General features: G+C 36.3%; 1 protein-coding gene and 1 pseudogene across 3 annotated transcripts; one reads left to right on the top strand and one right to left on the bottom strand.

The window, feature by feature from the left end:
• Window positions 1–18,468: 18,468 nt before the first annotated feature.
• Window positions 18,469–19,469, bottom strand: LOC121986896 (annotated as a pseudogene).
• A 22,419-nt stretch (window positions 19,470–41,888) lies between these two features.
• Window positions 41,889–124,597, top strand: LOC121985287 (DNA polymerase I A, chloroplastic-like). 3 transcript variants are annotated; one of them, XM_042538639.1, is made up of 15 exons: window positions 41,889–42,181; window positions 70,893–70,976; window positions 72,570–72,730; window positions 73,003–73,202; window positions 74,460–74,648; window positions 74,984–75,108; window positions 75,187–75,660; window positions 77,186–77,627; window positions 77,916–78,011; window positions 90,827–90,919; window positions 90,995–91,189; window positions 101,675–101,767; window positions 101,864–102,076; window positions 123,562–123,651; window positions 124,225–124,597. In XM_042538639.1, the coding sequence occupies exons 1-15, from the start codon at window positions 42,039–42,041 to the stop codon at window positions 124,384–124,386; spliced, it is 2,760 nt and encodes a 919-aa protein (XP_042394573.1). In that variant the 5' UTR covers window positions 41,889–42,038; the 3' UTR covers window positions 124,387–124,597. The 3 variants fall into 3 exon arrangements, with proteins under 3 accessions (XP_042394573.1, XP_042394572.1, XP_042394575.1); XM_042538638.1 differs by having other exon boundaries at window positions 74,984–75,660; XM_042538641.1 differs by lacking the exon at window positions 70,893–70,976 and having other exon boundaries at window positions 41,891–42,181; window positions 74,984–75,660.
• Window positions 124,598–144,179: the final 19,582 nt, after the last annotated feature.

The following is a 144,179-nucleotide window of genomic DNA, read 5'->3' as shown; positions in this document are numbered from 1 at the left end:
TAGTCTTGTTCACCAACTATACAAGAGTTACCTATGATGTAATTGGTAAACGTTGTCTACCTAAATTATACAAGTCTTGGGTGATTAGCCAAAACTAACTCAAGATAAGATAATATAGATCTTGCCCAATTAGTACACATTGCCTATCTAAATTATACAAGTCTTAGGTGATTAGCCAAAGCTAACTCAAGATGAGGTATAATATGAATCTTATCCCACTTGAATGTCATTACTTTTTGGTTTGGAGCTAATAGTGACTTACTCCTACTAGGCTTTAGAATTCAGTGGGAGAATCATTTAATTAAAGGTCTAATTAAATAATCTGAATATGATACTTATATCTGTATTTATTGTTGTAGATAATTATATTGTCTAGTACAACAAACACACACTCTCTCTATGACCTGTCATTGATAAGGACAAGCTCAATGAAGCTAATTTCTTGGACTGGTATAGAAACTTGAGAATTATCCTCAAGCAAGAATAAAAATTGTATGTCTTAGAGCAAGTTATTCCTAAATCACTCGCCACCACTGCTACTCGTGCGGATAATAATGCTTATAAGAAGTATCAAGATGATGCATTAGATGTGTCATGTCTTGTGCTTGCAACCATGAACTCTGAGCTTCAGAAGCAACAAGAGAACATCAATGCTCATGATATGGTTGAACATCTTAGAAAACTATATCAAGGGCAAGCAAGACATGAGAGGTTTGAAATATTCAAAGCCTTATTTCAATGTAAGATATAAGAGGGAAGTCTCGTAGGAACTCATGTACTTAAAATGATTGGATACATTAAGAACCTTGAAAGATTGGGATTTCCTTTGGGCCAAGAATTGCCCACTGACCTTGTTCTGCAATTGTTATATGAGAGATATAGTCAATTTATCATGAACTACAACATGAATAAAATTGATAAGTCATTACCTGAGATATTAAGTATGTTGAGAACTGTTGAACTCAACCTTAAGAAGGCAAAGCCTAGTATCATTTTGATGGTGCAAAAAGGCAAAGACAAACGATAGCCCAAAGGTAAGGGTAAGACCCAGGCCAAAGGCAAGGGCAAGTCTCATGCATTGAAATCCAAAGGTAGGGTGGCTAAGGAAGGAACCTGCTTCCATTGCGGTGAGACTGGACACTGGAAGAGGAACTGCAAATTTTACCTAAAGGAAGTCAAAAGGAAGAGAAGTGAGGCTTCTACCCAGATATATATGTTATATAAATCAATCTATCTATTTCTACTTCATGGATATTAGATACCAACTGTGCATCTCATATTTGTACAAATGTGAAAGGGCTGAGAAATAGTAGATCATTGATGAAGGGCAAAGTGGACCTAGTAGGCAATGATGCAAGGGTTGATGCTATAGCTGTAAGAACATATTCCTTATCTTTACCTAGTGGGCTTATTTTAGAACTTAAAGAGTGTTGTTATGTGTCTGCTTTAACTAAGAATATTATCTCTGTTTCTTATTTAGATAAGAAAGGTTTTCCATTTGCAATAAAGGAAAAATGTTGTTCTATTTATTTCAATGAAATATTCTATTACAGTGCACATTTTATGAATGGACTCTATGTCTAGACTTTGAAAAATCAATCTATAATATAAATACTAAACGGTTCAAATCTAATGATCTAAACCAAGCATCTCTCTTGCATTATCACTTGGGTCACATAAATGAGAATCACATATCACAACTCCATAAGGATGGACTTTTAGACTCATTTGATTTTGAATCATATGTGGTATGCGAATCTTTTCTACTAGGCAAGATGACAAAGACTCCATTTAGTGGACATAGTAAAAGAGTTAATGATTATTAAGACTCATACATATTGATATATGCGACCCTTTCAATATAACAGCTAAAAGAGGCTATCAATACTTTATTACGTATACTGATGATTTCAGTAGATATGACTATGTGTATCTTATGAAATACAAGTCTGAATCCTTTGAAAAGTTTAAAGAATTTAAGAATGAAGTACAAAACCAACTTGGAAAGCCTATTAAGATGCTTTGATCAGATTAAGGTGGGGAATACCTTAGCCAAGAGTTTCATGACCATCTCATTGAGTTTGTGATCGTATCCCAACTCACTCCACCTAAAACACCACAGTGGAATGGTGTATCAGAAAGGAGACATCTATTGGAACCCCAAGGTTGTTTTGGTGTGATCAACAAGTAGTTAGATCCTGTATGTTTCTAACCTTGTGTCTAAGTGTGCAGGAGCTTAGGAGCACATGTAGTCGAGCGGAAGATGCAGCTAGCGAGAAGGACGGCAGTCCGAGGGACAAGGTGCTGCGGAAGAGTGCCCCGGTGGACAAGAAGGAAGCGTGCGGTGGTTCCGAGGGACGAAAGTCGGAGCGGAAGATTGCTCAGGAAGCAAGAGACGCAGCTAGCGAGAAGGACGGCACGCGGTGCGTCCGAGGGACGAAGACTGTGGATGAGTATGCCGGTGGACGAGAAGGAAACATGCAGTAATTCCGAGGGACGAGAAGCCGGAGGGAAGCCTGCTCGAGAAGACCGGAAGTTGGGTTCGGGTGAGCCCTATTCCGGATAGAAGATCACCCAAGTAAGCGGATCCGGAGCGGAAGACCTGGACCGAGGCGGGACTGAAGCGAAGCAGAGGTCCCGGATGAAAAAGTCAACCAAAGTTGACTTTTGGGGTCCGGGGCGCCCGGAGTTGACCGGGGTGCCCGGACCCCTCCGGGGCGCCCGGAACCCTTCCGGGCGCCCGGACTTGAGTTTTTGACCGGATCGAGCTTTGACTCGATCTGAACATTGGGGGATAAAATTTATCCCCCCCAGGGCGCCCGGAACCCTTCAAGCGCTCCGACCAAGGCTATAAATATAGCCTTGGTCCAGAAGCTTTGAATCAACTCAGAAATTTACATTCCAAACACTTGTGCGCTTCTATTCTAGTTTAGCTTCTGTCTTTTGTGCTTTCACTGCTGTAAGAGGCTTCTCCGCCTGAAGGAGATTGATAGTGCGATCATCTTTCTTGGATTAACAACCACCCCGGTTGTAACCAAGTCAAATCCGGTGCCTCTTCCTTTTCTTGCTTTTTCTTGTTTAAGTTAATTTTATGCAAGTGTCAGTTTAAGAGTTCGAGAAGGGTTGCTTTGTTTTTGATTTTACAGGCTATCCAACCCCCCTTCTAGCCGGCCGCAACGGTCTTACAAGTGGTATCAGAGTCGAGACGCTTCAGGAGGACTAACCGCCGAACGAAGCAACAAAATGGCCGGATCTAACATCTGTTTGTTGCTACTCGGAAAACCTATCGGTTCCACTGTACAAAAATTTTGTACAAAGGTCTGAACCTTTTCCTAGCTACCATGTGTTCTTTTAAATTAAACTTGGATCGCCTCCGGAACTTAACACGTTTGATCCTAAGTTTAATTTATTTGTTCTTTTAGGTTTAGACTTGGATCTCCTGCGGAACTTAACACGTTCGATCCAAATCACCTAGGTTATTAATTCCATTAAATATTAATTTCCAAAATTGGCTTCCAGGACTGCATGGCGAGGCACATGACCTTCTTGGATATGGGAACAACCACCACCGCCTAGACAAAGCCTTGTAAGGAAAGCTAATATTTAATTTCCTTAAATAACTTTAGGTCAACCAAAAGGAACAATCAAATCACAAGGAAAAGAAAAACAAAAGAACACAACATCGAAAACTAATTCGAAATACTAGAATCGCATGCCTCTTGTATTTGGTATTTTTACAAAGAAATAAAACTAGTATGATGCGGAAATTAAATACTAGTATACCTTTTCTTTTGCAAACAAAAACCTATAGGTCTTCTACCGTATTCCTCTTCTAATCCTGGACATTGTGTGGGCAACGATCTTCCGAGACGAGAACCACCAAGGCACCTTCTTCTTCCTTCCTTCAAGTTTCGGCCAAGCATATCTTCTAAAGGATGAAGAATTTTTTTCACCAACCAAGCTCCAAGGGATACAAGCTTTCTCTCTTTCTTCCTCAAGCTAGATCTGGCCACCTCCTCAAAGCTCCAAGAGATAAAGGATTTCGGCCACACAAGAGGAAGAGAGAAAAGGAGAAGGGTCGGCCACACCAAGGAAGAAAAGAGGGAGAAAATAGAATAGAGTCGTTCACCATGAAGCCTCCTCTACCCCCTCTTTTATAATCCTTGGTCTTGGCAAATAAGGAAAATTTAATAAAAACTTCCTTAATTCTTTTGCCATTGAAAAAGAAAATTTATTTAATTAAAAGAATTTTCTTCTCATCAATTATAATGGCCGGCCATATTAAAGCTACAAACAAGGAGAGTTTTAATTAATTAAAACTTCCTAATTTGTCTCCAGAAATTTATAAAAAAATTCTTCAATAATTTTCATCCCTTCATGATTCGTTAATAAAAAGGAAATTTTATAAATTAAAATCTTTCTTTTAAACATGTGGATAAAAAGAAAGTTATCTCTAAAAATTAAAATATCTTTTAATCTACAAATAAGGAAAGATATCAAATCTTTTCTTAATCTCTTGTAGAAACTTATAAAAGAGAATATTTAATTTTTAAACTCTCTTTTAAATCATGAACATGGTTAAAAAGGAAAGTTTTCTTAAAATTTAAAATCCATCTTTTAATCAACAAATAAGGAAAGATTTCAAATTTTAAACTCTCTTTTAAACATGTAGATGATTTACAAATAAGAAAATTTTTTATCAAAAAATTAAAACTATCCTTTTAATCTACAAATAAGGAAAGAGATTAATCTCTTCTCTTAATCTTTTATAGAAAGCTATAAAAGGAAATTTTTAATTTTTAAACTTTCTTTTAAAAACATGGTATCCACATAAGAAATAATTTTAATAAAAATCCTTTTTAATATTTTAGTGGCCGGCCACCTAAGCTTGGGACCCAAGCTTTGGCCGGCCACCAACTTGGCTCTTCCACTTGGTCTTGGCCAGCCCTAGCTTGGGTTCCAAGCTAGCTTGGTTGGCCCCATTGGATGGGTAAGAAGGTGGGTATGTGGTGGGTATAAATCTCTATATACAAGAGGCTACGATAGGGACCGAGAGGAGGAATTGGTTTTGGTCTCCCGATGAAATTAAGCTTCCCGTGTTCGCCCCGAACACACAACTTAATTTCATCAATAATAATTCATTCCACTAAAGAACTATTATTGAACTACCGCACCAATCTCAAATTACATTTTGGGCTTCTTCTTATTATGAGTGTGTTAGTCTCCCTGTTTTTAAGATGTCGAATGTCCACTAATTAAATGAGTTACTGACAACTCACTTAAATAATATCTTAGTCCAAGAGTAGTATCACTCAACCTTATCGTCATGTCGGACTAAGTCCACCTGCAGGGTTTAACATGACAATCCTTATGAGCTCCTCTTGGGGCATTATCAACCTAGATCACTAGGACACAGTTTCCTTCTATAATCAACAACACACACTATAAGTGATATCATTTTCCAACTTATCGGGCTTATTGATTTATCGAACTAAATCTCACCCATTGATAAATTAAAGAAATAAATATCAAATATATGTGCTTGTTATTATATTAGGATTAAGAGCACACACTTCCATAATAACTGAGGTCTTTGTCCCTTTATAAAGTCAGTATAAAAGAGACGACCTCTAATGGTCCTACTCAATACACTCTAAGTGTACTAGTATAATTATATAGTTAAGACAAACTAATACCTAATTATACTACGATCTTCCAATGGTTTGTTCCTTTCCATCTTGATCGTGAGCTACTGTTTATAATTTAAAAGGTACTGATAACATGATCCTCTGTGTGTGACACCACACACCATGTTATCTACAATATAAATTAATTGAACAACTACATTTATCATAAATGTAGATATTTGACCAATGTGATTCTTATTTCTAGATAAATGTTTATATCAAAAGCTTAGGCTTTTAGTATACATCCTAACAACATCCACCCGCCAAAATTCGAGGGGGACTTTGCAAGCTGGAAGAAACACATGAAGGTATTTTTCGGTACTGATTTCGATTTATTACTTACAATGGAACTCGGTTTTGAAGCTCCCGAGGGCAAAGCGAAGAATTCATGGACAAAGAAAGAGCAGGCCGAGTACGTGGCAAACAAGAAAGCAAAATTCCATCTGCTAAGCGTACTTCCGCCACAAGAAGTCAACCGTGTCGGCACTTACAACTCGGCAAAGGAGTTTTGGGAGAAGTTCCTTGAACTACACGAAGGAACATCCGAAGCCAAGCTTGCGAGACGGGACTTAATTCGCAACCAGCTCACCAACCTCCGTCTTGAAGAAGGTGAAACAATTGCACATCTACACTCAAGGATACAGGAGCTCATCACCGGACTTTCGAATCTCGGAGAAGAGGTAAGTAACCGAGATTCACTCAGGTACGCTTTAAATTCCTTTCCGAGAAATTCAAAATAGACATCACTAGTAGATGCCTTTTATATTTCAAAAGACCTAGAAAAAGTTTCTTTAGAAGAATTTTTTTCGATATTTGAAGTGCACGAATCAAGATGTGCAGGTTCGAAGGAGCCCAAGAACAACATCGCCCTCAAAGCATCGAGAGACGAGCCTAAGTCGAAATCTTCTCACGACGACGAGGAAATGGTAATGATGGTAAGACGATTTAAGAAGTTATACAATTCTAGAAAAACTAACCATCCACAGGGTAGAAAGAAAAGAACGACCCGCTGCTACCATTGCGACGAAGAAGGGCACGTCAAGGACAACTGCCCCAAGCTAAAAAAACAAGGATAAAGATAAAGGGAAAAAGCCTGTTCAAAAGCGCAAAACCCTAAAAGCAACGTGGGACGATACATCGTCCGAATCGGAAGTCGAAGCATTCTCCGGACTCGCACTGATGGTGAGTCATCAAGACGACGATTGTGATTCAATTTCCTCCGAGATGAGCATCGAAAGCATCGATGAAGGGGGAGCTTCGTCAGAAGAAAGTAGCAGCTCAGGGGGAGAAACAGATAACGAGATCGACAAGATAAGTCAGGTACGATCTCTTCCTCCCGATAAAATATTTAAGTTCGTTAAACTTTTAACAAAAGATTGCTGCAAATTAGAAAGTGAAAATAAAAATTTTAAAGTAATTCTAGCTAAGTCTTGTCCCTTAGAAGAATTAGATAAATTAAAACTAGCAAATTAAAAATTGAAACTTGAAAATGATGATTTGAAAATTCAAGTAGATAACTTGAAAAACTATGCATGTTCATCTAAAATCAATCTTAGAAGATTTAATAATTTCAATTGGTATTATAGATATCACCAGGGACAAATTAGGAATATCTCTAGAAAATATGTCCCTAAGAAATTTTTAATCAACCCAGTAGGCTGGAACCTTTATTGGGTTCCTAAATCTTGCTTAATCTAAATAAAAGTTAGCGCTTTCAGTGAGAAAATTAAACAATGAATTTCTTTATGAGGTTTTATCTAAGGAAGTGGTTGGTGTTCCAATAACCAAGAAGGCCTAGTGCCTCGTCACGACCTGGAAGCTAAAATATTGAAATAAGTGTTTAATTAACTTTCTGTCAAAGCATTAAAATTAGAATTAATTAATACTTTTAAAGTTTTTCAAACATTTTTTTAAAAAAAATTTTACTTAGAAATTTTTTGAAAATTCTCTTTAACACTTAGAAAAATTCTCAGAAGATGTCTTTAGTTAAAGGTTATAATGAAATTGAAAATTTCTGCTTTAAGTTTTTTTAAAAAAAATACCTAAGTTAGATTTTCTTATAATTTTCCTTAGAAAATTTTACTTATTTTTTTCAATTATTGCAAATTATTGCAATTTATTTCAAAATTTTCTAAGTCTTTAACCCTTAGATTTTTTTCTTGAAACCCCATTTTTTTTGTGATCAAAGGGGGAGAAGGATTAGTATAAGTCTAGGGGGAGGTAAACCAAAATATTAACTCATTTTATTTTTGCACTTAAATTGCAAATCAAGTTAATTTACTTAATTTTATTTAATGTCTATTTTACCCTAGCTTAACTTGGGTTGATCACACCAAAAAGGGGGAGATTGTTGGAACCCCAAGGTTGTTTTGGTGTGATCAACAAGTTAAGTTAGGTCCTGTGTGTTTCTAACCTTGTGTCTAAGTGTGCAGGAGCTTAGGAGCACAGGTAGTCGAGCGGAAGACGCAGCTAGTGAGAAGGACGGCAGTCCGAGGGACGAGGTGCTGCGGAAGAGTACCCCGGTGGACGAGAAGGAAGCGTGCGATGGTTCCGAGGGACGAAAGCCGGAGTGGAAGATTGCTCGGGGAGCAAGAGATGCAGCTAGCGAGAAGGACGGCACGCGGTGCGTCCGAGGGACGAAGACTGCAGATGAGTATGCCGGCAAACGAGAAGGAAACATGCAGTAATTCCGAGGGACGAGAAGCCGGAGGGAAGCCTGCTCGAGAAGACCGGAAGTTGGGTTCGGGTGAGCCCTATTCCGGATAGAAGATCACCCAAGTAAGCGGATCCGGAGCGGAAGACCCGGACCGAGGCGGGACTGAAGCGAAGCAGAGGTCCCGGACGAAAAAGTCAACCAGAGTTGACTTTTGGGGTCCGGGGCGCCCAGACCTGAGTTTTTGACCAGATCGAGCTTTGACTCGATCTGAACGTTAGGGGATAAAATTTATCCCCCCCCAGGGCACCCGGAACCCTTCCAGGAGCCCCGACCAAGGCTATAAATATAGCCTTGGTCCAGAAGCTTTGAATCAACTCAGAAATTTACATTCCAAGCACTTGTGCGCTTCTGTTCTAGTTTAGCTTCTGTCTTTTGTGCTTTCACTGCTGTAAGAGGCTTCTCCGCCTGATGGAGATTGATAGTGCGATCATCTTTCTTGGATTAACAACCACCCCGATCGTAACCAAGTCAAATCCGGTGCCTCTTCCTTTTCTTGCTTTTTCTTGTTTAAGTTAATTTTATGCAAGTGTCGGTTTAAGAGTTCGAGAAGGGTTATTTTGTTTTTGATTTTACAGGCTATCCAACACCCCCTTCTAGCCGGCCGCAACAGTCTTACAACATCATACTTTATTAGATATGGTACGATCAATGATGAGTCATATAGATCTGTTGGAACCCCGAGGTGTTTTGATGTGATCAAACCAAGTTAAGTTAGGTCCTGCGTTGTTTAACCCTTGTGTCTAAGTGTGCAGGAACTTAGGAACACAGGAAGTCGAGCGGAAGACGCGGCTAGCGAGAAGGACGGCATGGGAAAGAGCCGACGGGCTCGGTGCGTCCGAGGGACGAGGTGTCCGCGGAAGAGTACACCGGTGGACGAGAAGAACGTGCGCGGCGTTCGAGGGACGAGAAACCGGGAAGGAAGGCTGCTCGAGGAGAAGGCCGGAACATGGGTTTGGGTGAGCCCTATTCCGGAAGGCCAAGATCACCCAAGCTAGTGGAGCCGAATGTAAGATCCGGACCGAGTCAAGCAGACCCGGACGGGAAAAGTCAACGAGTTGACTTTTGGGGTCCGGGCGCCCGGAACCATCCGGGCGCCCGGAATTGAACTGACCAGATCGAGTCAAACTCGATCTGAACGTTGGGGATAAATCTTACTCCAGGCGCCGGAACCCTTCCAGGCGCCCACCAAGGCTATAAATATAGCCTTGGTCCGAGAATCAATTAATCGAACAACGAACTTGTAATCAACTTCGTGTGCTTTACTTTTCTTCTTGTACGCTCAACGCAGAAGAGGCTACTCCGCCCGGAGGAGAATCGATAGTGCGCTTTCTTTGCCTTGGATTAGCAATCCTCGATTGCAAACCAAGTAATTCCTCCGTGTCTATTTTCTTTTAGTTAGTCTCTGCTTTTTTAATTACAAGTTCTTTTAAGTTAGTTGAATATCCAGAAGGGTTTTGTTTTATTTTGTAGGGCAATTCACCCCTCCCTCTTGCGGCCTCAAAGGGACCTACAAGTGGTATCAGTCGAGGCCGCTGAGGACTAACCACCGATCAAGCAACAAAGATGGCGGACCAAGCATCGTTCCACCAAAATTCGAGGGGCACTGGAAGCGTCGTATGGAGGTATTTCTAAAAACCGAGATTGAAATTTATTTCATTATGAAATACGGTTTTGTAGCTCCAACAAATCAGAACGGTGAAGAAAAAGAAGAAAGCAATTGGACAAAAAAAGAGCAGAATGAGTTCGTAGCAAACAGCCGTGCGGAACATCACCTGCTAAGCGTATTACCGCCTCAGGAAGTAAACCGCATCGGAAGCTACTCATCAGCTAAAGAACTTTGGAATAAGTTTCTAGAACTCCACGAAAGCACATCCGAAGCGAAGCTCGCTAGAAGGGACATCCTCCGAAACAAACTAATGAACATCCGCTTGGAGAAAGGTGAGAAAGTAGCCGGTCTACATGCAAAGGTAAAAGAACTAGTTACTGGTCTCGAGAACCTCGGTGAAAAGGTAACAAATCGGGACGCCTTACGCTACGCACTCAACGCCTTTCCCAGAACTCCAGAGTGGACGTCAATCATCGACGCCTACTACATCTCAAAGGACCTGGAGGTAAGTACATTAGAGGAATGTTTTTCTACTCTTGAATTACACGAAACTAGATGTGCAGGAACGACAAAGGATACAACCCAGACTATAGCGCTGAACATAACTCAGAAGGATGAACTCGAGTCAGACTCCGAAGACGATCAAGAAGCGCACATGGTAAGAAATTTTAAAAAATTCTTTAGGTCTAATAAATTTAAAATGCAGAATAAAAAGAATCAAAAAGGAGGAAGAAAGGTGCGATGCTACCAGTGTCAGAAGGAAGGACACATAAGAGAAGACTGCCCAGAACTCAAAAAGGACAAAAGGAAGTCTCCCAAGAAACACAACCTAAAAGCAACTTGGAATGACACTTCTTCATCTGAATCAGAAGCTCAAGAATATGCCGGGATAGCACTGATGGCAAGCTACGATGGACAAAGTATATCAGAATCGAGCAACGATGAAGAGGGAGCGACCTCGGATGAAGGCAGCGAAGCAGGGGGAGATTCAGGCTTTAAGTCTGACATGGTAAGTGAGGTATGCCTCTTACCCCCTGATCAACTTTACTCTGGCATTAAGGCAATGACTAAATCCATGTATAAATTAGAAAAAGAAAATGCCAAATTAAAAAATGAAATTTTGGAAACAAAAGGAATTTTAGCAAAATCATGTCTAATAGAGGATTTTGATAAATTGAAAATTCACAATGAAAAACTAAAAGAAGAAATAGAAAGATTGAAAAAATATAAAAGTTCAAATATTTCTACTTTTAGAAATTATAGAGGTTTAAATTGGTATTATAGATTTCATCAAAGTCAAATTAGAAATATATCAAAAATCTATGTACCTAGGAAATACTTGGTTAACCCTGTAGGTAGGAACCTCTACTGGGTTCCAAAAACCTGTTTAATTTAACTTAGCATTTTCAGCAAGGAAATTAAACGACTAATTTCATTATAAGGCTTTGTCTAAGGAAGTGGTTGTTGCTCCAATAACCAAGAAGGCCTAGTGCCTCGCCACGACCTGGAAGCCAAGTATCGAAATGAAAAGTTTAATTGACTAACTGAAAAAGCATTAATTTAATTTACCTAATGCTTTAAAAGAGTTATTCAATTTGTGTTAGAAAATATTTAAAATTAATTTAAAAAAAAAAAAAATTTAAAATAATTTTTTAATTGACTTAGAAAATTTCTGAAAATTATTGACTTAGATATTTTTTTTAAATTAACTTATAAATTTTTCTATGATTATTGGCTTAGACATTTTCCTTTGAAAATTGCCTTAGAAATCTTTTATGAAACTAAATAAAAGATATTCTGAATATTGACTTAGATTTTTTTTTAAAATTAAATATTCTCTTGTGAAACATTGCCTTAGAAATTAATATTAATTGCCTTAGAAAGTTTTATGAAAATTCACTTAAAATTTTTTTTTTACCTTAGACTTGTTTAAAGAACCCCTATTTTTAATGTGATCAAAGGGGGAGAAGTATGTTAAGTCTAGGGGGAGGTAGATAAACTTTTTCTGAAATATCTTAACTTGTTTTTATTACCCCTATTACAAATAAATTATTTTTATTGCATCTGTTTTTCCCTAGCTTAACTTGGGTTGCTCACATCAAAAAGGGGGAGATTGTTGGAACCCCGAGGTGTTTTGATGTGATCAAACCAAGTTAAGTTAGGTCCTGCGTTGTTTAACCCTTGTGTCTAAGTGTGCAGGAACTTAGGAACACAGGAAGTCGAGCGGAAGACGCGGCTAGCGAGAAGGACGGCATGGGAAAGAGCCGACGGGCTCATAGTCACGTGATAGTGACGATCTGGGTGTCTAAACCAAGTCCAGGCGCTTGAACTGACCCGAGTGCCCAGACCCCCTAGCACCCTAGAGGTGCCTCCTCGATGTGCTACTAAGTGGGGGGCACGCCAGCCACATTTGAGCACCTGTACTAGTCTAAGAACCTGAACTAGGATAAGCTTTATCTATTGTGAACCGTTGTCAATGTGGATAAATTTTTATCCATGTCCAGGGGTCCAGACCCCTTTTGAGTGCTCGAAACTGTCATATCAACAAACGGTCAGATTCGGCTAGCAAGGTATAAATATAGCCCTGGTATCAGTAGTTCAATACAACACTTGTAATTCAATTCATTTTCTATTCGACTTTGTATTTCTGTACTTAAACTACTGTAAGAGGCTACCCGCCAAAAGGAGATCTTTCAGTGAGCCTTTCATTACCTTGAACTAGCAATCTTCTGATTGCAAACCAAGTAATTCATGTGCCTCTTTGATCCTTTATTTTAATTAGTTTCTTTTTAAATAAGTGTTTCCTAATGTGGTTTGAAAAGTTGTGAAGGATTTTTGTTTATTGTTATCAGGGTAATTTACCCCCTTCTTGTCAATCGTACGAGTTCTACAAGTGGTATCAGAGTCAAGTTCACTTCAGAAGGACTAACTACCATTCCAAGCACAATAAATGGAAGCATCGTTCCACCAAAATTCGAGGGGAATTTCACAGACTGGAAGCGTCGTATGGAGGTATTTCTAAAAACCGAGATTGAAATTTATTTCATTATGAAATACGGTTTTGTAGCTCCAACAAATCAGAACGGTGAAGAAAAAGAAGAAAGCAATTGGACAAAAAAAGAGCAGAATGAGTTCGTAGCAAACAGCCGTGCGGAACATCACCTGCTAAGCGTATTACCGCCTCAGGAAGTAAACCGCATCGGAAGCTACTCATCAGCTAAAGAACTTTGGAATAAGTTTCTAGAACTCCACGAAGGCACATCCGAAGCGAAGCTCGCTAGAAGGGACATCCTCCGAAACAAACTAATGAACATCCGCTTGGAGAAAGGTGAGAAAGTAGCCGGTCTACATGCAAAGGTAAAAGAACTAGTTACTGGTCTCGAGAACCTCGGTGAAAAGGTAACAAATCGGGACGCCTTACGCTACGCACTCAACGCCTTTCCCAGAACTCCAGAGTGGACGTCAATCATCGACGCCTACTACATCTCAAAGGACCTGGAGGTAAGTACATTAGAGGAATGTTTTTCTACTCTTGAATTACATGAAACTAGATGTGCAGGAACGACAAAGGATACAACCCAGACTATAGCGCTGAACACAACTCAGAAGGATGAACTCGAGTCGACTCCAAGACGATCAAGAAGCGCACATGGTAAGAAATTTTAAAAAATTCTTTAGGTCTAATAAATTTAAAATGAAGAATAAAAAGAATCAAAAAGGAGGAAGAAAGGTGCGATGCTACCAGTGTCAGAAGGAAGGACACATAAGAGAAGACTGCCCAGAACTCAAAAAGGACAAAAGGAAGTCTCCCAAGAAACACAACCTAAAAGCAACTTGGGATGACACTTCTTCATCTGAATCAGAAGCTCAAGAATACGCCGGGATAGCACTGATGGCAAGCTACGATGGACAAAGTATATCAGAATCGAGCAACGATGAAGAGGGAGCGACCTCGGATGAAGGCAGCGAAGCAGGGGGAGATTCAGGCTTTAAGTCTGACATGGTAAGTGAGGTATGCCTCTTACCCCTGATCAACTTTACTCTGGCATTAAGGCAATGACTAAATCCATGTATAAATTAGAAAAAGAAAATGCCAAATTAAAAAATGAAATTTTGGAAACAAAAGGAATTTTAGCAAAATCATGTCTAATAGAGGATTTTGATAAATTGAAAATTCACAATGAAAAACTAAAAGAAGAAATAGAAAGATTGAAAAAATATAAAAGTTCAAATATTTCTACTTTTAGAAATTATAGAGGTTTAAATTGGTATTATAGATTTCATCAAAGTCAAATTAGAAATATATCAAAAATCTATGTACCTAGGAAATACTTGGTTAACCCTGTAGGTAGGAACCTCTACTGGGTTCCAAAAACCTGTTTAATTTAACTTAGCATTTTCAGCAAGGAAATTAAACGACTAATTTCATTATAAGGCTTTGTCTAAGGAAGTGGTTGTTGCTCCAATAACCAAGAAGGCCTAGTGCCTCGCCACGACCTGGAAGCCAAGTATCGAAATGAAAAGTTTAATTGACTAACTGAAAAAGCATTAATTTAACGTACCTAATGCTTTAAAAGAGTTATTCAATTTGTGTTAGAAAATATTTAAAATTAATTTAAAAAAAAAAAATTTAAATAATTTTTTTTAATTGACTTAGAAAATTTCTGAAAATTATTGACTTAGATATTTTTTTTAAATTAACTTATAAATTTTTCTATGAATATTGGCTTAGACATTTTCCTTTGAAAATTGCCTTAGAAATCTTTTATGAAACTAAATAAAAGATATTCTGAATATTGACTTAGATTTTTTTTTAAAATTAAATATTCTCTTGTGAAACATTGCCTTAGAAATTAATATTAATTGCCTTAGAAAGTTTTATGAAAATTCACTTAAAATTTTTTTTTTACCTTAGACTTGTTTAAAGAACCCCTATTTTTAATGTGATCAAAGGGGGAGAAGTATGTTAAGTCTAGGGGGAGGTAGATAAACTTTTTCTGAAATATCTTAACTTGTTTTTATTACCCCTATTACAAATAAATTATTTTTATTGCATCTGTTTTTCCCTAGCTTAACTTGGGTTGCTCACATCAAAAAGGGGGAGATTGTTGGAACCCCGAGGTGTTTTGATGTGATCAAACCAAGTTAAGTTAGGTCCTGCGTTGTTTAACCCTTGTGTCTAAGTGTGCAGGAACTTAGGAACACAGGAAGTCGAGCGGAAGACGCGGCTAGCGAGAAGGACGGCACGGGAAAGAGCCGACGGGCTCGGTGCGTCCGAGGGACGAGGTGTCCGCGGAAGAGTACACCGGTGGACGAGAAGAACGTGCGCGGCGTTCGAGGGACGAGAAACCGGGAAGGAAGGCTGCTCGAGGAGAAGGCCGGAACATGGGTTCGGGTGAGCCCTATTCCGGATGGCCAAGATCACCCAAGCTAGTGGAGCCGGAACAGAAGATCCGGACCGAGATGAGCTGAACCGAAGCAGAGCGACCGGACGGAAAAAGTCAACCAGAGTTGACTTTTGGGGTCCGGGGCGCCCGGAACCATCCGGGGCGCCCGGACCCCTCCGGGGCGCCCGGAACCATCCGGGGCGCCCGGAATGTGGCTTTTGACCAGATCGAGTCAAACTCGATCTGAACGTTGGGGGATAAAGTTTTATCCCCCCAGGGCGCCCGGAACCCTTCCAGGCGCCCCGACCAAGGCTATAAATATAACCTTGGTCCAGAAGCAAATCAATTAATCAGAACGACGAACTTGTAATCAACTTCTGTGTGCTTTACTTTTCTTCTTGTACGTTCAACGCTGTAAGAGGCTACTCCGCCCAGAGGAGAATCAGATAGTGCGCTTTCTTTGCCTTGGATTAGCAATCCTCTGATTGCAAACCAAGTAATTCCTCTGTGTCTATTTTCTGTTTTAATTAGTCTCTGCTTTTTTTTAATTACAAGTTCTTTTAAGTTAGTTGAATATCCGAGAAGGGTTTTTGTTTTATTTTGTAGGGCAATTCACCCCTCCCCTCTTGCCGGCCTCCAAAGGGACCTACAAGATCTTCCTACTTTCTTCTAGGAATATGCTCTAGAGATGGCTTCCTTCACACTTAACCATGTTCCATTTAAGGCGGTCATAATGACACCAAATATGATATGGACAGGGAAGAGTTCCAAGATATCTTTTATGAAGATTTGAGGTTGTGAGACTTACATTAGACATTAAATTACAAAAAACTAGTACTCAAACATGATAAGTGTTATTTTGTAGGATATCCCAAGGAAACGAAAGGATATCACTTTTATAATCTTATACAAAGTAAAGTGTTTGTTGCTAGAAATGATATTTTTGTAGAAAGAGATTTTATTTCTAGAAGAGCTAGTGGGAGTAAAGTCAATTTTGAAGAAATTTAAGATACACAAACTAGCACTAAGGCCTTAATGGAAATTGAACAGGCACCATAAAGTCTTATGGATCATGAATATGTTACTCCACAAGTAGTTCTAGAGCAACAACCTATTCTCAACCTGAGAACAAGCGCTATGCAGATCTGGTAGATTGCGTCATCAGCCTGAAAGATATTCTTTTCTCTTACCTAACCACGATGATGTAATGCTTGTTGATCTCAATGAGCTTACATCCTATCAAGAAATTGTAATGAGCCCAAATTCTGAGAAATAGCTAGAGGTTGTACACCAACCAAGTATGGACTTTAGCTTATTCACCTAAAGGGATCAAACTCATTGGGTGTAAGTGGATCTTTAAAAGAAAGACTGATATGGATGGTCCTCTTCATACCTATAAGGGGTGATTGGTAGCTAAAGAATTCAAGCAGATTCATAGTATATAAACTATGATGAAACCTTTTCACCAGTTGAGATGCTTAAGTCTATTTAGATTGTGCTTGCTATTGTCTCTTACCATGATTATGAGATCTAACAGATGGATGTTAAAACTATATTTTTTTAATGAAAATCTACTCGAGGATGTGTACATAACATAACCTGAGGGTTTTGTAGATCCAAAGGATGCTCGAAAGGTATGTAAGTTACAAAGGTCCATTTGTGGATTAAAGCAATCTTCTAGAAGTTGGAATCTTCGATTTGATGATGCAATCAAAGTGTTTGATTTCATCAAGAATAAAGATGAACCTTGTGTCTATAAGAGGGTTAGTGGGAGCACAATCATCTTTCTTGTCTTGTATGTAAAAGACATACTTCCCATTAGAAATGATATCCCTTCACTACAGTCTATGAAGACTTGGTTTGGAAATTATTTCTTAAAAAAAGACTTATTAGGCATCAAGATTTATAGAGATAGATCTAAGACACTGCTTGGTCTAAGTCAAAGTACATATATTGACAAGGTGTTTAATCGTTTCACCATACAAAATTCCAAGAAAGGATTTCTGCCAATGTCACATGGTGTTTGGTTCAACCTAGGTAATGCAACAAAAACTTGTTTGTTTGAAGGTTTTAATGAATACCCTGGTTTAATATTTTACCGTATTACCCTCAATTACAAAACTAACTATACATAGTATTATTATTATTATTTATTTATTAATATTTTTGACTTTTCTTTTTCCTGTATATTTTTTTACTTTTTATGTGTTTTTTTATTTTTTTTAATATTTTTATATTTTTATATTATTTATATTTATATTTTTTATTTTTTTTATTTTAATTTTGATTTATTTATTTATTTATTTTATTTTTAAATTTTTTTTATTTTTATAAATTTTTTATTTTTTTAAAAAAAAAATTTAAAATTTTTTAAAATTTTTAACATTTTTAAAAATTTTTAACATTTTTAAAATTTATATTTTTTATTTTTTTATTTTTTTATTTTTTGAAACTATTTATACCCCTATACTCAAAGGTAAGGTTTGATATTGAAATTTAAAATTTTATTTAAAGGTCTCCTGTTAATTTATTATATATTTTAAAAATACAAGTCTTTACTAAGTTTTCAATGCACTCCCTTAATAGATGTGCGGAATTTTTGACTTTTTTTTAGACCAACGAGATTTTGGAAAGAATATTTATTTTCCTTTTTTTAAATTTCAGATTACTCCCAATAATTTAATTTGACTCCATGAGAATAGATTTTTCATTGCAGATGAACAGCATAGCATTATTCTCAAAAAGAAGGGCTCATGAAATTGTAGACTCTGGGAATTGAGGGTTGACTTTGTCAAAATCTCAAGCAAAATCAACTTGAATCAGGGAACCAGAACCAATTCACGCTGCTTCTTCAGAAGAAGACTGAAAAAGAAAACACCAGGGGACTTGTAAAAAAGACAGGAAAGTGTTTCACAGATTAGATATATTACTAGGATTAAATGAGATTATTATTTTTTGAGATTTTCCTGATAGCTATCCACTGCATTTCAATCTCTGAAACTTGATAGTTGATACACAACTTAGAAAACTAAGAAAAGAAAAGACAGTTCAAGGCAGAGATCTGTAATGCTGTAATCCAAAATAAATCTACTGAAACTTGATTGTTTATCCATCACTGAATTAGCAGTCGAAGCTTAATGGAGACAGTTGATGTTTCCATACTGTCAAAACTGGTTTCTTTATGATGTTTGAAACAACACATAATTTAGCTTTGAACTCGATCACATGCCTCTCAGAAACCATTTGACTTTGCCTCTTTGTCCATCAACACCACCCCATCCTTCCTGGCTATGATCACGGACGTCGCCAATCCGAGGAACATTCCGTGCTCGACCACGTCGGTGATCCTCAGGAGGTCATCGCTGATGGCCTGTAGATCTCCGTGGATTCCATCCTCGAAGAACAGGTCCACGATGTAGTTCTTGTTATCCGTCACAAATGGCTCAATTTCGGATTCTTTTTCGGTAAAGGCGCTAGCTTTGGCGTTGATTGAAGCCGTACGGAGCTTGAGGTTGAAGCCGGGCGTGCCGTCGAAGAGGTTCTGTAGTCGGCGGAGAGTGAAGGCCCAGCCGAAGGGGATGACCTCCACGGGGATGGCGAGGCAGGCCGCTGCCTCCGAGGCGCGGAACGAGCTTGGAGTCGTCGACGATGACGACGAAGCGGCGGCTGGCGCCCTCCACCATCTTCTCCCGGAGGAGGGAGCCACCGCGGCCCTTCACAAGGTTGAGCGCCGGGTCGACCTCGTCCGCGCCGTCGATGGACAGGTCGACCACCGGGTGCGCGGCAAGATCGGTGAGGGGGATGCCGGCGGCCGCAGCGCGGGCGGCGGCCCATTCGGAAGTGGGGATGCCGACGATGTCACCGAGGTCGCCGCCGCGCAAGAGGTCGCCGATGCGGTCGAGGGCGTGGGCGGCGGTGGAGCCGGTGCCGAGGCCAAGGACCATGCCGGACCGCACCAGCTCCACGGCACGTAGGGCGGCGATGCGCTTCAGGTCATCCTGGGACTGGCCGGCAGCCGCCATAGCTTCTTCCGTCAGCGAGCGAGAGGGTTGGAGGAGGAATGGCGATCCCATCGCCGGATCGGAAGATCGCTCGAGAGGTTTGATTATATTGGAGGGGTAGATTGAAATTTGGTAAATCTATAAGGTTATTTTTGTCTCAAAGGGTAAATAACGAAGGATAATATTGTCTTAATATTTTGGTTAACCAGGGAATCAAAGAAAACCCCAGTTTTATGGGGTTTTCTGATTCCGAGCTATATGCCCAACTTGCTGATGTGTCAGGCATGTAGCATAACTTAGGAATCATCAATTACCAAAACCAAACAAGGTTTTGGTGGATAACCTTGGATGGATAACCAAGGTTATCAAAGATAACCCCGAACCAAACATGCCCTAAGAGTGATCGTTACTTAACTACTAACTCTACTTTACCGGTATAATTAAAAATCACGAGAAATCCCTACCGAAAAATTTTGGCAGAATCTCCCCTGTACCGGTGACCAAATCAACAATACAACAGTTTATATACTCAATCACAGGCGGCTGGAACATATAATTTCACAACCACGCAGTATAATAGCACAATAAAAATATGAAACTACTCTAGCAATGGCAAACAACCATATCACTCCAACAATAGGAGGTATCAAACTACAAATGCGGAAATAAACTCAACTACAATCCCAATTTCAATATAACATTAAAAGAGAACTAAAAGAAAAGTCTTGACAATTTTGCCAGCTAATTCTGGATCTCTCCATAGTCCAGTCATCACACACCTTCATGACCACCACCTTGTCGCCTTCCTTGCTAAATCTTTTCCTTTCCTTTATCTGCAGTAGGAGGAAGTGTAGTCTATAAGCATAAAGCTTAGTGAGCGCTATCTACTCACAAAAACTCGATATGCATGTATACAAATAAAAACATGCTAAAACTGAATGTTAACATGTAAAGCTACTCATGCTCATAAATAGCAAAGAAATCAACTAACAGAAAAACTAACATGTATAGCTAATCATGCTCATAAGCTAATAAAGAAAGCAAACTAACTGGAATGCTAACATATAAAGCAAAACATGCTCAACAACTAGCAAATAAATAGCATGTAAGAAACTAAACATGTAAAACTACTAAACATGTAAAGCTACTAAACATGCTGAATAATCTAATAGCAAGAAACAAATAAAACTACTACTGCATGCTTCAAATAACAAGAAACTAAACTTTCTAATTCTAAACATATTTGAAGCTTGTTTCATTTGATTCAAAACTTATACTTTAATACTTCAAAATAATAATCAACTTCTTCTTGGGCCCGGCATTGTACCACTTTGCGCGCATTCTTAATAAGAATCGAGATAGCTAATCCCGAAACTACTAAGATACTTCTAGGACTTGTGCCTAGGGGTAACTTGGAGCCCATCCCTTGGACCTTGTGTCCGGTACATGCCCTTTAAAAGTAAAATACTTTTTATCTTAATTACTTCTTCTTTAAATGCCTTGGCATTTTAATAGACACCTTGTGTGCCAAAATCCCTAAAGTCTTGACTTTGGAATTTACTTAAGGCCTTGGCCTTTCTCTTTCCTTTTCTTTTCCTTTCTTTTACTTGTTAATACTTCTAAAAGTATTTACTAGGATTCTTATTTTTCCACTAGAATACATGGCTGTTCATGCTTATTAAAATAGCAAATGAAAACAACTTTGAGCTTACTAATCATGCTATAAAATAGAGCAAAAGAAAGCAACTTTGAACTTACTAATCATGCTATAAAATAGAGCAAAAGAAAGCAACTTGGACTTTCTAAACATGCTGTAAAATAGAGCAAAAGAAAGCTAACTTGGACTTTCTAAACATGCTGTAAAATAGAGCAAAAGAAAGCTAACTTGGACTTTCTAAACATAAATCAAAGGAAAGCAAACTGAGCTCTCTAAGCATGCTACAACAGATATGAATCAAGAAAAACTGTATTTGATTTCTTTAAGCCTACTCTAAAATAAAATTGCACTGCAAAGGAAATTACTCATATACATAACAACATAGTTGCTGGACAAAAAGATGAAAACTCCAAACATAGCATTCTTCTAAATCCTTTTCATTCCAAGAGGGAAACATTAAAACTCTATCTAACCTCTTCCACATTCTTTTTTTTTTGGTTATGATGGTCAGCATCTTTAGGAAGTTTACAAATACTTTATGTTAGCTAACTGTGATTCATACTATTGTGACTTATTGTTCTACTTGCTAATTGATACATGGAACAAGATTGAAACTCAAACCTTATTTAAAGCTTAAAAAAAACTAAATGCTTGCTGTAGCTTTTCATATAAATGCTCCGTGGTGCAAATCCTTAGGCTTTTCATATAAATGTTCTACACTTCAATGAACTTGAATGATGAGTATTGCTGAAGTGGTTTTTAGCTCCAAACAACTACACCAACTTAGAATTTCAGAACTCACAGGAAATAAAACACCACGGAATGCACTAGAAACATCGAAGAAATTCCCACAAAGAATCCAAGTTCACTGTAATTCAGTGGCAGAATCACAGTAATCGAATCTATACTAAACTGTGATAATTCTATAAATTGAACAGTATCGAATCAACCTCCTATCTACCTCATCAGTCCAATATTTCATTACAATAGGTAAACAAAGCCATCACAATCTACCACGACCTCCATGGCCATTTGAAGGAAACAAAGCTTCAACCAATCAACTAAGACATCAAGAACCAGAACCCGGAACTCACTGTCATGAGAAAACGTGCAAAACCAAAGGTATTCTCCTAAGCAATCCAAAAGGAACAAAACACCACTATAATCTGTGACTGGAAACCAAATTCCATCTCAACACACTTCGAAGATAAAGACGGAAACGAAAATCCGAAAGCTACTCCTACTGCAGATGAGAAGCAACTCACATCGCTGTTCTTGGACTTACAACCGAAAGGAAGAAGAAAAGCTCTAGGGTTTCGGGTGAGGTGAAGATCTCGGCGATTCCTCTACGTCTTCACCTTCTCCTCGATAAAGGGGATCAAAATCGGCAAGGTTTGCCGGAAGAAAGCCTTCGCCGGCCGCCGGAGAAAGGAAACCTAGCTCCGCCGCCTCTTTCGCCCGAGCAGAAGTCGCGACGCCGCGCAAAAGAGAAAGAAGAAACGAGGGTTTAGGTTACGGGAAAATACCTAAGTTCTCTTCTTATAACTAAGGTTCTTATTCTCTAACTACTGCTTAAGTATTATTCACTCCTTCTTTAATTAACAATCGCCGCCAGCACAGCTGGTCAGGCGGGTTTTGCTCGGGTCAAAGGTCTCGGCTTCGAACCCTCAACCGCGCACTTTTAATTCCAATTTATTTCCTAATCCTTAACTATGCTATAAATTTAGTTCTCACCATATAAAGGTTAATAAAACCGTGTAGCTCAGCTGGTTGGACCTGTTTTGCTTGGGTCAGTCCGATCCGAGGTCATGGGTTCGAATCTCACCTTCAACATTTTCTTTTAAAAACTTCTTTCTTTTTGTAACCCTACTAAACGACCTCCAAAAATTACGTAAAAATACTCTAAAAATTCTTAAAAATCTCTAGAATATTTTAAAAGTATTTCCAAATATTTTTATGGACTTTTAGAACTTGAAATAGGGAAAATTGGGTCGTTACATCTACAGCATATCAATTGGTTGAATTAATAGTGGGAGTCTATAGATATATATAAACACTGCTCTTAACTATTTCTGATCAAGTATTAATATGCAAGGATAATATTAATGCATTGAGACTAGCATGTAGGTCAATTGATGACTTAATCCCACAAGTCATGGATATGAGATATCACGTCGACACATGAGTATATATTAGAGAATATGTACTAAATTGACTCGTCATGAGATGTTTCATAGATCATTATATAAGCGTCATAAACATTCGTATAATGATTATTAGTATGAATAATCCTTGGACCTAAAGTCACTATGGTTCCCTACATAAGGAGTTGTGTACTTTGATATTAACAAACGTCACATGTAATAAGGTTGATTATAAAGTTGATTACTAGGTATGCAATAAGATATGTGGAGTGATGTGAATGATGTAGGTAGGATCTATCCCTTCCATATGATAGAAGTTATATATGTGGGCTCCTTGATTAAGTAAAACTACTAAAATGCATGATTATGCTCAAATAAATCAATATGAGATATGAGCTCATTTGGTTAAGTAAGTTTACTTGGAAATCAAGAACATAAAGATTGATAAAAGGATGACATGGTCTATATATCATTGAACAATCTAGATATCAAGAATAGAAAAACTGAGTTATACAATATAATAGACACGGATAGGTTAACTCGGATATTGACATTCTCGTCACTTAGGTAGCAATGATGCATTGCTAGATGTCACTCATTGCTTATGTATCTAAAATGTTGATTTGAATACATTGTCAATATTACGAGAGCCTATTGGGTCATACACAAAGAACATGCTACTTTAGAGATGAGTTTACTTTAATTTGACTAAAATACTAAGGAACTTAAGAATAATAGGTTAATTCAAAGTGTCAGCATCATTTTTGTAATGATTGACAATAGTGCTAGTAGGAGATTGTTAGTATTAGCTCAAAGAGTCAATTATGAGATGATTAGGATTACTGTGTTAATGACTTATTAGTTAATGATTAATCAAATATACTAATCGAACTCATTAAGAGGATAATGTAAATTAATGGAGATTAATTGATATCATTATTAGAAGAATACCAAAAGGCAAAGACTCTTGGTATTCCTTGAAACTCTTGGTATTCCTTGAAGAATATAAAAGGTCTTTTTGAGCTCATTTTTCATGAAAGACTCTTGATTTTCTCTTTTTTCCTCCTCTTCTTCCTCTTGGCAGAATCCTATTTGGCTGAACCTTTTAAGTGGCTAGCACCACAAAGTTGGTTTTTCTCTAAATCATGAGTTTGTGAGATGGACGGAAATGTTCGTGTAGATACCGTAGAGACGCGACCACTTGATCGTGCTGAGATCCACCGAGGACAAAGTTACTGTCGGGAGTTTATGTTTATACAACAAAAGTATAACTCCCTTTTAACAAACTTAGTATATGTTTTTTTTCTCCTTCGTGTGGATCTTCTAGAAAAGATCTAGTTATTTTTTTCGCTGCGCTTTTTATGTGTTTAGCGCTTTACATTGGCGGAGCCAGCCTAGGTAATCTACCCGAGCTATGGGCCACTAGTGCTGGCGCCGGTGCCAACATCACCTGGTCTAGCCTTCTATTTTTTCCTTTTCTCCTCTAGGAAATCAGCTTTCCACCATTGTTGGCCTTCGGGCTACAGTTCGGGTAGCCAACAACGTGGCTTTGCCCTTAGCGTTTTAGATCTTTACAAGTAGGAGTCGTCACTGTAAGTGCAGCAGAGGCCGGCAAGAGGGGGGTGAATTGCCTGAAAATAAAAAACTATACCCTCTTCGTGCTTTCAACTTTAAAATAATAAGCAACAGTAAAATAAACAAAGAAACAGACTCAGCGATTTACTGGGTTACAACCAAGATGGTTGTTAATCCAAGGCAGAAGAAAAGCGTTCTGAAAAGATCTTCTTCTCTGAAGGCGGAGAAGCCTTTTACACAATGGAAAACTCAGACAAGTTGCTAGGAATGACTACTGAGTTGAAAAACAATTGATGAATAATTTCTAGCTCCAGGGGCCTTTATATAGCCTCTGGAAATTCTATCTAAGAGGTCCAAGGCACCTCCAATAGAGGTCCAAGGCGCCTCCAAGAGAGTGAGCGGATAGAACTCTATCCGCAGCGCAAACGGTCATTTTGACCAGATAAAGGCGCCTTCATCAAGTCTTGAAGGCGCCTTCAAGGTGAAGGTGTCTTCAAGCTATGATGAAGGCGCCTTGAGCAGTGTTTCCAGCACACTTACTTCTTTGCTTCAACTTCCGAAGCTCCGTTCTTTTGGGTGATTCCGGCCAACCGAAATATGGCTCACCCGAACCCAATTTTCGGCCTTCTCCTCGAGCAGCCTTCCTCCCCGGCTTAACGTCCCTCGAACGCCGCACACGTTCTTCTCGCCCACCGATGTATTCTTCCGCAGCTCTCTCGTCCTTCGGACGCACCAAGCTCGTCGCCTCCCTTCCCGTGCCGTCCTTCTCGCTAGTTGCGTCTTCCGCTCGACTTCCTGCGCTCCTAAACTCCTGCCTACTCAGACGCAGTGATCAAACACAAAGTAGGACCTAACTAACTTGGTTGATCATATCAAAACAACCACGGGGTCTAACAATCTCCCCCTTTTTGATGTGTATCAACCCAAATTCAAGTTAGGGTACAAATAGACAAACAATAATTATAAAGAAATTACTAAAGTTAGGGTACATTTTTAAGCATAAATTTGCAATTAAAATAAATTACAACTATTTAATTAAGAGTTTAAACAGAATTTTTCAAAAATATTTTCAAAACTCAGAGTTTTGAAAAAAAATTCTCTCCCCCTAAACTTGTACATTTCTCTCCCTCTTTGATCACAGCAAAAACAGGGTAATAATAAGAGAATACGATATTTATTTAAAAAAAATATTTAGCAAATTCTTAAGTTAAAAAATTTCTGAGCAAAATAAATTTTTAGAATTTTCCAAAAAAAATTCTAACTAAAATGATTTTTTTTTAATTTTCAAAAAAAATCTAAGTTAAATGACTTTTTAGAATTTATCAGAAAAAATTTCTAAGTAAATTGAATTTTTAGAATTTGAAAAAAAAATCTAAGTAAAATGACTTTAAAAAAAATTCTAAGTAAAAATTTTGAAGATTTTCAAAGATAATATTTGAAAAACTTTCAAAGCATTATTTAATTCTTGTTAAATGCTTTTTCAGAAATATAATTAAACATTTTATTTCAATATTTCAGCTTCTAGGTCGTGGCAAGACACTAGGTCTTCTTGGTTATTGGAGCAACAACCACTTCCTTAGACAAAGCCTCATAGAGAAATTTTAACGTTTAATTTTCTTGCTGGAAGCTTTAATAATAAAAAAAATTTAGTCTAATAAAGCTTTTGGAACCCAATAGAGGTTCCTTCCTACTGGATTAATCAGAAACTTAGGGGGTATATAATTCTTAGAAATTTTCCTAAGTTGACCTTGATGATGTTTAACATACCAGTTTAATTTTTCATAAATCCTAAGTTTTAACTTTTGAAAAACATTTGTTTTAAAACATGCATCAGTTTTCAAATTTTCAATTTCTAATTTTAAATTATCATTTTCTGATTTTAATTTTTCTAAAATTCTATTTAAGTCAGCATTCTCTTTTTCTAATTTGAATAAATCTTTAGAAAGAGACTTAATAAATTAAAAGGACTGAGTCGAGGTTAGATTACGTACCTTACTTACCTGATTTGGTGATGCCCCCCTTTCACTGCAACTTTCTTCCTCTGATGTTCCTCCCCCTTCATCTATGCTCATCTCTGAGCTTGACTCTTCTTCCAGCTGATGGTTAGCCATTAGCGGTAACCCCGAGAAGGCTTCGACGTCTGATTCGGAAGAAGACGAATCTGACCAAGTGGCCTTCAGGTTCTTCTGTTTGGAGGAAGATTGTCGCTTTTCCTTTACTCTTCCCTTTTTCTTCAATTTTGGGCGGTCATCTTTGATGTGTCCTTCTTCGTTGCAGTTGTAGCAACGAACCGTTCTTCTCTTTCGCTCATGCCTCTTTGTCTGCGATCTAAATTTTTAGAATTAAAAAACTCATTAATGCAGCTTCGAATTCATCGATCGAGGTTTCGGAGTCAGAACCGTTTATTCTTGCCTTTAGGGCAATGTTCTGACTAGTCATCTCTATTCCATTGGGCTCTGCAACTCGAGATTCGTGAAGTTCAAAAGTAGAAAACAAATTTTCTAAAGTACTTACCTCGAAGTCCTTAGAGATGTAGTATGCATCTACTAAGGACGCTCATTCTGGAGTTCTGGGGAAGGCATTGAGCGTTGACCGGATCGAGTCTCGGTTCGTTACTTCTTCTCCAAGGTTGCTTAGTTGAGTTATTAGCTCCTTAATTCTTGCTTGGAGTTGTGCTACCTTCTCACCTTGGTTCATCCGGATGTTCGTAAGTTGAGTCCGGAGGTTATCACGTCTTGCAAGCTTCGCTTCGGATGTACCTTCATGAAGCTCCGGGAATTTTTCCCAGAGGTCTTTCGTGGAGTCGTAGCTTCCGATCCGACTTACCTCTTGTGGTGGCAGCACGCTAAGCAGGTGGAACTCTGCCTTTCCGTTGGCGACAAAATCGGTTGCTCCTTCTTGCTCCACTGATTCTCTTCTTTGTCTTTCAGAACTTCAAAACCATATTTCATAGTTAGTAAAATATCGAAGTCAGTTTTAAAAAATACCTCCATCTGACATTTTCATGTTGCGAAATCTCCGTCGAACTTCGGGGGATGAATGCTTGTTCCGACCATCGTCTTGATCTTCGTGCTTCAGTCGGTGGTTAGTCCTTCTGAGGCGGTCTGGCTCTGATACCAATTGTAGGTGCAGCGGAGGCTGACAAGAGGGGGGTGAATTGCTTGAAAATAAAAAATTATACCCTCCTCGTTCTTTCAACCTCAAAATAATAAGCAACAGTAAAATAAACAAAGAAACAGACTCAGCGATTTACTTGGTTACAACCAAGACGGTTGTTAATCCAAGGCAGAAGAAAAGCGCTCTGAAAAGATCTCCTTCTCTGAAGGCGGAGAAGCCTTTTACACAATGGAAAGCTCAGACAAGTTGCTAGGAATGACTACTGAGTTGAAAGAACAATTGATGAATAGTTTCTAGCTCCAGGGGCCTTTATATAGCCTCTAGAAATTCTATCTCGGAGGTCCAAGGTGCCTCCAATAGAGGTCCAAGGGAGTAAGCGGATAGAACTCTATCTGCAGCGTAAATGGTCATTTTGACCAGATGAAGGCGCCTTCATCAAGTCTTGAAGGCACCTTCAAGCTATGATGAAGGCGCCTTGAGCAGTGTTTCCTGGACACTTACTTCTTTGCTTCAACTTTCGAAGCTCCGTTCTTTTGGGTGATTCCAGCCAACCGAAATAGGGCTCACCCGAATCCAATTTCCGATCTTCTCCTCGAGCAACCTTCCTCCCCAGCTTAACATCCTTCGAACGCCGCGCACGTTCTTCTCGCCCACCGGTACATTCTTCCGCAGCTCTCTCGTCCTTCAGACGCACCGAGTCCGTCGGCTCCCTTCCCGTGTCATCCTTCTCTCTAGCTGCGTCTTCCGCTCAACTTCCTACGCTCCTAAGCTCCTGCATACTCAGACACATGGATCAAACATAAAGCAGGACCTAATCAACTTGGTTGATCACATCAAAATAACCACGGAGTCTAACAGTCACAAGCTCTGAACTAAGTAAAACCAATAGTATCGAAATTGTCTTTTTATCATTCTGCTGCCTTTATTACTTTGGGTTTTTTTTAGAAAAAATAAAAAAGTTATGAGCGTTATTCAACCTCCTCCCCCCTCTAACGTTGTTTCTCGATCTTACACAAAGGTCGAGCTCATTGAAAGTTGACCTCACTAGAAGTAGATTCATTAGAATTCACTCGCCAGAAGTCGTGCTTGTAAACCATTTTCTCATACGTTCATGGATGGAACAATTGATCTACTTGAAAAGAGGATAATATCTAACCAACTAATTAATCCATCTATTTGGAAATAAAAGTCTGTATAAACACAAAAATGTTCACGAGGTTCAAATACATATTTTTTATCATACCGAATCGGATTAAAAATGTATAAAGTTTCTCAAAATAGAGGTTTAGCACTATAATTCATGAATTTATTATTATTATTATTATTATTATTATTATTATTATTATTATTATTATTATTATTATTATTATTATTTATGATGGATTAACTCCTCTATTTATAAATAAATTTCATGCATATAGTCAACTTAAATCTCGTCCAATCATTTGAAACATTGATCGAGGAAGCTTTATTTGACAATAACCACTCATCAACTCAACATCTATTTATTTGACTTCGATGCATATCTCAAGTGATTCAGCATCATCGGCCCCTATCCTAATTAAATATAGATAGATAAATTACAAGAATATTATTTATCTTAATACAATAATCCTTTATATGAGACTAATATTCATATGTTGATTCAATTAGAGAAGATCACAAGCTCATCTATCAATGGGTAACGTTTGCATTAGACTCAAAATAAGTGTTGGAATAAATAATCAGTTACTGGAGATTTACGAGGTATTAGTTGAATTTAAACTACATTGAATTAAATTTAATTTACAGTCGAAATGACCTGAGTGGATAATCTCAGGCTGCCAGCAGAGGTTGGTTTCTGCTACATGTCAAATAGCGGACTGAGTCGCCGAGTAGGCTGATCAGCCGAGTAGCAGGTCTGTATTGCCGAGTGGGCAGATCGGCTGAGTTGCAGGTTTATGTTGCAGAAAGGCAGGTATGTGTTGCAGAGTGACACATCTGCGTTGTAGAGCGATAGAGCAACATATCTGTGTTGCAGAGCGACAGGTCTGCGTTGCAGAGCGACAGAGCTGCAAGTCTGCATTGTAGAGTGACAGGTCTGGCAGATCTCCTTTGCAGAGCGGCAGGTAGGGTAGATCTATGTTGCAGATTGGTTGAACAGCAGGTTTAGGAGCAGACCAAGCGAGGTTGGTTGGGCGAACAAACAGGCAGATCAAGACGGTTCAGGCCGGGCAAATATGCCGAGCGGAGAGGCTGACCGGGCAAGTGGTCGGTCGAGTTTTGAACTACGGACCGAGGCCTGTGATTGACACAGTTTCTTTGAAACAGATTCACCCACCTCTGGCTGTACTTTGAGGCTTACTATGGTCGTCTGTTTCTCCAAAAATAATAGTTGACCGTAATTCCCACCAAGCATTGGTGGTCACGGTGAACTAAGTGACACCCGATTTCTATCACTGGCACTCTGCTGAGCAGGAGCTACACGACAGAGGAGGGAATGAAGGTGGAGAGCTTTTGTTTGTGTTGTTGTATGTTCTCTGCCTATGATCACAACCTCCTTATATAGGAGCTCAGATCAATGGCAGCGTTAATGGTCGATGGTCAATTAATGACCATTACTCACCGAGCAGTGAAACGCCCACCGTTTCACTCATTATCACTCGACCATTTTGATTATATATTAATCTCGAATTTAATGCATCAGTTACACGGCAACAAAATGTTTACATGGTAAAATGTTGATTGTTCCACTTGGGCAAATTTTACCTCGACCGGTCCGGCATTCGGCGCGCGCAGGTCGTGCCCGCACACGAGTCAACATGGTTCAGTGCAATCCAGGCCCTCTGTGCACACACGAGTGAGAGAGAGCCTCCCCCATGCATTTGTTCACATCCTCAATGCATGTGAATCAATATAAACCAACCAACATGCCATGAAACTCCCAATGTAAGACTAAAGTCTCATTCATAATGGAGCTTCTATCCTCTTCCACCTCTTCTCCATTCACACATATTCAACAGTCCCCCACATGAATGGAGATAGGGTATATGATAGCATTCAACAGTTGAATCAAGTATAGGATAGGTAGGTTTTACCCTTTGAACCTTCCCTTGTGAAGATCTGGTTGCTTATTGACTGATAGTAGACACGATGTCCTTGAACTATACTGTCGTCTGTGTAAGCAGTGACAAATCTCACCCAAGACTCTCCCTGATACAACTCAGTTCTCATGAGTATGTTCATTCTTGGCCATGAACACTCTTGGTTCTGTGAGAAGCTCAAAAAATTGTGCTTCCAATTCTCTTTGAAGCGGCCCTACTTCTTTCTCACATATGTGATCCCTCAAAAGTTGTCATATACTCTTCTTGATCATTAAAAGCTCATCGACTTACCCTGGTCTAGTCACTATTTCATTAGGCTATCCCCCACAGTGTGTCTAGCCAGTGCAGATTAGTTATCCCTTTAAACCTAGTTCTTGGGATCTCCAGTCAGCATAGGTTGGGTATCCTTTGCACTGTTCGCTGACAACGACATCAAACTCATTCCTTGTAATGAGCTTGCAACTAACTCTCGATTTAACCCTTTAGTTAGCGGATCTACTAGGTTATCCGTTGACTTCACATAGTCAACAGTGATAACTCCCGTTGAGAGTAATTGCCTAATAGTATTATGTCCATAACGTATATGTCTAGACTTACCATTATACAGATAGCTTTGTGCCTAACCAATTGCTAATTGATTGTCGCAATGTATGCAAATTGTCGGCACATGTTTTGGCCATCATAGAATATCTTCTAAGAATTGTCGTAACTATTCAGGCTCTTCACCACATTTGTCAAGAGCTACAAACTCAGATTTCATCATGGATCTGGTTATTATAGTTTGCTTAAAAGATTTTCAGGAAATAACTGCACCTCCCGGAGTGAATATATATTCACTCGTAGACTTAGAGTCTTTTATGTCAGATATCCAACTTACATCGTTGTATCCTTCGATCACAGCAGAATATCTCGTATAGTATAGACCATATTCAGAGTATACCTTTAGTACCTCAGTACTCTTGTTATTCCTTTTCAGTGCTTAACACTGGGATTACTCGTGTATCTACTCAGTTTACTTACTGCATAGGTCAAGTTTGGTCGTGTACAACTCATCAGGTACATCAGACTTCCAATCACTTGAGAGTATTCTAGCTGAGAGATATTTTCACCTCGATTTTTCGATAGATGTTGACTCGTATCTATCGACGTTCGTGCCAACTCAGTATCACCCTTGGTGAATTTTTCAAGAATTTTGTCCACATAATGGGACTGGCTAAGAATAAGTCCTTCTGTTGTTCTAAGAATTTTGATTTCTAGAATTATATCAACTAGGCGCATGTCTTTCATGTAAAATTTTGAGTTCAACATATCTTTAGTAGATTTGATTATCTTATCATTACTCCGAATAATAAGTATGTCATCTACACATAGTCACTCTCTGTGGCTTTCATGTAGACACATTTATCACATTCATTGATCTTGAATCCACATTCCTTCATGGCATTATCAAATTTTTCATGACACTGCTTTAGTACTTGTTTCAAGTCATATAATGACTTCACCAATCTACATACCTTATTTTTCTGTCCTAGCATAGAAAACCCCTTAGGTTTCTCTATGTAGATTTCCTCTTCTAAATTCCCATTTAGAAAGACAGTCTTTACATCCATCTGATGTATTTCGAGATTCCATAGAACGGCAATAGCCAACAATACTCTTATGGAAGTTATTCTCGATACCGGAGAATACATATCAAAGTAATCAAGACCTTCTTATTGTCAGTATCCTTTGATTACCAATCTAGTCTTATACTTATCAATTGTGTTATCTAATTTTATTTTCTTCTTGAAGATCCACTTGCAACCTAGTGGTTTACTTCCCGGAGGAAGATCCACAAGTTCTCAAGTGTGATTATGTAAGATAGAGTCTATCTCAGATGCAATTGTCTCTCTCCAGTGAGGTCCATCATGAGAGTCTACAGCTTCTAAGTAATTTCAGGGCTCACTTTCCAATATGAAAGTGATAAAATCCGATCCATAGGATTTTTCTACCCGAGCTCTTTTGCTCCGTCTAAGCTCAACCTCTACTAGTTCCTCATTATCTTCGCCTTGTGTTTCATATAGCTGCTTTGAGGAGCTAGCATCCTCTCGGGTCTTATAGGGAAACACATGCTTAAAGAATGAAGCATTTCTTGATTCTATTATCGAGTTCTTGTGTATCTCTGGTATTTGTGATTCATATATAATAAATCGATAAGCACTGCTATTCTGTACATATCCAATAAATACGCAATCAACAGTCTTTGGTCCTATCTTAATCCTTTTCGGATCAGACACCATCACTTTGGCAAGACACCCCCATATTTGTAAATATTTGTAGGATAGCTATCTTCTATTCCATAACTCATAAGGGCTCTTATTTATTTTCTTCTAGGGCACCTTATTTAAAAGGTAATTAGCTGTTAATGCAGCTTCCCCCCACATGAACTCTGGCAATCCAGAGCTCAAAAGAATAACATTCATCATCTCATTTCGAGTTCGATTCTTTCGCTCAGCAACTCCATTTTGTTGAGGAGTATAAGGAGTTGTTGTTTTATGGCTGATCCCATGTTCAGTACACAACTCAATAAATGATGATATATATTCACCACCTCGGTCACTTTAAACCACCTTAATTTTTCTATTAAGTTGGTTTTCAACCTCATTCTTATAAAAAGTAAATTTCTCTATAGCTTTATTCTTACTTTTAAAAAGGTATACATAATAGTATTTTATATTATCATATACAAAAGTGATGAAGCACTTATTCCCACAATGTGTTGGTGTACTTTTAAAGTCTCACACATCGGTGTGGATTATGTCAAGCGGTTCGTTGCTTCTTTCAATATGTTAAAAGGATAACTTTGTCATTTTCGTTTCAACACAAATCTCACACTTGTGTTTTGGGTCAAGGTGGAATTTAGGGATGCTTTGCATATTTATTAATCTACGCAATACATCGTAATTAACATGTCCTAGTCTACCATGCCACAAACATGAAGACTCGAGCATATAAGTGGAAGAGCTTTCATTTTTATTTTATCTTGGGTCTAATGGTTATTATATTGAGCTTGAATATCCCATCAGATACATAACCCCTTCCTACAAACATTTCATTCTTGGACAGTACAACTCTGTCCGACTCAAAAACAATGTGAAAGTCATGTTTACTTAACAGTGATCCGGACACTAGATTCTTCCGAATCTCTGGAACATACAACACATTATTTAAAGTAAGCTCCTTACCCAAGGTCATCTTCAGCACCACCTTTCTTTGGCCCATGATATCTGAGGTTGCTGAGTTCCCCATAAATAGTTTATCTCCAATGACTTCTTCGAAGTTGTGGAGCAACTCCTTGTTGTAGTACACATGTCTGGTGGCTCCAGTATCAATCCACCATTGCCACGGGTTTGAACCGACCAGATTCAGTTCTGAGACCACTATGCAGAGGTCATCCATTTCTGGTCCCTCGTTGAGGTTAGCCTCCTACTTCTTCTTCGGCTTCCTGCACTTCGAAGATTTGTGACCTACTTTGTCACAGTTGAAACACTTCCCAGATAACTTCTTCTTGCTGATGCCTCATCTGGGTCTCATCTTGGAAGACTTGGGGTTCTTCCATTTCGAGCTTTGACCATGCTCAACCACGTTGGCTTTCATAATAACCTAAGAGAACAACTTTCTCTCTGAACTTTTGTTGTTTTCTTCGATGTGAAATCGAACAATGAGTTCCTCCACATTCATCTTCTTCCACTTGTGCTTTAGGTAGTTCTTGAAGTCCTTCCAGCCTGGGGGGACAGCTTCTCAATGATAGTAGCCATCTGGAAGGTTTCACTCAGAACCATCCCTTCTGAGTGGATCTCGTGCAAGATCACCTGAAGCTCCTATACTTGGTTGATCACCGTCTTGGAGTTAACCATCTTGTAGTTCAAGAATCGGCCCACTATGAACTTCTTGGCCCTTGCATCCTTCGTCTTGTACTTCTTGTCCAGAGACTCCCACAACTCCCTTAGCCGTTCTCTTCATGCTATACATAGCGTACAGCGAGTCGGCAAGGCAGTTGAGGATATAGTTTCGGCAAAGGAACTCAGAATGAGTCTATACCTCTACTGCACTGATGGTCTGCACATCAACATCCTCAGCACGCTTGGGAGGGTCCTCGGTCAAGAACCGAACCAGGTTTAGTGTGGTCAAGTAGAAGAGCATCTTCTGCTGTTACCTCTTGAAGTTCAGTCCACTGAACTTCTATGGCTTTTTCCCATGATTGATTGTCACAGTTCCAATCGGGGCTGAGGGAGCCTTCAGGTGTTGAGTTTGTTGCACATCAACATTCTATTTTGTGGCTATCTCAACAGAGCTAAGTTTGTTTCAAGATTGTTGGAATAAACAATCTGTTGCCGGAGATTTACAGGGTATTAGTTGAATTTAAATTACACTGAATTAAATTCAACTTACAGTTGAAATGACATGAGCGAATAATCTCAGGCTGCCAACTGGAGCTGATTTCTGCTACGTGTCGAATAGCGGATTGAGTCGCCGAGTGGGCTGATCAGCTGAGTAGTAGGTTTGTATTGCTGAGTGGGCAGTTCAGCTGAGCTGCAAGTCTGCGTTGCAGAGCGATAGGTCTGCGTTGTAGAGCGATAGAGCTGCAAGTCTGCGTTGTAGAGTGACAGGTCTGACATATCTGTGTTGCAGAGCGATAGGTAGGGCAGATATGTGTAGCAGATTGGCTGAACAATAAGTTTAGGAGTAGACCGAGCGAGGTCGGTCGGGCGAACAAACAGGCAGGTCAAGACGGTTCAGGCCGGGCAAATATGCCGAGCAGAGAGGTTGACCGGGCAAGTGGCTGGTCAGGTTTTGAGCTACGGACCGAGGCCTGTGATTGACGTAATTTCCCTGAAACAGATTTGCCCACCTCCAGGTGTGCTTTGAGGCTTACTATAGTCATCTGTTTCCTAGGATACAACGGTTGACCGTGATTCCCACCAAACACGGGTGATCACGGTGAACTGAGTGACACCCGATTTCTATCATGGGCACTCTACCGAGCAGGAGCTACACGACATAGGAGGGAATAAAGGTGGAGAGCTTCTGTTTGTGTTGCTATATGTTCTCTAACTATGATCGTAACCTCCTTATATAGAGCTCAGGTCAACGACAGTGTTAATGGTCGATGGTCGATTAATGATCTTTACTCGCCGAGTAGTGAAACACCTACCGTTTCACTCATTATCACTTGACAATTTTGATTTTGCATTAATCTTGAATTTAATGCATCCATTACACAACAACAAAATGTTTACACGGCAAAATGTTGGTTGGTCCACTTGGGCAAATTTTGCCCCGATCGATCCTGCATTTGGCACACACAGGTCGTGGCCACACACAAGTCAACATGATTCAGTGCAATTCGAGCCTTGGATTTGCACCCCCTGCACACTCACGTGTGAGAGAGAATCTCTCCCCATGTATTTGTTTACATCTTCAATGCATGTGAACTAATATAAATCAACCAACATGCCATGAAACTCCCAATGTGGAACTAAAGTCCCATTTACAAATCACACATATTCAATAATAGATTTAGTCCACTCAAATCTAAGTCAATAAATTCAAAATCTTTTAGTTCACTCAAATATAGTTCACTCAAATAATTGTTGTAATGAATTGTGTCCTCTTATGGATACTTTTTTTAGTTGACTTAAAATCTTATGGAGTAAAAGATTAAGAAAAAATCACTATGAGATGGATATAGAAAAGTGTTGAGGACAATGCCCATTGCTAAGAGTTTTAACTTGGAAAGGAATCATAGTAGGCAGTTTCATAATTTTATTTTTTTTTTGTATTTGTTTCTGTTTGAGATCGATGGAGGATGAGCCACCGATGAGTTGTCCCTGATGTTGATGAAGTCACCGATCACCAAGAAGAGGAACCGTTAAAGATACTCACTAGTCTTAAGAAGGAGAAAAAGAGAGAGAGTGAGGAGGCTTAGAATGGAGGTTGGGGTGCTCTAGCTCAGCCACTCCAACACCCAAAGTAATTTTCCAATGGTGGATAAAATATAGGAGAAGAATAGTGTGTGATGATATATGTGTACCTTGGCCCATATATTTGAACCCCTTTTATAACATTGTTGAAATGATATTCCCTTCTTATTAATTAGACATCGTGTTATAATATGAATGCTACAACATCGTATTTCCATGTATCGTATAATCATGTCACCCATATCCTATCTCAGTATAATCATACCGTCCCATGTGCCTTGACAACCCACGTGCTATTCTCACGTGCCACATTAACCCAAGTGTTGGCACACTCCCACAAGGTGTAGAATTACTTGGGCCCAAGGGCTTGACCTGCTAAGCAAAGGAGTAGCAAAGGAGGATTAAGTCGAGTCAATAGAGATGAACCAAATGACGTGAGCTTATCAAATTAGTGAAACGAGCATATGTTGCAGGTTGTCTCTGTTGGTGCGGTTAGCACTAACGATTTAACCCAGGTTTTGATGAATGACAAATCAGGTTAAGTTAGTTTTGTTGTTGTCTGACACTTTGATCCAGTGTACAGGAAAAGTCCAGACAGGTCGACGGGTTGACCGGATGTCTGACACGAAGTCCAGCTAGGTCGACGGGCAGACCGGATAGCTGGCAAGAAGTCCAAGCGGGTCGACGGGCTGACCGGACGCTTGGCGAGAAGTCCAGCTAGGTCGACGGGCTGACCGGATAGCTGGCTAGAAGTCCAGACGGGTCGAAGGGCTGACCGGACGTCTGGCAGGTAAGTAAGGTAAGTCACTGGAGGGGAGTGACTGCGAGGACGCGTTCCCGGGAAGGGAACATTAGGCGTCGATCCGGCTTAGATCCATTTCGGATATCTAAGTCGAGATCGTGACTAGATTCCGGTCTCGGAAAGACGGAATCTAAGTCATACTCTTTGCTATTACTTTGTTGAACTTTAATTATGCTAACAATTTATTTTACAGGATATATATTTGCCTCCGGACTAACGTTTGTCTTGCAGGACGGATTCTGCTGGAAAACAGGGTCCGGGCGCCCGGAGGTCGGGGCGCCCGGGAGGCAAACTTTATCCTGATTGCGCGTCGCCACGTGAAGCTCATTGGTTGGACCTGCCACGTCTCACCAGGGCGCTTGGAAGGGATCTGGGGCGCCCTGAGCTTCATATAAAAGAAGGGGCAAGGGTGGAGCTTCTAGATGAACTGAGAATCCAAGATCTGCTGCTCTGTGCTCTTGCGACGCCACGAAAAGCTCTCCGACTCAGTGTTGGTTTTGTTTTAATTCTATTGTCGGTATTTTCTTTATCTGTCAATTCTTGTACTTAACTCTATAATATTCGAATTGATAGTGATTGCCCAACGAAAGTACTCACGGAGTACGGGCCTTCGAGTAGGAGTCGTCACAGGCTCCGAACGAAGTAAAAAACACTGTGTCTACTTTACTTTTCCGCTGCGCTTATACTCGATATTTTTGAATCGATATTCACCCCCCCTCTATCGAATCTAACGGTCCTACAGTCTCGGGAGTTAAGCCCCAATAACGGGGTAGACCGACTAGAGGAGTCAAAGGAGCTAAACTAACTAAGTGAAATAATGGGTTAGGGGAGTTGAGCCCCGAGAGCCGGATAGGCTGACTGAAGGAATCAGAGGAAGCTAAACTGACTGAGCAAAGTAATATGTTAAGGGAGTTCAACCCCAAGAGCCGGGTAAGCTGACTGAAGAAGTCGGAGGAACTTAATTGCCTTAGCAGAGTAATTGTTAGTGAAGTTGAACCCTAGGAGCCAGGTAGGCCAACTAAAGGAATCGAAAACAACTTAACTGACTAAGCAAAGTAATGTGTCAAGGGAGCTGAGCCCCAGGAGTCGGGTAGGCCAACTAAAGGAGTCAGAGGAACTAAACTGACTGAGCACAGTAATGTGTCCGGGGAATTGAGCCCCAAGAGCCAGGTAAGTCGACTGAAGAAGTTAGAGAAACTAAATTGACTCAGCAAAGTACTGTGTTAGGAGATTTGAGCTCCATGAGCCAGGTAGGTCAACTGAAGGAGTTAGAGGAAGCTAAAATGATTGAATAAAGTAATGTATCAGGGGATCTAAGTCCCAGGAGCTGAGTAGGCCGACTGAAGGAGTCGGAGGAAGCTGAGCAGAGTGTTGAATGTCAAATGCCGAATTAGTTCAAGGGTGATGGATCTGATAGATGAATCTCCTCCCCTCAAGTAACCTGAGCGATCAGTAACCCAATGGACTCCATTTGACTATTGACCTATTCCTAAACAGAAATAATGACCATCTCAGTACACATAGAAGCCTCTGATCGATCTCTCCATCAGTATTATTTGATTGAATTAGAAGATTAGTTACGTTGTATGTTGTATATAATTGAGGATTTATTACGTATCTTGCTATACAAAGAGGTGACATGTGTCCCCGGGATAATGATACAATAGTTAGACCTTTCAAATAGTTAACCAAATATTTAAGGGTGAAATTCTTAGGAATTTTTCTTTAATGGGATGAGAATTCTAAAATATTAACCGTTTGGATGTATTTTTGTGATTATTTACTGATTTATTCTGGTCTATAATTTTTTTATATTACGAGACCGATTAAAATTAATAGGTTCGCAAAAAGTTTGCTATCTAAATTATTTAAAAAATAGCATGCTAATTCGAGCGAGAGAACAATCAGGTGAGGTATAGTACGATTCAATCAAAGATGGTGGACCCGGGCCACGTGCTGGTTAATTTTAAAATGTGATGCATAATCTTTGGTTAATTCAACCATTTTCTTTATAAAAGTCTCACAAAAATGTAAATATTGTCTTTAGTCAGAGAAAGTGAAAAATGCAGGAGAAAGATCCATTCGCACTTTAATTTTGAAATTAGACCAAAACTTTAAAAGATAATAATAAAGAAAGCGAGACAGTTTCCAAATGTTTTGATTCATGATTTTTTTTTATATTTTTGATATTTAGATGGATAAAATTGATGAACCAAATAATTCTTGAAAAAGATTTTTTACTTGATTTAAATTCAAAATTGAAATGTTAGAATTTTCAAAGATGATTACACTTCATAGTTTGAAATCACAGTTTTAAACCCTCCTCGATTTATGACGTTTCAAAATTATTAACTTTTATTTAAAAATTTATTTATAATTTTATAAATTAAAAATTAAAAAATAATTTATATTTATTTAAGTTGCATTTGTATCCTTTTCACAGTATAAGTGAATCAAAACCCTAGTAATTTGTTTATCTTTTTATTCTTATTATCTTAGGAAGTGGTGTTGTGATTAACTTTTATTTTTTGTTCTTGTAGTGTTAGTTCCTTTGATATTAAACTTTTCTATCTCATAAAGTTGGATTCCCTATATTTTTTTTATAGCTCTCGTCCAATCATCAATTAATGTTTACGCTTTTAAAAAGTTAGAAGACAAAATAGATTGTCTTCCATCCAACATATTAACTCTAGAACTAAATATCTGTTCAATAGCCACAATTGACATAAGACAAGTTATAATTTCTTTTACTATAATAGAGAGGAGGGCAACATTGAGTGTTTTGTAACCATCATAATATCAAAATCAATCTCGCTATATTGTTCACTAAAATTAAAAAAAGTTATAAAATAATTCTTAACTTGAGATTCTTGTGAATGTTTCTTTTAATAAAAGTTATATTTTTGTAAGTTCTAAATTACTATTGCTATTAATATTTTGTGTATCAACGTATTAGTTTTAATCCATATTTTAAACTATAATTTTTATAAATATTATATAAATTATTTTTAGTATTTTATTCCATATTAGTTGATTAACATCATCTAATGAGATAAGACTTAATTGTTGTTGTATTCAATATTAGTTGGATAACATGAATTTCATATAAAATATTTAATTTATGTGTTGTGTCAATTGCAACTAAATAATATCATAAATATGATAAAAATATTTTTCTCTTTTGTATTCATGGTTGGTAGCAAGGAGATAAAAATTCATTTGTAACATATTTATTTAAAATTAAAATTATTTTAAAAAATCATCATAACTAAAAGAGGAGTAAAATTATTTAATTATAGGGATATTTTTTTCCCATCTTTCTAATTTTTTAATTATACCAATAAGTATAATTTGTAAAATACTTTTAGCAGATGAATTAAATTTTGCGTAAATAAATTTAACTAATAATTTTCTTAATTTAATATTAGAGTATTTAAAATATGTACCTTACTATTTGATGCAAAGGAGATATGACATGTCGAGTTTCGATCCTAAATCTCATGTGACAACACCTCATACCTTAATCAATGTACTATCCTGAGGAGATACTTGATACAAATTTAGATAATTATATTTGAGAAGTTCAACTTTAAATTTTGTTAGATATTTTTTTTCGACATGTTACTTTAATGACTCATAACCGTTGCTCGGATTGAAATTCATAAGAAATTTTACAGTATTTATATCTTGCACGTATTTATTTGAAGAATGATTTTTTCTCAAAATATTTAGTATAATTAGACGATTTTATGGATGAAATTTTCCAAATCTTAGTAGTTTTGATTTCTGATGTCTTAACAATTGAAAGTCGTTTTGGTTCATCATCAGAAAATTAACTATTATCAAAATTTATATTCAGAGTGCTTAGATGAATTTTTTAATTAACTATTATCAAAATTTATATTCAGAGTGCTTAGATGAATTTTTTAATTAAAGTTGAAAGTCGTTAAAGTTTAAAATTCAGACATAGAAGTAGAGAAGGTAATATAAAAATAATAAAAAGAACGGTCGTCTAATTCCAATGGTCAAATAAAAAAAAGAAAATTTGAATCCAGTTTGAGGTTAATTTAGCACAAAACCGTTCTGACGAGGCCAGTTACAATTCCGACTCATTTAACCGGGTCGGGACTCAGTTACCTGAGACTGGTCCAATTTAGGATTTAGGGTTGTGGGGCCGAACGAAGGCTTCTCTTCCTGCCACTCAGCCCCTGCCCAGCACACTGAAACCGGCCCATTCTCTCTCCGTCTCAACGACGGATCCAGGAGCTGGCGCCGGAAAATTGATGAGTTTTCTGGGAGTATGGGTTTGGGTTTCTCCACCTATGGCGGCGCTCTCAGGCACCATTCAGCCTCCTACAACAGGGTTTGGTTCTCTTGCGTCTCCCGAGTAATCTCCTCCTCGAATGCGACGGCCCATATACGCCCCTACTCGTCCAACAGAAGGTGCTCGACTTTTGATTTCTTTTAATCTATTTCTGTTTCTTCCTTTTTTTTCGATTTGGTAGTGCTTCACTATACATTTGGTGGGGTCTTACATGACTTACCCTGTGTTTGGATGGGGTAATGAACCTTTAACGGAAAGGGAAGGGAAGGGAAAGGAGGGAAAGGGAAGGGAAGTAAGGTATTTATATTCTACTTGTTTGGGAGGGAGGGAAGGTTTATTAACGTAAAATGTATTATCGTATTTGGGAGGAAAATGAGGATAATGAAAGTTAAATATATAAAGTTACAAAATTACCCTCACTTTTATTAAAGACTTACGCATTCAAATATCGAGTGCATCTTGCATACATTTGTTGGTTAAGACTTACACATTCAAATAATTGTAGTTCATTTGTTAAAGTCGACATCGACATTGGCGTCGGCGTCGACGTCGGCGTCAAAGTTGGTGTCGACATCGACATTGGTGTCGGCGTCAGCGTCGAAGTCGGCATCGAAGTCGGCGTCGGAGTCAAAGTCGACGTCGGCGTCGACATCAAAGTCGGTGCCGACAATGACGGAGTGTGAACATTGGGTGGTGCCAGTTGGGCGATGCAAGTGTTTTTCGTCGTGATGCAAAGAATACCTAAAACAATAATTTTTAGAATTAATATAATTAATAAAACAGATATAAAATTGGAATATAATTTTTTTTTTAATTGCCTTTACCCTTCCTTACAGCCCAAATCGGGGTGTAAGAAATTCTTTCGTTTCATAGATAAGGAAGGTTAAAGGTTACCCTTCCTTACCTTTCCCGAAAATTTAACGATGCACGTAGAAGCCTTTAAATAAACTAAGAATCTATTTTTCCATTGGTTAAAATTATACTACAAACATCATAATGTATCAAGTTCACTATCAAAACAATTAATCCTTATCTAGATAACGAAATTAGATTTCCTGAAAAAGAATAAAAGAGACATATTGCCCCCATGTTAGGAGAAGTTGTACATAGGAGGCTTTAAATAAACTAAGAACTTATTTTCCTAGTGGTTAAAATTCTACTACAAATATCATAATGTATCAAGTTCATTATCAAAATAATTAATCTTTATCTAGATAATGAAATTGGACTTCCCAAAAAAGGAAAAAGGAAACATATTGCCTCCATGTTTGGAGAAGTTATGCACATAGGAGGCTTTAAATAAACTTAGAACATATTTTCCTATTCATCTTTATTCTATTTTCTTGAAATGCAGAAACTTTAGGTATAACCAAAAAACTAAAACGACAATACTCTAGTTTCTTTATGTGGTATCTCAAATTAAAACTAAAAATTTCTCAGTTTAGTATTTCACCTAAGAGTGTCAGGAGAGAAAATTGTGTAGCAGATAAACAAAATGAAAAATGATCCGAGATGAGGAATGATAAGTCTAAAAGCGGATCTTATAAAAAAATCAGGTATTTTGACTGAAGATTCAATCTAAGATTGAGTAGAGAAAGTTTGAACTTGTTAGTTTTGATAAATGATAATTATGATTGATAAGGAACACAAAATCTTCTATTTTCATAAATAGGCATAGTCCATTGCCCATAAAAGTTCACTTAGGCAAGCCCAAATGGTATAATCAAAGAATAAAAATGAACAGGAGTTCATAACAAAGTCGTAGCAGTTGCAAGTCTGTGATGAAACCAAGTTCCAAGGATAAGAAATTAATAAAATTTTCCTTGATGTCGGCCCAAATGCCAGTTTATACGTGGTCAACAAATCAGATATCAATAGTGATTTCGCAAAATCAATTATTAAAACCTGGAATAATAAAATTCTCGCCAGGTTACAGATATCAAATTGTGTGTGTGTTTTTTTTTTTTTTCAATTTTACGACCCCAAGTGGAGAAATGGTATCTTCTATGTATAAACAAGTCCCAAGCACAAAGGAACACGTTAACTCTTCGAAAAATTATCGATGCGCGTAGAAGGCTTTAAATAAACTAAGAATCTATTTTCCCATTGGTTAAAATTATACTATAAACATCATAATGTATCAAGTTCACTATCAAAACAATTAATCCTTATCTAGATAACGAAATTGGATTTCCTGAAAAAGAATAAAGGAGATATATTGCCCCCGTGTTAGGAGAAGTTATGCACATAGGAGGCTTTAAATAAACTAAAAACTTATTTTCCCAATGGTTAAAATTCTACTACAAATATCATAATGTATCAAGTTCATTATCAAAACAATTAATCTTTATCTAGATAATGAAATTGGACTTCCCAAAAAAGGAAAAAGAAAACATATTGCCTCCATGTTTGGAAAAGTTATGCACATAGGAGACTTTAAATAAACTTAGAACCTATTTTCCCATTTTTCTTTATTCTATTTTCTTGAAATGCAGTAACTTTAGATACAACCAAAAAACTAAAACGGCAATACTCTAGTTTCTTTATGTGGGGTCTCAAATTAAAACTAAAAATTTCTTAGTTCAGTATTTCACCTAAGAGTGTCAGGAGAGAAAATTGTGTAGCAGATAAACAAAGTGAAAAATGATCCGAGATGAGGAATCATAAGTCTAAAAGCTGATCTTATAAAAAAAATCAGGTATTTTGACTGAAGATTCAATCTAAGATTGAGTAGAGAAAGTTTGAACTTGTTAGTTTTGATAAATGATAATTATGATTGATAAGGAACACAAAATCTTCTATTTTCATAAATAGGCATAGTCCATTGCCCATAAAAGTTCGCTTAGGCAAGCCCAAATGGTATAATCAAAGAATAAAAATGAACAGGAGTTCATAACAAAGTCGTAGCAGTTGCAAGTCTGTGATGAAACCAAGTTCCAAGGATAAGAAATTAATAAAATTTTCCTTGATGTCGGCCCAAATGCCAGTTTATACGTGGTCAACAAAGCATATATCAATAGTGATTTCGCAAAATCAACTATTAAAACCTGGAATAATAAAATTCTCACCATGTTACAGATATCAAATTGTGTTTTTTTTCAATTTTACGAACCCAAGTGGAGAAATGGTATCTTCTATGTATAAACAAGTCCCAAGCACAAGGGAACACGTTAACCCTTCGAGAAATTAACGATGCGCGTAGAAGGCTTTAAATAAACTAAGAATCTATTTTCCCATCGGTTAAAATTATACTACAAACATCATAATGTATCAACTTCAGTATCAAAACAATTAATCCTTATCTAGATAACGAAATTGGATTTCTTGAAAAAGAATAAAAGAGACATATTGCCCCTATGTTAGGAGAAGTTATGCACATAGGAGGCTTTAAATAAACAAAAAACTTATTTTCCCAGTGGTTAAAGTTTTACTACAAATATCATAATGTATTAAGTTCATTATCAAAACAATTAATCTTTATCTAGATAATGAAATTGGACTTCTCAAAAAAGGAAAAAGGTAACATATTGCCTCCATGTTTGTTGAAGTTATGCATATAGGAGACTTTAAATAAACTTAGAACCTATTTTTCCATTCTTCTTTATTCTATTTTCTTGAAATACAGAAACTTTAGGTATAACCAAAGAACTAAAACGACAATACTCTAGTTTCTTTATGTGGTATCTCAAATTAAAACTAAAAATTTCTTAGTTCAATATTTCACCTAAGAGTGTCAGGAGAGAAAATTGTGTAGCAGATAAGCAAAATGAAAAATGATCCGGAATGAGGAATCATAAGTCTAAAAGCGGATCTTATAAAAAAAAATCAGGTATTTTGACTGAACCTAAAATTTTCCTTGTGCTTGGGACTTGTTTATACATAGAAGATACCATTTCTCCACTTGGGGTCGTAAAATTGGAAAAAAAAATACAATTTGATATCTGGAATCTGGCGAGAATTTTATTATTCCAGGTTTTAATAGTTGATTTTGCGAAATCACTATTGATATCTGCTTTGTTGACCACGTATAAACTGGCATTTGGGCCGACATCAAGGAAAATTCTATTAATTTTTTATCCTTGGAACTTGGTTTCATCATAGACTTGCAACTGCTATGACTTTGTTATGAACTCCTGTTCATTTTTATTCTTTGATTATACCATTTGGGCTTGCCTAAGTGAACTTTTATGGGCATAGACTATGCCTATTTATGAAAATAGAAGATTTTGTGTTCCTTATCAATCATAATTATCATTTATCAAAACTAACAAGTTCAAACTTTCTCTACTCAATCTTAGATTGAATCTTCAGTCAAAATACTTGATTTTTTTTTATAAGATCCGTTTTTAGACTTATGATTCCTCATTCCGGATCATTTTTCATTTTGCTTATCTGCTACACAATTTTCTCTCCTGACACTCTTAGGTGAAATACTGAACTAAGAAATTTTTAGTTTTAATTTGAGATACCACATAAAGAAACTAGAGTATTGTCGTTTTAGTTTTTTGGTTATACCTAAAGTTTCTGTATTTCAAGAAAATAGAATAAAGAAGAATGGGAAAATAGGTTCTAAGTTTATTTAAAGCCTCCTATATGCATAACTTCAACAAACATGGAGGCAATATGTTTCCTTTTTCCTTTTTTGGGAAATCCAATTTCATTATCTAGATAAAGATTAATTGTTTTGATAATGAACTTAATACATTATGATATTTGTAGTAAAACTTTAACCGCTGGGAAAATAAGTTTTTTGTTTATTTAAAGCCTCCTATGTGCATAACTTCTCCTAACATGGGGGCAATATGTCTCTTTTATTCTTTTTCAGGAAATCCAATTTCGTTATCTAGATAAGGATTAATTGTTTTGATACTGAAGTTGATACATTATGATGTTTGTAGTATAATTTTAACCGATGGGAAAATAGATTCTAAGTTTATTTAAAGCCTTCTACGCGCATCGTTAATTTCTCGAAGGGCCTTGTGCTTGGGATTTGTTTATACATAGAAGATACCATTTCTCCACTTGGGTTTGTAAAATTGAAAAAAAACACAATTTGATATCTGTAACTTGGTGAGAATTTTGTTATTCCAGGTTTTAATAGTTGATTTTGCGAAATCACTATTGATATCTGCTTTGTTGACCACGTATAAACTGGCATTTGGGCCGTCATCAAGGAAAATTCTATTAATTTCTTATCCTTGGAACTTGGTTTCATTACAGACCTGCAACTGTTACGAATTTGTTATGAACTCCTGTTCATTTTTATTCTTTGATTATACCATTTGGGCTTGCCTAAGTGAACTTTTATGGGCAATGGACTATGCCTATTTATGAAAATAGAAGATTTTGTGTTCCTTATCAATCATAATTGTCATTTATCAAAACTAACAAGTTCAAACTTTCTCTACTCAATCTTCGATTGAATCTTCAATCAAAATACTTGATTTTTTTTATAAGATCCTGTTTTAGACTTATGATTCCTCATCCCGGATCATTTTTCATTTTGCTGAGCTGCTAGTGAAATACTGAACTAAGAAATTTTTAGTTTTAATTTGAGATGCCACATAAAGAAACTAGAGTATTGTCGTTTTAGTTTTTTGGTTATACCTAAAGTTTCTGCATTTCAAGAAAATAGAATAAAGAAGAATGGGAAAATAAGTTCTAAGTTTATTTAAAGCCTCCTATGTGCATAACTTCAACAAACATGGAGGCAATATGTTTCCTTTTTCCTTTTTTGGGAAGTCCAATTTCATTATCTAGATAAAGATTAATTGTTTTGATAATGAACTTGATACATTTTGATATTTGTAGTAGAATTTTAACCACTGGGAAAATAATTTCTTAGTTTATTTAAAGCGTCCTATGTGCATAACTTCTCCTAATATGGGGGCAATATGTCTCTTTTATTCTATTTCAGGAAATCCAATTTCGTTATCTAGATAAGGATTAATTGTTTTGATAGTGAACTTGATACATTATGATGTTTGTAGTAGAATTTTAACCAATGGGAAAATAGATTCTTAGTTTATTTAAAGGCTTCTACGCGCATCGTTAATTTTTCGAAGGGTTAACGTGTTCCCTTGTGCTTGGGACTTGTTTATACATAGAAGATACCATTTCTCTACTGGGTTCGTAAAATTGAAAAAAAAAACACAATTTGATATTTGTCGAGAATTTTATTGTTCCAGGTTTTAATAGTTGATTTTGAGAAATCACTATTGATATATGCTTTGTGTTGGATTCGACGGGGTCCAATCCATAATGTTGGCCTACAGATTATAATTAGTTGGGTTATTGCTTAATAATTTATTTAATTAGCCCAATCACTAAAGCCTTGATGGACGGACTAGTGATTGTATTTCTTATTGTGCTGGTCCCACCTCTTGCTCTACCTATTAAGAATTAGGGTTTGTTGTTATTATAAATCAGTGTTTTAAATCGCGTAGCGTTGGTTCATAGCGTTTTTGTCTTGTCATTGCGTAGCGTAAATAGCGTAGCGTATAGCGCAAGCTTTTCGTGCACGTCAATGTTTAAAAATAAAATATACTTATATAAGTAAAATAAAAATAACATAACCTAAAATTAATCATAATAATTCATTACATGTCAAAATATCCCATACCAACAATTTAAAAAGTCTTATAATTAAAACAACATAACTTAAAAATAATCAGTATCATCCAACTCTATATCACTATCATCATCAATAGTGTCTATGGTTGGAAAATTTCCACTATCAAAAGTTGGAATTACTCCATAATTTTCAGCATCAAGATGATTATCTTCCACATCAACAAGACTCAACCTTGCTTGTTTGTCTTTGCTTCCACCTATTATATAAGAGATACAACATTTAAGAATCAATTATAGATGAAGTAGATATAAATAAATAATTTGCATATGCTTGAATTTTCAACAAATCTTTTTTGAATTCGTAGGAGGAACTTCAACTATATCCTCAACATCTTCGACTCGCTTATCTGAGTCGAAAAGACTTTCAAAGGTAGCAGATGACACACTCACAATAGGATCACTTTCAAATAATTCATCATCTTCAAGCCATTTAGTAGTTACGGGGAGAACTGGACCTTCTTTCTCAGTTATCCATTCATCATCTGAATTAATTTCATCAACTACAATGGGATCAATCTTGTCTCTCCTCCTAATACTTCTCTCCCTAAGCTTGAAGTTATATTTCACAAACACCAACACATTCAACTTTGCATGTTCAAGCCTATTTCTCTTTTTTGTATGAATCTAATATTACAAAGAAAACATATATATATAAAATAAACAATGATATGAAAATTATAAAACAATTAAAATTCAAGTAGAGTTAGAAACTTAGAATACTCACCGATTCAAAAGTGCTCAATTTCTTTCACGTCCCGAAGCACTACAAGTGAGACCAAGCACTCGAATTGCAAATGTAGTAAGCTCGGGTGTCTTACTTCCAACGTTCCCACCACGAGACTAATAAGTAATAACATTAAAAAAATTACAAGAATGTATATAATTTTAAAATATGAATGCTAGTATAATTTTACAAGAACGATTACAAGAAGAAAATTTTACCGGAGTTCGCAACATTCTTGTTCGTTTTGCTATTGGAGTTCCAAATTCTCCTTGACTTTATTATATAAGTCCAATTGGATGTCCGCTTTAAGACGATCATCGAAGACAACATCCTATCCATGCAAGTATACAATCCATCTCTAACTTCATCACAATAAGAAAATCTTTCTTCATAACGCAATTGCGGATTCAAATAGTACCCGACCGCGTGTAGAGGATGATGAAGTTGTGGAGTCCATCGTGAATCAATTTTTTTCCAAATGGGTTTGTATTTTCTGTCAACTCCCCCACAATTAAATTTTATTGTCTCTTTTGCCTTATTCATAAGTTCATAAATATATCCCATGGCCGATCTCTCCTCCGAATCAACTTCCCTTAACACACTTACAAGAGGAACAACACTCTTAACACAAAATGCAACATGTAGCCAAAAGTTGGGATCATTAACAACGATTCTCTTCACAACCTTCCCCTAAGTTGTTTGAGATAGTGGTGAACTAACCCAATCTTCGGAAGCAAACATTTGTTCAAGTGACCTTTTAACCTTATACATACTCTGAAGAGTGAGAAATGAAGTAGCAAAGCGAGAAATAGCGGGACGGAGAATTTCTTTACCATTTGTATACTTTCTCATCAAAGAAAGTATAGTCTCGTGACCATAAAGGAACTTCACAACCATCTTAGCATGCTCAATTGTGTCAAAAGAATCTTCAACTTTGCAATATCCTCCAACATTAGATCAATGCAATGTGTCACACAAGGTATTCACCAAATTTTGTGTCTAGTCTCCATAATTTTTTCCCCCACCTTAATGCAATTCGAAGCATTATCCGTGACAATTTGAATCACATTTTCCTCTCCCACCTCATCAACAACATCATCAAGATATTTAAAGATCAGTTCCCCATTTTTAATAGAAGTTGATGCATCAATAGATTTTAAAAAGAAAGTGTCGACGGGACTATTTACCAAAAGATTGATCAAACTTCTATTCTTTCCGTCCGTCCAACCATCGGACATAATAGTGCATCCATATTTTTTCCATGCTTTTTAATGCTCCAAATATATTAGGTTGATACCATCAACCTCAGCTTTAAGTATCCAAGTTCTTAACTCATGCATTGAAGGAGGTTTGAACCCTCTTCCATATTCCGCAATACCCTCAACCAAGCAACCAATAAGGATCATTCACAACATTAGACGGAAGTGCGGCAGAGTAAATAAAACGACCAACTCTACGCTTCACATCAACCAGCAAATCTTTGTTGTATGCCGAATTTAGGGTTGTTTGTCTAGGTTTGGAACTAACAAACCCATGAAGAGTACCTTTACCTTTTGATTCACCACTACCAGAACATCCAATTGAATTTCCCCATACACTTCCAACTTTTAATGATTGCGTACGCATACTCTGGGGACCCTCACCAATCTCTCGTAACAATTCGGTTTGTTTGCTTTTAGATGCTCTAATTTTGTCAAGTGATTCTCTAATTTCTTTCTTCATATCATCTAGAACACTAACACAAGGTGAGACCATGCCTTGATTGCTAAATGTTCAGTAACCTCATCCATTATATATGATGACAAAATTTGCATCGAACAGATTTTTTCCCTTCATTTTGATAACAATACTTCCAACCAATATCCTTTTTATCTTTTTTTTGACAAATTCATAGACATTGCAAATTCTAACTAGACAATCAAAATCCTAGAAAAAATAAAAGGAAAAAATCAGAACAAATAACTAATTAATTAGAAACAAATCAGCAAAAAAAAAAAAGAGAATCAGTCCAGGGCATCAGGATCGATCATTGGATCGATCCAAGGAATTGGATCGATCCTGTGATTGATCGAGATCCTTTTTGTTCGAACAGAAAGGATCTGGATCGATCACTGGATCGGTCTTGATTGTTCAGATTGATTTAGAGCCATTATCGACACTAACGACATCTGCGTATATCGACTGGGATCCTTATACATTTAACCGGACATAATTCGTTTGTGCTCATGAGAGAAGGAAAACTCAGAAGAGAGCGAAAGGAAGGAGTTGTCGCATCAACCACCACCACAGTCACCGCCGTCACAACCGCCGCCGCCGCCGCCATCACCGCCACCACAGCCACGCATCAGCCACATCCACCTCCAAGAAGATTCGAAGCTTTGAGGACATGGCGGAGCCATTGCCAGTTATCGACGCCTCTGCCAAGATCCGGCCGATCTCATTCCAGCGAACGCTCTGTAGCGTTCGCTGGTCGTAGCGCGCGATAGCGCGCTATGTAGCGCGCTATTCGCCGCTATTGAATACACTGTTATAAATAGACACTTAGTTGTAGCTTTTTGGATGCTTTTTATATATTCTTACACACGACGGCTTACGGCAACCCTAAGAAGTACACGAGAATCCATCTCCCCTCGTAGAGCGAAAGAGGTGAAGATCGACTCTTCAATGATGTCGGCGCTCAACGCAGGTAATTCTTATTCTCTAAATTTGTTCATATACTTGATAAGATCCGCTTTACGGTAGAAATCTTGATTATGGGATCAAGCTTATGTCACGTTCTACCGTCTTAGAATATTTCTAACATTTAGTATCAGAGCCATGTTGATTCAAGTTTATGAATTGAGATAATACGTTATTACATATCGACATGTTATATCTAGTCGTTTGATGCCTTACAACGAATTATGATGGTAAATAACTTATATTCACAATGAAGAAAATATTTCAATCTCGTTGATGTTTTATGGATTCGTCTTCATTAAGTGTTAAAAGGAGTTGAATATGTTATAGTTACAAATATCATCGTTGATAATATATATATATATATATATATATATATATATATATATATATATATATATATATATGCTTATTTTAGTCTTGAAACAACGAGCATGCATTAATTGTGATTTGTGTGCAATAATTTCTTTTACTAAACATGAGCGTTTGTTTTGAATGTTAATGTAATTATGTCTCAAAACAAATATTTGATGACAATTAATTACTAAATATAAATCAATGTTGCATAAATTATTTCTATAGATGACTTATTCATGATATCAAGATAATTACCATAATTATCAATGTTGTTATAGCATATGTCATTAATAGTTGCCATATTAGTTGTCATATTAATTGTCATATTGTTTATTAAGATAAATACCTTAGGTGATTAATGTGCTTTCGATAAATTATTTACCATAATATATTAGGAAATAATGTCCATATTATCTTTATACGATTACATGAATTTTTGCTTGATTGATTTAATTGTTGACTTTGTCATCTCGTTACCTTTTTAATTGATTTTAAATCATAATTATTATTTTCATGTATATAATTATGGTACGCATGATTGAACGCATGACATAAATATATTAAATTTAATGTGCGACTCTTTTTTATTTTCATGATAAGTCGACCAAACGGAAGATTTATCAATTAAATAAATAGGAATAACGAAACAACACTTATGTTACATTCTTATATTAAAATTAATAATTGGCCCAACCGAAAATTATTATTTTAATCACTGAATGGAATTTATTATAGTATGAATTTATCTTCTGACTAATGGAGTGAATTCAACTATAATTGTGCTAAAGTTTTTATGGAGAAAATTTATGTGCATTTATTATAGTCGGCCCAACGGAAGGTTGTAATATTTTGTTATTTTTTTTCCTTTAATAGAAAACTTATGTTTAATTTTCTATTATACTTTAGCACTAACGCACGATTTAATTGTAGTTCTAAATCAATTCTGCCCAACGGTGATTTGAATTTAGTTCTATGATTAAGTCAAAAATCTAACGGAGAAAATTTATGTGCATTTATTACAATCGGCCCAACGGAAGGTTGTAACATTTACTATTTTCTCGATGGATAACGTATGTCATTATTCTCCATCATAATTTTTGGCACTAATGTAATACTTAATTGTAGTCTGAATTTATTATCTGCCCAACAGTGATATAAATTCAATTCTATAATTACATTAAAGTGTACTTCTTCAATCGCTTATGTATTATGATGTATGATTTATATTTTCCATTATTGTTATTGAGCATGATTTAACTCTGTCAACGTAGGTTCAATTACGAGCCAAATCGCATCCATTGAAACTCTGACGGGTGGTAATTTTAAGAAATGGAATGAACAGATTCGCCTCGTTCTGGGCGTTATGGACCTTGATTATACCTTACGGGTTGATAAACCAACCCCACTTTCAAACACTAGCACTCAAGATGAAAAATCTGCTTATGAAAAGTGGGAAAGGTCCAACCGTTTGTCACTTATGATAATGAAAGGTTCCATATCGTCGGATATTCGAGGAGGCGTGCCTGATTTTGAAAATGCTAAGGACTTCCTTGATTCCGTTGAGGAGCAGTTTCAGAGTTCCTCTAAAGCACTTGCTACCACACTGATCATCAAAATGGTAACTTCTAAGTACAATGGCCTTGGTGGTGTTCGTGGACATATCCTAAGAATGAATGATATGGCTCCTCAGCTTAAGGCCATGGACATGGAGGTCTCTGAGGGCTTTCTCGTTCACTTCATTATGACATCTCTTCCTTCTCAATTTGGTCCTTTCAAGATCAACTATAATACTCAGAAGGAGAAATAGAAAATGAGCGAACTGATCTATATGTGTGATCAGGAAGAAGAAAGATTTAAGGCTGAGACACCTGATAGTGCCCACTTTACCACTCAACGACTGGGCAAGAAACGGAAACTGCATGGAAAGGACAAAAGACATGTGAAGAAAAATAATGATGGAAATAAGGCAAAGACTTCAGGTTCCAAGACTCGCAAATGCAACTTTTGTCACGAGCCTACTTATTTTCAGAAGGATTGTCCAAAATTCAAGGAGTGGTTAGCTAAAAAGGGTAAAATGTCTAGTTATGTTTGTTATGAATCATTTCTTGCAAATGTTCCTACTTATATATGGTGGATTGATAGTGGTGCTTCTGTACATATTACTTGTTCATCGCAGGAATTCCGTTTCATGAGGAAGCTAAATAAAGGAGAATGCAACATTTTGGTTTGAAATGGAAATAAAGTTCCAGTTGAAACCCTAAACTCTCCCTTTGGTTTTGGAGAGTGGTTTCAAATTGGATTTATTTGATACTGTTTATGTTCCCAGTATTACAAGAAATCTTATTTTAGTTTCTCGACTTGTCGCTCATGGTTATTCTATCTTGTTCGAGAATAAAGGTTTTACCATTTCATTAAACAACTAAATTGTTGGTTCTGGTATGTTAGAGGGAGACCTCTTTAAATTATGTTTAAATGCTTATTCTGCGAACATATTGGAATCCATGCATGAAAATTGTATAGCCCAAATCAACAACAAAAGAAAATTAATGGATGAGAATTCTTCAATACTATGGCATGAACGTTTGGGCCATATATCTCGGGACAGAATGCAACGTTTCATTAAAGATGGCATACTTCATTCATTAAATTTCTCTAATTTCGACACATGTATTAAGTGTATTAAAGAAAAATTTGCACAAAAGAATAAACGTGACGCCACCCGAAGTAATGGACTATTAGAACTGATTCATACTGATATCAGTGGTCCTTATACTCTTGGTATCCATGGGCATCGCTATTTCATCACCTTTATTGACGACCACTCTCGTTATGGATATATTTATCTCCTTCGTGAGAAATCTGAAGCACTCCAGGTTTTTAAGGATTATAAATCTGAAGTTGAAAACCAACTTGATCGAAAGATTAAAGTGGTTCGATCTGATAGAGGAGGAGAATATTATGGAAGATTCTCCGACTCATGTCATAATTCTGGACCTTTTGCCTTATTTATGAAAGAATGTGACATTATTGCTCAGGTTTCTATGTCGGGCACGCCTCAGCAAAATGGTGTCGCTGAGAGACGTAATTGTACCCTTATGGATATGGTACAAAGTATGATATGCCAAACTTCTTTACCTGAGTATCTTTGGGTTGAGTCTCTTAAGACAGTTATGCATATATTAAATCGTGTTCCTACTAAATCTACGCCTAAAACCCCTTATGAAATATGGGCGCAAAGGAAACCAAATATTGGGTATATGCGTGTATGGGGATGTCCTGTAGAGGCTAAAATTTACAACCTAAATGTACGAAAGCTTGATCCTAAGACAATAAGTTGCTATTTCGTCGGTTATCCAGAACGTTCAAAGGGTTATCGATTTTATTGTCCATCACATACCACAAGAATAATTGAAACTAGACATGCAATATTTTTGGAAGATGTTGGTAATTGTGGTGGTAGCACGTCTCGCAAAAATATTCTTGAAGAGGAACGTGAAATTTTAAATGTTCCCATTATTTCAAGAGATTTGATTATCCCTGATTCTGTGGGAGGATCATCAAATAATGAGACGATGCCTAATGTTTCAGACCACGTTGATGAACCTTCTCCTATTATTGTTCATGACCCACCTTTACGAAGGCCAGAACGAGTGAGAAAGCCAACTACTCTTGATGACTTTATCGATTTCGATGGCTGTGACAATTCTGTTGGGAATGATCCCACATCATTTAATGATGTAATGACAGGCGACCAAACACCTCAATGGCTTGAAGCCATGAATGAAGAGTTGCCATCAATGAAATTAAATAATGTGTGGGACCTTGTAGACTTACCTCAAGGATTCAAATCGATAGGTTGTAAGTGGGTTTTTAAAACCAAACTGAGTCCTCAAGGAAATGTCGAATGATACAAGGCCCGTTTGGTTGCTAAAGGGTTTACGTAAAAGGAAGGTATTGATTATAATGAAACCTTCTCACCCGTGTCTAAAAAGGATTCGTTCCGTATAATTATGACCCTTGTAGCTCATTTTGACTTAGAGCTACATCAAATGGATACCAAAACTGCATTTCTTAATGGTGACTTGCATGAAGATATTTATATGATGCAACAAGAAGGATTTCTGGTTGAGGGTAAGGAACAAATGGTATGCAAACTTAAGAAACCCATTTATGGTCTTAAGTAGTCATTTCGACAGTGGTATTTGAAATTTCTAGAGGTGATTAGTAAATTTAGTTTCAAGGAGAACGTTGTCAACCAATGCATTTTATGTGAATTTGTGGGAGCAAATTTATCATTCTCGTACTATATGTGGATGATATTTTACTTGCCTGTAATGATTTAGGCATGTTACGAGAGACAAAAGATTTTCTATCAAGTAAATTTGATATGAAAGATATCGGTGAAGCCTCTTATGTTATAGGCATTGAAATTCATCGGGATAGATCTCGTGGTATGTTGGGTCTATCTCAAAGAGCCTATATTGAAAAGGTTCTTAAAAGATTCAACATGCATAATTGTTCTTCCACAGTTGCACTGGTCTATAAAGGCGACAGGCTCAGTTTATCACAGTGTCCTAGGACCCAGTTGACGCTTAATGAGATGGAGCAATTTCGTTACGCATCTTCTGTAGGAAGTCTAATGTATGCTCAAGTGTGTACGCGTCCAGATATCGCATATTTGTTAGCATGCTTGGTCGATACGAAATTAATCCAGGAATGGATCATTGGAAGAATGCAAAGAAAGTTCTACGATACTTACAGGGTATAAAAGATTTCATGCTCATTTACAGGAGATCAGATTTTCTCGAGGTCATTGGATATTCTAATTCTGACTACCCATGATGCCTCGATACTAGAAAATCTACATCTGGATATGTTTATATGTTATCTGGAGCACCTGTTTCGTGGAAAAGTACAAAGCAGACTATTACAGCTTCTTCGACCATGGAAGCTGAATTTGTAGCATGTTATGAGGCATCGTGCCATGCTATATGGATTAAAAATTTTATCATGGAGCTTTAAGTGGTGAATTCTATGTCCAGACCATTGAAAATATTCTGCGATAACCAAGCTGCCGTATTCTTTTCTAAGAACAACCAGTCAAGTAGTGCTTCCAAGCATATTGACGTTAAGTATCTTGTTGTGAAGGAAAGGATCCAAAACGAGTTAATATCCATTGAGCAAATTAGTACTGGTGCTATGATGGTGGACCCATTGACAAAAACCTTGCCTCCTAAGATGTTTCGCGAGCATATGCATAACTTGGGACTTTTTGCAAGCTTTAATTTAGAGAGGGTATTTATTTGATTTGGATATTGATTTGTGATCACATTTGTAATGTTTTGGATCCTATTTATGATCATGTGATTTATAGCTTTTATTTGCGCATTAGCGTTAAGCATTATAAATAAATCATTGAAGAACTACTTATGTTTATTGAACCATAACATCGATAGTGTAAGATTGTGAGTTAGGAACGAATCTATTACATATGATTTTAGATCTCGGCCTATATCCGATCAAACATTTAGATGATGTGGATTATTAAAGATATAATGTTGCCGGTATATTAAACCCATTTTGAAGCTAATTATATCCTTTGGCCAAGTGGGAGAATGTTGGATTCGACGGGGTCCAATCCATAATGTTGGCCTACAGATTATAATTAGTTGGGTTATTCCTTAATAATTTATTTAATTAGCCCAATAACTAAAGTCTTGATGGACGGACTAGTGATTGTATTTCTTATTGGGCCGGTCCCATCTCTTGCTCTACCTATTAAGAATTAGGGTTTGTTGTTATTATAAATAGACACTTAGGTGTAGCCTATTTGGATGCTTCTTACATATTTTTACACACGACGGCTTACGGCAACCCTAAGAAGTACACGGGAATCCATCTCCCCTCGTAGAGCGAAAGAGGTGAAGATCGAGTCTTCAATGATGTCGGCGCTCAACGCAGGTAATTCTTATTCTCTAAATTCGTTCATATACTTGATAAGATTCGCTTTACGGTAGAAATCTTGATTATGGGATCAAGCTTATGTCACGTTCTACCATCTTAGAATATTTCTAACACTTTATTGACCACGTATAATCTGGCATTTGGGCCGACATCAAGGAAAATTCTATTAATTTCTTATACTTGGAACTTGGTTTCATCACAGACCTGCAACTGCTACGACTTTGTTATGAACTCCTGTTCATTTTTATTCTTTGATTATACCATTTGAGCTTGCCTAAGTGAACTTTTATGGGCAATGTAGTATGCCTATTTATGAAAATAAAAGATTTTGTGTTCCTTATCAATCATAATTATCATTTATCAAAACTAACAAATTCAAACTTTCTCTACTCAATCTTAGATTGAATCTTCAGTCAAAATACCTGATTTTTTTTTATAAGATCAGCTTTTAGACTTATGATTCCTCATCTCGGATCATTTTTCACTTTGTTTATCTGCTACACAATTTTCTCTCCTGACACTCTTAGGTGAAATACTGAACTAAGAAATTTTTAGTTTTAATTTGAGACCCCACATAAAGAAACTAGAGTATTGCTGTTTTAGGTTTTTGGTTGTACCTAAAGTTTCTGCATTTCAAGAAAATAGAATAAAGAAGAATGGGAAAATAGGTTCTAAGTTTATTTAAAGCCTCCTATGTGCATAACTTCTCCAAACATGGAGGCAATATGTTTCCTTTTTCCTTTTTTGGGAAGTCCAATTTGTTTATCTAGATAAAGATTAATTGTTTTGATAATGAACTTGATACATTATGATATTTGTAGTAGAATTTTAACCACTGGGAAAATAAGTTCTTAGTTTATTTAAAGCCTCCTATGTGCATAACTTCTCCTAACATGGGGGCAAATATGTCTCTTTTATTCTTTTTCAGGAAATCCAATTTCGTTATCTAGATAAGGATTAATTGTTTTGATAGTGAACTTGATACATTATGCTGTTTGTAGTAGAATTTTAACCAATGAGAAAATAGATTCTTAGTTTATTTAAAGCCTTCTACGCGCATCGTTAATTTTTCGAAGGGTTAACGTGTTCCCTTGTGCTTGGGACTTGTTTATACATAGAAGATACCATTTCTCCACTTGGGTTCGTAAAATTGAAAAAAATAAACACAATTTGATATTTGTAACCTGGCGAGAATTTTATTGTTCCAGGTTTTAATAGTTGATTTTGAGAAATCACTATTGATATCTGCTTTGTTGACCACGTATAAATTGGCATTTGGGCCGACATCAAGGAAAATTCTATTAATTTCTTATCCTTGGAACTTGGTTTCATCACAGACCTACAACTGCTACGACTTTGATATGAACTTCTGTTCATTTTTATTCTTTGATTATACCATTTGGGCTTGCCTAAGTGAACTTTTATGGGCAATGGACTATGCCTATTTATGAAAATAGAAGATTTTGTGTTCCTTATCAAACATAATTATCATTTATCAAAACTAACAAGTTCAAACTTTCTCTACTCAATCTTAGATTGTATCTTCAGTCAAAATACCTTGTAAAATACCGAAAAATGGTGGATAACGATAAGGAAATTTTTCGGAATTTTTAGAAATTTTCTGGGAATTTTTCGGAGACCGTATGACTTCGTTTACGGGGAAAGTCTGTTTGGGCTACCCCATTTAAGCGAGGAAATGCTGATTTCCTTTTTATTTTCTTTTTCTTATTTTTTTTCTTTCTTTCCTCCTCCGCGCACCCGAGTCTTCTTCCCCGCCCGACGTCGTGCGCTAACCGCACGCGACGGTTTCCTTCTCCCCCGAGAGTACAAAGCCGTGCCCGACACTTCTTTTTCTTCTCCATTTCTCTTCTTCCCTATCGCGCAGCTCCTCACCTGTGCCCTAAGATCCTTCCGCCGACCCATCTCCTCTCTTCTTACCGCCGGCCAAGTTTCTTCCTCCCTCGGAGTCACCTTCGGCCAACGAGAGGTCCTGTGCCGAGCCTCCACCTTTCTTCTCTTTTCCCCGACGCCGACGCCGCAGGGAGTCAATCGGCCAGCCGAACCCTTGGTCTGGTCCCTGGGCGCCGCTGAAGCTTCCCTTCCTCCTCGCGCCAAGCAGCAGCGCTCCTGTGCCCTAGACTTGGTCCACCGCCACCCTTGCACGAGTGGGCTTTCAACTAGAGGCAAAGATCCAAGCCCTAGTTGCTTCACCCGTGCCCTAGACCTCACCATCGGGTCTTCCATCTTCACCACCAATCGCCGGCAGAGGGAATATCGAGTAGGTAAGGTGCACAAATTGTTATGGATTAGCTGGTTGTTGGCTGTGATGATTCTTGAGTTCATTCTGATCTGGACACTAAAATGCAGGTGATATAGACAGAACCTAAAGATCAGTGGTGTTTGGTGTTGAAGGGTATTTGATTTAGAGGGCAACACCATTTATCTCGCTTCGGTCAGGTTTACTAGCAGCAAGTTGTCTCTGGCTGTGGATCACCGACTGAGGTTTCAGATTAGGGTAAGTGTGTAGACTTGGTTTGATGCCGGAAGAAAATTCTTCCTTAGTTGTTTATGTGTTGATTAGGATTTTGTCCTAATTTAGTATTAGAGATTTTATTTATCTACTTATTTAGATTTAGCTAAATAAAATATACATATTAATTGGTACAGGACTGTTGATCCGGCGGTAAGAATGGGGGATCCACTTCCTGAAGGGTCTCAGCTTGAGGACAGATGGAGGGCTGACTAAGCGGTTAATGGCCGCGCCGAGCAGCTGAGTAGGTCCGAGCGGAACCAAAGATAACCCAGCCATGGGCTTGGGTTTCCGACGCCAAGGCGGGAGAACCGAATGGCCGAGCGGGGTGTCTTCCCGGCTGGGACCGAAGGGCCGAGCGGGTGGTCCGTTCGGCCAAGATAAGGGCGAGGGTACGAAGATTAGCCTGCTCGGCTCGGATATGGGATGTCAGAGGCGTGTCGATGATTAGCCGCATACAAGTTTGCACGAGGAGGATCTCGTCACATCACGGAGAGGTCGACGTAGTAGCGTAGGGCTTCACGGACGTCTTTCTCGATAAATCACACCGGCACTGGTCCTTCCGATGCACCCATACCTGGGCATGGTCGAAAGCAGGTGATTGCTTTGATTGGCGCGCCTAGGCTCCTTCGAGAGGTCTATATAAGGTCTCCATTTCCTCACCGGAGGTACGCGAGTCTTCATTCTGCAGCCACCTTCTTCCTCTATTCCCTCGCCTAACTTAAGCGTCGGAGGGCCGTCGCCGGGACACCCCCCGGCTCGGTTTTGTTGCAGGTTCACCGGAGCACTTGAGGATCGAGCAAGAAGCGCCACACCCCCAGCTTCCGTTGACTCCTGGTTCGGACAGGATCAACTGTGATTCGAGACGGTGTCTCAACATCGGATTGGTTCGATTCGATCTATATTCGAGGCGGGTACTTTGACTTATCGTTTTAGATATGTCATTTGATATACATAGTAATGTTTTTAACAAATAGTAATGATTGTATTTTTTATCCACCTCATAAGGGGATACTCTAGAAATATGATCGTTATGCTCTAGTTATAAGTACCTACCGATTTTACGCTTGTAGGGTAGTGACATAACCATGTTTTATTATGTTCGTGACCTAGGTTTTATACCTTATCCGATCCGCGTACCTGCACCATTGATTCGTCAATGTATTTTACGGTACACATTACGTAGATGGATAGGTTCGGATATTCCCACGCTTAGTATCACGCACCATCTCGCATGATCAGACATCGTGTGATAGTTGGCTCCATTATCGAGCACATCGCCACATAGATCTCACACCACTACCATGGGTTAGTGGTATGTTAGGTGTGCGCTGTTAGTCACCGGTGACTCACGTGGTAGGCAGACGCTCGCTCATAGTTCACTGGTCCGAGACGCAGCTGGTATCGATAGCTCTGCTTGGCTTCGTTGGTCCGCCACGGGTAGTGCGACGCAGTGGTAGCCGAGGATCCTTCTCTGGACTTGCTGTGGAGATGAGAGCATTGAGCTCCCCACTTATGATTTGGGGTAGGAGGATAGGTGTACTCGACAAGATCCCATCCACTCGGTCACCCATCGAGGATGGTAGAGCGCGCGGTTGTCACAGCCCTACCCACTCGGTCTCATCATCGTGTGAGACGATCGATCGCAGAGGGGTGACCAGATACGTATCGTTGGCATCACGCGCATTGATGCATTTATTGCTTGTGGGTCACTTTGCACTTGATATCGGATGATTTGTTTGACACGCATCTGATTCCTATACTTCTCGGTTGATTATCCATACACTAGGTCATGGTTAGTACAGTTTTTTCCTGTTTATTTCAGTTGCATTTATCATTCTTATATCAGGAGACTGTACTCATGATTAGTACTAGTTGTTATTTTCTTACTATGCATGTCAACATTACCCGCTGAGGAGTTGACTCACCCCGTGGATATTTACTATTTTCAGGTTGAGGCTGTCCGGAGGGGTTCCAGTCGCTAGTCCCCTGCAGATCGCAAGGATGTGTTTTATCTTTTGGTTTTTTCTTATTGTACTTTTTAGACTTGTACTAGTTTGACACTTGGATATTGTGTTACCTTTATTGTCGATGAGTTTTATTTGGATGTGTTTTTGCTACATGCCTACCTCGATGGCAGAAAAGGTGAGTTCGTTGTGATTTGTGTTTTATGGGTGTAGTGAAGTAGGATATCGGTTTTGAGCTTTATGAGTGTAGTTGAGTAGGATTTTTGACTTGGTTTTCCTTAACGTTGCATTTGTTTAGTTTTACTATTAAACTACGTGGTGATTGCTTATATTTATATATATTGTTCCGGCCGTGTTGACCGAGGTATTTGGATGGATGTAGAAAGTTTCAGATTGTCATCCGTACATGGGAGGTGTTGCCGAAATTTCTTTTGGCAGCAACTCCCCCGGGGCGTGACAATTTATTTGGTATCAGAGCCAGGTTAGCGATACTTGTTTGTTTGTTTTTTTTTTCCGTGTTACGGATTTTCGAGATTAATCTGATACCAATTTATTGGTATCAGAGCGGGTTACGATACCTGCTTTTAGTGTTTTGGATTTTAGGGTTAGCCCAAGTTTGCTAGTTAACTTGGGTATTTATTTTCGGATTTGTACGGCGATTTTCTCGTCCGGAATTTTGAGGTAAAATAGGACTGGACAGCGACGGAACATCTCCAGACGACAAATAGGTATAAAGGTAATTTTATAATTTTTATACTTGTAGTGATATTTGTGTTATAACTTAACAGCTATGAGGAGATCTACCCGAGTAGTTGCGAGACGTGGTGCAGGACGGCCACGTAAGAGAACAATCTCCGCAATGACTGCAGAGATCCCCAGGTATGAGGCCGTGAATGCAGACTCGGGATATCTGCTGGCGTCGGGCTCTTGACCGATGACTCCTTTGAGGTACCTACCTCACCGCACGGCCGCACTCCACCCTCACCGATTTACTGTACCACCAGGGTACCACCGGCATACCCAAAGACCGCTCGGGTCGAGCCTACTGCACTCAAGCACCACCTCTTGGACCCAGATGTACTTAAGACCAAGACCAAGGGTTGCTCCATTTCTGTACCATCACCCACCGTACCTCCAACTGCGACCACCCATCTCGACCTTGCGGTACCACAGATACGCCCAAATTACGCAGAAGACCGGAGTACCTTCCTGGTCATCCAAGCACCACCCAAGTGGTTCCGCTAGCCCAAAGAATTGCCCACCCATCTCACGAGATATTGTCGCACGAGCTCGATCCCAGATCGCGCGAGTCGATGAAGAGTCGATTCACACTTTCCAAGGAGAGATGGCGATCCGAAGCCGGTTAGAGACCATGGAGCGGACCTTCTTCTATACGACTTGTTTGAGTGGGAGAAAGCGGTCGATCGCTTTCCATTTACGGACGAGGCCTACACCGTGGGTTACGCAATTAAAGCAGCGTAACATCACCGGGCGATCTGAGAGGCTTTTGAGAGCCGTTATTTCCCACGAGCATATCGGATGACTACGATTTTCCGAGTCATGCGATAACAACCGATCGATGATGAGCAATGCCGAATTTAATCGGTTGGCGAACTAGTCTTGAGGGACAGCCGTGTCGTGCAGCTTTATTCGAGGACCGGATGGATATCGCAAGTAAAGCTCACGGCTGGGAACTCATCTTACATAGACACCGGAAGGCCGATGATAGAGTCACCACCGAGAGCGTCTGGACAAGAAAAGGAAGCGGTGATCGGACATCAAGATGATCCAAGGTAAAACACAAGCAGAGTTGTCGCGATCGGCGGTCGGTACTGGGCTTGGTCACCAAGTCGTGGCGATCTACATCGTGACGCGTTTGGTCTTCTCAGAATCGAAACAATCCGCCAGCGACATTCGCTGCACCAGATATGGGTCCAGAGACCACATCACCTCAGCCTGCTCCCTGGGACATTCAGTTTGCTATTATTGCAAACTGCCTGGGCACCTGAGCCGAGATTGTTTGATGAAGGCTCAACATATTGCTTCCGGAGTTTCTGGTCATGGAGTTCAGCTCAGTCAGTCCGGGACTCATCGAGGAGGGCAGAGAGCCCAATCTTCGCATACCCAACAGAGGATAGCTCCCCCGGCAGCAGCTACATATGACATGCATGGACAGGAGCACCCCAGTGCCCTCTTGGTACCACATAGTTCTGTCGTGGGGCCCCCGTATCAGCTGCAGCCTCAGCCCCTAGTCCAGTATTTGCAGCCCCAGCCACTGGTTCAGTACTGGACGCAGTCTCAGCTACTAGTACACTATCAGTCGCAGCCCTCTCATCCACTTTTATAAGATCCGCTTTTAGACTTATGATCCCTCATCCCGGATCATTTTTCATTTTGCTTATCTGCTACACAATTTTCTCTTCTAACACTCTTAGGTGAAATACTGAACTAAGAAATTTTTATTTTTAATTTGAGATATCACATAAAGAAACTAGAGTATTGCCGTTTTAGTTTTTTGGTTATACCTAAAGTTTCTGCATTTCAAGAAAATAGAATAAAGAAGAATGGGAAAATAGGTTCTAAGTTTATTTAAAGCCTCCTATGTGCATAACTTCTCCAAACATGGAGACAATATGTTTCCTTTTTCCTTTTTCCTTTTTGGGAAGTCCAATTTCATTATCTAGATAAAGATTAATTGTTTTGATAATGAACTTGATACATTATGATATTTGTAGTAGAATTTTAACCACTGGGAAAATAAGTTCTTAGTTTATTTAAAGCCTCCTATGTGCATAACTTCTCCTAACATGGGGGCAATATGTCTCTTTTATTCTTTTTCAGGAAATCTAATTTCGTTATCTAGATAAGGATTAATTGTTTTGATAGTGAACTTGATACATTATGATGTTTGTTGTAGAATTTTAACGAATGGGAAAATAGGTTCTCAGTTTATTTAAAGTCTTCTATGCACATCGTTAATTTTTCGAAGGGTTAACGTGTTCCCTTGTGCTTGGGACTTGTTTATACATAGAAGATACCATTTCTCCACTTGGGTTCGTAAAATTGAAAAAGAAAACACAATTTGATATATGTAACCTGGCGAGAATTTTATTATTCCAGGTTTTAATAGTTGATTTTGCGAAATCACTATTGATATATGCTTTGTTGACCACGTATAAACTGGCATTTGGGTCGACATCAAGAAAAATTCCATTAATTTCTTATCCTTGGAACTTGGTTCCATCACAGATCTGCAACTGTTACGACTTTGTTATGAACTCCTGTTCATTTTTATTCTTTGATTATAGCTTGCCTAAGTGAACTTTTATGGGCAATGGACTATGCCTATTTATGAAAATATAAGATTTTGTGTTCCTTATCTATCATAATTATCATTTATCAAAACTAACAATTTCAAACTTTCTCTACTCAATCTTAGATTGTATCTTCAGTCAAAATACCTGATTTTTTTTATAAGATCCGCTTTTAGACTTATGATCCCTCATCCCGGATCATTTTTCATTTTGCTTATTTGTTACACAATTTTCTCTCCTGACACTCTTAGGTGAAATACTGAACTAAGAAATTTTTATTTTTAATTTGAGATACCACATAAAGAAACTAGAGTATTGCCGTTTTAGTTTTTTGGTTATACCTAAAGTTTCTGCATTTCAAGAAAATAGAATAAAGAAGAATGGGAAAATAGGTTCTAAGTTTATTTAAAGCCTCCTATGTGCATAACTTCTCCAAACATAGAGGCAATATGTTTCCTTTTTCCTTTTTTGGGAAGTCCAATTTCATTATCTAGATAAAGATTAATTGTTTTGATAATGAACTTAAAACATTATGATATTTGTAGTAGAATTTTAAAAATAAGTTCTTAGTTTATTTAAAGCCTCCTATGTACATAATTTCTCCTAACATGGGGCCAAGATGTCTCTTTTATTCTTTTTAAGGAAATCCAATTTCGTTATCTAGATAAGGATTAATTGTTTTGATAGTGAACTTGATACATTATGATGTTTGTAGAATTTTAACCAATGGGAAAATAAATTCTTAGTTTATTTAAAGCCTTCTACGCACATCGTTAATTTTTCGAAGGGTTAACGTGTTCCCTTGTGCTTGGTGTTGGACCCCGTGGTTGTTTTGATGTGATCAACCAAGTTGGTTAGATCCTGCTTTGTGTTTGATCCCTTTATCTGAGTGTGCAGGAGCTTAGGAGCGCAAGAAGTCGAGCGGAAGACGCAGCTAGCGAGAAGGACGATACGGGAAGGGAGCCGACGGGCTCGGTGCGTTCGAAGGACGAGAGAGCTACGGAAGAGTACACCGGTGGGCGAGAAGAACGTGGGCGGCGTTCGAGGGACGTAAAGCCGGGACGGAAGACTGCTCGAGGAGAAGGCCGGATATTGGGTTCGGGTGAGCCCTATTTCGGTTGGCCGAAATCACCCAAAAGAACGGAACTTCGGAAGTCGAAGCAAAGAAGCAAGCTGGAAAAGTTGCCAGCTTGGAGGCGCCTCCATCAAGCATTGGAGGCACCTCCATCTTGAAGGCGCCTTCAGTCCTTGTTGAAGGCGCCTTCAACCAGGTCAAACTGACCGTTTGCATTCGGATAAAGTTCTATCCGATCACTCACTTGGAGGCGCCTTGGACCTCTGTTGGAGGCGCCTTGGACCTTCGGGATTGACTTTCCAGGGGTTATAAAAAGATTCCTGGAGCTAGGAATTATTGATCAATTCAATTCTCAACTCTGTAATCATTCCTAGCAATTAGTGAGCGCTCTAAGTATGTAAAAAAGGCTTCTCCGCCTACAGTGAAGGATGTAGGCGGAGACTCTGCTACGACGATTTTCGACCGCCTTGGATTAACAACCCCTGGGTTGTAACCAGGTTAAAATTCTGTCTCTTTTCTATTTCTGTCTTTTATTTTTATGATTGTTGCTATCTGTTTGAGTTGAAAGACGAGGAGGGTATACTTTTATTTTTTCAGGCAATTCACCCTCCTCTTGCTGGGCTCCGCTGCACCTATAATTGGTATCAGAGCCAGACCGCCTCAGAAGGACTAACCGCCGACTGGAGCATAACGATCAAGACGATGGCCGGAGCGAATATTCATCCCCCAAAGTTCGACGGAGACTTCGCGACATGGAAACGCCGGATGGAGGTATTTTTTAAAACCGACTTCGATATTTTACTAACTATGAAATATGGTTTTGAAGTTCCGAAATACAAAGAAGAGTATCAGTGGAACAAGAAGGAGCAAGCTGATTTTGTCGCCAACGGAAAGGCAGAGTTCCACCTACTCAACGTTTTGCCACCCCATAAGGTAAGTCGGATCGGAAGCTACGACTCCACGAAAGACCTCTGGGAAATATTCCTGGAGCTTCACGAAGGTACATCCGAAGCGAAGCTTGCAAGACGCGATATCCTCCGGACTAAACTTACGAACCTCCGGATGAACCAAGGCGAGAAGGTAGCGCAACTCCAAGCAAGGATTAAGGAGCTAATAACTCAACTAAGCAACCTTGGAGAAGAAATAATGAATCAGGACTCGATCCGGTACGCGCTCAACGCCTTCCCGAGAACTTCCGAGTGAGTCTCCTTAGTAGATGCGTACTACATCTCTAAGGACTTCGAGGTAAGTACTTTAGAAAATCTATTTTCAACTTTTGAACTTCATGAATCTTGGATTGCAGAGCCCAATGAAGTGGAGAAAGCAAGTATTGCCTTAAAGGCAAGAGCAAACGATTCTGACTCCGAAGCCTCGATCGACTAAACGGAAGCGGCACTACTGGTAAAGCGTTTCAATAAGTTTTTTAATTCTTATAAATTTAGATCGCAGACAAAGAGGCATGAGCGAAAGAGAAGAATGGTTCGTTGCTACAACTGCAATGAAGAAGGGCACATCAAGGATGACTGTCCAAAATTAAGGAAAAAGAAGAAAGAGAAGGAAAAGACAAAATACAAGAAACCAGAATCCTCCAAGCACAAGAATCTGAAGGCCACTTGGTCAGATTCGTCTTCTTCCGAATCAGACATCGAAGCCTTCTCCGGATTAGCGCTGATGGCCAACCATCTTCCCGAAGATGAAGGGGAGGATCATCAGAAGAAGAAAGCGACGATGAAGGGGGAGTATCACCAAATGTGGCAGTAAGGTACGTAGCCTAACCCCGACTCAGTCCTTTCAATTTTTTAAGTCTCTTTCTAAAGATTTGTTCAAATTAGAAAAAGAGAATGCTGACTTAAATAGAATTTTAGATAAATTGAAATCAGAAAATGATAATTTAAAAATAGAAATTGAAAAATTGAAATATGATGCATGTTTAAAAATAAATGTTTTTCAGAAATCAAAACTTAAAATTTATGAAAAATTAAACTGGTATGTTAAACATCATCAAGGTCAACTTAGAAAAATTCCCAAGAACTATGTGCCCCCTAAGTATTTGACTAATCCAGTAGAAAGAAACCTCTATTGAGTTCCAAAATCCGTCTTAAATTAAATATTTTTTTTGGACTTTCAGCGAGAAAATTAAACGTTAAAATTTCTTTATAAAACACTGTCTAAGGAAGTGGTTGTTGCTTCAATAATCAAGAAGGCCAAGTGCCTCGCCACGACCTGGAAGCTGAAATATTGAAATAATATGTTTAATTAACTTTCTGAAAAAACATTAAAACTAGAATTAAATAATGCTTTGAAAGTTTTTCAAATATTTTCTTGGAAAATTCTAAAAATTCATTTTTATTAGATTTTTTTTAATTCTAAAAATACAGATTACTTAGAATTTTTTCAAAATTCTAAAAATTCATGTTAGAAATTTTTTTTGGGAAATTCAAAAATTCATCGTTACTTACCCCGTTTTTGCTGTGATCAAAGAAGGAGAGAAAGGTACAAGTTTAGGGGGAGAGAATTTTTTTTAACTATTTGATTGTTTTCAATTGTTTTCAAAACTCTGAGTTTTAAAAACATTTTTGAAAAATTCTGTTTTAACTTTTAATTAAATAGTTGCAATTTTATCTATTGCAAATTTATGCTTACCATGTTAGTTTAGTAGTTTTCTTTAAAATTACTGTTTGTCTATTTTTAATCTAACTTGAACTTGGGTTAATGCACATCAAAAAGGGGGAGATTGTTGGACCCCGTAGTTGTTTTGATGTGATCAGCCAAGTTGGTTAGGTCCTGCTTTGTGTTTGATCCGTGTGTCTGAGTGTGCAGGAGCTTAGGAGCGCAAGAAGTCTAGTGGAAGACGCAGCTAGCGAGAAGGACGACACGGGAAGGGAGTTGACGGGCTCGGTGCGTCCGAAGGACGAGAGAGCTGCGGAAGAGTACACCGGTGGGCGAGAAGAACGTGCGCGACGTAAAGCCGGGACGTAAAGCCGGGACGGAAGACTGCTCGAGGAGAAGGCCGGAAATTGGGTTTGGGTGAGCCCTATTTCGGTTGGCCGGAATCACCTAAAAGAACTGAACTTCGGAAGTCGAAGCAAAGAAGCAAGCTGGAAAAGCTGCCAGCTTGGAGGCGCCTCCATCAGGCATTGGAGGCGCCTCCATCTTGAAGGCGCCTTCAGTCCTTGTTGATGGCGCCTTCAACCAAGTCAAACTGACCGTTTGCATTCGGATAGAGTTCTATCCGATCACTCACTTGGAGGCACCTTGGACCTCTGTTAGAGGCGCCTTGGACCTTCGGGATAGACTTTCCAGGGGCTATAAAAAGACCCCTGGAGCTAGGAATTATTGATCAATTCAATTCTCAACTCTGTATTTATTCCTAGCAACTAGTGAGCACTCTAAGTGTGTAAAAAAAGCTTCTCCGCCTACAGTGAAGGAGACTCTGCTAGTGCGATTTCCGACCGCCTTGGATTAACAACCCCTAGGTTGTAACCAAGTTAAAATTCTGTCTCTTTTCTATTTCTGTCTTTTATTTTTATGATTGCTGCTATCTGTTTGAGTTGAAAGACTAAGAGAGTATACTTTTATTTTTTCAGGCAATTCACCCCGCTCTCGCCGGCTTCCGCTGCACCTACAATTGGGACTTGTTTATACATAGAAGATACCATTTCTCCACTTGGGTTCGTAAAATTGAAAAAATAAACACAATTTGATATCTGTAACCTGGCGAGAATTTTTTTGTTCCAGGTTTTAATAGTTGATTTTGAGAAATCACTATTGATATCTGCTTTGTTGATCACGTATAAACTGACATTTGGGCCGACATCAAGTAAAATTCTATTAATTTCTTATCCTTGGAACTTGGTTTCATCACAGATCTGCAACTGCTACGACTTTGTTATGAACTTTTGTTCATTTTTATTCTTTGATTATACCATTTGGGTTTGTCTAACTGAACTTTTATGGGCAATGAACTATGCCTATTTATGAAAATAAAAGATTTTGTGTTCCTTATCAATCATAATTATTATTTATCAAAATTAACAAGTTCTAACTTTCTCTACTCAATCTTCGATTGAATCTTCAGTCAAAATACCTGATTTTTTTTTATAAGATCCGTTTTTAGACTTATCATTCCTCATCCCGGATCATTTTTCATTTTGCTTATTTGCTACACAATTTTCTCTCCTGACACTCTTAGGTGAAATACTGAACTAAGAAATTTTTATTTTTAATTTGAGATACCACATAAAGAAACTAGAGTATTGACGTTTTAGTTTTTTGGTTATACCTAAAGTTTATGCATTTCAAGAAAATAGAATAAAGAAGAATGGGAAAATAGGTTCTAAGTTTATTTAAAGCCTCCTATGTGCATAACTTCTCCAAACATGGAGGCAATATGTTTCCTTTTTCCTTTTTCCTTTTTGGGAAGTCCAATTTCATTATCTAGATAAAGATTAATTGTTTTGATTATGAACTTGATACATTATGATATTTGTAGTAGAATTTTAACCACTGGGAAAATAAGTTCTTAGTTTATTTAAAGCCTCCTATGTGCATAACTTCTCCTAACATGGGGCAAGATGTCTCTTTTATTCTTTTTCAGGAAATCCAATTTCGTTATCTAGATAAGGATTAATTGTTTTGATAGTGAACTTGAAACATCATGATACTTGTAGTAGAATTTTAACCAATGGGAAAATAGATTCTTAGTTTATTTAAAGCCTTCTACATGCATAACTTCTCAAAGCATGGGCAATATGTGTCCCTTTCCCTTTTGGGAAATACAATTTTATTATCTTGATAAAAATTAATTATTTTGACAATGAACTTGATACATTATGATGTTTGTAGAAGAATTTTAACCAATGAATTTCCAAGACCATAGTGACACTTGGTTGCTGACCATAGTGACACTTGGTTGCTGCTCCTTGTTTCCCTAGCACATGGGTGAACTTGTTTGAACATACATCTCAATCTTGTGGATTGAATCATAACTAATTGCTGGGTTGGCCTGTTTCAATTTAACAGAAAATTTGTTTCAATTTAACAGAAAATTTACTTGATTTGAATAACCTTCAACCAATTAGTTTTTACTTGTCTTTTTAAGACTTTGACATTACTGCTTTGATTCTCATGATCTTTGTAAAATTATTTTTCATTTTTGCATAAATATTTAACTTTATGCTACTATTATTAGCTACCATTGCAAATCAATTATTGTAAGGTTCTATACGCCTAAATATAATGACACATTCTACTCTTCAATGTAGGCAAGAAGTTGATTCAACATCACAATTGCCTTGCTTAAAGTCAAGGAGTGATAACCAGAAAATTGTGAAGGGTTGTGCGTCAGTGGAAAACCATGATGCTAAAATTCGAAGAGTAGCTGCTCAGTTTAGACGTGGAGTTGGAAATGGGGGTGGCTACAATGGTAAATTCCAAGATGAATTTTCTAGTGATGCCTTCATAGATGAGGATCTCATATCCTACAATTTTCCATGATGTAGTAATTTGGTTGTTAAACACTGTTCTGATCAGAAATGTCAGAAATTGACATCATCTTTTTATCACACCCTGAGAGAATCATCCCAGTTAACTTGGCACAAGAGATCTTTACCAGTTCAAGTTTCTCAAATTGATCCTTGTCTAGAAGTGCCTCAAGATGTTTCTAATAAGGCTGTACCTGCTGAATTTTTTTTGCAGGTGGCCAAGATGTTGAAGGCTCTTCTAAGATTGGTATCCCCATTAAACAGATATGGGCTACATGTAAGGCAGTAACTAAGAAACAACTTGCTGGTATATATGACAAAATCCTTGTCATTGATAATATCTCAACAGCTAAAGTGGTGGTTCAATTTCTTACCAAAAAGTACATGAAATTTATCCATGCATGTCATGTAGAGGTTTGTTGACTGGCACATGCCTATCTTGATAATATTTAGTGCTAGATATATTTGGAGTTTACTAATTAGAATATGAATGTTATGGTTTGTGTTCTTAATTTATGCAAGAGTGACACTTCAATCATATCTCTCAAAGGCTGTGGCTTCATTGCCAAGAAAATAAATGATTTATGATTGAAATTATTTCCTATTTCTCTTTTATCGTGGTTCTGCAGACAGATAGTTGAGAGGAAAAATATAAATTTTGTAGTTTAATAAAAAAGAATTATGATGGAATATGCATGAACTTTGTCAACAGTTGTGAACTTTGACAATACTTTGGGCTGAGCTTTAACTAGTTAACTACTAGGCTAAAGTTGATGGTGATCCACTTGAAGCTCCACAGGGATTGCTCCATGATTCAACCTCAACTTGTGATGTGCATTGAAGTTGCACTAGTTTTATTGTTAACAATTACTTTATGGTGAATAATGTTTTCTCCTTGTTTATTGCATTTTTCTTTCATTTATGGATTCCTACTAGAAAGAGAAGTAAGACTCACAACTCTAGTTACTTGGGAAAAATAGAACAAGAAAAGAGAGAAGATGGAAGTTAGGGAGGTTAACAAAATAAAAATCCCTCACTTTTTTATTTTCTTCTTTTTTTACTCTGCAAAACTGGGTGCTATGGAATTACACATAATTGCTCATGTGGACAATCTGGTTTCAATTTTAAGTTATGGAATAAAGAAAACATATTGAATTCAATTAATATATTAAAAGGGGTTTAATTTTATTAAAATGAGTAAAATGTCAATCTGTCAAACTTTCCATCCATGAAAGTTTTCTCACCCATTACTTTTTTTTTTAAATCTATTGTCTTTTTACTTTTCCTCTAGTTTTCCATTCATGTAAGACAGTCTAAACCCATAGGTTATCCAGTTTACATTAGATCAGTTCAGTTTCAAATCATCTTCTAAAGGTTATCTCCGGTATTCAGCATCATCACTTAACATTTTGCTTAGGTTGTTTTGTATCAGTGTCAGGTCATATACCTCGAGGCATTCAGTTTATGTTTGATAATCCCCTTACAGAGATTGTACATTTTGCTCTATAGATAGATGGTTGCATGAGTGTACTGGTGAGGAGTCTTCTGCATAATGGCAAATAGTGTTTAAGATTTAATTAGATTTTTCAGATACTTAACGTCCTTATATTCTTTACTTATTCCGACTTCTTTGTTCATAAAATCTTATTGCCTTAATTTGTTGTTTCTTAGGTTACAAACTTTGATGAAAATTCAGAGACGCCAGTTGGCCATGGGGAAATCATATGCTTTAGTATCTACTCTGGTCCAGAAGCTGATTTTAATGAAGGAAAATCATGTATATGGGTTGATGTTCTAGATGGCGGGAAGAGTATACTACTGGAATTTGCTCCATTTTTTGAAGACTCGTCCATCAAGAAGGTGGGTTCTTCCACTAATTTCACCATTTCTGAATGCTAGATGCCAATCTTGGATTATTTTGTACTCGAATCTAATGTCTACTAATCATAATTTTTTGGTTAATGGTACATTGTTAAGTAACTGTGAACTACTGCACTGTTTATCTGTTTTAGCCTTTAGGCTTTTGGAGCCGAAACCTTTGTTTTTGGATTTGGAATTTTTTTCTTTGAATTTCAATTAGTAATGCCCCATCATCCCATCTTATTATTTTCTCCCTGGTTTACTGAGTTTATGTCTTTGCTGAAGGAGAAACTAACTTAATTATTTGATATATATATATATTTTTGACTTTGTAGGTTTTCCATAATTATAGTTTTTTCAGTCATGTGTTAATGAACCATGGGATCAGGCTTTCTGGGTTCCATGCAGATACCGTGCATCTGGCACGACTTTGTGATTCTACCAGAAGAGCTGATGAAGGGTATTCACTTGAGTCACTTTTGAATGATCCAACTATAATGTCTTTGCAAGAGTTAAATGCTTTTGATGCATTAATTAGGGGAAAGAAATCAATGAAATCCATATTTGGTAAGAAAAAGTTAAAAAAAGATGGTTCAGAGGGAAAACATATCATTCTTTCTTCTGTTGATATCCTTCAGAGAGAAGAACGGATATTATGGATTTGTTATTGTGCTTTAGATTCCATAAGAACTTTAAAGCTCTTCGATTCCTTGAAAGAAAAGCTTATGGATATGCCATGGAATCTTGATAGTGAAGACAGAGGAACAATGTATGATTTCTATTTAGAATACTGGCAACCTTTAAGTGTTGTACTAGTGCAAATGGAATCCAGGGGAGTGCTTGTTGACAGACATTATCTTTCAGAGATGGTAAAACTTGCTCTTTCTCAAAAGGAGATTGCTACAAACAAATTCAGGAAGTGGGCATCAAACTACTGTCCAGATGCTGGATACATGAATGTTGGAAGTGATGCTCAAATCCGTCAGCTATTGTTTGGTGGTGCATTGAATAGGTGGTTGCATATTTTCCCACCATTTTTTATTACTTGAAACTTGAAAGGTTCTCTGGCTTTATTTTATTGTGAGCATATTCCTAATCTTTTATTTTTATTGATTTTTTTTTCATTATTTCTGGTGCTTTGGTAAATCTGCATAAAATATATGAAATTGTTTTACCTTCCGACATGTTTTTGTTAACAAAAAATGTTAGTTAAGAAAAGACTAGATTGTATATATGTGTACTGAGGAGTAATATTGGAACTGTCAGGTTGGAATTCTTGTAGGAAAACTTCATGCTTTTTAGTCATTTTCTTGGTAACATCCAATTCCACTAGTAGTGCTCCCCATATTGTTTATATCAAGGGTTAAAATCTCATTCTGAGTTAGAATTTGGGTTTCTGGTCAGAACAAGATGTTTCAGTGCTGTGTCGACAACTCTGACACATAATGCTGATGGTGCTAATGAGAGAAGAAAAGAATTGGATCCAAGGAGAAAAGAAAGAAGATTGGAGGAGAAAAAAGAAAATTCTAACCTCATTTTGTGATTGTTGTAGAAGCTTGTGGTGGTGTTTGATGCTATAGTGGTTGGCATTGTTGCGTTCTATGGTTGAGCGGCTTCGTCGCCTCGAAGAGGGGAAGCCTTGAGTGGCTTTGTCTCAGACAATGAAAGCTTTGAGTGGCTTTGTCTTGGGCAGTGTAAGCCTCAAACAACTTAGTTTCTAATGGTGGAATCCTCAAGTGGCTTCATCTTTGATAGTGGAAGCCTCAAGCAACTTACTGTCTCAGCCAGTGGAAACCTTGAACAATTTCATCTTAGGCAGTGGAAGCCTCATGCAGCTTCGTCATCTCTGACATTAGAAGCTTTGAGAAACATGGTCATCTCAGAAAGCTCATGAAACTTAGTTGATGAGGTCCAAGAGTTTGAGATATTGCAATGACGTTAGACAACCATAGATTGCAGTTTAACCATCTTGAACAGATTCCATGTGTCCGTTGGCAGGTGGAACAAGAGGTTTCTCCTATGCCGACTGACATAGAATGTTATTTAAATCCTTTGTTTATGTTCATGGTATAACTGTGGAATTCTTGTTCTTCGTCTTCTCAACTCAAGCAAGCAACATCTGCACCATGAATTAGTGGCCATGGTTGCAGTCCATCTGAAATTGTACAAATGCTGATACTCTTAAGAGTCATAGAATTATATTGATAAAACAATTGCTCGACAATTTTTTAATGTTTATTGAATAATTTTATTAACATTACCTGAATATAAGCTCAGCTAGTTGATGTATTCTTTAAAATGTGTAGTGCCCGTATTCTAATCTTTTAGTTGGCAGACTCCTGAGCAGAATTGTTTTGGATGGAGTTTATTTTAGTTGGTTTATAACTATAGTCAAAAGTCAAATTACTGAGTATCCAATTTTTGTTATGTTTTAGTTTAACTTGTTTTATGCTGCATTTATTGATTCATATTTGTTTTTAGCATTATGCTAAAAGTTCTTATGTTTTACTTATGTTTTAGTTACTTGTATGCTCCAGGAATGATCACAATGAATGCTTGCCTGATTGCAAGTCATTCAAGGTGCTTGATACTGTGAATGATTTTGAAGAGGGGAAAAAATCTCCTAAATTCCGTACTATTTTGCTACATAGGATTGGTGAAGGTTTACAAACTGATGTATATACAGCCAGTGGGTGGCCTTCAGTTAGTGGCAATGCTCTTAAAGTTTTTGCCGGAAACTTGAATGATGGGTACAAGGATCAGTCTGGTAGCAGGAAAGATATCTTGGTGGACCAAACAGAACAGATTTCTGATGTCCCCTATGTTTGTACAACTGGTGAACACATTTGTGGTTATGGATCTGCGTACAAGGCATTTGGTGGAGGTAAAGAAGGGAGAGAAGCTTGTACAGCTATAGCAGATCTTTATGATGCTGGTTCTATTGACTCCTTGATATCAAATTACCTTCTCCCATTACAGGTTTTTTCCCAGCACGAAAGACTCATAGATAAAAATGTTTGTGTAATGTTATTATTGTTTGTTAGCCTGTCTGAATGATTGCATTATAATGTTTACATATTTTTAATACCTACATTGTACACATCGGACTATGTGAGCTTATGTAACATCTCAAATTGTTTACAATCTTTTTCAATTTTGCTGGACATGTGGTTCTACTATTTATTGCCAAATATACTATTTTGAAGAATACTTGCTGTTGCGTGAAATCTTAATGGGTCACCATATGCTACTTTCTTGTGGTGGCAGGATAGTTGTCTTTCATGTGCTGATGGACGAATTCATTGTTTGCTGAACATAAATACTGAAACTGGTCGCATATCAGCCATGAGGCCTAATCTGCAGGTTCTCTTTTTATACCTTGCCTGTACCTCTCTCTATGATAGTATTTTTCTTCTTGTATAATGTTAGCAAGTTAGAAACCAAGATATCTTTTTTGAGTATCTTGTGTAATCCTAGTGATGCTATATCTATATCATACTATTTCTCTTTAATTCTTCTGACATGCATTAACATCCTTCAATGGCAACATAATTACAATGTTAACACTTGACATGACTTTCCTTGTACTAAAACTTGATCATGGTTGGGCTCTCTAATCTGTTGAAACTAACTTTGTAGAATGTATATCTTTCGTATTTCCTCTTTTCTTTGGAGTTGACTGAGTACATTAGTTATGTTATTGTTTAAACCATACAAGAATAAATACTCGTGCTCAATTGAGATTTAACTGCCAACATAAAGTAGATGTTCTTATATATAGTATTTTTTTTTTGTTTAAAATTGTAGTTCTCTAAATTGTAATATAAATCATTAAAAAAATGAAATCTCAAAATTAGTTAGGCCAATTAAATTTCTGATTTTGAATTAAGCCCAATTAATCTCAAATTCTAAAAATCCAATTATATTAAAATTATTTGAATTTACTGCAATTCAAGAATATTAAAATAGAGTTGGCGAAAGTTTAATGTACTCTTTGTTAAAAAATTAATTGTTCTAAATTAATTTCGTAATTTTTATACCAATAAGGCAATAAGAGTGACTTAATATAATTGTCTCCTATTCAAATACATTTGACCCTGCGTAATAAACCTTGCTAATGTAACACTAAATTACATTTAAATTAATAAAATTACCTTATCTTATTAATCAGAGATATTCAATTAATTAGACTTGGAATCAATTAGATCAATAAATCTGATCAATTTAATCTAACTGTTGCTTTCTACCAGTTTAAGCTTTTGAATAATGGAAATAATCATCACAGAAAATACCAAAATATTATTAAATTTAAATTATATTATTTTTGCCTATATATTTGTTTTTTTAGTAATCTAGATATCCAATTCTTTGAATCGACTAATCCTGGCTCGGTCCCATGGAAGTTTCCCATACCAGGATAAATCGAGGAGTACCGTAGAGGCCTATCCAAGCGGCCAACGTTCTTAGAGTTGTCATCCTATTGGATGAAAATCCGTGCAGTGCATCGCAGCTGGGATTCGACTCTTAGATTCCTAGTTAATTGCTTGAAGGGCCTAACTGCTGTATCATTGCCCGGGGATATATATATATGTGTGTGTGTTCTCGTTCTTAACTCTACAAAATTACTAAAGGTTGCTAATTGTAGGTATTATTAAAATTTATCTGACTAAGTTCACTAATTTAATTCAAAATTTAAAAAATCACCATTTAACTAATTCAAATATTGATTGAACTTGCTAAATTTAGTTTAATGCAAATTGACTAAAAAAAATATCAATTAAAATAAAAATAATTAAATAATCAAATTACTACTTTTTTGAATGCTTGCATACTTATTGTTTTAAATAAACATTTTCAACTAAATCTAATTTTAAATTATGTGGCCCTTGGACAGTCGCAAAATGAAGTTTTCCTTTAGTTATTGCTTATTTTTGTTCGCACATAATCTGAACAGTAATACAGAGACTGATTGATCTTGAATTTTTATAAATATAAATTTTTATGCATTAAAGATTATTTTGTAAATATCAAAAATATTGTAAAATATATTCTTTATGGATATTTTAATACAAATATTAAATTATTATTTGGAGCACTTTCCACCAAGGTCGGGTTCAAATCTGTATAACTACACTATTGAGAGGGTACTAAGCTTGCTGTTCTCGTCCCAAACGGGGATTTATGTCACATTTATTGTGGTGTGGGGAAACCTGATGGACAGACAAACAAATTATTTATCTAGTAACAAATATAGCAAATTATGTTGAAGAATGATTGTATCTATCGCCATCGGAGAGTTGATGTGACAATACACAGTAGTTGCAAAATAAATTTGCACCAATTGAACCTATCCGCCAACCTGACACCAAAGCTTAACTACAAATTAAGCTTGATAGGACCCCACCTTATTAACTATTGGGATGGCATGAAAATTCAGATTTGGGTATAAAGCATGTTTTTTTTTCATCTCTCACTCACTCTTGTTTAGGTTGGAAACAATGCTTTAGATATTATGGAATAGACTAAACTACAAGTTCTCCATCAGATCATGTCATGACTGTTCAAGTAGCCCACATGACTATTGCATGCTGTGTTCATCTATTAGATAGTGCAAGTTCTCCATCCGATGCATACACTTGTCCAACTAGACCGGTAATACATCACACATGAGAAGATTGAGGTCACAGGTTTTAGAAGAGTTTACATAATAGGTTTGCAATGCATGGTATTCAATTGCTGGACTAGTACCAGGTTTGAATATGCAGCCACTTGGTATAGCATTTTGTTTAATGGCATTAGGCTATAATTACCAGGTAGAGCTTTCATGGTTACAATGTCTGATGAATTGACACTTCACATGTGAAGGACAATAACTTGGGGACAAACAAGCACATGTATGAAAAATTTTGGATTGTGGTTTATCATGAATAATACTTTTCATGAATAATACTTTCATGGTTTTAGATCATAATGTTTTAAAAATAACCAATAATATGACTTGATCCATGAACAACTAAGAAAGGAAATTTTGCTTCATTGTCGTTGGATTTTAAAGCCTTTTTTTTGTGTTGTTTTAATGTGCTAAGCAAGGTTTAAAATTTTAAGTCATGCTGGAGTTTCGGTTTATGATAGGAATAATATGATTTCGGTTCGGTATCATGCTAATATGATTTCAATATATTTTTTAAATATAAAATATATTAATTAAAAATATTTTTATTAATATTTGATCACTACATATGCTTATTGGTGAGTTATATTTGAAATGTAATATTGAATTTAAATTTTGATATTATCTCATGAAATGTTTAATGTGTATTAAGTAAAAGCAAGGAAAAGAATACCATTCCGTGCCGGGCGGCACATACGGTTTTTACAGTTCTGCCTCTCGGTCGAAACTGGCACTAGACGCGCTATAATTTCGGTGCGCAACTGCGACAGCACTCGCGCTGTCGCGATCAATTAATTGAGCGACAAAAGGAATCGAATCAATTCCTTTTATCGCATGATCGATTATAGGAGGAATCGAATTTTAGATTTAATTAATTTAACCAAATTCCAAGTAGGTGTGATATTCCAAACAAACTTTTATAAACCCTAATTAAACTATCTAAATAAAATATATAAAAAAATATATTTAAAATTAAAATTTTAATTAATATTCTGAAAAATTATTTTTTAATGTTTTAAATTGTATTTAAAAATTTTAAAAATTATAATAAATCTAATTTATATTTTAATATTTTTATTATTATTTTAAATTTCATTTAAAAATTTTAAAAAATTATAAAAATACAAATATATATTCTATTTTTTTTATTATTTTAAATTTCATAAATTCAAAAAAATTATACAAATTCAGATATATATTCTAATATTTTTTTATTATTTTAAATTTCATTTAAAAATATTCTAAAACATTTAAAAAATTCTAAAAAAATCTAATAAATTAAATTTATATTCTGATATTTTTATTATTTTATATTTTTTACAAATAATAATTAAAAATAATTAATTAATTTGTATAATTATTATATATAGAGTAACATTTTTATGTTAATTTATATATTTATCATAGATAGTGTTTTTTTTTTAATTTTAGAATTAATTTGAAATTTGAATCCATGAATATTAACATATTTAACTTTTATAATTCTTGCTTCCTGAATATATAAATATATATTTTTGTCAAAGAATGTTTCGTCATATATATTTTTGTCTTAGAATGTCTTTACTTGATATGTTTAGGAAGTATTACATGTCCTTTATTTTAGAAGTTTTATATGCTGTCAAGTTTATGATTCCTAATAAAACACTTATAATCTTGTGCAATTCTGATCATTTTAAATTGAGAAAGATGAATTAATATTTTTAGAAGATTGTTTCAAATTTCAGGAAGTTGCTCTTTATAGTTTATATACTTAATTTGTAAATTTACAATGATAAATACATTCTTGATATTATAAAATTATGACCATTACCTGGAAATGTGTGTTATTCTTATGTTTTGTATAATGCATAGATAATGACACCAAAGCAACAATCTCATGATTCAGCTTAGAGACACACGTTGATTATAAAATCGATTCCATTGGCAATGTTTGTATTGCGATATGATTGGACGCGGCGGTGGGGTCACACGCCTAAAACAACATCTTGCTGGTGGATATCCGGATGTTTCTAATTGTCCAAAAGTTTCTCAAGAAGTTCGTTGTGCAATGAAAGAGGGACTTGATGGCAAAAAAACATTAAAGTATAAACAACAACGACAACGTGAACTTGTTGATAGCCGAAGCTCTAAAGAATGAATCTATGATGAAATTGAAGGTCGTGGTGAAGTTTCAAATGCCGAAGACTTTTTAGCAGCTCTTAGTGCCCCTCGAACTCAATATGACTATGAACAAATATGCGACATAAAAGTGACTCAACTACTGCAACAACATTAGGAAGGAGTGCAAGTGTTCTTATTACTTCAACATAAGGTGGTATTGGTCGATTTTTTCCTTCTATGGGACGAAGACGTGCAGTTGATATTGCTGATATTGATCCACTAGCATTCCCAAACCAAACAAGCAAACAGACTAGGATTGATGATGCATATTCAAAAGAGAAGAAGAAATCAATGTAAAAGTATTGCTAAATTTTTTCATTTTAATCATTTCCTCCTAATACAGCAAATAACACATACTAACGTAGCATGGTGTCTAACATCCAAAAATCTGGTCATGGTATTCAACCTCCTACTGCATATGAAATTGCCAGTCCATATTTAGATAAACAAGTGGAGGAGATCAAGACTTGGATCCTATCATGCAAGAAGCAATGGAGCTTATATGGGGTTACGTTGATGTGTGATGGTTGGACAAGATCTACACGGATGAGCATTATCAACTTTCTACTATACTATAATAGAAAGGTGATATTTCATAAATCTATTGATACAACTATAGACTATCATGATGCACCCTACATATATCGTTTGATGGATAGTGTAGTTCACGAGATAGGTGCAGAACATATAGTGCAGGTGATTACAAATAATGGTGCAAACTTTAAAAGGGTTGGAGAGTTATTGGAGCAAAAGTATCAAACATTATTTTGGACACCATGTGCATCCCATTGTATCGATTTGATGATGGTAGATATCGGTAAGTTCGATATAGTGAAGAAGGTAGTGAAAAAAGGTCAATCTTTAACAAAATTGCTCTATAATCATCATTGGGTTCATGGATTAATGAGAAAATTTATTGATGGGGAGATTTTGAGACCAGGAGCGACTAGGTTTGCTGCTTACTTTCTCCTGTTAAAATTGTTGAATAAGAAAAAAGTCGGATTGAAGGCCATGTTCTCTTTTGAGGATTGGGAAGCCTCTCGATATTCTAACGTGACCGAAGGTAAGGAGGTGCAAAAAAATTATTATATCTGTCAGATTTTGGGACTATATTGTAGATATTCTTATAGCAGTAGAACCATTGTAAATTGTTCTATATAAAGTTGACATGGACAAGAAGCTACAAATGGACAACGTTTATCACTTAATTCATGAAGCAAAAGAAGAAATTAAGAGGCGTCTACAATCACTGACCAAGTATCAACATTACATTGATATAATCACTACAAGATGAGACGATCAAATGGGAAAATATATTCATTTGGTCGGTACAATTTTTTAATGATAATTTTTTTAATATTGTTATTAATAATTATATATGTTTAATTATTGTAGATTATTATCTCAATTTGGCATATAAATACTATTATAATCTTGGCACAAATGATGATTTATTAGTGGTCCTCAAACATGTAATATCAAGACTACATACACAGAATCAATTGCTGAGACTATTAATGAAAGCTAATTATTTCGAGAGGCATATGACCCTTTTAGTGACCCTATTGCAGTATCATGCAGATATAAAATGGATGCAGGTAAATATAGTAAAAATTATTATTAATTATTATCAACAAATATAAATACTATTTTAATTTTCTTCTTATTTATCTTATAGTTGAGTTATGGTTATAATATGGAGGATCAACTCCAAATTTAAAAAAGATTGCGGTACGAATTCTCTCACGAACTACGTCTTCAAGTGGTTGTGAGAGAAATTGGTCAACTTTCTCTCTCGTTTATACAAAAGTACGAAATTGTCTTTCTTATCGTCGCTTGGAGAAAATGGTCTACGTTCATTATAATATGCGTCTTCAACTAAGAGCAATAACAAAAGAGAATGAAGAACAAGATTCTGGTGATGTAGACTTATTTGATATTGGATTTGTTCAAACTGAGAATGATCCAATGATGGATTGATGGAGCACTGTTGAGGCTGAGAATCCATTACTTGATGAAGTAGGAGACCCACCACGACCATCTCAATTTCTTACTCAACAGATTGAAAAAATACAAGCTAGATGAGATATCTGAAGATGATGATGAAACTTTTGATCAAGAATTTCGATTTTCTAGATCTCGGTCTAGACATTCTCAAACATCCTAACTCTAAATCCAACCAAAGTCCATAGATAAAGGCAAAGGCAAAGCTATTGCAATTTTTACTAAAAAGAAAGAAAAAGGCAAACCTCCTGCTTTTACGAGAAGGGGTCAATTGAGAATTAGAGAAAATCCATTGGATGCAATTGATGAGCAAGAACTTGATGACAGTGATGAAACATCATCACCTTTTGACACTGTAGTCCGACGAGAAGTTCAAAATGAGGATAGTGATATTGATAGCAGTGCAAGTACTCATGGAAGTGATGACAGTGGTGATGCATCTAGTGGTAAAAATTATGTTCCCCTACTCTAGCATCGGAGCCATGGACATGTGAGATATATTACACACATGCAACAAGCTCGGGGATGTATGTTTATCCTAATCCTTATCCTTATCCTGTGCTTGTACCTATACCCGTTCCGATTTCAGTGGTGCCAGTTCAAATCCAATAGCTAGTGATTGATCGAGACATGTGGAGAAATCAATATCAATATTGCATGTCATGGGATGATTATTTAATCTGGGCGTTGGAGAACTATGGAGTTGACCTAAGCAGAATGTTGCAAGAATCAATGCTTCCATTTGATTCACGCTACTTCTTTTGGTATTAGTAAGGTAACATATTATAATGTATCAATTTTAATTCAAATTATTGATATATCAATTTTTTTTTAAAAAAACTATATTTAATTATTTTTTCTAACAATATTAAGTTATTCAATAATTGAGAATTTATATAAAATCAATATACAACTTATTTTTAAAGTATATACAATAAATATATTTATCTAATAATTATTATATAAATAAAAAAATATCGAAACAGTATCGACACGACACGATAAAATACTGAAACCGTATCGTTTCGGTCTGAGACCGAAATCTCGACACGGGTCGAGATTTTAAACCTTGAGTAAAAGTCAATTTAGGTTAAATTAAATCAAATTTATACATAGAATAATTTAATTGATTAGTAGTAGGATATTTTATAAAGTTAGAAATTATATTATATTTAATTTTTTTTTATCTTAATAATCTGTTTCCTATCCCGTTAATTGTTTTTAAACTTTAGTCTACTCACAGTAGCCTTTGCGAGGTTCACGACAACCATATTGTGAGTTAACATATTTATATATATCATGTAATAGTTATATCTTATAAACAATAATACATTCTTATCCCTCTCAACTTGACATTAAAGTGGCTTCACTCCTAGGGTTTGATTTCTACAATAATCCCTTGACCTCATCTTCTACCTTATCAACTTAGCTTCCCTTTTCTTTCATCTTATCTATTAAACGCTAATTTTTTTTTCATCTTTCTACAACAATGAAATATTATTGATATTAGCAAATATCATTCTATCACTTCAAATTCTTCTATATCATTGTTGCTCCTTTTTTTTGAAGGCTTGTTCCTCATCTTCTCTTTGTTCCTTGCTCCAAGTTCTTGTAAATCAGATTCAAATATAAAACCTAATTAGTAGACTTCCCTTTTCCTCTTCTACATTGAACCAAAATCAACCACAAAAACTTTGCAACCTACCCCCTTCATTGCCCATGTTGCTTCTTAGTTCCTCCTCTTTGCTCACAATCAATTGTTCCTCTTTAGCTACTCCATCAATTACATGATTATCCTCATCATTCTCTCCTTGGACACAATCCTTTTCCTTTTTGACCGCCACATCTCCTCTTCCTCATGCTTATCTTATCTCATATCTACATCTTTTCCTCCTACGTATCTTTTCTCTCATCTCCTTGCCATAGTGTTTCTACTTGAATCCCTTATTGCAAAAGTCATGCAATTTTTTGACCTCACCTTTTTTTCACCAACTTTCCTAGATAAATCTTGGTAGAAACTTTCTTCCCTTTGCTAGGTTGCTCCCTCTCAATTTGTTATGAACGTGTCACATGCATGTGACGATATGAAAGAGGATCTCATAGAGAGTCATGTTCTCCCATTGTATATCTGGGCATGCTAATCTTGATGAGTTAGATGAAGTAGATCATCCACAATTGTTCCCTCTTTAAAATTGAAGATCACTTTCTCTTGTCTTTGGATTGTCATTTCCTTGCTTGTTTTGTTGAAGAAGGATTCTATGATTAAAGAAGCACGGTTGCAACATCCCCCATTTGAAGAAACAAAATGATGTTGTCTTAAGGCTCAATTAGAGAGTTGGTCTTAGGGTTGTAAATGGATCAAATGCTTGTGAACAACCTTGATATTCGTCTTGGTAAGAAATCCTTTATGTTCATTCAGAACTCATTAAACTAAATGAACGAGTTTAGGTGTTTAATTCATTATTGTTTATGTACAAAAATTACAAAATTATTCATGAATAATGTAAGCAAATAAAGCTCATGAACAATGTTTAACAAAACTTTTTATCAAACTTATAAATAAACCTACAAATAAATAAAAAAGCTTTCAAAATGAACAAACAATGTTGTAATATCAAACTCACTAAGCAATCAAGCAAGCTTAAAGATGTAAAAGCTTCAAACAACTAAACAGATTCAAATTAAGAGCTTGATAACATTCAAGGTCAAGCTAAAAAAATCAACCAAGTTGTTTCAGTAGCTTGGTTAATTCTAGTTGGTCAAATTCCATAAGATCCTATGTATTTTGAAAAAAAGAGATGGAAAATCATATTAAGTGGAAAGTGTCCCCTTTTAGAAAGGGAGAAATAGTAAGGAGAAAGAAAAAAAGAAAGAATAGAGTAATTCATGATGACAACATAATAACGAAGTGCAAAATTTGGAAAATAATTTTAAATGAAAAGGAGTGGGAATACTTCTATTTTTAAAATAGTGATATTTGAATTAAGAATAAGAATGGAAGATTAGAAATATGTATCTTGGTTCAAAATTTCTCCTCGTCTTTTGTTACTAAGTATTGCTAGTTTTTAAATTTCACCATCATGATTGCATGTTTCATTCATCTCGTGTTTTTGTCTACGTTTTGTCTACTGTCGTATGATCTGGAGGTCACGGTTTCGAGTTGCAGAAACAACCTCTTGCAATACAGGTAAGGTACAATAGACCTTGTATTGACAGGAGTTTCGTGCACTTGGCTGCCCTTTATAGATGAGGATATAGTAGGGGATCGAGTCCAATGACGTAGGAGGATCCATATAGTTGACCCCACTTAGTCGGATAATGACTTACTTGTTGATGGTTTTGTTTGAGTAAAATGATTGACAATTCAGTATCCATTTGCTATTTCTCATCCACAAGGTTGTCGATTAGATCACTAATCTTAGTCATGTTTGCAATAATTATATCACATTCTTCATTGGTTGCACCTTCAAAAAGATAGATATGTCCTTGTCCTCTTCTTATCTCTTCTTGTTTAATGAGAAGATGCTAGAATTTTTACTGTTTCCACTTTGGCTTCCTTGTCTCTAGGAGTAATATCATAGTTTGCTCGATGCCACTCCTAATATTAACTTCTTTTTGGATAAGTAAAAGTGGTATATCATGTATCAAGATGTACAAAACCTAATATTAACTTCTTGTCTCAATAGATGGTGGACTTCCAATTAATTTATTCATTTTGAAGCTTCTCACAAGTTGTCATTTCATTATAGTAAACTTATGAATCTTATGGAATTTCAGTTTGAGGGAGAGTTACTACAATAACAGCCAAACCTCATCTCACTAGGTGGGGTCAGCTTTATGAATTCTTCTACACTATTAGGTTCTATCCTCTATTATATCATCATTTATAAAAAAAAAGGGCAGCCCGGTGCACGAAGTTCCCGTCATACGGGGTCCCGGGGAAGGATCCATTGTACCCAGCCTTACCCTGCTTTTTGCAAGAGGCTGTTTTCAGGATTCGAACCCGTGACCTTTTGGTCACATGACAACACTTTACCGTTGGGCCAAGGCTCCCCTTCTATTATATCATCATTTATATTTAAATAAATTTTATCTTATTTTATTATTGCTAACTAATTTTTTTTTAGTTTTCCTCTTCTTCGTTTGATGTGCACATTTGTTATAGTTCACATCGCCTAACTGAAGCATTTATTAGTCATTACATGTCTATACTATCTTGAAGGGGAGCCTTGGAGCAACGGTAAAGTTGTTGCCATGTGACCAAAAGGTCATGAGTTCAAATCCTGGAAACAACCTCTTGCAAAAAGTAGGGTAAGGCTGCGAACAATGGATCCTTCCCCGGACCCCGCATGGCAAGAGCTTCGTGCACCGGGCTGCCCTTATACTATCTTAAACGCGTTTCCAGAGTTTTACTTTCTCACTAATAATTTTATTTTTTATTCCGTCCATCCTTTTATGTCTACATATCCACCTTAACATCCTTATCTCTGTAACTTGAGTCATAACTTAACATTTAATTCCATATAACATAGCAGGTCTAATTGTCGTGATGTAAAACTTTCCTTTAAGTCTTAAAGGTACTAAAATTTATGATCACAAAGTTCCTCCATTTCAACCATCTTGCGTTATTCTTTGTAAGACATCTTTGTTAATCCCTCGATCCTTTTGCAAAAATGATCCTAAATACTTAAAGCTTTCACTTACAAACAACTTATCATCTCTTATCTTAACAATTATCTCATTACGTTTAATATTGCTAAACTTCAATTTCATGTATTCTGTCTTTACTACTAAGTCTAAAATCTTTTACTTCTAGCATTTCCCGCCAAGATTTAAGATTAACATTTACTCCTTCACGTATCTCCTCTATCAAAATAATATCATATGCAAATAACTGACACCACGATACCATGAGTTCATCCATGATGAGTGTAGAAAGATAGGGGCTTAAAGCTAATCGTTTGAAATCTTCACACTTGTATTACATCCTGATACATATCCTTGATTAGTTCAATATATGCTATGCTAACTTTTTTTTTTAGAATTTTCTCTATAATTTCCCTTGAGACTATCATAAACTTTTTTTATCGACGAATATCATGTGCAAATCTTGCTTAAAAGACAGATTATTTAAGTCCTTTGGTGACTGTCATCTACATCATATTTCAAGATCACTTTCTTATAAAAGGCATTTGCTTTAATCTAGTTGTCAACTCTTTGAAGATCGATCTAGTGCATTGTGTCATCTAGGCTTTTGTAATTTTTTTTTCTAGTTTATTAAGTAGCTGAACTTATATAATATTTTTGCACCATCTTGAGGAAGAGTGTTGAAGTTATTAGATATTGAAGTTGTTACTTATTGGTTGTGTTGTGAATTTAGTCCTAAATACAATGTAATAGTTATTTGTTATCAACAATAATATAATATTTTAACCCTCTCAACTTGACCAATCTACCAATTTGAACTGGTGAAATGTCTTGGTTTGGATGTTCGTATCAACTCTTGCCTTTCTATGCCCTTTTTGGTAACTTTAGATTAATTGATGCCAAGAGAAATATGTTTTGGAACAAATATACTTTCATCAAAAGCAACATGTGTAAGCAAAATTTTGATGACATAATTTCTAACTCTCATGTCCTTTGCTCTTTTTTTTGCTCTCGTCTTTATTTATCTTTCTTTCCCTTAATTTATTGTTTGTTTGGAAGTTGATTAATTCAATATGCTATTAAAATCGATTATTATGCTACTGAACTCTCCTTGTTTTCTGTTCAACTTTTTAGTCTAATCTGGTTTACTTAGGCACATTTAGTTCCATAATATTTAAAGGTTAATATTTATGTACTCCATTGTTAGTAGCTGTCTCTCTTTTGAAACCATTATTCTCTTTATTCTCATGATTCGGATACTTAAAAAAGTTCAAGCCCGACTCTCTTTAGATTTCTTTTTCTGGTTTCAGGCTAAATTTCCTAAAATCCTTGATTTATTTATCAACATGTTACTCCCCGCTGAGTGAGTCTGTCAGAATCATACATATCATGGTGCTTATAACGTAACCATTTCTGATATGGCAGGTGTAAACAATCCTTCGGTTGGATGATAATGATCCCTCTTATCATTAAACTACTAAACTCTATGAGTAGATATTGTGAAATTTCATGTGTTGATAATGTCTTGACTACAAGTAACCTTTTCTTCAGATCAATATTATTTTTTCAATTCGTTTCTTATTTTATCATGCATCCAGATATATTTAGTGATATTTCCTTTATGATCTTATGCATGAAAGGACTTTCTGTTTTTAATCTGAGGATAATTACTGTCTCTCTATTTCTACCTTATTAGACTGTACCTGCACGGGGAAAGGATCGATACAAAATTCGACAGGCCTTCATTGCTGAACCTGCGAACTCTCTCATTGTTGCGGATTATGAACAGGTTAGGAACTAAATAACTAGTGAAAACATACTCATGACTAACTCGTGCTTATCTTTGTTCAAACAAAATCTGAAGCTGGAGCTTAGGATACTGGCACACCTTGCTAATTGTACAAGTATGTTGGATGCCTTCAGAGCTGGTGGAGATTTCCATTCTAGAACAGCTACCAATATTTATGCACATGTGCGAGACGCTGTTGAAGAAAAAAAAGTACTGCTTGAGTGGCATCCTCAACTGCAAAAATATGAACCTCCGGTCCCATTACTAAAGGTGAGACACCAATACAATCATAATATACACACACACACACCCCAATTTTACTTGATAAAGAAGCATTTCTTGTTGGATGGACGCTCCAATTAAAAAATAAAAGTATTTATTTTATTTCTAAAAAATCATCCAGCCAAGTAAAATAAATTAGTATATGATATAAATTTGAATTTTTTTATTATTATTTTGAGTTATTCTATTTCTAACAAGCCTAGATATTCATGATTCATATCAAGTCTTTAGAGGTTGATAAGGCCTATCCATCCTACTGTTGTTCAATCATCTCAATAATGATACATTTTCTGAAGATTATTTTCTCATGAGATTGATGGAAGTCAGCAATCCCTTTTGATATTGTTGGTTGAGGTTCGTGGAATTATCCTCACATTACTCCAAGTTACATGAGGTTGCTAGTTGAGGCATCTGACCTTGCTCTTGCATCCTTAATTAGCCTTGTGCTAATGTGCTGTCACAGCTCTTCAGTGCTATTGTAAACAGAGGATGCAAGAGCTCTTCACAATTGTAAACAGAGGATGCAAGAGCTCTTCACATGAGTATTTTGTGGAGACCAAGCTTCTCAGCCTGCGAGATTATCTTTGTGCTACAAAGGTTCATTCATATTAGGCGGACACTGGTAATAGAAAAGTGCAACAATTTTATCTTGAGATTTATTTAGGGGTTGATTCAAGAATGTAATAGAAATTGCAAGAATCAGAATTTGAGACTTGGTACAAGAGCATATGTGAATCCAATAAAAGACAAATTGCAGACCTTAATAGAGAGAAGCCTATCAGATACAAAATCAGATATGGACATGTGATAACTTAATTAGTGGATTTGTTGATATCATCCTTGCATGATTATTATTTTTTAAAAATGATAAATGTTAAGAGCTCTGCCCATATTACTTCATAAGTTAGAAAACACTACTTAAGCAGCAAGATTGAGGAATATGGAAATAAAACAAACTTCCTTCCATTACTACACTGGGGAGTTTTAAGTTTTGCTTGCTATCTTAACTAATGGTAGTAAGTTTTCTGTGTGTTTGGAGCTCTAACCACCTAGGTTCTAGTATCGTCAATTCACTGGTTCAATAATGTCAGCGCAGTAGGTAGGACTATCTTTGAATATATTGCGATTCTTATAGCACTAGGAATAATTTTAACCGAAAAACTCACAGAGAAAATATGCTATTAAATCGAAGAATGTATGACATCCATACCCTCTATAAATCAAACAATAAAGATCAAAGTACCTAACAGGATAGGACAAAATTTTAAAATACTTAAATAACCTTTAAACATTTAAAACTTGGAATTTAAAATTAACCCTAAATTTAACCTTAGTTATTAAACAATATAATTTTCATTGGAGCAAAAGGTGATATTGCTCATCCCAAGCGGCCCATATCGCTGGCCCCACAACAACATACAGGCAAGTAAATCACGGGGGACGTTTTGCTCTAGCGGAATGACCCATTATATGGGGGAGGTTAGGTACTCAACAAGGCATTTTGCATCCACTGAGAACTTGATTTCTAGGCTAGTTATTAGCCTCTTTCTTAGGTTCTCAATTTTGAGTATAAGGAACAATTGCCTCATTTACTTTGATTCGTATGGTTTCTTCGTTAGTTTTCCTTGATTTACCTATTGAATATGAGAAACTACTTTATTTTCATCTTTGCTTTATTCTTTGAGAAATTTATTTTCTTTATCACCTACATCTTCAGATGTGTCTTCTAATTAGCAAGGAATAGTTTTCTTTTTCAAATGAATATAGCTGGGTTTAAGGTTTTAAATGTCAAGTCATTTTGGTCGGCATGGGTGAAAATTACTATTCCTCGCTATTGGCTCACAAAACATATAGTGACTGTTATTTAAGATAAAAAGAATACTTTATTTAACGAAGAGTGAGACATATTTATATACAAACTAGAGATATATTTTAAGAAACTATAATTAGGCTAATTAATAATTAACCTAATTGATAGATATATTTTAACTACGGTTTTTTACTAAATCCAGTAGGTAACTTTGGGAAATGACGAAATCACGTAGGTAAGTTGAAAAATGACGAAATCACGTATGCTGTACTGATTTTACCCCTGTTACAATCGATTCTTTTACCAGTCGAATCATTTTTTTCATCAGCCGATTTTGATCAAAATCAGCTGATCAATCAATTTCGGGACCTAGAGATCTCAGAATTATATGAAACCAGTTCCTATGTGCTCGTCTAGTTCTTATGATTATATCCATGCCCTCAAACATCAATTTGACCCAATATATTGAGAGCAATGATTTTTTGAACATGAAAAACTAATTCATGTTCAAAAAATCATTGCTCTCAATATATTAGGTCAAATTGATGTTTGAGGGCATGAATATAATCATAAGAACTAGACGAACACATAGGGACTGGTTTTATATCAATCAGAGATAGTTTGCCCATCAAACGATTTTTTTCCAAAATAGATTTTTTAAAAATCCATCATGAACAGTATTATTTTTAAAAAAGTTAATTCGTGTTCAAACGAATACTGCGCTCAATATATTGTGTCAAATTGATGTTTTAGGGCATTTATATAGTCAGAAGAATTAGACGAACACATAGAGACCTAGTTTCATATCATTCCGAGGTCTCTAGGTCCATGAGCTTGTTTCGGCTAATTTTGGCCGAAAACGGCTGATGGACGTAGAGACCTCGGAATGACATGAAATCAATTCCCATGTGTTCGTCTAGTTTTCCTGATTATAAAAATGCCCTCAAATATCAATTTGACTTGATATATTGAGAGCAATGATTTTTAGAATATGAAAATGTGTTCAAAAAATTAATTCGTGTTCAAAAAATCATTGCTCTCAATATATCGGGTCAAATTGATGTTTCAAGGTATTTTTATAATCAGGAGAACTAGAGAAACACATAGGAATTGATTTCATGTCATTCCGAGCTCTCTAGGTCCATTAGCCCGCCTATCAGCCGGTTTTGACCGAAATCGGTTGATGGATGGATTTTTTGAAAATTGATTCGACTGGAAAAAATTAGTCAAATCGATTTCCAATGGACTTTTCAAATAGTTTGGAAATTGATTCGACTTATTTTTTTCTAGTCGAATCGATTTTCGAAAACTCCATCCATCAATCAATTTCGCCCAAAATCGGTTGATGGACCTAGACCTCGGAATGACATGAAATCAATTCCTATGTGCTTGTCTTGTTCTTTTGATTATAAAAATGCCTCAAACATCAATTCGACCCGATATATTGAAAGCAATGATTTTTTAAACCATAGAGTGCTTGGAATCAAGTGAAACCATGTCAAATTGATGAACATAGAGTGCTCGGAATGAAGTGAAATCATATCCTATGAGTTCTTCTGGTTCTCCTGATTATATCTATGCCCTCAAATATCAATTTGACATAATATATTGAGAATAATGATTTTTTGAACACGGATTAGTTTCCGAACACATTTTCAGGTTTAAAAAATTATTGCTTTCAATATATCGGGTCAAATTGATGTTTGAGGGCATTTTATAATAAGGAGAACTAGACAAACACATAGGAATTGATTTCATGTCATTTTGAGATCTCTAGGTCCATCAGTCCGTCCATCAACCGATTTCGGCCGAAATCGGTTGATGGATGGATTTTTCGAAAATCGATTCGACTATAAAAAAATCAGTCGAATCAATTTCCAAACTGTTTTAAAAATCTATCGGAAATTGATTTGACTGGTTTTTTTTCCAATCGAATCAATTTTTGAAAAATCCATCCATCAGCCGATTTCGGCCAAAATCTGCTGATGGACGGGTTGATGGACCTATAGATCTCGGAATGACATGAAATCAATTCTTATGTGTTTGTCTAATTCTCCTGATTATAAAAATGCCCTCAAATATCAATTTGACCCGATATATTGAGAGCAATGATTTTTGGAACATGAATTAACTAGTTCTCCTGATTATAAAAATGCCCTCAAACATCAATTTGACCCGATATATTGAGAGCAATGATTTTTTGAACATGAATTAATTTTTCGAACACAGTTTCTTGTTCTAAAAATTATTGCTCTCAATATATCGGGTCAAATTGATATTTGAGGGCATTTTTATAATCAGGAAAACTAGATGAATACATAGGAATTTATTTCATGTCATTCCGAGGTCTCTACGTCCATCAGCCGTTTTCTGCCAAAATTGGACGAAACCGGCTGATGGACCTAGAGACCTCGGAATAATATGAAACTAGGTCTCTATGTGTTCGCCTAATTCTTCTGACTATATAAATGCCCTCAAACATCAATTTGACATAATATATTGAGCGCAGTGTTCGTTTGAACACGAATTAATTTTTTTAAAAATAATACTGTTCATGATGGATTTTTAAAAAATCTATTTTGGAAAAAATCGTTTGATGGGCAAACGATCTTTGATTGATATGAAATTAATTCCTATGTGTTCGTCTAGTTCTTATGATTATATTCATGTCCTCAAACAACAATTTGACCTAATATATTGAGAACAATGATTTTTTGAATATGAATTAGTTTTTCATGTTCAAAAAATCATTGCTCTCAATATTTTGGATCAAATTGATGTTTGAGGGCATGGATATAATCATAAGAACTAGACGAACACATAGAAACTGGTTTCAAATAATTTTGAGATCTCTAGGCCCCGAAATTGGCTGATCAGTCGATTTTGATTGAAATCGACTGATGAAAAAAATGATTCAACTGGTAAAAGAATCGATTCGACTGAAACAGTAACAGGGGTAAAATCGGTACAGCATACGTGCTTTTGTCATTTTTCAACTTACCTACGTGATTTCGTGATTTCCCAAAGTTACCTACTGGGTTCCGTAAAAAGCCATTTTAACTAATATATATTGTAACAAATATATACATATATGGTAACTAATATATAGATAATACTCCCCAAGTTGGAATAGATATTAATCATACCCAATTTGTTACAAAGATAATCAACCCGAACCCGATTTAAAGCATTTGTGAAGATATCCCTAAGTTCACTGTCTTCACATCCTGTAGAAATCAAGCTTTGTTGAATTTTCTCACGAATAAAATGTCAATCAATTTTAATGTGTTTAGTTTGTTCATGAAACACAGGATTCGATGCAATATGAAGAGCAGTTTGATTATCACACCACAGTTTAGTTGGTACTGAAATTTTATGTCTTTAGTCAAGAGTTAATATAGCCACATTATCTCGCATACAGACTGTGCCATAGCCCTATATCTTGACTTTGCATTGGATTGTGACACAATGTTTTGCTTCTTACTCTTCCACGAGATTAAATTTTCTCAAAAAAAATACAATAACCTGAAGTAAATCTTCTATCCATTTTGGAACATGCTCAATCTGCATCTCAAAAACATTCAATATGAGTGTGCCCTTGATTTTCATATACGATACCAGTCCAGGTGCTCCTTTAAGTAACACAAAATTTGCTCTAATGCTAGCCAATGATGAACGTTTGGAGGTGACATATACTGATTGACAACACTAACCGAATATACAATATCTGGACGAGTTGTGGTAAGATAATTCAACTTCCCAACTGACCTTCGATATCTCGTAGGATATTTAAATAGTTCCCCATCTCTTATGATGTGCATGTTTTAAGTCATTGAAGCACTACAAGGTTTGACCCCCAATTTTCTTATCTTAGTTAATAAGTCGAGGACATATTTTCTCTGAGATAGAAATATATCTTTTTTACTCATAATTTTAACACTTAAGAAATACTTTAGCATCCCCAAATTTTTCGTATGAAATTGAGTATGAATGAAAGATAGAGATAAGATTCTAGTAGTATCACTTGCAGTGACAACAATATCATCCACATATATAACTAATAGAATGATACAAGTTCCTGACTTCTTGTAGAACACAAAATGATTATACGTGCTTTTCATCATATCAAATTTTTTAACAACCTGACTAAATTTTTCAAACCAAGCATGAGGTCTCTATTTCAAATCGTACAAAGATTTTCAAAGACGACAAACTTGCCTTGACTCCTCTTGAGTAACAAAATCAAGAGTTTGCTCCATATACACCTACTGAAGATCACCATGAAGAAAAATATTTTTGATGTCAAGTTAATGTAAAGGCCAATGATGAGTAGTGACCATTGAAATAAACAATCGAATAGATGTCAACTTTGCAATAAGAGAAAAAGTGTCAGAATAATCCACCCCATAGATCTGAGCATAGCCTTTAGCGACAAGACGAGCTTTTAATGACCCATTCGGATTGATTTTAACTATGAATATCCATTTACATCCAATGGCTCGTTTCCCTAAGGTAGATCGACCAAGTCCCAAGTACCATTATCATCTAAAGAATTTATCTCCTCTATCATTGCATCTTTCCAACTAGAGATATGACCTCACTTACAGTTTTAGGAATAGAGATAGAGTCAAGTGAAGCAATAAAAGAACAAGAGGAAGAGACAAGCCGTTATAAGAAACAAAAGTAGGATAAGTACACTGGCGTTTATCTTTGCGTAACACAATAGGAAGATCATCGCTCATACTGGATCTGATGATGAAGTAGTAGGTATAGGATATGAATCTAGAGGGTGACGTCTGGAGTAGGCTTGAATAATAGGAGGCTTGATAGGAGCCGGTTCCGGGATGGGTGCCGAGGATGTGATAGAATACACCAACAAATCATAATTCTCCTTTTGACAAGTCAGAATAGGTAAGGACGGGAAATAAGATATCTTCCATGAAGGTAACATCAATTTAGACAAGATATTTGTTAATATTGGAACAATAATATCTATAACTTTTTGAAGATGAGAACAAAAGGAAGATACACTTTAAAGACTTGAGATCTAATTTAGTGACATGTGGACGAATATTTCGAACAAAACAAGTGCTACCAAATATCCTAGGGTTAATAGGAAATGATGACTTATTGGGAAAACAAATTTTATAAGGGATCTCACTATAACAAACAGAGGATGACATGCGGTTAATGAGAAAATATGTTGTAGAATTTGCATCAACTCAAAAAGGTTTGGGAATATTTATTTGAAATAAAAGAGTCCATGCAGTTTCAAGATGTTTATTTTTATGTTTAGCCACACGATTTTGGGATGGAGTATGCCATTTTGACCCATACGATTGGAATAAACTGGACATATACTCCTTAGCATTATCACTTCGCAAAGTACGGATGGATATATTGAATTGAATTTTAATCTCAGTATAAAAGACACAAAACAAAGAAAATAATTCAGAACGATTTTTCATTAAATATAACTAGATTATACGAGAATAATCATCCACAAAAATAACAAAATACCTAAAATTAGGTTTAGATAAAATAGGACAAGGACCATGAACTAACTTAAAAGGAATAGTAGCACGTTTATTTACTCTAGGATTCGAATTAAGATGGTGATGTTTTGCAAACTCACACGACTCACAATTTAATGAAGACATTGTGGACAAAGTTTTTTAACAGAGGGAGAGATGGATGTCCCAAGCTATTATGAGCCTCGAAAGGAGAAGTCACACTCGAGCAAGCCAAAGAATTGGGGAGCGATGTGTCAAGAATGTAGAAGTCTCCATACTTATGTCCTTTATCAATAATCTTTTTCGTCAAAAGATCTTGAAATAAGCAATAATTAGGAAAAATGTGATCCAACAGTTGAGATTACGAGTTAGTTGACTAACAGAGAGCAAATTAAAATATAAATTAGGTAAATGTAAGATAGAGGATAAAGGAAACAAAGGGGTAGGATTGATAATGTTAGACCCACGAACACAAGATGGAGACCTATCAACTAAAGTAACGGTATGAGTATTAGTTTTGGACTGAAAAGTAGAAAATAGACTAGAATTGCTTGTCATATGATCCGTGGCACCAGGTTCAATGACCCATTTGGAGTGTGAAGAAAGAAGACATGCGTTTTGTTTACCTGAATTAGCAATAGCAGTTACAGAGGGAGATGACGACATGAGTGATTCCTGATAGTTTGAGAATTTGGTAAATTCATCTGTAGAAATAAGGATTGATTTATCAGAGACATTATTAGTGAACACAATATGGGCAAATGTTTTTGTTGATTTTTATAGTGAAGCTTTCTACACTCAAACTTTGTATGACCTGACTTACGATAATAATTACACACAATTCCACCAGAATTCAAGTTTGAAAGTCTTGAGAGCCTCTTCCTTTGCTTCCATTGTGACTAGTTGATCTTCTAGGCACATAATTAGTATTGCAACTTACCAAGGCACCACTAAGCGGAACAGATGTAGTACTTTCTGTACAGAGAATACGATTAAATACATCTTGTAGAGAAGAGACCTTAGAATCAAAGAGAACTTGTGACTTAACAGACTCAAAGTCAGGAGATAGCCTAGCAAGGAAGCTCATGACATCCATATGCTCTCGTTAGAATTGTTGAACCTTCTCATATATCTTTTTGAACGCCATAGAATAATTGATCAGAGGCCAATCTTGTTTTTCCACACGATAAAAGGCTTTTCAAACCTCATACATGTGGGAGAGATACCCTTTTCCAAAGTACAAAAATTTCAAATAATCCATCAGTTCTTTAACTTGATTGATCGAACCAATTATCTCACTATCAATACAATTTCGAATATGAAGGAATTAGCGAGCATCCTCTCTAAGCCATGTTTGTTTTGTATCTATCGTTAGGAGGATCATCAATCAAATGACCATCTTTATCAATACTTCGTAGATAAAGACAAACAATCTTACTCTAATCTAAATAGTTCGAACCATTTAACTTATGGCCCGTGATCTTAGACATCACGGGAACTACATCCGTCACAATAGATGACTTATTCTCAACCATAAGCTTTTATCCCACAGGAGAAGGACGATCAACCAAAACGCAGCGACTGTGGGAAGAGAAAACGCAGCAACAGGGGATGGAGTGTTTGGGAAGAAGCAGAAACAGAGGATTTCTGAAAATGTGAAAGAGCAACTATCTTCTGCTAAAGAAGAGGTTGAAAATAAAACGTGCACGGCTTAATATGGAAGACAGAAGCAGAAAATAAAATGGAGACAGAAGCAGAAAACTAATTTGGTGAAAGATGAGCTTACGGCTAATCCAAACAGCAGAAAACGCATGCAGTATGCATCTGCATCTGTTTCATTGGAACCAAGAAGTATGAGAAAGGATCTCTAGCTTGTGCCAGAAAGAGAAAACACAGCAAGGAGAAGAGAGAACACAGCAACAGGAGAAGAGATGTGCGCGGAAGAACTGGGCAAAAGCAAAAACAAAAGCAAAAGGTGAGAACATGCGGCCGGAAGAACTGGGCAGAGAAAGTGAGGTAGATAAAAAATATTAAAAAGGGCAGTCCGGTGCACGAAGCTCCCGTCATGTGGGGTACTGGGGAAGGATCCATTCTACGCAGTCTTATCCTGCTTTTTGTAAGAGGCTGTTTCCAGTATTCGAACCCGTGACCTTTTGGTCAGATGGCAACAACTTTACCGTTGTGTCAAGACTCCCCTTCATAAAAAATATTAAAGAAGCTTGATAATCAAATAAGAACCTGCTGTTTTATGTCTGTTGTCAATGCATCCTCCTCGCTGCCCTTGCTGTTACCTCTTCCTAAATTAGTGAACCCCATTGACGTGTGGTTTAGAATAGTGTTGGTATGTTTCTACAACCAATTCTATCAATCTTGGTAATAATTAATAATGCTCACTCATATGAGAGAATTGATCTATTACTTTGTTCTGCCCAACTAGTCTCAAACTGTTTAGTTCATCTATTTAACCTTATAAAGTAGGTGTATTGGTTCACAATTTAATGTGTTTTACTTGTGATGGTCTCACTTAATGCTTAGGTCCTCATCAAGATCCAAAGTCTAGTCCATAATTCATAATCATCCTTAAATTAACATGTAATGCCTAGTGGTCCTTCCATCTTAATACATGCATTTCTTTTCAAATACATCATCAAACCTACGATAAAGTTTGATGTATTACCAATTTTAACGAAACTTTTAGATGAACTTTCTTTTCTTATTAACTTTATTGTCCCAATCATTAGCCCAAATATGTTTACTCTAAGTTATGGTGAGTTGCTAATCAAAGCTTATAAATCTCCTTTAATATTGCTCTAGTTATCAAGTGCGACTACTACACTAGAATGCCATACAATCTCTTGGAACCAGAGAGCAGTAACTTTTACACTCACGTGGGGTATGCTGCAACTATTGAAGACGTTAGCTAAAATTGTGCATTTGGCTCCATAACAAATATAGTTTTTCTATGTTAGTTCAATTGCTTATTTATTTTGAGTTTTTCTGTTAGGATGCTAATTATTTTCAGATTGACTATTGAGTTATTGATTATAACTTAGCGGAGCATAAAGTTAAATTTCTTATGATATTATGCAGAACCATTAGATTGTGCAGGGTAAAAGATCCCATATAACTGTCTCCTTACATTGATTATAGGATGTATTTGCTGCTGAAAGGAAGAGGGCTAAATTGCTTAATTTCTCTATTGCGTATGGCAAAACTCCTCTTGGAATTTCTCATGATTGGAAGGTAATACCTGAGTAGTGTGAATATCCATTTTATTTTGGTTGATTACCTAATTTGATCATCTATGAAGCATTTGTCCCTGTATTACTTTGTGAATAGATTCCCATTAGGGAAGCTGAAGAGACAATCAATTTGTGGTACAAAGGGAGGGAAGAGGTTTTGCATTGGCAAAATCAACAAAAAATGGAAGCTAGAAATAACAAATTTGTCAAGACATTACTTGGGCGATCACGCCATTTTCCTTCTTTGGTGAATGCTGGAAATGCTCAGAGGGCTCACATTGATCGAATGGCTATTAATACTCCAGTTCAGGTATTTTTCCCTATCTTAGTGTTTAGTATATCCTTGGATGATTTATATGGAAGAAGGATATTGAAACCTTTATCCTTTTCTTGGAAATTTTCTCGTAGAAACAACTGATTGGTTTTTCCCTGTATCATTTCCTAAATGTTAGGGAGATTAATATACTGATAAAAGTGGCTTGAATTGACATCAAGGTGAATCCTTACAGATGTACCATTTGTGAGGAAAAAAAAACATCTATGCTCCATTTTTGAAATACTGGACAATTTAATATTTCATAGTTATCACCTCTTGAAATGGAATTTTATTTTATGTGGGCTCAAGAACTTTCGACAAGGGCAATATCTTACTGTTAGTTTCTTCCAAAGGACTATAAAACGGTTGATTAAGATGGCAAAAGTAGTGTAAAAATGATAAAAATGTTTATTGATGAAATATTCATTTACAATATCCATTACTAGTGTTGTAAATGTGACGGTAAGCGGTGGCGGGGCGGTCAACGACCGCCTATCGCCTAGGCGGTTGATTTATTTATTTTTAACACTTTTTTATAAATAATAATATAAATAGTCATCATTTTTTATGTAATATATATAATTAAGTGATGTATATGTATAAATAAGCTTCATACAATACAATACAATTTATATAGGTACAAATAAATATATAAATGCAACTAACAATATAATTAATAAAGATTCATCACCATATTAATATTAAAAAAGTAATATCATTACTTTTACCAAAAGTCTAAGTTTAAAATTCAAAGTTTCAATTCAATACGATAACAAACCAACAAGGACTAGATTAAATATAACTAATCTTCTAAATCCTCTCCACATGCACCATCAACTCCATTCGTAATTTGATCATCGAACTCAAAATCAGCATCTTCATTCTCCTTCTCCGATGTATCTAAATCCTCATCAAGTTCTCTAATAAGGATCTTCCTTGTACTCTTCCTTGGTTGTAGTACTTCATTCACTCCCAAGGCCTCCACCATCATTCTCCAAGTAAGTTTCGAACCCAGTTCGACCTCATCTTCATTACCACCATCAACAAGCCAACCTTGAGCTTTACTAGCATGAGAGGCTAGAAGCAAATATCTGCCTATTTCTCTTTTACTCTTCTTCATAAGATTGACGTTGAATTTGACATATACAAGTTTATTCAATCTTGATATCTCGAGTTTGTTCCTCTTCTTAGTATGTATTTAAACAATTAGAAAATTATTAAAAATTAATAAAATGCAAGGATAGATAACATAATTTATGAATACTACTTACCCCTTCAAATCGAGTATAATTTTTTCATACCCTGATGAACTACTTGTCAAAGAAAGAAATTTCATTGCTACTTTTTTTTGTATGTTTGAAGTGTCGCCACCATAATTGGACCACCATCCAACACTTTAAAAAAGTAAAGAGGCAAAAAAAAATAATAATAAACCAAAAAATAGGTAAAAGAGACATGCATGTTAGTGAATAGAAATAAAGGAAAGAGATGTATCCGAATTAAAGTCATGGTACACATCCACCTTCTCATATGTTGCGACCGCCATTTTTCTTCCAAAGTTTTCGGATTTACTCAATTGCTTCAATAATTCATCGTTAGAAATGGTGGATCGCATGACCTCGTTAATGAGAAAAATTCTCTAAACACAATTCAAGAACTTATTCATAACATTAGTGTCATTTTGTATGCTTGGATCTTTGAATTAAAAAACCAGATTCAACAAGTAAGCGACACGATACAAAGGACTATCAAGTCTATCTTTAGATTTCTCATCAATAATCTTCAAAATAGGGGTGACATTTTCTTCCTTTGTGAATGTCTTTCTAATTTCTTCCTTGACTTGTTTAAGTGTACCAAATAAAAAGGGCGTTGAAGGTTTTTTGTCACTGTCAATAAGGCGTAAAACTTTCACTAAAGGGGTGAAAACATTCAAATCCAAAGAAACACCATTCCAAAAAGAGATATTGGTTACGTTGCCTCTTTCCCCTTCATACTACTTAATTTTGTTTTGCTCCACTCTGATGTAAACATAAGTCTCAATTGATATTTCTTGTTTTGAGACTTTCTAAGGTCAAAAATGAAGTAACAAATCTAATCACCTTGGACTTCACAATATCCCTCTTCTTGGTATATTTCCTTATAATAACCAAAGTTCTATGATGTGCATAGATGAACATTGATAGGCCCTTTGCTTTCGTAAGCATACCGTTAAACTTGGATAGCTTTCTAATTGCTTCAAGTATGAGGTTGATTGTATGAGTCGCACAAGAGGTTAAAAAATTTGAGGTTGTGTAACATTCAACAATTCCACCGTCGTCATATTGTTTGTCGCATTGTCCATCACTACTTGAACAACATGTTGAGAACCAATTTCATTAATGTATTTTCCCACAAACTTGAAGATGTAAGCCCTGGTGTGTGCCTCCATGGATTCTTCAATAGAACCAAGAAAGTGCCTAATTTGCAATTAACACATAAATTCATAATGCTTCTCCTCTTGCGATCCGTCCATACATCGGTCATAATTGAATATCCATTTTTCATCCACTCTACTTCATGCTGTTTTAGAAATAATTTGGTCCTCTCAACTTCTTGCTTTAAAAGTGGCTCTCTTAGAAGATATTGACTTGGAGGTTTGTAGCCTGAGTCGAATGAGTCGAATTGGCCAACCGTCTCTACAAATTATCAAAATCTTTGATTGTAAATTGTATGAAAAGGAATCCTCGCCTCATAAATCCATCTTGCAAGGTACTCATGCACATCATTTGTAAACTTTAACTTCAATACATCATTTATGTTTTGTTGTCTTGCCTTTGTTGGGCCGATTGCGGATGCCCACTTATCAATAAGCCTGAGGTGCTTTGACTTCTTTTTAGAAGAATCTCCCTCTACTTGACAATCATCATCGTGTACTTCAGCATCTATATTTACTTCCGCCCTTTCTTAGCATTTATCCTATCTTAACAATTTATATGTCTACTACTACTTCTATATATTCTACCTTTATTTAGTCTAAAACCTTTTACTTCCAGCGTTTCCAACCAAGATTCAAGCTTATCATTTACTCTTTCACATGTCTTATCGATGAACGCAAGGACGCAAGGTCATCTGCAAACAAAATGCACCTTGGTAACGTGTCTATTGAGTTCATTCATGACTAGTGTAAACAAAATATGAATTTAAAGTTAATCTTTGATATAACCCTATCTTTATTTTTCAAAGTAATGAGTGAAGCCAACAATATGCTTGTGTCTACAACTTGATACAAAAAAAAAGGAAAAAGAAACATCTATAAAATAGCTTAAGCGAGAGAGAAAAATAAGGATCTCACCTAAAGAAGATTCATTAAAGATGAATCCAATTGCATACCTAATGAAGGATGAGGAAATAAAGAAGCAATGGAATAAGTATTTTCATTAACTTTTAATGAAGGTTTAGTAACCAACTTAGCTTAAAAAATTTAAGTAGGTAAAAAAATATATGAAAAATTAAATTTTTATTAGAAAATTTAAAATTCACATTAAATGAGATGTAAAATAGAAAAATGATTGGATTAGATGATATTTTAATTTAACATGATGTTGAAAATGAATAAAAAGTTGATTAGTGGAGGATAAGTACTCTATTCCCTTATATAAAAATAAAGAAGACATACAAATATTGTGCGAATTATAGGAGCATCAAAAGTTGATTAGTGGAGGATAAGTACTCTATTCCTCTATTAATTATTCAATAATGAGTCATACGATGAAATTTTGGGAAAGTGTGATGGAAAAAAGACTAAGGAGACCAAAATGATAGAAAAGCAATTTGGATTTATATTTGAAAGGTTAACAATAGAAGTTATATATCTTCTTTTACAAGTGATTGAAAAGTTTCTCGAAAAGAAGTTTTACAGATGATATCCGTTGATCTAAAAAAAACTAATGATGGAGCGGAATTTATTGTAGAATTCTAGAAAAGTATTAGCGTAACATATATTGGAATAATTAATAATATACACGAGGATTTAATAATATAAAATTAGATATGAATATGTATTCTTGTTGCACTAACATCAAAATGAATAATATTATTATACTATTAAATGAATATTATATTACTTTTTATATATATGCATATTAAAATTATTTTAAATAAACTATAATTCATTTAACATATTGTATTATTTTTTATTTCAATTTTTAGTCACGAGCTGCTATGATTCTTAATATGAAAATTCACCTAAGTAATTCATAATGTGAACCTCCTTTTAACAACTATGAGTTCATAGGTTCTTGAACTAATCAACCTAGGATACATCAAAGACCTAAGTGACTTTAATGAAATCATTTTAACCAAGGTGCAATTAAAATTGAATCACTGACGTTAAAGTAGTAGTAGTATAGGTGCAATTACGTCATTCAAACTGGTATTATGATCCATGGTTTAAAGTGCCATGCCGGGACGGTTGAAATGGGCGAAACATCTCGTTCCGCTTGGCGCCTGACACCGGCATCAGACCCATAACAGTTGCGACGTGTTGCACGACCCCGTGGTTGCAGCCGAGAGGTTGCTCGACCCCGAAATAGCAGCGAAGGGGTCGCATAACCCTTTCGTTGTCGCCGCGGAGGCGTCGCGCCACCTTGCGGCCGCTGCAGAGGGGTCACACGACCATCGCAGTCATGTCGGAGGAGTCACCCAATCCCTGCAACCATGGCTGAGGAGTCACGCAACCCCGCGATAACACCGAAGTTGTGCGAGCTTGGGAGTGGTGTCGGATTTCAGATTTTTTTAAATTAAACTTAGATTAATTATTTTATTCAACTCCTAGCTACGATGGAAATAATCTAAAAAGGCTTTATTAAATTCTAATAAAATTATCTAATTAATTTTATATTTCATTTATTTTAATTTAAAAATTATAATAAAATTTTTATTTATTTATTTATTTTTATATCTTTTTATTTTTAAAAAATTGTTTTTTATATATTTTTTATTTTTAAAAATATTTATGTTAAATATTTTATTTTTTAATTAATATATTTTATATTTAAAAAGAAGGGGAGCCTTGGCGCAACGGTAAAGTTGTTGCTTTGTGACCAAAAGGTCATGAGTTCGAATCTTGGAAACAGTCTCTTGTAAAAAGCAAGGTAAGACTGCGTACAATGGATCCTTCCTCGGGACCCCGCATAGCGGGAGCTTCGTGCACCGGGCTGTCTTTTTTTTTTTATATTTTATATTTAAAAAATACCGAAACTATATTGGCACAACATGATACAGTACCGAAATTGTATCATTCCGATCCAGGACCGAAACCTCGGTACGAGTCGAAATTTTAAACCTTGCTATAATCCATTCACTTTGCCAGTGGTTCCAGCATTACTTTTTCCTATTCTCTTAGTCATCCTTTTGATTCATGATCCTTAAGTCACTTAGTCTAAGTTAATTGTGATATTTAAATTTTTTATTATGAACTAAATACACATGTTTTTTACTTATGAAATTTTATGTAATGATAGATTCTTCAGTGTGCTTCACAAAGCATCATCCATCAAATCATATGTGCTTGTTACCTCTTAAAGGAATGTGTTGATGAATCAATATTTTACTTAATATAAGGTATTTTGTTACATAAATCCGTCAATGCCAATCCCAAGCTTGGATAAAAAATGACAAGGGTTGCGTGTTAGATTGTCTGTAGCGTTAATTTTTAGACAAATGTTTAGTGAATGGATCCATCAAACTATTGTGCTAATGTTAGATCCTTCGCTAGAAGGAACTCGTTGTAGGGTCCAACTGTAAAGTCTTGATAAGGCTTGCTACGTCTCTATGAGAACTTTGATGTAGTGTTAAATATTTAAGAGGTTTCACATCATATGTTGGATAAGAATAAATATAATAGGAAAATTAGTTGTCTAAGATTTGAAATATGAAACCTAGTAACACTTATTAGTAAAGTAATGGAGTTAGTAGACATGATGATTATGAGAAAAATTAACATTTTATGTGTACAAGAAACAAAATGGGTAGAAGAGAAGACAACGATCATAAAGAATTTGAGTTTTAAGTTATGGTACATAGGAATGAGTAAAACAATAAATGAAGTAGGATAAAATAGTAGTAGTATAAAAGGGGATATGATTATAACCTCAAGATATTAGCGATGAAAGAAATTGTTAATGCAATTAGCATATATGCACGTTAAGTAGGATTAGAAGAAGACACCAAATCTAAGTTTTGGGATGATCTAGATGAGGTATTACAAAATATTCTACCAATCGAAATGATTGGAGATCTAAATGGATATGTAAGAGTGAAACATGAGGAATATGATAGGGTCCATGGAGATTATGAGTTTGTAACAAGAAATGAAGAAGAAAAAATTATATTGAATTTTGTGATTTTATATAACTTTATATTATCTAATACGTTTTTTTTTTAAAAAGAAGAACACTTAGTTACGTTTAAAAGTGAAAAAAATAGGTCGTAAATCGACTTTCTTATGGTTAGGAAGAAGGATAGAAAGATTTATAATGATTGCAAAATCATTCCTTAAGAAAACTTAACTATCCAACATAACTTAGTAGTATTGAATATTCTCCTTAAATATAATATCAATAGGAGGAAAATGTGCACAACTTCTAAAATCAAGTAGTGAAAGTTAAAGGATGAAAAACAAAACATTTTTAAGGAGAGGGTAGGAGTACAAGTATTAAGAGAAATCCACAACGACTCGAATATGATATGGGATAAGATGATATTAAAGTTGAAAATACTAGCCAAAAGTATACTCAGTGAGTCAAAGGGACGTGCACTATTGAATAAAGAGTCTTGATGGTGAAATGAGAAAGTATAGGAATAATGGAAAAACGAACAACCTATAAAGTATTATATACTTGTAAGAACGAGGAAAATTTTAAAAAATATACAATAGCTAAGAAAGAGGCTTAGAAAGCCGTGATTGATGCCAAAAATGGAATTTTTGAACTCGTATATTGAAAATTGGATACAAAAGAAGAGGAATTTGAACGCTTATATTGAAAATTGGATATAAAAGAAGAGGAAAAGAACATTTATAGAATAGCTAAAGTGAGAGAAGAAGACAAGAGATCTTATCAAAATAAGATTTATTAAAGATGAATATAATAGGATACCGTCGAACAGCTATGAACAACTTTCACAACTTGTACAGAATAAATAGCTATGTCGAACAACTTGTACTGAATAAATAGTTGTGTCGAATAGCTGTGACAGTTTGAACACCTATAAATAGTAATAGCCGTGAGAACATAGTAGGAAATCAAGGGATGCAGTTAGAAAGATATTAATTTCATATGTACAAAATAATTAGTTTCTTATTCTCTCTTATTGTAATTTTGTATAAATGAGTATTCTCATTCTGAATGTAATACAATTTGGAGACATCAATTCTTTCCACATGATATCAGAGCATTAAGCCTTCATTGCTAATTCTTTGCTTCTGTATTTCTTCATCATGGCCAATTCTGCATTTCCTAGGTGGATTCAACAAAATAGAAATTGAGAAACTTTGAGGATTGTTAGGTTATCTTAATAAATCATCTGGCGTGTGCTCTTTTATTCTCTTATGTATTTCCTCACTTTTTTTTTTTGTATGAATACCTCAAACAGTTTTTTTGATAACTCATGGATAATAGCTATGTCGAACAACTTGTACTGAATAAATAGTTGTGTCGAACAGCTGTGACAGTTTGAACACCTATAAATAGTAACAGCTGTGAGAACATAGTAGGAAATCAAGGGATGCAGTTAGAAATATATTAATTTCATATGTACAAAATAATTAGTTTCCTATTCTCTTTTATTGTAATTTTGTATAAATGAGTATTCTCATTCTGAATGTAATACAATTTGGAGATATCAATTCTTTCCACATGGTATCAGAGCATTAAGCCTTCATTGCTAATTCTTTGCTTCTGTATTTCATCATGGCTAATTCTGTATTTCCTAGGCGGATTCAACAATATAGAAATTGAGAAACTTCGAGGATTGTTAGGTTATCTTAATAAATCATCTGGCATGTGCTCTTTTATTCTCTTATGTATTTCCTCACTTTTTTTTTTTGTATGAATACCTCAAACAGTTTTTTTGATAACTCATGGATAATAGACTCCGGTGTCATGGACCACATGACTCTCAATTCTCAAAATTTCAACATTTATAACCCCAGTCCAAGTAACAGAAAAATTGTAGTAGCCAATGGATCTTTAGCGACTGTTGGTTTTGGAAATGTTCACCTTACCCCTAGCCTTATCCTTAAAAACGTCCTTCATGTACTAAAACTGTCTCCAACCTTGTTTCCATTCAAAAATTAACTACTAAACTTTATTGTCATGCCATTTTTTCCCCTTATTGTGTTTTCCAACATCAGGACTCGGGGAGGAGGATTGGACTTGCTAAGAAACATAGTGACCTTTACTACCTTGAATTCACTAAGAAGAATAATTTATCTTTGTCCTTTAATAGTTTTTCCAATAAAGATAACATTTGGTTGTATCACAAACGTTTTGGTCATTCCTCTTTTAGAGTTTTAATCCTTCTAATATTCCCATATTTCTAGAGCTCGATGATTTATCTCCTTAATTGATGATTGTACTCGGGTTACATGGTTATTTTTCCTTATACAAAAAATCTGATGTCAGTATTATTATTCCTAATTTTCATTCAATGATTCAAAATCAGTTTGGAGTGAAAATCAAAAGCTTTAGGACTGATAATGCTAGATATTATTTCAACCAAACCTTATCCTCTTACTTTCAATCTTAGGGGATTATTCATGATTCGTCTTGTGTTGATACACCTCAACAGAATGAAATAGCAAAAAGGAAAAATGGACATTTACTCAACGCTACTCATGTCATTCTTTTCCAAAATAATATCCCTAAATTTTATCGGGGAGAGACTATTCTTAATATCACATACATGATAAACAGACTTCCCTCATGTGTCTTAGATAATAAGAGTCCTATGTAACTCCTCAATAATTTTTATCCGTATTTCCGAGCCACAAATGGACTTACTCCTAGGATTTTTGGGTGCATTGCTTTTGTCTATATCCATGGTTCACTACGAGGTAAACTAAATCCTCATGCCATCAAATGTCTTCCTTGGATACTTATCCACTCAAAAAGGGTAGAAGTGTTACCACCCTTCATCTCAAAAGTTTTACATCTCCATCGATGTTACCTTTTTTGAACATACCTTGTTCTTCTCCAAGTCTTATCCCCAGGGGAGATTTCAGTGACAAAAGATAGCATTTCTGAGTCATTTGAACTCATTAACACTTTTGATCTTCCTCCTACTCAAGTTCGTACCGAATCACCTTCTATTCCTATTCCATCTAGAGAGTCACCTCTTCCTTTCCATCTAGTGTTTATTGTGATACTCTAAGGGTGCGTTTGGTTCAAGTTATCATGTATAACCTTGGTTATGTGATTACTTGGTAATCACATAACCAAGTTTATAGGGAATAAAACATAACCAAATGTTGTTTGGTTCAGCCTAGGTAATGCAACAAAAACTTGTTTGTTTGAAGGTTTTAATGAATAACTTAATTTAACGTTTTACTATATTACCCTTAGTTACAAAATCAACCATATATATCTTTTAAACTTAACGTTTTTTTTAAAAAATTTTCTTTTTCACATTTTTTTCTTTATTTTTATGTGTTTTTTTTTATTTTTTTCCATTTTTTTTAAATTTTTTAAAATTTTTAAAACTTTTTTTATTTTTTATAATTTTTAAAAGGTTTTTAATTTTTTTAAATCTTTTTTAAATTTTTTACTTTTTTTTTTAAAATTTATAATTTTTTTTTCTATTTTTTATTTTTTATGTTTTTTATTTTATTTTTTCTATTTTTCTATATTTTTAATTTTTTTTACATTTTTATTATTTTTTAATTTTTTTACGTTTTTCTATTTTTATATTTTTTTTATGTTTTTTTATTTTTTCCATTTTTTTATTTTTTAAATTTTTTTACATTTTTTCCTATTTTTTTAATTTTATAATTTTTTATGGTTTTTACATTTTTTATGTTTTTAAAAAAGATTTTTATTTTATTTATTTTATTTTTTATTTTTTTCTTTACATTTTCTTTTTTCACATTTTTCTTTTATTCGAGGGTATTTTGGGTAAAATTTTTTTGTTAACTACGGAATCAAGAAAAACCTTAGTTTTTCGAGATTTTCCGATTCCGGATTGCATGCCCCTTTTGCTGACGTATCGGGCATGGAATATTACTCGGGAATCATCCATTACCTAAACCAAACAGGGTTTTCGTTGATAACTTTAGATGGATAACCAAGGTTATCAAGGATAACCCCCAACCAAATGCACCCTAAGTATTCCTCAAGTGTATTCAAGGAGAAAGGCAACTCCAAAAGCGATATAAGTCTAAGAACCTCAACCACAAACCTCCGACCCTGATACTTGGATCATGGTAAGATCTAATAGATAGTCTTGACCTTCCCATTGTTGTTAGAATAAGTACTAGAGAATACACTAAACACCCTCTCTACCCTCTATCTCACTATGTTTCTCTTAAACATCTATCACTAACTCACAAAAGATTCATTGTGAATCTAAATACTATAACTATTCCCAAATACTGTTTCTGAGGCATTGTAAAAAAGAGAATGGAGGGATGCCATGAGGGAGGAAATGGATGCGTTAGAAAAGAATAAGACATGGAAGGTTGTTGAGAAGCTAAAGGGGAAGAACATTGTGGATTGTAAGTGGATTTTTATACCAAAATACAAAGCAGATGGATCTCTTGAGAGATATAGAGTTAGGTTGGTGGCAAAAGGTTATACTTAGACTTATGAGGTAGATTATCAGGAGACCTTTGTTCCAGTTACAAAAATGAATACTACCATAGTTGTACTATCTTTGGTTGCACAGTTCGACTGACAACTCTTACAGTATGATGTGAAGAATTCATTTTTCATGGAGATTTAGATGGAATTTATATAAACCTCCCACTAGGATTTGCAAGGGATAATGGTAACATAGTATGTAAATTGCAGAAGACTCTTTAGGGTCTAAAACAATCTCTCTACCAAAGGAATATTTATTTCTCAGTAGAAATATATAACTGATCTTTTAGCTGAAATAGGGAAGATGGGGTGTACGACGATTTCTAGTCCAATGGATCCAAATCACAAGATAGGAGAAGCTAAGTAAGAACCAACTGTGGACAAAAGGATGTATCAGAGGTTGGTTGGTAGGCTCATATACCTTGTCACACTCGTCCAGACATAGCATATGCTGTGAGTGTTATTTGCCAATTCATGCATGATCCAAGAGAATCTCACCTTCAAGCTGCTTACCTAGTATTACATTACTTGAAAGACACTCGGGAAAGGGAATTTTGTTCAAGAAAAATAAGACGCTAGCTTTAGAAGCTTATACAGATGCAAGACTATGCAGGTTCTCTAGTGGATAAAAGATCAACTAGACGATATTGTCCTTTCCTTGATGGTAATCTGGTGACATAGAGAAGTAAGAAACAAAATGTGGTGGCAAGATCATCTGTAAAATCAGAATTTAGGGCCATTGCTCAAGGATTAAGTTGAAGATTATTCTGGATGATTTGAAAATCAAAGGGAAATGCTCCAAGAAACTCTATTGTGACAATAAGTCAGCTACCAATATTGCTCATTATCCTATTCAACATCATCGAACTAAGCATATTGAAATTGATAGACATTAAAAGATTAGTGTGTATGTCTTATGTCCCTTCAGAACTACACTTGGCTGATGTGCTCACAAAAGGACTGAACAGTTCTAGATTTTATGATCTTATAGTCAAGCTGGGAATGGAAAACATCTATTCCTCAGCTTGAGAGGGAGTGTTGAACCGCTGTGAACTTTCACAGCTTGTACAAAATAAACAACTCTCTTGTATAGAATAAACAACTCTCTTGTACAGAATAAACAACTGCGTCGAACAACTGTGACAGTTTGAACAGTAACTGTTACTGTGAGCACATAGTAGGAAATTAAGGGATGTAGTTAGAAAAATATTAATTTCCTATGTACAGAATAATTAGTTTCCTATTCACTATTAGTTTCCTATTCTCTTATTGTAATTTTGTATATAATGGGTATTCCCATTCTGAATGTAATACAATTTGGAGACATCAATTCTTCCCACAGATATTATTAAATGATGAGGAAATAAAAGAGCGATGAAAGAGGTATTTTTATAAACTTTTTAATAAAGATTTAAATCACCATAACTTAAGTAATTTAAGTAGGGCAAATGAGTGTAAAAATTAAAATTTTTATTGTAGAATTCAAACTCCAGAAGTAGAATAAGCTTTAAATAGGATGCAAAATGGAAAGTTAGTTGGACTAGATAATATTTTGATAAAGATATGAAAGTGTTTAAAAAGATAAGATATTGAATGACTTATAAAGTTATTCAACCTGATATTGAAAATTAAAAGAAATACTTGATGAATGGAGGATAGGTACTCTAGTTCCTTTATATAAGAACAAAGAAAAAGTGTAAAATTGTACAAATTATAGGGGTATTAAACTAATGAGTCAGACTATAAAAAAAAGACTAAAGAAGGAGATCACAATAACTGAAAATCAATTTGGATTTACGTCTGAAACATTGATAATAGAAGTAGAAATTATACATCTTAAGTAACTAATTGAAAAATATCAAGGACAGAAGTAAGATTTACACATAGTATTCGTCAACCTAGAAAAAACTTATATTATATAGAGAATTCTAGAAAAGGGAGTGTTAGTGTAGTGTATATTAAGCTAATTGAGTATATGTACGAGGATGTAATAAAAAGAGTGAAGACTTCAGGTCGATTAACCGAAATGTTTCTTATAAAAATAGGATTATATTAAGGATCAACCCTACGTCCCTATATTTTTATAGTAATCATCACTAGACACATCTAAGATTTGGTACCATGGTACATGTTTGTAGATGATATTATTTTGATAGATGAAACATGCGAAAGAGTAAATGTTAAACTTGAATCTTGGCGGGAAATGATAGAATTGAAAGATTTTAGATAAAATATATAAAATTTAAGTTTAGCAATATTAGACATAATGAGACAATTGCTTAGATAGGAGATGACGAGTTGTTTCTAACTAAGAGATTTAAGTATTTTGGATCATTTTTGTAGAAGGATGGAATGGAGGGGTTGAGAGAGATGCTACATAAAATACAAGCTGGTTGAAATGGAAGAGAGCGTTAGATGTTCTTTATAATCATAAAGTAGCTTTAAGACTTAGGAATATTTTTTAAAATGATGGCTAGACTTGTTATGTTATATGGAATTGAATGTTGGTTGAGTCGAGCATACGAGTAGAAGATGAGAGTTGTAGAAATGAGGATGTTGAGGTGGATGTGCAGATATACAAGAATGGACTGGATAAGAAATGAAAATATTAGAGAGAAATTGTAGTGACATCTATTGAGGGAAAACTTCGGAGACACATTTAAGATGATACAAATATATACTTAGACGACCAATAAATGTTCCAGTTAGGTAACGTGAAACACAAATGTGCATATCAAACGAGGAAGAGGAAGATAAAAAGACTAAATGATATAGTAGGAGATAGAGCCCGACTTAAAAGAATCCATATAGTCGACCTCACCTAGTGGTATAAGGCTTGGTTGTTATTGTTGTAGTATTAGGAATTTTGTTACATGTGTACCTAACAAGAAATGTAATTTCTTCTTCGCACTATCTTATTAATCATGTTCCTTCTGCATATTTTGTTATCTTGCATAAGTTGTTCATTTATCACTTGAGTTTGTTTGTTTGTCTGCATTTTTGAAATCTTGGTCCTGTTTGTTGCATCTTTCTCAGTTACTCTCCCTTGTAAAAGTGCTATAAGTGGTAAAGGGTTGGTTGTTGTTGTAATAGTATCAATATTTTGTTACATGCGTACCTAATAAGAAATGTAATTTCTTCTTCACACTATCTTATTAATCATGCTCCTTCTGCGGATTTTGTTATCTTGTATAAGTTGTTCATCTATCACTTGAGATTGTTTGTTTATCTGCATTTTTGAAATCTTGGTTCTATTTGTTGTATCTTTCTCAGTTACTCTCCCTTGTAAAAGTGCTATAAGTGTTTGAATCAGTCTCTTTCCATTCTTATAGCTTTTGTTATATTCTTTAAGATTTTATTTTATTTTTTGGACTCTACCATTGTCCCTTGATCCATACCACTTCTACACCAACTACGCTAATCTCCCCACAGAGACTTCCACTACTCTTCCTTCAAATGATGTATTGTGAGAGGAGATCTCTAACTTTTTAGCCTCCATCAACAACTACATCCATACATCCTGTATTGTGAGAGAAGGAGATCTCTAACTTTTTAGCCTCCATCAACAACTACATCCATACATCCTATGACATTAGTACCTTCTCCATCTCTATTTGAGATTGACTTACCTATTGTTGATAGAAAACGTAGGCCTACTCCCATATTATCAATTTCGCCAAAAAATTTAAGTCCAACTTTATTTGTGTTTCCCTTATCTTTGTCATTTGTCTGTTCGTGATATGAAGCACTTGGAGATTCCAATTGGAAGTTAGATAATAGGTAAGATATTTTCCCTGGTAAGATGAACGTAGAAATATCTTCCTCTACACCTTTTTTTTTTCATTGGATGTTTATAGTTAAGTGCATGGTTTTCGATGTTGAGCTGTGTTGGCTGACACAAGTACAATTTACCATTTAACTCATTGATGGACACACAAGATGACTTCGGCATCAGCATGTGACAGAATGATGAAACAGAGAGAAGAGAAGCCAAGGGAAAGAAGGCAGAAAGCAGAAGGCATAAGAAGAAGAAGAGATGCACTGTATTAGAAAGGAAGAGAAGGGAGGAGATGAATTCCTGAGCAGTAGTGGGTGGGCAATAGCAGGAGGCGACTCTACGTGAAGACTGTGACTTGCTGGTGGAGGAATCCAGGAGAGAAGCATAGAGAGACGGGAAAATAATTCTTAACCTTTTAATAATGCCACTAAATTAAATACGATTGAACCTAAATATCTTATATATAAATTTAGTTTAGCTTTAACCCTGTTAAAATAAGTCCAAATTTAGCTTAATTTGAATGCGGTGAGATCGACATGACTTTAAATAACTTTCACTCATCCCTAAACACAAAATATTAGATCGATTTGGCTTAATTAATTACAACAACTAAGCCTTATCCCACTAGGTGAGATCGGTTATATTTGACTTAATTTAAAATGTGAACATTTTAAATAGGATAAACTTTAGTAGTTAATATATGTGTGTGTGCGCGCAATGAGAAAATTAGGGTTTGATGAGATGATGTTGTTGAGCTTCTCATTTGTGGCTTGTCTCAACTTTGGTTCGAGCATTAAGAAACAACTAGAGTTTGACACAAGACTTTAATTAACTAAAAATTAATTTGATTATGTTGTAAAAAATATTTTATTATTTTTCTCTCATTATTTTTAATTCATTTTATCGAAATATAATTAAAGATACTTGTTGCATACAATAGTTGTATACTAAATGGATCAAATTAATTTTTTTTTTAAAAACTCTATTTGGTTGAGAGTTAAATTTGAATGTGTAAAAAATTTTATATTTGGTTTTTTTATAAAAAAAATTGAATCCAATTTTTTTTATTCTAGTCGAATTTAGGTTGAGTTTTATTTTTTTAGAAATTTTGTACTTATAAACAACAATAATAACCAAACCTTTATCCTACTAAGTAGGGTCGGCTATATGAATTTTTTTACGCCATTGGACTCAATTGCCTATTAAAAATTCTCATTTATATTGAATTTTATCCCATTTATCGTTGCTAATCAGTCTTGATCTTCCTCTTGCTTAATGTGCATATTTGTCATGGTCTGACTAGATATTTATTGGTGTCTAAGTACATATCGATACATCTTAAACATGTCTTTTGGAGTTTTTTTTTAATAGATGTAACCCCGACTTTCTCTTTAGTGCTCTCATTTCTTATCTTGTTTCTTATATGCCTACACATCCATTTTAATATCTTCATCTTCGCAATTCACATCTTTTGCTCGTGTGCTCAATTTATAATCGAACATTCAGTTTCATATACCATAGTAGCTATAATTGTTATTTTGTAAAATTTCACTTAACTTTAGAGGGTATCTGATGATCATAAAAAACACTTGATACCCTTCTATATTTCAATTATTCTATTTGTATCCTATATAAAACATTTCTATTAACTCTGCCATTTTACAAAAGTAATCCTAGATACCTATGAACTATAACTACTACACCACAGTTTATTTGTGTTGATTAAAGTGTGTCCATGTTGTAGCAGTTATGAACCCATAGCTGCTATAACAACACTAAAAATAAAAGTAGTTTCGGAAATAAAAATGTACTGATGGAGATTTGATGACCTTTGAATAATAAAGGCAAAAAAGGGAGGCCTTTTGTTTGATTTTTTTCCCTAACTTTGATACATATAAAATTAAATAAGTGTAATTTATAAAATACAAATATAATTTAAACCTAAAATATAATATTTTACATCTAAAATTTAAAAAATCTTGTCTCTCCATTCTTCATTACATGAAAGAAAGAACCAAATTAAAACAAAATGATAAAATTTTAAATTAATTCACTTCATCTAAAAATTGTATTTTGATTTTACCAAACAAAATAAAAGAAACAAAGTGATAATTAATATCAAATTTCATATTAAATGCTCATGAACAAATTGCACACACAATTACTTAAAGGCATAGAGATATACATTGATTTCAAACAAAATTATATATTTAACAATGAAAACATGTTAAACTTTCAAATATGAAAAATGCACCAATGCCGTAGAATTTGAAAGGAAAATGTTGAATATATTATAAGTCTAAGTCATTAAAAAATAAGAGAAATATGCATCTTACAAACAAATAAAGCTAAAAACTAAAACCGAACTATAGCAAGAATATTTAACTCTAAAGACCAAGGTGATTAAACACGTATTAGTAATAAAAAGTTGATTGTATTATTAATAAGTTGAAATTGTACCTGCAGGACATGACACAATACGGTGTCATTTTGATCAGAGACCAAAACTGAAAATTTCAAACCTTGGTTAAGTGTCTTCCTAATAAACAGTAAACAAATATAAGGTTGTTGCACAAGAATACACTTAGACCTATTATATTCTTAGACCTATAGCGTGGATTACTTTGATATGTTCTCTCATATGGCTCATCTCAATTCAATTCCTGTTTTTCTTTTGCAGAGAATCAGAGCTAGCAAATGTTTTCATATGGATGCCAAGAATGTTTTTTTTGTATGAAAATCTTTTCAAAGAAACTCTTCGAGTTATGTTGTTCTAGTGTAGACTTGAACTTGCAAACTTAAGAAGCACAATCTATGATCTCAAACAAAGTCTTTGGATGTGGTTTGAGAAGTTTGATTTTGAGGTGACTTGAATTGGTCATTCAATATTTCTCCAGTGCAGCACAAGTAGAATGTTAATCTTGATAGTTTATGTTGCTGATATTCTTTTAATACAAAGTGATGGGCATGGCATCACACACATCAAGAAATCAAGTTTGTTATTAAAAATTTAGGAAGACCACGTTATTTTCATAGAGTGGAAGTTGCTTCTTGCTTGGAAGTAATAATTTCATTTCAAAAAAAATGCAATGAATCTTTGGCAACAAATTGGTCAATTTGGATGAAAACCAGTAAAAATCCTTATCATACCAAAATCATATTTTATGAACAAAGGATGCTGATTTTATGGAATATTATCAATATTGAAAACTTGAACCGAAACTTAACTTACACTCACCAGGTCACATGCATCCATCTCTGTTGGCTGTTTGAGTTCATCAAAAGCCCAAGGATTGAGATTAGGAAGCATTGTGTACAATCTTACGGAATATTAAAGTATCTCTAGGAAAGACCTACACTTGAGAAGTAGGAACATTTAAATGTTGATGTCTTTAGATGTTGATTATGCTAGGTCTAGGTCTACTATTGTTTGAGGATCCATTTCAATATTCTCTAAGCATGTAAGAGGAACCTAGTGATAAACCCGAAAGCAAGAAAGTAAACTTTGTTGCTTGTCTTGTGCTAAAGTGGAATTTTTGTGTGATGATGTTTTACAACTTGATTTAAGTTTGTGTAAAAAGTTGGATATGATTTACTCTAGTTCGAGGGGGAGTGCCAAATGAAATACAAAGGGATAGTCTAGTGTAAGTGAAACAACCTAAAACTTTATCCCCTTATAGCTTTCAAAACACGTCATACAAACCCTCCCTCCCTAAATAACCAAAAAAGAAAGAAGTTAAATAACTCAACTCCGATGTCGTGCATCTCAAAACTTGCTCAACTAGAAATCAGTGCCTGAACATCAGAATCAACGGTGTGAATAAATTTATAAAGACTCGAATGTTCAACCAACCAAATTAAGGAATCTAAGACATCTGATTAACAATTACATCATTGACTTCGAAAAGAAAACTTCACATTCTAACGTGGAGAATAACATAAATTGAAAAAGAAAGAAAATGTCATCAGGTGTGCACTGCCTGCCTGGTATGTGCGAGCTTATCCATCAAGACCCTTTGTCTCCTCATTACCTGCATCATATTCTAATGACTCAACAAGTTCAAACATTTTATAGCAAGAAATAAATATACATTCACATACTTTCAATATATATTTTTAAGAAAAATACCTTGAATATTTAAAATTTAAACCTTGCTGGCACTTAGTCCCATGGATCTTCAAACTTTAATAAAATAACATCAAACATTAACTTTCAACATCAACTTTACACGCCAGAATATTTAAGTGAGTTCATATAATTGAATATGACCCCTTTATCTCAACCTCTGTTCGTTTGGCCAAACATTTATCTTAGTACTAGGTTCGATATCGTTCACCAGTATCCTCTAAGGCCGGATTCCACCCTTAGTATTAGGTTTAGTAGCGTTCACCGATATCCTCTAAGCTAGATTCCACAACCCCTTTTTCCTCTGATTTGGTAAGGATTCCGGTATCCTCTAAGACGGACTCCTTACCGTCAAGTAGCCACAAACAATTCACATTACTTAAAAAAAAACAGTTTTACTTTTCATGCATCGAAATCATTACTGTAAAAAACTTATAATTTTCTTCCTTTTCTCTATGTTTTAAAACGAAATACTACTAGCTCGCATTAGCTGAATTAAAGGTGCTTAAATATAGGAAAAATTCGGAGATGTTGCCTGCCTTCCTCAATTGTTCAAAATAAAACCCAAACTCTCTTCCATCCACCTCTAGACGTACCTATATAAGTCCGAACCTTTAACCCCTCAATGTAGGACTTAAATCTCGACTCGAGACCCATTTACTGGCACCTCAAGCTGTTGTCGTCGAACTGATCTAACTCCTCCCATCTCCAACTGCAACTTCTAAACATGATTGATAGAAAATCTTCACTCGAATCTTTTCCCAGCCCTCGATTCAACAATCGACTCAACCATCAACTCACGGCCACACCACTGGATCGAACCTCCCCCTCCAACGAACCACGCTCGCACAGCCCCAACAGCGACACACTCGTCTTGCCCAGCCCTCCATCCGATGTAGCCCTCCTCCTCCTCCCCTACTCTAGCCCTTATTCCTCGACACAACCACACTTCCTCAGCCACTCAAACACCCCTACAATGTCCAGCAACAACTCCCGATTATTTCTAGCATCAAATTTTCAATCAAAAATCGACAAAATTGCATCAAATCATTGCTTCAACAACCCTAAGGCAGTAGCAAGCTTCCGGTTCTTCCCAGCATTAGAATTTCAATAAAAAATCAAGAAAAACTTCGTCAATCATCGTTCCAACGACCTTAAGGCAGCAACAAGTTCACGAAATTCTAGCATCAAAGTTTCCAAATAAAAAGGGTGTAAAATTTCACCAAAATGTTCTAATGATTGAAAAACATACTCGCTATCAATAAATCATGCATCAAGCATCAAAGCATCCATATTATGACCCATATAGTGCTGAAATAAATGTTAGAAATCTTGCCTTAGCGTTTTAACGCGCGAAAAATCAAGCGAGGAGTAGGGGAGCAACGGGAGACGATCCAACCACGTTCCCTTTCAATTTCTCAAGCTTTTGGGATGTTTTCTCAGGGGTTGCCTAAGGATGAAGGTGGCGACACAAAAGTTGAAGAACAAAAAAACCCTAGAATTCCTTCATCCCCCTCCTTAAAAAACATGTTAAGGAATTATCTATTTGATACAAATTTAGCCCAGCCTGTTAATGCTTTAGTTAAAACATTAATTATATAAATTACACAACCCGCATTTTATTTAATTTTATTATCATCATTATTTTTTTTTTATTTTATTTTATTTTTAATGTTATAGTAATGTTTTTTTTTAATGTTCTCCAATGCCTAGTTGCAGATAAAAGCAAAATGTCTAGAGGTTATAAATACATAAGATTCAATCATATTTGGGTTATAAAGGGTAGCCCGGTGCACAAAGCTCCAGTCAATGCAGGGTCTTAGGGAAGAGTCTATTATATGCCATCTTGCCTTTGCAAGAAGCTGTCTCTGTGACTTGAATCCGTGACCTTCAGGTCACACGACAACAACTTTATTATATTTGGGTTATATTAAAAAAAAATTGATAGCTAATTTCTTATGATCAGAAAAATATCTCAATTTGGTCTATGAAGTTATTAATGCCTCAATATGACCCAAATAACCTATCCCAATTGCATCTAGTGTCCAACACTGAAGTCTATTACAGTATATTTCCCTCTAGCAAGTGCTAGACTTTTTGTTGGTAAAATTATTTATTCTTTTGGAGTTTAACTGGAATTTGAATAAATAATTAAAATCATATAACATATGCTACCTAATTAAAATCATATCACATTTTTTTGTGATCTCTTAGAACACTAGAATGCAGAGAAACCTAATTGGTTTGTGATGTGGTCTTACTGAACGAGATTGGGGCACATGAAACTAAACTGCACATATTGATTCTTCCATACTGTTGCCTCCATCTCATCATTCGTGGCCACCTCTAACGCTGATTATATTTTCAATTGTTTCTCAGTGGAGTTCATAAAAGTGATTGATTTTGATCCTATATATAACTCCAATCAAGTTGCAAACATTAACATTTCCTGTTCTCATAAGTGGTGACTAGTGCGATTTTGGACAATGTTGGACAATTAGGATTTATTTGGGGGCCAAATTGAGACACATTTGATAAGGTGAGGGGCTCAAACATAGACATTCAAGACTTTGTGGGACAGAGAGACATTTGGTAATCTAGGATGGTCAAACTAAGGTATTTGAAACTTAAGTGCCAAACTGAAACCTTTTTGAAACTTCAAAGGCCAAAGAGAACTTTTTTCTCGAGCTTGTTGTCCTTGTTTAACCTCTTAAGTCAGTTTCTTTTTCTTATTTACCAGGGCAGTGCTGCAGATGTGACCATGTGCGCAATGCTAGAGATTGAGCAAAAAGTTCAGTTGAAGGAGCTTGGCTGGAAATTGCTACTGCAGGTCCATCTATATCAGTTTTCCTTTTTGTAGATTTTTCAATTTCCAGTTGTTGCTTGCTGATGTTTATTCTCAACAAATTGTGCTGTGATTTCTATTATATTGCTTGAAATTTGAGCTTCTAAAATTTGAAGGCTCTGAAGATTTTCATTTAATACGCACATCAAACGAGAAAGAGAAAGACTAAAAAAGACTTGGTTAGTAATAATAAAACAAGATAAAATAAAATATAAATGATGATATAGTAGGGGGATGGAGTTCAATGATGTAGAAGGATCCATATAACTTACCTCACCTAGTGGAATAAAGTTTGGTTGTTGTATACATTGATATCTAGTTTGTACCTTTGAGAGACTCCATTTCTAATAGGCAATATATTACTTTTGCGGGCCTTCGTTTTTACATGGAAATTTCTTGATATTCTCTTGTTTCTTATTAGCTGTCTTCCTTTAGTGGCTTATCCTTGCTTAATTTGCCTTGTAAATCTTGATTTAGGTGGGTGTTTTTTCATTGTATCAAATCCACAGTCCTTGCAATAAACTATGGAATCATTCTAACCATGATCTGGATTACCAGGTTCATGATGAACTAATACTGGAAGGACCAACGAAGTCAGCTGAACTTGCCAAAGCCATTGTCGTCGATTGCATGACCAAACCCTTTAACGGGACAAACTTTCTCAAGGTTGATCTTGCCGTGGATGCCAAGATCGCTCAGAACTGGTATGCAGCCAAATGACATAAGCACCAGACTTCCCAACCTTTTTGTTTGTTTGTTTGTTTGTTTTTGTATATATACACACCCAAATTGAAGGCCTGGCATCTGTTCTGTAGAGGCTCAAAGCATCAGAAACTGGGAGGCTAGTATGATATCTGAAAATCTTGTATATCAGAACATCTTTAGTAATACATTAGCATGAGAATGATTAACTGAATTTTTCTTGCTTTTATTTTTTATTTTTGCCTTTTAGATTTTAGACATGATTTCAACAATATCTGAGTTTTTAATTCTTTGGTTAACTTATTTCCCTTGGATTACTTGTCTAAAGAGGTCAAATCTAAAGAAACTGCCATTTCAACAAAACTAAAGTGCACCCCCTTTAATGTAAAGCAACATGTAAACAATCTTCAATAGACTTAAATTAATAGGTGAGTGATAATAGTGATTAGGAATTGTTAAGGTTAATTCTAAAGGATGAAGGTACCTTTTAATGGGATAACCAAAGAAAGTTAGAGAAATAAATCGTTGGTTAGGGTTCACTTATGCCCTGTTTACTCCATAATGCAGATTAAGAAAAGGGCGTGGAAGAATCGAGACACTCTCATCTGATTATCTAACAAAAAAAAAATAATCAATGGATGAATCTCAAAGCCATCCGTGGACAAATTTTTATCCTTTTTCTCATTTGCTCGAATTTGGGCGGCACAACCTTTCCATCCCTTCTCCTGTTGGCTTATCCCAAACAAAAATTAGTGACCTGCCCATGAGTTTGCTGTGAGCACTGTGGCCGTCGCAAGAGGTGAGGCTGTGATTGGCCTCTCTGTGGCTGTCACAAGAGGGCGAGGCTGCAACCATCCTCCATGAGAACTCATGGTGAGTCCATGATCGGCCTTTCCGCGGTGATCGTGAGTTCATGATGCAACCTCGACTTCCAGTAGGTCAATGACGTCGGTTACATCGGCTTCAATTGCATAGCGATCACCGTCCGTGAGCGCGGTTGGGCAAGGACGACGATGGCATGAGTGTTTTCTCGGCCTCCACCGGAGAGCTCCGCCACTGTTTTTGCATCACCCACTACATTCTAGTCAAGTTTCACCGCGGGTGACCATCACGACCTTGCCATAAACTAGCGACGAGGCCACAATTAGCCTCTCTCCGATCATGATGAACAGCGAAACCGCATGAGTTCGTTGTCACCACGAGCTCATGATGAATTGCAACCTCTCTATGGCCATCATGAGTTCATGATGTCTCGACTGCGAGCTCAAGCTCGAGCGACAGGTCATAGGCCACCGAAGGATTATTTTCCATCCATCCTTTTGTTGTATCTTTCTTTTCCTTCATCTTTCTCTTCCCTTCCCTTGAGGATAGTTTTCCACCATTAATTCTTTTCCGTTCTTTGTTCGCGCTTCGGAGTAAACAGAGCATTAGGAATTGGGATACAGGTACTCTAGTTGGGGCAAGTTGTCTTAGAGCTAAGTTCCATAAGAATGGTCTGGTGGAATTGCTTCTCTAGGTGTCTTGGATAAGTGCTTCTACAAGTTGCTCTTTGAAGATCTTGCTCTTGCTCGATAGCCTATAACAGTGTGTCACCTTTGGTAGTAAGATACGATGCTAGAATTTATTGCAACGACAAACTACAAAGCAGTCTATGAAACTCTAGACTAGACTCTTTCCTACTCGAGTTAACCCTTAATCTTAGACTCCTCCCTAGATCAAGAAAAATCTTTAAAAAAAAATACCCTCTCTCTGAGTATATTGAAATCTTGTTTACTTTCAGCAACCTACCTTGATCATTTGTGTGACCACCTATTGTTGCTAGAGAGCTATATAAGATAGTCTCTTGCTTCTAGATACCTTCTAGAAGAAAAGATATTTTCAAGATAATTTATAATATGTATATATGAGCAAAATCCCCGCTCACTTTATAAATTTGAATCTAACTCTACTTGAGAACAATGATATCCAAGGGAACTTTACAAAAGGATGAAACCTTGACTTCTGATTCATTACTTTCTTGGTGTTAATTTACTCTGCCAATTGAAAGAAATAGTGGGCGCGATTTCAAATATTTTCATGTGAACATTATGTGCTAAAGAAAGTCATTAATAAAGCTTTTAATGCATGCTCTAATGACTATTTTCTCCTCCAAATGGAATTCACAACCAAGGATACTAGATTTCTAAATTGTCCATCAGAAACGCTTTCTGATTTACCCTGATGATCGATGGAAAACTTCTATAGGGCTGGACCGATCGCTTCAAATTCGATGTTACTTGATTTGGTTAATTATATTTTTATCCCCAGGGCTATGGTGCAATGGAAGGGTGTCCAGTTGTCATCCAGATAATCACGGTTCGATTCCCAACTACGACACATTTGTAAGATTTTTTTTCCAAATGAAACTCACAATCAAGGGATGTTAAACTTCTAGACTGTCCGCCATGAGTGTTTCTTGATTTATTTTGATGCTATGTGAAAAACTTATGTGAAATCGAACCGATCGTCCCATAGTTAAGGTTACCTCATGTGAGTAATCATGTTTTTTAGGCGCTAGTATTAACCTACGTTAAACTTGTGTCATCCAAGATAGGAAATATGACCATTGGAGACCCCATGTTTAATTTTGGGTCAACTCGGTCAACACTCATGAATTGATCAACACATTTCAGAACACAAAAAAATGTCAACCAACCTCAATATTTGGTCGACGCAGCTACATAGGTCAACCGGAGGAAGCATGTTTGGTTGACCTAAGCCTCAGGCCGACTGTTATAAAAATGAATCAAGATTCATCTAGGTTTATTTCACTATCCAACTACTATGGATCGATCCAAATTCTTAAGATTGTTGAGAAATAATGTTTGTTTGTGGTTTGGTTCGACCTTGTTGTTTTAAAATGTTGGCTATTAGATTTAAGTGTTTCTTGTAGTTTGATCTGTCCATTGTGTATAGCGACCTAGTGCACATTGAGTCCCCGGGGGTGCCTAGTTGTGTAGGCCTCTCGATGATCCAATATCATGTTAGGTTTCAGTTAGTTTACTTGTGAGTAGTTCTTATTTGTTTTCATTTTTGACATGGATCACAAATTTAATTTTCACAATTAGTCAAAATTGGTAAGCCTCTAACTAAGTCATTTCTATTTATTTTCGAAACAAGTTTTAAATGAGTATGACCTAGTTTTCAATGTCATAACTAAGTTTCCTCTTGATGTATTGTAAGACACTTATGTAATGAAGATGTTACTTTAGGTAAAACAAATATGACAACTCTAAAATAAATGAAAATGCTATTTTAGATATTGTTGATCAAAAATGAAACAGATCATAGCATGTCACAGTACAGAAGGCGAGAGAGGACAAGAACATGAACACAAGAGAAAGTGAATGAATAATTGAGTGGTTTATAAACTCTGCCTAGAAGCTCTTTTTATTGTATCCCTCCGGTCGTCTGGAGAAGTGTTGACATGCCTGCAACTGTTATTTGTTCGATAATGTTAATGAAGTTCTTCGGTCATTCCTAAGCCCTTTGGTCACCTGGAGAGGGGTCGAATATGATCTTAACTCAACTTATTCAAATTGTTGATAATGTTATCTTCCAGTTGCCTGGAAGCTGCTTCGATCTCCCATATCCTCCAGTCGCCTGGATCCAATATGGTTGCTTGGACTTTTCGAAATCTCTTCGTCAAGAGTTATCATCAGTCAGTCACCTCCGGATTCCATCTGGTTGCCTGGAACCTTCAAATATGTTTTCCTACAGTGGTTATACGTAATGAGTAGGATACAGAATTTAATGTTACTCACACTTACGTTAGGTCTAGATGCTTAGCCTCCAGCTGACTCATCTATACTGAGGTGCCAAGCAACAACTCTCAGTTGCTTCCACTTGGACTTATTTACCGATCCTTCAGCTCCCAGTTGACTCTACTTGGACTTGATTCACCTAGCACGTAGCTAAAACTTTTGTTTGCCAAGCCTTAACCACTTGGACTTGATTCACCTAACTTCCAATTAGAAATGTATTGTTTGGTCTCCAATCAAGACTTAACTCATATCTGACTTCCAATTAGTACTTTAGATACCTAGCTTCATTAGGACTTAATTACTGCCTAGTTCATAACTTGGACTTCATCACTTGTCAAGTAACTTGCACTTGCAAACTGGACACAACTGGTTAGATTATAACTAATATAACTTTAACCTGTCATATATCAAAACTCTAGATTAAATGTTATGCACCCAACACTAACAAAATAGTGATGATATGTGCAAGCTAAAGTTGGGATAGTTAGAGGGAGAGAAGGTGAACAGCGAATCTGGAATAAAAAGTCTTTCTCTTGCTAATTTCTTAGTAAGGTCGCACGCATATTAATGGAAGCAATCATAAATAAAACAAAGTACAATCATGCCAATACGACATTGAAATTTAATTGGTTCACAACTCCTAGATTATTATATCTAAGGCCTATGTACAGAGTGTTGTCCACTATTTTTATTCTCTTTGATAAAGGGATGGAGGTGAAAAATCCTCTTATACATAGATCAACAATATTATAATTAAGAAGCGGCTTAAATAAAAAAACAACAATATAGAACATTTAATTTTGAGTGTGGTGTTGTTTTTTTTTATCTCAAGCCTCTAGTCCCCAATTTGTAGCCTCCACTTCGAGATGATCACTATGCTAATATGGCACATTCAGTCTTTCGAAAATCATATTCGGTCAATTCAAAAATCATATTCGGTTGATCGAAAATTATTGACTCAACTTCTTGGTCACATCCACAAATAGATCATCTTTATCGCTTCTATTGATGTGGTAGTTTTCAAGTTGATCAGATCCCTTTTCGATTGCCTGATTCTCAGTCAAATAGGATCTCCAAGTTTGATCACGTTCCATGTTGCTTTAGGTTGATTGTATGTCTTTTTTGGTCATTTGATCCCTACAAATAACCTATTCAAACAATTAAGAAGAGTTCACTATGCATTAATTGACAGGCATGTTTTTTCAATTGATCGAAAGTTTTAATCGTCTAGAACCATGTTTTTGGTCACCTAGAGCTTTTGACTTGGTTACTATAATAGAGTACGCTAACGTTGAATCTATCCTTCATCCCAATTACAGTTCCACTCAACTCAATTCACCAAAGTTTATCTTGAGTAATTTTCCTCTCAGTTTGTTATCCCTTGGATGCATCGACACTTTGACTTCTTGTGTGTCATTCTCCCTTCACTAATGTACTCTTCTACTAAACTTATCATTCATTGAATGCAGCAAATCCATCGACTCCCTGCATATTCTATCCTTTTGGCTTGCTTGCATTTTTTGCTCTAAGTTTGGCTATTCTTTAATGCGTATAGCCCTTGCTTAAAGTTCGCACTTTATCTTCTCTTCTTTGTGCTTTACTTTTATTCTTATAAGGAGTGTAAGAGGTTTCTCTACTTTTGAAAGGATTCTATAAGGATTAGCCTCACCATTTGATCTAACACAAGGCTAGGCTATAAATGACATGATCTCAAGATAACAATCCCTATACAAAAATAAACTTTATATTTACGTCAGTCTACTTGAAACAAACCCACAAAATACATTATGACAACTTGGGTTTCAAGTTAAATTGGTGCTCTTTAAACTTGATCCAACATCATAGCTCCATGCTCACTTTCAATCACCTATCAAGTTTGATCAGCTTTTCAATAATCTCTTAGTATAAGTAATGTCACACACTTGCAATCAAATTATCAAATACAAATAATTAACTTAAAGCATTTGTGAAATATCAAAACATTGTGATTAATCCTAATTACAAAGGAAGAACCAATTTTTCAATACATAATATCATTGTATGCCATCAATCCTTAACTATGTATTGTTATATTAGGATAGCATTATTGAATGTTTCTAATTATAGTAATCTCAAGATGGGATGTTGTCATTGTTGTAAGACTAGTACATATTGTTCAGGTCTGAGATCATGGTCTGGTGAGTCAGCGAAGGGTAATTGCCGTGGAGAAGTTCCAGATGATTCGATGGCGAACAAGGCTCACGAAGATCCTACAATCAATCATCAAGAGGTTAGAAGGGGCGCCAAGGTTGGATTTGGTGTGACCATTCATATGCTCAAGTTATCATAGGAGCTAGCCAAAAGTGAAAGTTGTGGAGTAGTAAAGTTAAGATGATTGTGTTCACATACATGAGCCCACGGGAGCGGGTGACTTTTTATAAAGATGTTGTTGTGTCCTCACGTTCTCCATGTGTTCTAAGATGAATGCTTACGTTGCCCATGTCCTCCAGGAGAAACAACTATATTATCCATGTTTTTCGGTATGAACGACCACATTACCCACATCCTCTGGGAGAGAAGACTACGTTGTCCATGTCTTTTAAGAGAAATGGTTCAACGAGCTACGTATGGTGCAAGTCCCACCCAAGAGATGCAAGTATCCCGTGGTAATTTTGATGTGATCAACTAAGTCAAATAAGGTTTTGTTATCTTTTGATGCCATGTGTCTAAGTGTGTAGGAACTTAGGAGCATAGGAAGTCGAGCAAAAGACACAGCAAGCAAGAAGGATGGTACGGGACAAAGTCGGCGGGCTTGGTATGTTCGAGGGACGAGACACCGCGAAAGAGTATGATGGCGGATGAGAAGGAAGCGCGTGACGTTTCCTAGGGACAAGAAACTAGAGTGGAAGGTTGCTCGAGAAAGCTATAAAATGGGTTCGAGTGAGCCTTATTCTGGATGACCGAAATCACCTAAGCGAGGAGAGCCGGAGCAGAAGACTCGGATAGAAAGTTAACATGGAGTTGACTGTGGTTCGGGCGCTTGGACCAGTTTGGTGCAGCCGTGGGCGCCTTGGCGAGGCACCCCTGTGCGAAGGTGGTCCGAGTGTCCGGAGCTGTTCCAGGTGCCCAAACCAAATAAAATATTATGTTTTACCTGTTGCATAGTCATTACGATGCAGATAAAGTTTTATCCACACCTAGGCGCCTGGACCATGCCAAGTCAGCAACGGTCAGTTTAAACCAGTGGATTATAAATAGAGCCTTGGTCTTCTCCTTTCAGGAAAACACACTCTGTACTTCACGTTCTATTCAGTTCTTTATTTCTAAACGTCACTTTCGTGTATGAGGCTTCTCCGTCTTCGACATTTTGTTCGAGAAGGAGATTTTTCTACTGAGCTTACTTTCCTTGGAGTAGCAATCCTCTGATTGCCAACCAAGTAAATCTTTACTTATCTTGTACTTATTTTTCTTTCATTCTGTTTAATTAAGTGTGAAATTGTGTTGAGCTCGATCGAGTTGAGAAAGGTGTTTCTTTATTGTAAATTGTGCAAGGTAATTCACCTCCTCTTACCGGTCACAAGGGACCAACAAGTGGTATCAGAGACCAATCACTTCAGAAGGACTAGCCACTGATCGAAGCACAGAAGATGATGGCTAGACCGAGCATCTATCTGCTTAAGTTCGAGGGGGAGTTTGCGAACTGAAAAAAGAAGATGGAAGTATTCTTCAAAATTGACTTTGAATTATTATTAATAATGAAGTATGATTTTGTAACACCCAAGGATCAGTAAGGAAAAGATAAAGAAGAACATCAATAGACGAAAAAGGAGCAAGCTGACTTTGTGGCAAATGACAAAGCAGAATTCCATCTGCTGAGTGTTTGATCACCACAAGAAGTCAACCAGATTGGCGTCTACGAGTCAGCCAAAGATCTCTAGGAAAAATTAATGAAACTACACGAAAGAACCTCGAAGGCAAAACTCATGCAACGGGACCCGCTCCAGAACTAGATCAACAACGTCCGGTTGGAAGAAGATGAAACCGTCACACATCTACACTCAATACTTATCAATGGACTCATAAATCTTGGAGAGAAGGTAATCAACCAAGATTCAGTAAGGTATGCGCTTAACGTTTTTCCTAGAATACCTGAATGTTCAACCCTAGTAGATGCATATTACATCTCTAAGGACCTATAGGTAAGTAATTTAGAGGAATTATTTTTTACATTTGAAATACATGAAACTAGATGCGCAGATCTAAAGGAGTCGAAGCACAACATTATCTTGAAGGCAAAAATAGACAAACCAGAATTCAAAACTTCTCTCTCGATGATGAAATGACATTGATGGTAAGGAAATTTAAAAGTTTTTTTTAAGCTAATAAGTTTAATCAAGTGCAGGTCAAAAGAAGAAAAAGTAAAGTAAGGTGTTATCATTGCAATAAAGAAGGGCACGTCAAAGACAATTGTCCAAGACTGAAGAACAAGAACAAGGACAATAATAAGGACAAAAGTGTGGCTCAAAAGAAGCACAAGAATCTAAAGACGACATAGGATGAAACATCATTATCATATTCGGACGTCGTAGCCTATATTAGACTTGCACTGATGACAAGTCACCAAGAAGATATGAAGCAAGTTTATCGGAGATGAGCCTCAAGAGCATCAATGAAGGGGGGACCAACATAAGAAGAAAGCATCTTTTTGGGGGGAGTTTTAGATAATGAGATCAACAAGATAAGTTAGGTACGATCTCTACCTCCTGATAAGTTATTTAAATTTATAAAAATACCGTCAAAAAATTCTTTTAAATTAAAAATAGAAAATAGAAAATTTAAAAAGAAAAATTAAGAATTAAAAATAACCTTGGTAATATCTAGTTGATTAGAAGATTTTGACAAGTTAAAAATTAAAATTAGAAATAAAAAATTTAAAGAATTATGCATGTTCACATGTTCAACAAATTAGAAATTATCAAGAACTAATTAATATTTTAGATATTATAAAGGCCAAATTAGAAAATTGTAACCAAAATATATTCAAAAAAAATTCTAATTAATCCAATAAGTACGAACCTATATTGGATTCCAAAATTATACTTAAATTAATTTTTTTTGTCATACTTTCAAATTGATTTATTTTTTTATTGTTTGCTTAGACTTATCTAAATAAATTGTTTCATATAATTTCTATTGGAAATTATTTTTTTTAAAATTTTTTTGAGAAAAAGGATTTCATTACTTATCTATAGGAAAATTTTCAATTTTTTTTACTATTGAATTATTTTTATAATTTTTTTTAACAAAATTATAGTTTTCAATTTAAAAATAATTCATAGAGTTATTTTTTGTAAACATTATTTTTCTATGAAAATATATCATATTATCTATCAAATAAAATATTTTTAAATTTTTTTGACTGTTGTTAAATTTTCTATGAATTATTTATCTAAATATAAATTTTAATATTAAAAATTCTTAAAATTTTAATTTTTGAAAATTTATTTTTTTTGAAAAAATTCTTGTTCTATTATATTTTAATAAATTTTTTCATGATTTTTTGAGCTTATAGACTATTTTAAAGCATTTTTTTAGAAAATATAACTTTCTGTATAAAATAATTTATTTATGCTTAAATCCATTACTTAATTTTTTGAATATTTTATCACAACTTTGGATATATTTTATTAACTGTTATAAAATTTTTTAAAATTTTCTAACAATTAAAAATAATTTCTCCAAATTGCTTGATAAATCCCAAAATATTCAGATTTTCACTTCATAATTTTTATTAATATTGATCATTTTTTCCTTAGCAATTATTTTGGATTATTTCCCCTATTTTTAATGTGATCAAAGGGGAAGAATTAGAGATTAAGTATAGGGGGAGTGTATATTTTTTCATATTATTAATTACAAATTATGTACTTGCTATTTTTTACTATTATTTATTTTTAGTTCACCCTAACTTAACTTGGTTTGCTCACATTAAAAAGTGGGAGATTGTAAGTATCCCGTGGTAGTTTTGATATGATCAACTAAGTCAAGTTAAGTTCAGTTATCTTTTGATACCTTGTGTCTAAGTGTGCAGAAACATAGAAGCATAAGAAGTCGAGCAAAAGACACAGCTAGAGAGAAGGATGACATATGATAAAGTTGATGGACTCGGTGTATCAGAGGGACAAGGTGCTGCGGAAGAGTATGCTGGCGGATGAGAAGGAAGCACACAACTTGTTCGAGGGACTAGAAGCCATAGCGGAAGATTGCTCGAGAAGGCTGGAAATTGTGTTCGGGTGAGCCATATTCCAGATGGACGAAATAAACTAAGCGAGTAGAGTCAGAGCAGAAGACCCGGATAGAAAGTCAACATGAAGTTGATTGTGGTATGGGCGCCCGGAGTCCGGGCGCCAGACCCGGATAGAAAGTCAACATGAAGTTGATTGTGGTATGGGCGCCCGGAGTCCAGGCGCTTGGAATAACTTCGGACGCCTGAAGTCCGGACTCCCGGAGCTAATCCAGTGCCCAAACTAGTTTGGTCTAGCCAGGGGTGCCTTGGCGAGGTGCCCTTGTGCGAAGGCGGTCCGGGTGTTTAGAGTTGTTTCAGGTGCCCAGACTAGATAAAATATTATCTTTTGCTCGTTGCATAGCCATTGCGATGAAAATAAATTTTTATCCACACCCAGGCACCTAAACCATGCCACATCAGCAACGACCAGTTTCGATCAGTGGGCCATAAATAGAGCACTGGTCTTCCCCTTTCAGAAAAACACACCATGTACTTCAAGTTCTATTCAGTTCTTCATTTTTGAGCGTCACTTTCGTGTACAACGCTTCTCTGCCTCCGACGTTTTGTTCAAGAAGGGGATTTTTTTTACTAAGCTTACTTTTCTTAGAGTAGCAATCCTCTAATTGCCAACTAGGTAAATCTTTACTTGTCTTATACTTATTTTTATTTCATTCTGTTTAATTAAGTGTGAAATTGTGTTGAGCCTGATCGAGTTGAGAAAGGTGTTTGTTTGTTGTAAATTATGTAGGGTAATTCATCCCCCTTTTACTAGCTGCAAGGGACCAACAAGAGAGTCGAGCTATCGGGCTGAGGGAGTCAGGTTGTTGAGTTAGGGATTCAGGAGTTGAGGGACTCGGGTTGCTGAGTTGAGGGAGTCAGAAGTTGAGGGAGTTGGGTTGATGAGTTAAGGGAGTCGGCGACCGGATAGAGGCAGTCAGGAATTGAAGTAGTCGGGTTGCTGAGTTGATGGAGTTAGGAGTTAAGGTAGTCTGGTGTGTCACCTTGACCAGGGTTGACTTTTGGCTCCTTTTAACTTATTGCTCCGCTTGACTTTTAACCAAGTGCTTGGCTTCTATGTTGACCCTACAACATAGATACCTCCATTATTCGCCACATCACAAGTCTCCCCGTTGAGTCTAGTCGAAGAAGGCTTGAGTTTGACTAACTGGACTGAAGTGCATTTTAACCCAATTACCGACTTGAGCTTTAGGGATGACATGGCTATTGTTGGTGCAATCGGTCTTCAAGGTTTCGATGTTTGATAATACACCTATGTTTGGTCCAATTTGGATAAGAGTTATTCAAACATAACCTAATGTTTGGAAGAGAAAAATTTAGTCAAATCAAAGGTTAGTTGGGTTACTAACAAGGGAAAGCCCTGGTGAGTGAAGCCAAACTATGAAGTTCTAATGAGTGAAGCTATGTCCTTGTGAGTGAAGCTAGGCGGTGAAAGTCTTGGTGAGTGAAACTAGACGGTGAAAGTCTTAGTGAGTGAAGCTAGGCAGTAGAAGTTCAAGTGAGTTAAACTAGGCAGTAAAAATATTAGGGGTGTGAACCATAGGTGGTAAGTAATTTACTAAGTGACTAGCAAGTCCAAGTGTGTGGAATTAATTAGGAGTTGATTGCTTGGCATAAATCCAAGTGTGTGGATTCAGCTCGGAGCTGATTGGTTGGCAACTCAAACTAGATGGGTCCAAATCTAGTCAAGTAAATGCGAGTAACTTTAAATTCTATATCCTACTCATTACATAATTAAACCTAGTAAGTTTAGATCAACCAAGTAATAAGTTTTGTTTGCTTGCTTGTTTGTTTTGCAAAAAATAATAGCGGGACAAAGACTCGGGAGATCGAAACTTGTTTAAGAGAACTAGACCAAGTTTGGAAGGGTAAAACTGCTCCATTCGATCCTAGAAGTTTCTAGGCAACCCGAACGTTCGGTTGACCCTATAGCCTTACCATTGATCCTAACCTACGGTCGACCCTAGAACCTTCGGTTGATCCAGTAGGAATTTTATCGAGTTCGAACGAGTCGGGTCTTAGATAAGTTTTGGCTGAGTTGGGGGGCGACTGAAGGGTGTCTGTTTGACCGGGAGGTCAAAAATTTATCTCGAAGAGGATAAGTTTGCAACCACGTTAGTAGCTATCTAGGCAATCGGAGGGCCTCCAGTCGACCGAGGAAGTACCGATTGAGTTGTATAAAAGGAGAGCCAATGCAACGTCTTCTAACAAATCTTGTAAACATCCTTCTTTGTGCTTGTGCTCAAAAAGTGCTCTAAACTCTGCTCGTGTGGTCTAGAAAGCGCCAAAAGGAGTGTCACGACATTTAGGCCTTTATATGACCAACATGAGTTTGCTTTTACTTACATGCTTATTGTTTATATTACTACTCATTTTTATATTTGTGATTGCCTTACAAATCTGTAAGAAATTTCTTCACCTCCAGAAGAGTTCCAAAAAGGAGATACAAATAGTAAACTCACGTTGAGTGCATAGGTCTTGGGTGTACTAATATTGGGGGTTGGGAACCAAGTAAAAATTTGATGTCTCTTTATTTTTTTATGTATTGCTATTTATTATTCTTCTTTGCTACTAACGACTCTTATAGAAAATAAAAAGAACGACAATAAAAAGGTGATTACTCTATTCACTGCCTCTAGCATTGAATAAGATCCTACAACTAAATATCCTTACCACTACACTATTGCTTGCCTCGAAAATCTGCTAGTCAAGCATCATTAATGCGAGTGACATGCTAGATTAGGTATCAGAGTCATGATTGGCGAGTCCCATCGACCATTAATGTGAACAAGTCCGAGGGTGACACATAACGACGCTATGTCGAGGGATCAACTTAATGTGACTGTTGAGATCCTATGGTTTAGGTGTCACGCCCCGGGGGAGTCTCTGCCCGAAGAAATTTCGGGAGCACCTCCCATGTACGGGTGACAATCTGAAACATTTATACAAAGCCCTCAGGGCCACATATACCTCGACCAACACGGTCGGAACAATAACAATAATAAAATATAACACAAAGTCATCCACGCAGTTTATATCATCATCCCACTCGGCTGGAACAAAAATCTAAAACACAGCAGAAAAATGATAGAAAACCAAAATATATGACATGCTAGCCGGCTAGGCTTACACCACACCACAAAACACCACTCTGGAAACAAAGTCGAAACACAAGCTAGATACACAAATACCAAAGTACAAATGGACAACAGCGAAGATAGATCTTTTGAGGTGACATGGGACCAGCATGCAGGATACTCTAAGCGACACCATAAACAACCTGGTACCTGAAAAAGAAAGTGTCTATGGGGATGAGTTCAACAACTCAGCGAATACCAATAGACATGCCTAGCAAGATATATCTAACAGCAATAAACATGGAATACAACTTCCAGATCATATATAGGAAATATGCAAAACTGAAAGGTAACTGAGGAAGCTGTACTCACCAGGAACTCCTATCCAGAACAAAAGGGTCTTCAAACCAGATACACAATATGCCTCCTGTATGCATGTCAAACAAATGTATCCACCAAAATGCAGCATATAAGTGCAGCAAACACAAGCAAATAAATGCAATAAATGCATATGATGCCAATGACATGGTCACCCCTGACGCCAGTCAGTCATCTCACACACAATGGTGAGACTGAGTGGGTAGGGATGTGACAACTGTGCACTCTGATGTCACTGCTCCTGATGAGTGACCGAATGGACGGGATGCTGTCGGAGTACACACATACTCCTACCCCAAATCATAAGTGGGGGAGCGCAATGCTCTCATCTCCCGGTACACCATGACGGGGAGGGATCCCTGACGTGCTACCACGCTGCGTTACACTACCCATGAGCGGACCAACGGAGCACCGAATAGAGCAAAACTGACGTGCTACCATGCTGCGTCACGCTACCCATGAGCCGACCAACGGAGCACCGAACAGTGATGAAACTGGCGATATGCTCTACAATAATGGAGCAGCCTATCACGCAGCATGCAATCATGCGAATGGTGCATGAAACTAAGCATGACAATATCCTAAACCAAATCCACACATATATATATATATATAAATGTGTACCCTAGTACAAGTAAGTCAAATCCACAGATCTAGGGTATACAGGTCCTCTATGGTATAACAACCTAGGTCCTGGACATATCCACCTCCATTAAATATATACCAACAATATACATGGATCAAAGCAAAAGGTCTAGGTACATAGATCAGGTATGATATAAAAATATAGATACACATGTCAGATAATAAAAATCCAGAATCTAGTCCTAAACTCAGTAAAGCATGATATGTCACTTACTCTAGAAACTAAGGTACTCATGGCAATAATCACAAGGTATAAACATGGATACATAACAAGCAACAAAACAGAACATGCTATGGGTATCAAACTGTGACATACCAAAGGCAAACATGATCATTGCTTGTAGCTATAAAATACTATGCATATCCAAATGACAATATCATAAAAGATAAGTCAAGAGGTACCCGCCTCCAATGTAGATCGAGCTAATCAACCTCTATGTCGAAGTACTCGTCCCGAATCAACGTCCTGCAAATCACATGATTATAATTGAGCTAATTACATATGCAACAATTAGCTAAATCTCAACTCAACCTAATTAGGGAAAACCCTAATCAAATCATCAATGAATCCTTTAATCTTTCCGAGACACTCCACATTTTATAATCAATCCAATGATTATATCGTTCATAAACTCTTCTATTTATCACAATGTCAATTTAATTAACAATCCATCATAACCAATCATGATACTAATCCCATAATCCTATAAATGATCATGTGACCTTCTACATCAACCAATCAATAAGATTTCCATCATGAATCTAACTCACATAATTCCTCCAATAACTTAATCAATCCTCTAAGCAACAATCCGCCATTTTAATTCTAGCAATAACTTCAACCTTAAAACTCACTAAATCTGATGATAATCACTGATGCCTCATGATCAGTGTAACCCACGGCTGGAAATCATCGGTGTGTCTTCTGTTGTTGGAATTCAATTTAATGCTGCCTCCTTGTGGCTAGCGCAATAAGCTGCAGCTAATTCCCAAACCAGATTACCTAGATCAGTACTAAGTAAATACTAAAACCTCCATAAAATGAGTGGTAGCAATTTACCTTATGAGTGCCAGCAAGGAAACACTACGAGTTCTAGCGCCGATGGCTGTGATGCACTCCCGGCGAAGGATACAGTGCGGCGATGTCTCAATACTGGCCGTCGAAACCCTAGGTCAACGATGGCGAAGAGGTCAGTTGATCCAGACTAGGGCACAGCATGGAGTAAGCCGACGGCAGTGGCGTCGGGGATCGGCCGATGGGAAACAATGAGATGTAGTCGCCGTGAGGGGCAAAGGTGCGGCGGCGGCGGCTGCGAACCCACAACTAGGGCACGAGAAAAGAAATCTTCGGCGATCGTCAGCGCGATTTGAGGATATCCGTAGCATGGAAAGAAGGGCAGAGGAGGAGAACAGTGGGGATCGGAGAGGGGCGGCGGAGAGGTTAGGGAAAAAGCAACGGGCCCGAGTAACTCATGGCCGATTTGCGGCGTCGACAAGGGCAGAAATGGTTGGCGTCGCTGGAGGGGAGAGGGATATGATGGCTCTTGCTTAAACGTTGGCGAGGAGGAAGAGAGGGGAAGAAGAAGCTTGGCCGGCGTTCGATTGGAGAGGAAGAGGAAGGAAGAACTGTCGGGAGCGGAAAGGGGACGACGTCGCATGGGTTAGGGCACGGGAATAAGAGGAAAAGAAAAGGAATAAAAGAAAAGGAGAAATAAAACTTTTCCTCTTTAAAATAGGGTAGCCTAAACAGTCTTTCCTGTGCCCCGTTTTTATTCCCGTAAACTCGCTCATACGAGCTCCGAAAAATTCCCGAAAAATTCCCAGAAATTCCAGAAAATTCCCTTATCATTATTCGCCATTTTTCGGTATTTTACATTCTCCCCCACTAATAAAAATTTGGTCCCTAAATTTCATTATCTACCATCAGCAAGTACTAGCAAAATCTATAGAGTATAAATGATGAACGTTAAATTAAGTCACATACCTCAAGTGAACAGATGGGGGGTATCGAGCTCGGATAGTATCCTCGAGCTGCCAAGTAGCCTCCTCGTTGGAATGATGCTGCCATCCGACTTTAACCAATCGGATTGTCTTGTTCCGCAACTGACGCTCCTTTTGGTCCAGAATCCGTACCGAAATCTCCTCATAAGTGACGTTAGGCTGAACTGGAACTGAGATATCTGTCAGCACATGCGTCGGGTCGAGTACATATCTCCTCAACATAGACACGTAGAACACATCGTACACGCCTACCAAGGACGGTGGTAGTGTTAGCCAGTAAGCTACCGCTCTAATCCTCTCCAAGATCTGGAAAGGTCCAATGTATCACGGAGCTGGCTTACCTCTGAGGCCAATCTCTTCACCCCTTTCGTGGGTGAAACTCGTAGAAATACATGGTCGCAAATGGAGAACTCTAAGAGTCTCCGACTTCGGTCAGCATAACTCTTCTGGCAGTCCTGCGCCTCTGACACTCTCCGTCTAATAGTACGGACTAACTCTGCCTCATGCTGAGCTCTATGAAGTCCCAACAACTGGGCCTCCCCAACCTCATCCAGAGGGTGGGTGTCCGACAAGGCCTACCATACAACGCTTCAACGGTGGCATTTGGATAGCCGAATGCAAACCGTTGTTGTAGACGAACTCTACCAATGGCAAATGGTCCTCCCAACTGCCCCTAAAATCCAATACACAAGACCTCAACAAGTCCTTTAGAGTTTGAATGGTCCATTCTACTGTCCATCTGTCTGCGGATGAAAAGTTGTACTGAAACAGAGCTGCGTGCCCAAGGCCTGCTGTAGACTCTGTCAAAAAAAATGAGACGTGCACCGGGGGTCTCTATCCGAAATAATAGTCAACGGGACACCACGTGATCTGATGATCTCCCGGCAAAACAGATCTACCAATCGATCCAGGAAATCAGTCTTCCGGATCGCTAACGAGTGCGCAGATTTGGTTAATCGATCAACGATTACCCAAATCGCGTCATGGTCTCTTCATATCCTCAGTAAACCCACCACAAAGTCCATAGTAATGTGTTCTCATTTCCACTCAGGAATAGGAATCTGCTGAAGTAAGCCGGCAGGTCTCTGGTGCTCGGCCTTCACTTATTGACAGACAAGACATCTAGCTACAAAATCCGTGATGTCTTCCTTCATGTCGTTCCACCAATAGAAACACCTCAAATCTTGGTACACACGGCTACCGCCTGGCTGGACAGCCAATCATGAGTGATGAGCCTCCGGAAGTAACTCCTATAAGACCGGATGAGACTGAAGTACGCATAATCTGCCTCGGAAGTATATAATACCCTCCTCGTCTCATGTGAACTCGGTCTGCTACTCGGAAGCTATCTGGCTGCCTATAAATTGCAAATGTTGATCACCAGCCTGGCCTATCGGATCCTCGTCCTGATCGACGACTGAGCAACCATGGTAACAAGAATACCCTGCTCTGTCCGTCCCTACTCCTCAAGGTCTAACTCGAAGCAACCCTGAACCAAGTCTGTAATTGAAACTCGGTGGCAAGCCAAAGTCCCTCTGGACTTCCTGCTGAGTGCATCGGCAACCACATTAGCTTTCCCCGGGTAATAACTAATGGTACAAATTGTAATCTTTCAGAAATTCCGTCCATCTCCTCTGTCGAAGATTAAGTTTTCTTCTGGGTGAAAATATATTTGAGACTCTTATGATCAGTGAGAATCTCAACTGTAATACCATAAAGGTGATGTCGCCAAATCTTCAAGGCAAAAATAATAGTGGTCAGCTACAAATCATGTACTGGGTAGTTCTTCTCAAGCTCCTCCAACTGCCGAGAAGCATAGGAGACTACCCTCTCATGCTGCATCAAAACAGCGCTCAAACCCTGTAGAGATGCGTCGGTATAGAGCACGAATCCGTCCTCTTCAAAAGGTAAAACCAAAATCAGAGCGAACACTAGTCTCCGCTTCTGCTCCTGGAAGCTGGTCTTGCAATCCTCAGTCCAAGTGAACTTCACGCCTTTCCTGGTCAGGCGTGTAAGTAGCATAGCAATCCGTGAGAAACCCTCATCGTATCTCCGGAAATATCGGGCCAAATAAAGGAAGTTGCGAGCCTCTTCTATAGACTCCGTCTACTCCCAACGGTAACAACCTCGATGTCCTGTGGAACCACAGTACACTCTACTGGTGACCGTGTGTCTCAAAAATCTCACATAAGACAACCAAAATACGTACTACTGATCTTCGCATATAGATGTTCCCATCGAAACATCTCTAGAACTATGCAAAGATGATGTGCGTGACTCACCGCGGATTCGAAATAGATCATAACATCGTCAACAAAGACAATGGAAACCAATCCAAACACCATAGGAATACCAAATTCATCGAGTCCCTGAAAACATCTAAGGCTCCGCAAGCCCTAATGGTAAAACCAAGACACATAATGTCCGTATCACAGACATTCCTAAACATAAGATCCCCGACAACAAGTCAGGAATATGATCACCAACGATATAAATCACCAAAGAATAGATCCTCTAGTGTGAGAGCAACGCTCCATCACACTAAATACCGCATATGTGGGAGCAACGCTCTACCACAAACAATCTGTAATATGTGGGAGCAACGCTCCACCACAACAATCCAAAATATGCAAGAGCAACACTCTACCACAAACCAACAATAATATGTGGGAGCTCCGCTCCACCACAAACGATCCATAAGTGTCCAAGGCACCTAACTATCCAACTAGAGGCTACACGAGATCACTCAACCACATATCATTGTGGGCAGCCAAAGGTATAACAATTCAGCAATCAAATCAAATCCATAGTCAACTTTATCATCATCCTAGTGGGTCTGTCACCCACTAATAGGAGAATTAGTTGACAGGGTAATACAACCAATGACATAATGCAGACACTCCACATCCTGCATTCAACATAGGTAGAATCATCACGATACTACCGATCATACACCTGACACACGTGCACACACACATATATGGATGATCGACATGATCATCCATTTAGTTCACACCAAACCTACTCATAACACAGGTAAAAATCATCGTGATACCTCCAACAATGCATACCGAACCTGTGTGCATATACCAACATAGATCTAATTGACAATACACCTCAACAACACTCACATGACATATATACACCTATGCCAAGAGTATAATCAACGTAATACTTCCAACAAATCATAATCGACACGAGTATACACTCAGAATAATCATATAATATACAAGATACCTCAAATATTATACCGAACACATCTGCACATATCACAACTCAGATTAAGTCGATAAGATACCTCCAATAAAACACTCAAACACATGTGTACATTTCACAACATAGATTTAATCGACAAAATACCTCCAATAAACCAATCAGACCACTCGGGTATAATCTACTAGAAACCCACAAAAATCATCATCTGGACAAATATACACTCACTACATGCAATTTTGACCGTCTATCATAGAACTCCTACAACACATAATAATCAAGTGTATAAACTACACAGGTATGTATAATCAGCATATTTAATCCAATCTACCACACAAACCCTAAGCTACCTACTCTCATGGTTTAGGGGTATAACTAAATAAAATGAAACATAAAGATCATACAGGAAAA

The sequence above is a fragment of the Zingiber officinale genome, chromosome 5B (genome assembly GCF_018446385.1).
Source record: "Zingiber officinale cultivar Zhangliang chromosome 5B, Zo_v1.1, whole genome shotgun sequence".
Lineage (NCBI taxonomy): Eukaryota > Viridiplantae > Streptophyta > Magnoliopsida > Zingiberales > Zingiberaceae > Zingiber > Zingiber officinale.
This window is presented reverse-complemented; position numbering and strand designations above follow the sequence as displayed.

What these genes read in the sequence shown, in the direction of transcription:
- LOC121985287 (XM_042538638.1), top strand. Translation starts at nt 42,039, where the DNA reads ATGGGTTTGGGTTTCTCCACCTATGGCGGCGCTCTCAGGCACCATTCA. An exon ending in AAGACTCGTCCATCAAGAAG is followed by an intron (nt 74,649 to 74,983) that starts GTGGGTTCTTCC and finishes TTGACTTTGTAG; the next exon opens with GTTTTCCATAATTATAGTTT. An exon ending in CCATGAGGCCTAATCTGCAG is followed by an intron (nt 78,012 to 90,826) that starts GTTCTCTTTTTA and finishes CTACCTTATTAG; the next exon opens with ACTGTACCTGCACGGGGAAA.